The following is a 144,179-nucleotide window of genomic DNA, read 5'->3' as shown; positions in this document are numbered from 1 at the left end:
TTGTTTTAATTACCCTGATTAATGGCTCTGGTAAATGATTTTGTTACCTCATTTATTGGGCATCTCTGTCAAATGACAAATCCAAAGCGATATAATTCACATTCTGTTTCTTTCAACTTTTGTAAGATTTCATCCCATTCTAATACATTCATTCCTAAAATGTATGTCCAAACATCAACTTCACGAGTAAAATGTGTTTCAGGAAACCCCAGCCAACATAAAAGTCGTAATTAAGAAACGAGGTCATTTTTAATCGTAGTAATTAATCTTGCAATGATTAAAGTCCGAAAGTATAATCCCGAGTGAGTAAAAAAAAAAAAAAGTTTAATATCATGAGTCCTTTTCTAATGCACCTATTTCATTCAAAACACCCAAACTCATTTGATAACTGATGAACCGTATTAGCATACAAATTAATATTTGATGTTTCATCATCCACGGTCACACAATCCTGTCTCCACATGCTCTGGTTTCTGCGTTCAATTCTCTTGGGTCATTCCCTGCATGCAATTATTGTGTTTTGATTCTTGTCATCTTTTCATGGCAAGCAGTTTTTGTTTGTTTATCTGACAGTTTTTCCCCATTTCCATTTGCAACAAATAATGCCTGGCTCACGTCAAGATCCTTGAACCAGTTAATACTGATTTTATTATTGTCCTGTTAGCCATGTGGTTTCCTGCAAATAATGTTTTTTTTTTCTTCCCAGCTGAAGACTTCCTTGTCATAAAAGTTAAAAACTCAGGTAAGTCCATATATGATCTAACTTTGGTTTGGATTGGAAAGCCTGACATTTCAATGCTATTCAAGGGTGACATTTCTATATTGCGTGTCAAGGGATGTCACACCACTTTTTTAAATTCATAGGTTTAGTACCTGAGCATTTTTAAGGCTCCCATAAAACATGCCCATAGATGTTCGGTGGATTCTCAGTCTTCGTGATTTAAGAGTTTCTTTTCAGTGAGAGGCCGCCAAATAATAATGCAAACATTTTACAGCTTAGAGCATACGAGGATGGCAGACAGGTAAACTGCCTTTGCTTCCATTTATTCTACAGGGAGGACTAACGTTTACGAAAAATCATTTCAAAATGAAGAAGGTATTGTTTTGTTTTTTGTTTTTTCGCAAAAGAAAAGCATAAGTGCCATATTGAGCACTCAGCAATGACCATTTGGTGTTAAATATTATGGCTGTTCAGATTGAAATAATCGATAGCAAAGTTTGTATTGGTATCATTCCTGTGCCAAAAAGTTAGCATCGATCTTTTATATTGCCTGCCTCCCCAAATGCCTTTGTTTTGTTTTTATTCATTCTTATTGTCCAACTTTAATATTGGTATGGAATGGTTAAGAACTCAACAAGAACGTTTCATTTGATACATGATATGTTATCAGACAAAATTATTTAAAATACCCTAACATTCTATAGAGCTAAAAGTAAGTACTGAAACTAGATCAATACCAACATCTGAGGTAATGCACAGCTTTATTAAGTGTTTCAAAATGTGTTCCTGATATAATTTTTGGTCATACAGTATATTTTTCATAACCTTTAGTAGCTTAATTGGGAACCTCAGTAAACACATTACTAAAAGTGCAAATGTCCAAGACGTCTTGGAGAAAAAAAAGAACGCACATGAGCCCCTTGCAATGCTGGATTTGGTTGCTCATTCGGACTGGAATCGTCAAGTAAAAGGGCAAAGCAATAACATTAAAAGGAGCGCTTAAAAGGAGCATTAAAGGGAAGAATTAAGGCATAAGCTACCTCAAACAGATTTATTCTATATATCCTTGATTAAACTTTGTTGTATTACGTACATTAAATTTTATTATGTCCAGTGTGGAGTTGCGGATTCAACTCAAGAAAACGATATGCTAATTATTGTATGTAAATTGTGAGGTTTTATCAGCATTACGAGCATTTATCAAAAAATGTGATCTTACAGCCGGGTTTTTTCATGCTTCTATTAAATTGTCCAGTCTCATAATGATGACACGCTACATTCAAATGCATACGTAATTGCCCAATAATATTGAAATTGCCAGGTTGGTGTCACTATCTTCTTTATTGTAAACATAATTGTAAATTCCCTACATGTTTAAAAGAGATAAAGAAGGCATCCATTATGTATAATTTGGTTGGACCCGGGGAAAAAGGCCCGCATGGAGTCACTCTAACACTAATCCTTCTCCTTAAGAAAGATGTGGATTACGGGCCTTGTTTGTGACTATTGCTACAAGTGACGTTGTGTCTGCGCTAGGAGACAAATTATATATGTAGTGCATGGATATAAAAATGAAAATAAATGAACACATCCTTGGTGTAAAATTTTTATCCAAAACGACTGCGCTCGTTACTGTTAAGTCATTCAGCAAAATCATCTACACATTTGAGAATCAACACCGGGGTGTCCTTGTTCTTACCGGTAAACTGTGTTCCCACTGCAGGCATATCTGATTCCAGACATCCTCAGATGCGACTATTAGGGCTGACTATCCACACTGTTTAAGCGAGTGTCCAAATGGGATTTTGGCTTTGTTCGGCCTGAGTCACATTATTGACTTATTTGAGAAGCGAATCGAGCGACAATGTCCAAACAGAGGTGTTGTGCAGAATGTCTAGTGTTTGACATCATTGAATTGCAACCCCGGCAACAATGACTTGGTGTGTTAAAAAAAAAAAAAAAAAAAAAAAAACTCTCCGACACCTATGCATACCTGTGAGTGGTGTTCAGAGAGGCATACTGTGCTCTGTTCTCATTTATTTTCTACGTTACCAATCAGAAGCTCATGCTTGAACTGCTTCAATTTGTACTACTTGACGCACTGGCGCACCGTGTCCCCAATCGGAACGGCATGTGCGGCACATGCACTGAGTTTTTGATGCACTCCGATTCTGAACAATCAAATGGCACATTTGAGAGACACACGAGTTTCCAAACGGTTGGGGTAGACAAGTGCATGTTCTAAGTATATTTCCATACAGACCCAAATCAAAATACAATCTCAAAAGGCCTTAATCAAAGAATGGCATTGAATAAAGCTTGACTTATTTGATGTCATGACTGGTTAGTGTCACTTAATGTGTGGCAAAGAACCTCATAACAAAGTTTAACCCCGTATACAAGAATTTCCAAATATAGGCCTTTTGAAATTTTTTAATTCATGAATTACTTCCCAGGATAAAGAAAAAACATTGAATACTGAAAAAAACCACCTCGTTCATGAGTTGTAATTCCAAGTCGTACTTTTCATTAGCCAGAGCTCTTCCGCTGGAGAGATAAAAACTTGGTCATGGTGGCTTATGATGGTGTTGATAGCATCATTATGACTCCGGCTAGAAAACTGTTGGGCAAGACACGCCACACTGCTATATGATTGAGTGCCGTGTCACAGGAGGATATGATGGACTGTGTCGCGTTTTGGCAAGCGCTCAAGTGTGAATCACAATACACCACCATACCCAAGGACGCCGCCATCTTGGATAAGGTTTTTTACATTTACATCACCACTTTATTGGCTGTGGAGGAAAAAAAAAAGTCTTTCGCATTTCTTTAACCTGAACAGCACACATGCGGACCAAATTCAAATAATTAAACTGAACCATTCCAGTTTGATGTGTACAGGTACCAATTTACCTGTTGGTTCTTCCACTAAGATAAAACAAGATGATGAGCAATGGTTAAGTGAAGTAATCTAGTCACAAAAATAACATGTTGATTGGGAAAACACACTGGAAATCAATTACATATTTAAGGACACTGTCTTCAAACTATGTTTTCAGTGAATGAAAGTACTACAATCAGTTGTAATGATCTTGTTGAGGATAAACATTCATGCACCTCTAATTAGGCTAAATATATGCACATTCTCCTGGTGTGCAAGAAGGCGAGCCAAACCACGTTGATTGTTACATTCCCCTTCTCAATAAAATGTTGCCCATTAGCTTTGAAACCACATTTTAATGAACCATAGTGCTGCTCACTGGGATACGCGTAACTCATAGCTGAGATTTGAGCACAGCAAAATATCGTGAAGCCATTACAGAGCATATTTGTCTCAAGGGAGAGTCATTCTGCTGTGGCATTTTATTTGGTGATATTTACAGCGGTAATGATTCATTTTGACCTGATCTAATGAAACACTCAATTGTGTTGTATGACCAGCCATTAGATGAGTCTCTTGCATGGTCATTATGTGCTACATTCAAAAGTGAGGTCAGCTCTGGCCAATGGAACCGCGCCAATAATTTGTTAAAATTGTGGTGACAGCAAATAAAAAGTAAAGCAAGATTATTGATGTGGGCTGATTTAATCTAATGATCTTGAACAATTTATGACCAATTTACACCCTAAAGAACGATTTTGTATTTGGAGTGTAAATAACACATTAACCCAGGACATTTCAAAGTTCAGGCAAGACTAATTTAAGTGAGGACTGTAGTGCATTTGTGATCCAACGTGAAATTTAATCGGAAATATAGACATCATTATTTGTTTGCATGAACGCAATCAGGTAATAAAATACATTAAAAAATATAATCTAATAATGAGTAGAGGTGGAGTGTTCTTTGGTCCTTTGTTGTCTAATATACAGTATTACCTTTTTTTTCTGAGAAGGCACTTTGATTTACTGTTGTTTCAGGCAGACTGGCTCAGCAATTTTACTCGTCTTAGATCGGAGAGGCACGTGAGACCAGAGGCAGTATGTGCACTCCGGTTTGTGTTGCGAGGGAAACATTTAGGGATCATGTCTACTATTTCTGATTGTGCCCACTGGCAAACCGAATAGCATATTTTTTTGTTTTTATGAGTCAGTGACTATAGGGAGAAAAAGTGGGTGGGTGTCATGAGCAGTTACCTTGAGGCGGTTTGCTTTTTTTTTTTTTCTCTTAAAAAATAAAGACTGAAACAATGAGTATAAAATCGAAAAAAGTATGTATAATACGTGTAATTTCCTTACTCCTTGATTTTTCTCAAGTTTCATTTGTATTTACACAGTTTCCTTGCTGACTTTTGGTGGGCAGGGCCACAGAGTGCTGGTCTCTATTCCATGACAATTTGACGAGGTATTTAGCTGCAGCAGAAAAAGAAAGATGGTGCCAGATTATTGAATTGAGAGCACCCTTTGTTTTGTCATTTATTTGTCATACTAAGATGTGTTCATGTTTTCAAATGTGTTTTTTTCCCCTTCAATTTTTTAGCAGTTTAAGTAGTTTTAAGTACATTTAAAGTTTTTTTTGGGGTATATTTTTAGGTGTTATTGTTCCTTATGCAACAGCCATGTTTTTTTTTTTTTTTTTTATATATACATCAACTGTCTGTCCGTCGGTCGGTTGTTCCGTCCATTCGTCCGTCATGATGTGCCACCTTAACAAACAAACAAACAATGCGGGAAACATTTTATTGCTTGAGATTAAGTAAAGCTAAACAGTATAATGAACTCCAGCTTTACTTTTTAAAACATATTTTGGGATTTTAAAAATTTTACATCCTAAGGTATTTGACCTGTTTATCTGTGTACACGCATATAAAAATGACCGTATCATCATACCTGAAATGAATACAACTAAAAGTAAAAAGTGTGGTGCCTGAAAATAAATAGAGAAAATTTCACCGCTAGTTCGAACAAAAAATAACTTTATTTTTTTTAATCTGTCTGTAATAATTCCACAATATGTATATAAACCAGTGGAGTACTGGTTTTGTCCATTTATATTTGTTACCATCACTGTCCAATCAGCTATTTTATTTTCACATGGCCACAACTGGTTCGATTAATAAAAATGGTAGTAGTAACACGAATGGTACCAAACATAACCAAGCACCAGTTGAACATAATTTAGCACCAGCTACTTTGGTCTGCATGTGAGAGGTATCCCACTGTGGTAATAATAATAATAATAATAAAAAGCTATATCCCAAAATCTATTGGGTTCTACATGCATCTGCGAATTGTGATTGTTTCTCGTATTTGATGTTGACCAAGTTTGATTTCCTGGATGGCTGCACTGTAAAACACTTTATGCCTACTGCACCTGGATCTTGTGAGGTATTGCTTGACGGTTTGCTAGAAATTAGTTATGTTTGACTTGAAAGGCTCCGCTACGAATGCGTAATTGAGGATGCTTTTGTTAGTGGGCGTTAACATGTTTCACAGCAATGTTGAATTTGTTGAAAGCTTTCACTGCGCTGCTATCTTACTTATTTGCTCATCCAATTACAAAATAAGAGTCTGGAATGGGGTTGAATTGACTATGCAGTGAAAAAAGGCATGAAAGCACACAGGCTGGCTGTGGGGCAAGCTGGGGGGGATAAAAGATGAGTTGCTATCACAAGAACACCAAGGGGACTAGGTTATGATCAAATGGGCCATCTGAGGTGCTAATTGCATTTGAGTGTGTGCACGAGAGTGCAAAGTTTTGGCAGCTGCAAGCATCTGCCCTATTCCTCGAAGCATATTCTTTTTTTTCTCGCCGTGCAGGTTGGAAAACTGACGGTACAAGGCGCTTAGCCTTTAAAGCAATAATACATCGTTCAGATAAAAGGAGATTGCTGTATTTACTGCCTCCTGCCTCAAGTGTCTGGTAAAAACAAACAAACAAGAGACAAGGCCAGTTTAGTGCGCCCTAGAGTTAAATCCAATAACACCTTTACACATGCATCATATTGAAGAGAGGACCGAGCCCAGATTGAGTGGACTTTCGAAACATATTTGCTTGCAATACTGTAAAGGCTGTTGGCAGTTTTCAGATTTATGAGGGTAGTGTTTAGCTCATTCATAATTGTGCTATTTATGTCTAACATGGTAATAATACGCATAATATGCTAAAAGTCAGTTTTGCTTTGACAATTTCCACTACAGCTGCGATACATTTGGCCCTCATTTCAATGAGTGCTGCTCTCTCCTTAATGAAGATTTCCCTGTCTCTTTAAATCCTTCTTCCAGGAGTTCACTCTCCCTGCTGTATCATAATTAAGTCAGTATATGAGCCGTAAAGACCGAACTCTCCTGAAATAAACCGTAAATTCTTACCATCTGCTTCTTTTTCCTCCACTGTGACTTCCCACCATCACAACTCTATCCACACTTGCTAGACTTTCTCCCAGATGTCTGGATGAAGGAAATCATATGAATAAGAATATCTTTAATCTTAAACAGCATAATCTTAATCTTTTTGTGGCACTCTAAACTTCAGAAAAAATAACAGACTATACTGCACAGTATTGGATTTTATTTTACCATTTAATATCAAAAATGTCAAAACAGATCTACTTGAGTGAAATTGGTTGATGCTGATTCTAGTCTCATGGGTGACCTACATTTTTATCAATATCAGGGCTGCTCTCTAATTTTAATTTTAACATTTAACTGTCAATTCTATTTTTTTTAATTATTATTTATTGATGAATCAGCTTTTTAAAATAACTATTCCATTCAAATTTCCATTAGTTAATTGACCAAAAACAGGACATTTTTTCAAACTGTCAGTCCAGAAAATGTGGTCACATATTTTGGCGGCAGGCTAAGTACAATCTGAGGGCAGTTTTTATGAAATGAAAGACATTGCACGACATATACTGATCACATCCTTCATGATTTGTCGAATAATCGGAGTACCTTGAACCGATACCCTTCATTTTGCACATCAAGAATCCACTGAAATTAAAATATTTGCGAAAAAAAACAAAACAAAAAACAAACAAGCCCCGGTGATCCCCATATGGAAATTTTCAATTTCATTCAAAATCTGTAATATAGTACAGAGACCTGTGCAATAGGCCTGACTCAACTCATCAGTTTTTTTTCTTTTTTTTTTTGTGCTTAACTACTATATTGTGCCAGCTGATTCAACTCACTTGTTTTATATTGCGCCCACAGAATGAGCAGCACATTGAAGCTTGAAGTGGACAGACATTACAAAGCATTATTTCTGTCTGTATGTCTTATGTCTGTTTTTTTTTGTTACAATCTATAAGGGCACAATGGCATTCTATTGCTGAATGCTGCTCTCAGAAACATCTCACATGGTTGTGCCATGGTCAAATCGATCACTATCTTTGCTGTGATAAACGATAAACCCACTTTGATGTCACAAATTACAAATTTAATACAGTTATGGTAATATATACTAGACGGTATTGCAATGCTCAACCCTTACTTATTCATTCTTTTTGTTGGTACCAATAAGGTAATACATCTTTGAGGTTACAGCAGATATGCAATGGCATATTGTGTGCCTGAATGCAGCATCAGAGATTACCAACTTATCTGCTTCAGCTTCTACTTTCCTCACTTTGACTTTAGTAAATGCAATGACTGAGATGCTGTTTCAGAACAAGGTCTATGATTGCAATGATGTACCAAATGAAATTGATAAATAAATAAATAAATAAAAACGTTTTTTTTTTCTTGTGTGTTGGGGGGGTTGGCAAATTATAAGTGAGAAAGGACTGACTTAGTCCAAGGCAATTGAATACCCACATTTTAGTGACTTTGACATTGACTTTAAATTGTGAACATCAGCTTTGTTCCTCTCAAAGCGATTCATATTTTCCTGGACCTTTCAATTCAGTTATGAAATGATTTGCTGAGTAATAGAAGGTACTGACCATGATTAATGGGAAAGTTGAAGATCAATATAATTTCCGAGCACATTTTCAACACTGCCATTTATTGCTTAAAGTAAAGCTCTGCATTATTAATCTTAATTGTGAATTGATCTTTTGGAAACAAAAGGACAAGAGCTGGTGAATGACACACAGTCCTTGTTCATTTAACTCTTTGGTAATTTCAACATTCACCAAATTACTGCATGGTGACATGTCAAACTATGGATTTTGTCACGTGAAAAACATTCTTTTTTTCCCTTGATTTCTATTTATAGGTGAAAAACTTTAGAAAAGAAAAACGATGACAAAACATAAATATTCATCTTCACCAAGCCGTAAAAGAGCACAATGCCGACTATGTTTCATATTTGTAGAATTTGCAGTCATTGAATCACAGTTCAACAAGAGGTTGCATCTTTCACTTTGCATGCTGTCAGTGTTCTATAACATGACAGGATCTGATTTACGCTTACGCTGAATATACAGACGTTAAGGAGTGCTGTCAGCTGGGCATAAATATGGATAGCCTACTCAAACGGCTATCAAATGATTCATAAATCATAGTTTTGAATTTTGCCGCAGTATGTGCACTGAATATTTTCGCTACGCTTCTCATGCAAAACTTCAGTGGCGCACATTCTCCAGCCAGAGCCTGGCTGAACTGTGCCAACGCTATTTTTTTAATCATGCAGTCTGTTTGCAATTGCAAACAATATACAGCAAATAGGCCAGGCAACAAAGTCTACACAGACTTTTCATGAGCGGTTTTTGAGGTGCTTGAACTAGTTTAACCTTCCCAGGAGTCTAGGCGGAAGTTCAACACTTCATTTTGCCGCACAGAAGCACAACTCAGACACTCATGCAGTAGGACCAAAAAAATACGTGGGAAAGTGTCAAGTCTAGCGCATGAAAGCTAGAAAGTAAATGAAAACCACAGTACATACGATGTGTTTTCCCATTCATTAAAGACAAGACAACTAAATGCATTTGCGTTGTTCAGTGCATGAGAAGGAGTGACAATTGTGGATGGACAACTCATACTTACTTCATCTTGACCAACAGGGAGGAAAAATGTTACTGCCTCTTTGACTGTCTGTGATTCGACTCAGATTTTTGGGTCTACGATTCAATTCAGAATCAATATTCTATTAAACAGGATTTCTGATTCCAAATGATTTGACAATATTTTCTGCTTCTATTTATGAATATGCAAAGAATCATCATGACCTACTCCAGTCTGCTTAACCCTAACCCTAACCCATTTACATTCATCAATGGATGAATGGATGGAAGTTTTATATTGGAAGAAAAGTGTTTTTTTCCCCCACAAAATCAGCTACGTTATTCTTTATTTTGTTTTGTAGGCATACTAAGCAATAGAATGGAAGAATAAATCATGTAATTTGATGAGGTAGTGTAAACACAGGCAACAAGAAGGACAGCCGTACGTTGTAATAACAGTAAATACCAAAGTAATTTTACCCTCGCCCTTCTTAATATATAGCATTTATAAATTAATTGAAAGTCTGTATTCTTTGAATATTTGCAGTCATTCATGTCTGATGACTAGATTGACTTTTTTTTGTCTGAGTTGAAAGGTGTGACTACATTTGAATGCACATGGCGGTTTGCAGCTAGCGCTAGTGTTGGACAGACAGCGTATTTGACAAGCGGTTTATGAACATCCTTTATCAACAATTGATTATTCTTTTTTTTAATAGTGGTGTGTTGATGTTGGTAGACATGTGGTGTGGGCTATAAAAATATATCGCGGGGAGGAGTAAAGCTAGCTGGTAGCAAACAATGCTGTGAAGGCTAACTAAAACATACAGCCGTTGCATTGATGTCCATGCGTGATGTGGTGTGTTTATTTCGTTTACCTTCACAGCAAGGAAACAATGTGTGACATGATGTTTGTTGACTGTATTTTGGTATTGCCCATCTGGTGTAGTTAAACGGAAGCTAACAGAAGATGATTTGTTTTATTTAAGCAATTGAAATCATACTAAAGGAGTGTTGATTTTTATGTGAATCGATTTTTTGGCACACCTCTGATGACCTCCCACATGCTCACAGCACCCTAAGTATCAGACAGTTCCGCACCAAAAAGTGTTTGATTAAACCCCCCTTCACCTGAAATGTCTCTTCTCAATCCCAAAGGGCTCATCAGTCCAACCTGTTTTAGAGATAATATGCAGTTGGCCATGACGACAGAGCTGCTTAGAATCCCTATGGATTCCTTCCAGGAATGTACAGTATAACTGTGTGACAAAGAATGCTGGGAACTGTGCTAGGCTCCAGGGGATTACTTCAACAGGCAAATGTGTAGGTTGGATTTGAAGTATATCTTTTGAGGCAGAGGCCCGGAAGTTTTCCGACACAAAATGTATGCATTCAAAAATTCCTGTATGCATGCACCCATGCACACAACACTCTCACACATGCTGATGATAGAGGCAAATAAGCTGCCACCTGTCTTTTTCTTTTACCCCACGGCTCCAAGGTGGCAGCCAGCTTGGAGGCCCACACCAGATGGAAGTGCAGGCTTCCACAGGCGCTGCCCAACTGAGTCAATGAAGGCACGATGGATCAAAAGTCTGCGTGAATCAGCGAATTGTGCATGCGAAGTTTTCATAAGTTTATTTTATTTATTTATTTTTTGTCACATCATTAACTACAGCGGTGTAAGGCCTGACTATTATTATTATTAATATTCTCACTGGTCTTGCCTGGACACAATTTGCCACGAGTAAAATCTATTCTACCGTTTTTATTTGTTTGTGTATGTACACTCATCTCACTGACTACCAAGTTTACAAAGTAACACATTACAAGCAAATATGGAATGATAGTGAGAGGACCTGGCTTCTTATCCTGCATGAATGGCCTGCAGTTGCAAAAAGGCTTCCCAGATTGGTGGCAGATGTGACTCATAGCTGCACTGCAGTAGCCAGTGAATCAGAAGCTCAGAGCTACTTTGATTTGCAGGTTTCATCTTAAAGATCAACATGCATAGAAAATGTTTGCACTGGATATTAATTTACACAGACATTACATTGTAATAAGAGCTCTTAGTGTTATCGTTTGATCATTTTTGTGTTAATTTGAAATAGGGTTCATCTCCTGAGCTATCTTTTACATATGACTGATTCTAAATCAGCCTAAACTTAAAGGGACAGTGTGTAAGATTTAGGCCGTTTTTCATTAAAAAGGAATCAATTAAATGATTGAAAATTTCAAAAACTTGCAAATGACTGTGTTCTTTATGACCAATGGGATGTTTTAAATATAATCATAGGTCTAGTTATCATTACATGGTATTATATGGGGGTTGGCACATGTCCAGAGGCAGCCATTTTTGTTATAGCTTCGGACAAAGGTAAATGCAGCACCTGCAGCACCTCCTGCTGTCCAGAATGAAAAACGGTCTAAATCTTACACACTATCCCTTTAATCAAAACAATCTCATGTATGTAAATAAGGACTGCAGTTTTTAATCACTCTCTAATTTAGACACGTTATCAGGTTTAAAAAAAAACTATTCCCGAGACCCATCTCATTCCTTTGTGTCCATGGTTTATGACTTTTCTAGATTTTTTTTTTTTTTGATGAAAGTTTTCCATTTTCCTTGTTTCGTAAGATTCACCTCCTGTTCCTAAAAACAAATTTTAAATCATCTCCTCCTGAGACACAGCCAATTAATTCATGTCCACTGTTGTGTGCATTTTGTCTCAGCAAGACAGCAAAGTTAATTTCATCCCATCAATTGAACTTGTGGCAACATTGGAAAGGCCAGGATGTCCTCTACTGTGCAAACTAGTCAATATATGACGACCCAAACTAACATTGTAAATAATAAAACACATGCTAACATCTAGGAAACTTGAGATTATGCCATTTTATACTACTGTATTTTCCGCACCATAAGGCGCACCTAAAAGCCTTTTTTTAAAGCTGATTGTGCGCCTTATAATCAGGTGTGCCTTATATATGGATCAATATTGATATTGGGATTCGTAGATGAACTGATAAAGTAAGCTTTACCAGTTTATTTTGTGTGTTCACAGTTGAACAAGGTTGATCATATTGACATTGAGTTATTATGCTATTGAGAGTTCAGAGTTATTATTTGAGTTATTGTTGTTATTACTTTGAGTATTACTATATTGTGATTAAAAAAGTTTTAAAATGTGTCATTAATTGAGGGTGCGCCTTATAATCCGGTACAGCATCAGAAGCAGGGTCTCATCAATTAAATGTGGAATAACATCATGTATGTCTTCGTTTTTTTTCGTGATATCAAACAATGTAACATCCGGTCACATACTGCCAAATGTATCATCTTCCCACACAATTGTTTTCAGCTTCCACCCATTTACAATAATTTAACTTTCGGATGCATTTTCATTTGTTAGATTAGCCTGGACTTGAGCCTGATCTGACTCGTACAAATCGGTCAACACTTGAATTTTACATGTGCAGCACGCATCAAACAGCTACGGTGGCTCACTTTTACTCTCACAACTTCGTTACTCATTCAGCCCCACTTTCATTACGTCCGAATCTTGGCATCCGAACACTGTGAAAGTTGATGTTGTTATTCCTTTATGGTAAGAATATAGTGCCTGGCAGCTTCTCATTTAGTCATTCTTTAGAAGCGAGTGGGTGTGGATCAAGGATTTGTGCTTGGTGTTGCTTTCATTGATATGTTGCCACCCACATTTTTTTGTTCACCACCTTTTGTTGCAGACCTCGGCACTTCTGAGACATGATGCTTTTCATTTTTGAACACGAGCTTTACGCTTCTCACTGCAATAAACAATAAATCACCGCCGTGCCTGTTTCATAAAGTTGATTCGAGTCCTCAATCCATTGAGATTAAAACACCACACAAGTAGACACCATTTGGACATGAACCCAAACAATGGAGGAAATGATTTGTAATATTAATATGAATGATGGTCAATATTTGAAAATGCGTTTCTTTACAACGAAACGCGTGTTTGCTACGGGATCCCTTTGTCAGTAGCCATCCCTCATTTGGTATTAACTTCACGATAATTGGATAACACCCAGGTGAAATGCTAAACCTAAACTGGGAAGAGGTTTAGCCATGGAGAAGTTAAAGCTAAATCTAGCCTTGGCATAGAATCACAGGCTAATGTAAATTGGGCTGGTGGTATTAGTGACCAAAGTTAATGCAGATTAGCTGCATTGCCAGATCAGCTTTGGGAGGCCTGAAGGCTCTACCTTTTTAGTGACACTGGAGAGATTAGAAGCAGTGCAGGCATTTAAAAAGTTCATATATATATATATATATATATATATATATATATATATATATATATATATATATATATATATATATATATATATATATATAAAGATTTGATAACATGCAGCATCATCTTTGTGGCCATATTTTGGGTTTAAAGTTGAAAAATACTAAAATACGAACTGTAAGGACTGCAAAAATACACCACACCTAAGAAACTATATAAATTTTGTTCAACTATTCAGTAATAGGAAAGATACAGGTGAAAATGGAGCCCAACTTTCCTTTTATCATTAATGATACTCTTTATTTTCTTGCAGTCTGCCAAAGAATACATTTTAAAAACTGGCAACTTTTTTATTAGGTATCATTTTATATTAGAAATGTTGCTAAAATCTTGTATAAATGTCATCGACTGAATTTCATGATATCTCGTAACTCGTCCCCTCCCCATTTGATTAATGTGTATGATCACAGGAACAATTGACTTTAAAGGTTGCAGTATGGAATGAGAAACAAACGAGTGAAATTTTAAACATCGATGCACTGACAATGCAGATTGAATGCCGTTTTGTATTCCCATGCCAGGGATGGCAAAAATGTCTTTGTCAATATTAACATTGATCATTTAAAGACTGCTCATGCTACTTTTCTACCAAGCTCAGCATAGTTCCTGTGTAGTTTGACTTGATAGATAGATGACGCTGGTCAACAACAGCGATGAAAGCTCTTTGAAAATGCTCGATTTGACCGCAGTTTTTTTTATGCCTTGCATTATACCCCCCGCTGAGTCATCATATTGTATTTTACATATTTAAATTTCTTTCATCTTGAAGAGAAGAGTGTGTTATTCTCAAGGCCAAGTATACTTTGAAAAGCATGAATAGAAAATGAATATCCCCCAGTTTAAAGCAGGACATACATCCTCCATTACATTCAAGAGCATAAATCAACCTTTGCTGACAAGAGGTGAGCTTGGTTTTGTTTTTGCGAGGCTGAGTGGTTCTGTTGTAGACTGAGAGGGTGTCAGACAAGCGCAGACAGGTCATTTCCTATCCATGTAGGGGTCCAAAGAGGCTGACTCAGCAGTCTTGAATTCAGATGATGACAGCTATGGATGCACCCAGTCAGGTCCTACGCAAGGCCATTCCTCCTCATCAGCCTCTCAGAGGGAAAGTTCAGTCAAGTCAGCACAACACTGATAAAACTGTTGCTGTGTGGCCTCCTCTTTTTTTCATTCTTGTCTGTAGAGCGAATAAAAGGGAGAATTTGACTGTGAGAATGAACAGGAATCAAAAATAAGGAAAGAAGAGGATGATTATCCCTGCTGAGCTCACGCTGTGTCTCAGCTTCTTCTTTTTTCAGACCTCCTGTTGCTCTCCATCGCCATGGAGCACTCCTGGAAATTGGATGTTCTGACTGCAAATCGTCTTTCCAATTTTCCTCAACAGCTAATTCCAGTCACTGCGTTTGGCTGTAATGCAATTCAAACTACCGTTGATACCGATTTATACTGTACTTGGGAATTAAAATTGATCAAAATGAGCACTGCATCATTTTGCTAAGGAATAGAATTATCACTATGATTTTTGTGCCAGGATAAAATCTAACAGTCTAGCTTACGTAAAATTGATATGGTTTGAAGTCAAACCCTTTGGAAAAAGTCAATTTCTAGGTCAATCTGAACAAATGAACGAAAACTCTCAGGTATGATTTTTCAAACTTTGACCAGAACACAAGCGTCATTGGTCAGACGCAAAACTAAAAACTTCCTGTCGCCAGTCTCAAATGGAACTACATAATCACACAGGGATCACATGGTATGAGCCGCAACCTTTTGATAACAGGGGAGAACAGTTGGCTGTGCACAGGAGGAGGATCGTGTGTTTAATACAAAAGACAGCTTGGTGCTGCACAAGGGTAACAGATGAGCCAGGTTTGCTGCATGTTTCTGACTGAGCATTTAAAGCTTTCATATGACTTTGTTGTTGATTTTGGCTTGTATATTTGACTTTTAGACTAAAGTTGAAAAATGTGTATTTATCAAGCTTTGCCACATTATCTCTGAGGCATAAAGGTCAAGGTAACAATACCGTTACTAAGAAACGTTGTTTTATTTTAACTACAATTTTTATATTATTTTTAAAGGGATGCTGAATTTATTTAGCCATTTATAATTGTTAAAGTTAATATTTTGCCAGAAATTAATTTATTAATCCTTATTCACATAGTTGAATTCCTTTAAAGCAGAATTTTTCTACCCGCCATCGACTGCTATTGACATCCAAAGAATTCTGGGCTCAGCTAACAACCTCTCACAACTCAGACATCACATAACTACATCCAAAGAACAGGTGACCCATGATTGGCCATTATTTGAGCCCTGAGTCCCTGTCATTTTCAGTTGACAATGAAAAAATAGTATTTTTAAAAGAATTGTGTGAGTGGTTTCAGCATTCACATGTTTTTCTACCTTTATTTGTATCATCTCTGTCCCGTTTTATTTCGTCACATTTTGGCATTTAATTCCTTCGAAATTTCATCACCAATGGAAACCATTTGAGAGTCAATGTGTTTCTCATTCCTAACTCCCAAAATTCAACTTTTTTTTATATCCCCAAACACCAAGGCTCCAACACAAGACGTAAATTGAAACAAAAGAGAAGCTTGCCAAATTTCTTAAAGGTTAATCATCAAACAGTGTTGCAAAAGATGTCAGCTCACTCTAAAACCTGGACAAAGTACAAACAACATGGGAAGGCTATTAAATGCAAGCATACTAGTAGACCAAGGAAGGCATTAAAACGTCAAGACAGAAAACTCAAAGCAATATGTCTTGAAAATAAAAAATCTACAGCAAAACCAATGGGGAACAAATGGGAGGAAACTGGAGTCAACGTCTGTGACCGAACTGCCTAAAGGAAATAGAATTTACATACAGAAAAGCGCAACACAAACTACCGTTAACGCATAAACAGAAAAAAAAATAAACAGGGTTACAATAGGCTAAAATAAGCATTTGTGGATTGTGTCTAGATGAAAGTCAATTGAAAGTCTGTTCATTCAATGATGAATGGCAAATCTGCATTGGCCAAGATGATGATGCAGGAAGCTTTTGTAACTTCTGTTACAATGAGAATTATGAAGACACCTGCTTGAAGAAAATGTTCACATTTCCATAGTCATTGATATAGTGCTGCATGTCAGGTAAAAGCACTGGGGAGATAGCTGTCATTACAGCTTCAGTGAGGGATGATTACCGGTAATTCATTTTTCAGGATGACAAAGCATGTTGTCATAGATCAAAAATTGTGAAAATAGTCCTTGAAGAAAGACACATGAGGTCAATGTCATGGCCTGTAAATAATCCAGATTTCATTCCACTTGAAAAACTGTGGTGGAAGTCAAGGAACCTGCAAAGAACCTCCAAAACTGATCTGCCAAAAAAATGCAGGGAAAATTGAAGCGAGTTTGATGAAGCGTACTATTTGAGTACTCATTAGGTTCGTTCCTCTGAGACCATCAGTTGTTAGAAAAGCCACAGGATGTACAGCAAAATGCTAGTTTAAGTGTTCTTTTGTTGTTGTTGTTTTGATCCTATATTTTTCATCAGAAGTATGTGATTATATAATTTGTTGATTCTGCTTGGTTCTAAAAATGGAACTCTTACTTACTGACTCATCTTTTTTTGTGTCATTTGATCTGATGTTTTTATTTCATTTAAAAAATTAAACAACTGCATGTACATCCTTTAAGACTGGCGAGTCCATCATTTTTGCCAAGGGTTGTATTCCATGATTCCAAAGCATTCCACACACCCCACATGCTTCTATCATTTTTCATTCAGCATTCACATGGCATTTCAGTAGCGGTTGCTTCAACTAGTTTAGTTAGCACAACATTTCTTTCCACAAAATATTGACTTTTTACAGCTGAAATGGCTAAATAATGCTTGTATCATTTTAATTAGTGCTGTTTCCCTAATGGTTGCCTGAGAAATTTACTGATCATTTGTACATTAGAATTATGCCCTAGAAAAGCGATAAACATTTATTTCCATAGGTTTTGGAAAAGGAATGCCAAATTCTGTTTGAAGAAAATGTCCTCCTCTCATCAGAATCTCTTTGTCATTCATGTCACAGAGAAATGTTACATTCCGAACAGATGGCAGCAGCCAAAGTTCCACCATGCAGAAAATTCTACAAGGTATTCTCATAGTTGCTACAAACAGATGTTTTGCTCTCTTGTCACCAGCACTGACCTCCTCAGACACGTTATCATTGGATGCCAGCTCTTCTGACTGTAGCTGCCATCTTGAGTTAGTGACGGCCTGGCGTGCAGAGGCCTTCCTGTCCGCCTGTCAGCTCAATGGAGGAAGAGGAAGTGGATCTCGCCCACAGCTTGTGCCCACATTTCACATCGAGTCAGCTTCATGCCACACCATTCCTGTAGGCTGCTGCGGAGCACAATTCTGCCAATGAAGCCAAGCAGACTTAATACACATGAACAACTCTCCCATCCTTCTCCATTTAGGGAGTTTAATGTCTTTGGGTGGTCTAAGTACAACAGCGGCGGCAGTTTGGCTGGAAAGGCAATTAGAAATGAAGTTGGAGATTGCCTTTATTTGTTATTCAAATTTCAGTTGATTGCACCAAATTTTGGCTTTAATTCAGTAAGGTGCAGACTCACATAAGGCCGGATAAGGACTGAAAATACGTACTGTTGAAGAGTACAACAATCAACAGTATTTAATTAGAGGGTGTTATACCAATTATTATTAGAATGGAATTCTTTTCCCCCACCCATTTAAACTGAGGTCCCCATTCTAATCTGCTATCATATTATTTGCTGTGTTTTGCTTTTGTCGTGGCTTTCTGTTGTTTTGTTTTGGGTTTGTTGGTGGAGTTCTGTTGGTGTTTTGAAGTTCATGTGGCTGTTCAATTGTCAGCGTCTTGTTTGTTTGATTGTCCACCTGTCCTCGTCAACCTGCTTTCCTGGTGTTTGCCAATCAGCTCTCTTGTTCCAGTTTTGTCTTGCCCAGGTGTTCCTTGTGGTCTCATCAATTTTGAGTGTTTAGTTTCCTGTTTCTTTTCAGCTCTTGTCGGATCATTTTCACGTTTATTGTCTTGCCTGTGTTTGGAGCTCTTGCTTTTCTGTTTTTCTGGCATACTGGTTACCTTTTTACCTTGTTACCTTTTTGTTTGAATAAAATATGGCTTTCTGCACTTATTTCCTGCATCTGCCTGCAATTGAGTCCACAATCCCCACATCCACACCGTCCCCTGAAACTATCCAATATTTCAAACCAAGATAGCTGAATTTTTTTTTTTACTTTAATTAGTGTCATGTCCATATTTAAATGTTGATTATCTGCAGGGAAATACTCTACCAAACAGCTACCACTGGTTCTAAAGCCACCCTTCTATTAAAAAAGGTTTACTGACTTACTTTAGACATTTTACAAAAAAAAAAAAAAAAACACACAAACTTCATTCATATTTGCCTTGTTCCTCCAGTTACCTAAAAGCTTGTTAAAATCATATCCCCCTAAGACTCATACTTTTAACAATGGGCATGTTAAACTTTTATGTTTTGGGGTTGGTGTCTGTGTTTTTTGTTTCTTTCATGTCAATGGTTTGTGTATTTTTTTTCTTTCTGGAATTGAGTTTGTTCTTAGTGTTTTTCTTCTCCCTTGTGTCAGTGTCTCATTAGATTAATTGTGTCCACCTGTCCTTGTCAACCCGTTCCCTTATGTCAGCCAATAAGCTCCCTGCACCATTTGTGTCTTGTCCAGGTGTTCATCATTGTCTCATCAGTTTGGAGTGTATTTAATTTCCTGTTTCCATTTGGTTCTTGTCAGATCTTTGTTTGGGGATGCTGTCACTGTGTCATTGTTTCCATGAGTTACAGTTCTCATTGTTTGTTGAGTCTGGCATCCAATACTTTAATCTTATTTTTTTCCAAGTATTGTTGTTATTGTTACTTTGTATGCTGTTTTTGTTCTTGTCTGTGTTGCTTCTTCGGTGAACTATAATTTTGAGCACATCATCACCCCTGCTTCACTGTCTTCGAGTCCACAATCCCAACATCCTCTACACCAAGCTGAATCCTGACTTGGCTGATTCATTCGAGTCAGATCATTCAAAAATGTTGTAAAAAAGAATAGTTCACTGAATTGTCCCCTCTCCCTCCCCCAAGTTCAAAGAAAACAAATTCCAGATGGAGACATGTTTGACAGATATCAGCAGTAGGTTCATTTGTTCGTTCGCTGACATGCTGAATGGGAAATGATGTACGTTACATTCACTGATTTGTTTGAGATGACATACTGACTCATTCACAAACAGAAAATGATGTACCTTCCCTCACTAACGTCAATACCATGGCAATACATTCAGCACAGCCTGACTTCTGATAGGTCATAACTAAGTAAAGTACAAATTGCTTCAGAAAGTGAACCGTTTGCTTAAAAAATGAATTCTTTTGAACAAATCACTCACACTGATGCAATACAACAGCATATACATTATTGTCCACTCCTGTGTCAATTTTGTCTTAGCAAGATAGCAAACTTAATTGCTTCCCAACCAAACGCATATGACATCAATGGAAAGGCCAGGATGTCCTGGAGTGCGCTTGAATGAGTCAAAACATAGAGACCAAAAGTAAGTGTCTACTGCAGTAAACACAAATGAATAAGCTTGGTCTCATGAGGACATATATTGTGACCCATGTGTTATCCTTTACCTTAGTCTTGTCTAATTGGACAATTATCAAACAGAGCATGACCGAATATGAATACATTCCTATATTGATACAACGAATCACTTGAACAGTAATATCAATATGAGCTGAGCTATATGCCACCACAACATTTTTTTTTTTTTTTTTTTGCCTCACAGTCACTGCAGAGCAAAACAGATAATGATTAATCATTTTATGAGCTGTTGTGTGTCTGTGTCGCCTCAGCATATCTGTCTCAGCAGTAGCGGCAAGAAATACTTAGAAACTAACGAGGTGTGCATCGCTGCCACAGTAACACGCAGTCCACCCACGCAAATCACATGCAGAGTCATGGCTACATTGATGAGCAAAACTGTTCCACACAGGACAACATGTTTGTTGTCAGACGATATTAACGTCATTCCTGTTGGCACTTGGCTTATTCATATAGCCTTTTGGATTTGAGTGTTAACCCATTTCTGTATTTCAGACTTGATCATTAGTGCAAGTGTTCCAGGGACACAAACTCAGATATGCTACCTCGGTCGAAAGTTCACATCAGGCCATCTGTAACACAAGCACAGCACTGGTAAAAGGTCTGCACACATTTTTGAAGGATTTTATAATACACAGACATATATATATATATATATATATATATATATATATATATATATATATATATATATATATATATATATACTCTTTAATTTTTGCACTATAAGGCGCACCGGATTATAAGGCACATCTTCAATTATTGACATATCTTAAAACTTTTTTTATTCACAGTATAGTAATACACAAAGTAATAACAATGATAACTCAAATAATAACTCTAAACCCTCAATAGTGTAATAACTCAAATAATAACTATAAACCCTCAATAGCATAATAACTTGATGTCAATATGACCAAACTTGTTCAACTGTAAACACACAAAAGAAACAGGTAAAACTTTATCAGTTCAAAACGTATATACGAATCCCAATCTCAATATCGATCCATATATAAGGCGCACCTGATTATAAGATGCACCATTCCGCCCCCCCCAAAAAAAAAATTGAATATATATATATATATATATATATACATATATATATATATATATATATATATATATTCAAAGTCCTTGTGCAAAGACCTTGTTTCAAACAAATAGTTGAAATGCAATGCAGCCATTGCACATGTGTGGCTTTGAAAGTGGCATCAACAGTAAAGAGTAAAAGTTTGTTATTTTCATAACAATTGAAACACAATATGCTATCAGAAAATGTATGTGGAAACACAAACCTGCATGAGAAGGGGGATCACATTACATTGCTCAAACATGTTTTGAGATGTATATGTATGCAACTGCACTTGTTCTGCTTTGATGTTTATATACACGTTTTTATATACATTTGAATTGTGAAATTCCTTAGCCTATTTATCAGTGATTTTATCACCAGGTAACTGCTTGTTTTCTTCCATTTGTGCCATTTTTCGTATGTCTGTGAGCATGTGGGCAGCAGAACATGTGGCCCAGAAGGCATTTTGGTCATTATCCATAGGAATGGTTGGATACGATGGGAGAGAATTATGTTGGGAGTGGGAGGTGTATGATGCTGGCTTGTCACATCCATTCCCCCATATCTGCTGTTGACATTAGCCCTGAAGGCAACGTCTTGACACCGGATGTCTCTGAGTCATGGGGCATGGGGCGCAGTGAGAGGATATTCTCCTTTACGCTCACACAGGGACACCAGCTATCATATGAATCACCAGGATGCCGAGTATTCTGGGGCCGTTTACAACTGCTCGAGCTCCAAAAAGAAGGAAACAAGAAAACAACACAGCAAAAATCGTTTCGGTTGTGACTGGGCTTTTGGATGAACCCAATTTTGGAAAATGATAGGTCTTCGTGTAAAAAAATAAATAAGTTTGCACATGTGGGGGGTTCATGAAAACAAAGTTATTGAAGTAGATTTATGTGTTTAAAACGGTAATCTCCAACTAAGAGTGATATAGTTAAGTGCTCCACATAGTATAAAACAGGTTCTCACTGCACTGCAAAGCAAGAAGAAATGCTTCGTGAAAGCTAATTGCCATTGTTCTTCCCACATCACCGAATATCAGCTTTTAACAATGCACGTTAATTTTTCGAACATGCAATATGCAGTTAGTAAATGTTTACCTGTTCTGATTGGTGGTGGTGTTGCCCCGAAGCAAACTTTGTAATCTTTGTTTGTGAAGAGTAATATGAATAAAGATGTGAAGTGTAAATTGGAAGATCTGAGTTGCTACCTGTTTTTGCCCTGAAGGGGAAAATAAAGAAGTCCAATCTGTGATTGCCATTCATTAATTAATTGAGACACACACAGAGGTCACTCTTTTGGGGGGGGCATTGCACATTAAGTACCTCAATCTGAACATTCCAAATGATTTTTACTCACATTCCCTTGCAAAGGTAAAATCTCAAAGACATATATTACACTTTTGCATCTTTGACTTCATAGTGAAGGTTGCTATAATCAATAGATCTCAGCATTGGGACTTTTATCTATTTACCATACATTTCTAGTGTCTTTTGGTATATAGTATAGTATTTAATTGCTGATGCTAAAAGGAACACCTGAAATGAGGATTTTATAAATGTGAGATAGTGGCTATGTCGATTTCATTATACCATACCACTGCACACAAGGAGCTCAAATCTTTATAAAAGCTATACGCTCCCAAAAGTGCACATATGTTCACCAAGAGAGATTTATTTTTAATCACAGCGGGTGGCCCAGGGACCATTTGATGACCTTTATGGCAGTTATATCCAAACTCTTCTGCGCCGCTGCTTCAAATTGTCAGTGGCAAGTCACACAGGAACAGCTCAATGAGTGCAGCTTACAAGTGTATATTGTGCTGTCACTGCTCACAAAATGGACGCGTTTGGATTGCTTGGTCACAGAGTTCAGTACAATCCAATAAATTACTGCTTATTAGGAATTAGTTACATAAAAAAAAACAGGTCCGCACAACTTGTGAAAGAATCAAATAATACGGTCGTCATTAACATGTTTTGATTGCAATTGACGTGAAATAACATCAGCGCCAACCCAAACAAGCTCAGTCACTGATGTCAAATTACATTTTTTTTTTTTTTTTAGGGAATGGGCAGAGCGCTGATTTGATCATCAAGATGGGAAAACTCAAGTAAAATCCTCACTGTGGTCAGTCAGAATAATCAAAATTGGATGATACGTTCTCTAAAAAAATATGTCTGGCATTAAAACAGTTAACTGCCTAATAGTCCTAGTAGTCCGGTAATAAGAGGAGGTTCATCCAATTATTTTGGGGCAGAAAGAAAGGAGATATTTCAACTCACACAACAGGAGTTGGCCATAGTATCACCAAGAAGGCAGTTGAGCTCTCCATGGTACCAATTGGGAGACTAAAGTTTACCTGTGTAGAACTCTAGTTGGCAAGACGTAGTTGGCACATTTGATTGTTTTTTCCACTCTCAAGATCACATGCAACAAAGAGGAAAGTTTTATAATAGGAAAATGTTTATTTTTAACAAACAAATCCAACACAGCATATTGACTATTTAAGTTGATAAAAGAAGCCAAAAACAAACAAACAAACAAAAAGAAAACAGAATAATAGACTTTTTTTTAAGCTATGCTGCAGAATAGTCTTGTAATTTAGAGCCATGTATGAATTATCTTTATCTACGGTATGTTTTCATTTCAACTATTTAACATGAATGATGATAATTGCTCAGGATGAAGAAAATATATAGTAAACAAATACTGCAGAATGATAGTAATATTGAATTTAGGTTTCATTTAGGTTTCAACACCCCAAGACCTACTTTTAGTCCAAAATTGGTCATCTGTAATCCCAGAACCGTTTTGAGCTTCTGCACAAGAGATTGAACTCAAATGCAAGACTTGGGGCAAAAATCAGTCAATGCTCGATAACAATAGAAAGGTCAATGCAGGCCATGTGGTTCCCATCCACAGTATGAATGTGATTGTGAATAGTTGTCTGTCTCTATAAGTGCCTTATTGATTGATTGGTCACCACTCCAGAGTATAGTCTGTCTTTAGCTGCAAGTCAGTTGGGAGAGGCTTCAAATCTTCACACCCCGGAACAGGCTAAGCGCTACAGCGAATAGATGGAAGGTTCCTTACAATTTATCTGAATTTCACCAATTACTTCAAATAAAACAGCATCTAGGATGCTATTGTGCTAATCTGCAAATTATTCACAAATAATTTCAAATATCCCCCAATAGTCACCAAAACACGTTTATTTATTTATAATGCAATACGATCGCTGTGCTACTATTCTCGACTGCAAGGAAAATAAAGAATGTTATGTAGTAATTGAAAAATATGACATTAAGCATGTGCTTGTAATTCATGTGAAATAAACACAACTTATAGTCATAATGCAGTCATATTTGTATTAGAAGCTGAATACATGGTCCGTTGCAGCTGCATTTAGCAGATAAGGCACTTAAAGAACAAACCTGATGGCAGCACTGAGACCAAAGACCAGTAAAATAGATTGACTGTATAAATCCCACGTGGAGTTTTCCATATCTTAATAGTCCAGAGAGAGGGCAGTGATTTACAACACAACCATCTGTGTGTGTGTGTGCGCGTGTGTGTGAATATATGTTTGGTATGCTCAGAATTTTTCTGGCACACGACATCATTTTACTTGTCCTGCATTAGGAAACTGCTCTTGCACAGCACTTCTTTTAAGAGCCGTAGAAGGTGAGAAGCCAAAAGAACTTAGTGTACATTTTCACGACTTGCTTCATTGAACATCCCAAACTAATATTTTTCAAACGACTTTTGGCACAAAATAAGTATTCCTTGGTGGCTATTGGTGCTTTTCCTCCGATTCAATTCTTTTTTCATGATTTTTCAAATGGGAATGTAATTAAAATGACGATTGGGCGGGAGGAGCTACATTTAGCTTGGGTTGAGAGCGGAGAGTGAATTGTTGAAAGTCTTTGCTGCATGTGTTGAATTTTGCTCTACTGAGTGGCTATTGACAAGCTAATTTGAACACATTTTAACAAATAGCGTTTGACTCATAATTGCTTGAGTTTTTTTTATTTTTTCGATGAGTTAGGAATTTGGTCCCACTGTTTGTGTGTGTGTGTGTAATTAAATCATCACTCAGCTTTCAAGACTAATGTTGTCAGATAAGTTAGAAATCATATGAATTCAATTGCTCCCATTGATGTCTATAGACATGAAAGATACTCTTTTTTTTTTTTTCATTCAATGGCAATGAATGAGTATAAGTGTTTTGTTTTTTTTAACTCATCATTTATGGAACCCTCACGGGTTACAACATTAACTTAGCCTGGAAATAAAGTATTGATGTTATTTTATGTTTTTCAGTTAATTTGGATTAAATTATTTGGATATTTAAATGAATGATAATTCAACTAATGAACCCAACCAATGCAAAATGTTTAGGCAACAGTAATGTAAACATGATTTTTAAATCAATGTTAATGTAAATTTAACATTCATTGCTCATGCCTAAAAAGACATTCATAGTTTTTTGATCATTTGCTTGGATGACAAAATTATATAGTAGTAGTTAATAACTACATGTCTTGCCCACTTTTGCAAAGCCTTCATTTCACAATTTTTAACAAATTTAAAACTAGGTGATTTTTAAAATGATTAATCAAATAAATTTGGTTTATTTGCCTGACAGAGAATTATACATGTTTTTGAGGCTGGCCGTCTCTTGCCCTCTTTATTTATTTTAGCGTTGTATTGATATTTTACATCATGATAATTTGGTCCCTATGACAGTGGAAGGAAATTTCACATTTCATCTGTGCTGAAGTAGAATTTGCCTCTGGCGTTGTCCCTGATGTGTGATGCCTGCTGGGGTCATCTTATTTCACCAATAAACAGTCTCAGCGACATCGATGTCTTCTATCACTTCTCCCATTTGATTTCATTTAGTTCAGAAAAAAAAAAAAAACATATACTTCATCTGGCTTTGGATAAGTGTTTCTTACCTCTTCCTTTCCTCTATTTCTCCATCAAAAAGCTTTGAATCAATTTCATGCCCTACAAATGCTGTTTACCCTCTTGGGTGTGAAACAGCTGCTGCTTGCTCCTGACTGGCTTCTTGAGTGTTCCTTGCTCTCTCCACCACTTCCCTCTCTGTGGCAGTTTAAAAAAAAAAAAAAAAAAAAAAAACACACATTACAAAGAGCCTATTACACTTCAGTACCTGAAATGCAGGCTTGTTTATAGAAGACATTCAGTACAATGATGCGGTACATTAAGTTTCTCTTTATAAACTTGACCATAACTTTCAAAGACACTTTAAAGTCGTTGAAATGTTCATCACTAAGAAAAATATGGAGCTAGGCATGTTTAAAATTCATCACATTTAAAATATGAACCTTCAGTTATTATCACTGGGATGGCTTTGGCAAGGCCTTCTCGCCATAAATTTCCTCTCAGCCTTGTCAAATTTAGAGTGAACAGACCATAATAGCTGATACACTTTATTGTTTGAATGTAATACCACACATCCAACTGAAAAGCAAACACCCGGACAAATGTCTATTATCAGGCAGTGTATTATGTCTTCTATCAAGTACGATTTTAAAGTTCCAGTAGTCTCGCTCTGAAATAAACTTGTACTATTGTGTCAAAAATGTTTCAGTTTGAGTGACTCAATAGAAAATCATCTGAACTGTACCTGCCCTGTATGTTGCCGATTAGAACGCATTCAAATTCATTTATGAAAGAACATTCTATGTCTGTAATTTGAACGAATTAAGTCAAAAGAAAATGAAACCATAACCACTCAACCAAAGGCAGAAATCTGCTCAAGGCCAAACAAATAGTGGCAGATACTTGTTCGCACTTGATGATAAATGAGTAATTAATTAATGAAGAGGTAGAACGCAGTCAAGTTGGCAGAAGATGGCTGAATTATTTTTTTAGTGTGCTCTATGGTTAATTGAGATGCTATCTATCCATTTTCTATAGCGTAGAGGTTGGTGAGTCGGACTTATTGAAAAGTGCATACGTGTAGAGATGTGACAACTAACTGTTGTAAAAACGTCCCCCTGGAGAGTTGTAAAACATGTTACTCTATCCTTGCAGGGCAAAATGTGTAAAATTATGAATATAAAAGTCCCTTCTACACTATTTGCAAACTGGTGAGAATGCACACTTGAGATGTTTAAAATATTTACTGGGACTGTGTCTGTGGAATGGAAGCCAGTTTTCTCTGGTTTCAAGATATCCTTTATGAGACTTTTTTTTTTTTTTTAAGCTGTGTTGAACTTGCTTAGATTGACCATTTTATATTGTATCATGCTCAGAAAATCTACTAGAAGGTTTAAGGTTCTATAACCTTGCGTTTTATATATATATATATATATATATATATATGTATATATATATATATATATATATATATATATATATATATATATATAATTTATTCATCTGAATGGACATTTAATGGTCATGTTTTTTTAGAAGTCCAGACATGCAAGGTGTTCATTTGACTTACTTAGATCAGTCCTCCAGACTCGTATTTGTGTTAATTTTAACCCTTTTTTTAGAGTAATACAACGATTAAATTTAGGTTACATTAATTATCATGTAACTTTTTTAGTAATAGAATATATATATTTTATACGTTTTTAAAATCTAACTATAAGAAAGAACCTGTGATTAAACGTTTGACTCTTAAAGAAAATACACATATTTCATTGGGATTGAATGAATAATTTTGTAAAATCCAATAAATCATGCTAATGATTTATCAGGGAAACACCTGCCCCTGAAAAGACAGAGAGTGAGGCGGAGACACAGAAGGAAAGTCACACTCTTTGGTTCGCCAACGCACCGAACAAACATGTGAAAATAAAGGTCTGAGCTTCTGACACTTACAAAGATTTCGCAAAAAATATTTACATATGCAACTTTACTGCTTGGTGGTATTATCTTATGAGTCAAAAAACAACTATGAAATATTTATGGATAATGCAATCGCAGTTAGTGTACGGTTTAAGGTCAAGAAGGTTGCATACTGTAAAAGCGCCTGAGCAGTGGTGATCAGTAATCCAAATTGCGACTTCATTTCTGGACTATAGGTTTTGCATGAACACTATATTGCTCTAATATCATGATTATTTCCTTAGTACTGCCCAACCAATTGTTGGTAAGATATTTATTTCAACGAACCATTTGATTATCAAGCCGGGTGATTTCATTGTTATTTGGAACAAAAAAAAAATTGTAGTTAAATTCTTAATCGAATATGGTAGTAATAAAGCAGGCATAAAAAAGCTGGGGAAGTATTTTTCACCAGACAAGATGCTAATGAATGGCCCGTCAATCTACGTGTTTTGACTCAAGAAAATTGTGAAACTTAGTCAGATTCATCAGACACAGACCAAGAAAATTATGCATATTTAATGTGAAACACTGGAGGGACACAATTCAGGCAGCATTGCTTTTTAGATCAAGGCCAAATGCAAAATATATCCAGTGTCTATAATTAATGAATCTATCATGTAAAGCCAACAAATATGGCTGAAATGTGGGTATAAGTTTTTCCACAATGTTCAGTGTTATATTTTGTCATTTTTAAATATTCTTTTTTTACATTTGGGGGTAGATGAACTATTTTGCCGCTGGGTTTGATAGATCGATCAATGCAAAGTGGTTCATTACTGGATGCTTGTTGCAGTCAGTGTCACAGTGTTGTGCTGTTACATCTAAGGTGGGCTGTTTCCTTTAACCCTTACCTGCACCATAAACAGGTCACCACTCAGGGGAGGTGATTATTCTCCAGCCTGGTTAATGGGCCTTACCGACAGCACTTAATGAAAATTAATGACAAGCTTTAAGATGGGAAACATGGAAATAGGGCAGCAGGTGTACTTTCCTGCTTTAAGATTTTAAGTATAGACTGATTCAAGGTCTTGCAGCGGGGCAGTGTATTGGGTTCAGAAATAGACTTTGTTGGGCTCATTTCCACCATTTAATAATATTTAAATCCAAATGAAGTCTCTGATGAACTGCCCTCGTGGTAATCGTGCTTGATCATCAACACATTAGTCAGCCAAGCTGGTTGAAAAGAGTAAGCAACGCTAACTGGAAGAGCTCAGCTTCAGCCTTAAGCTGGTCAGAATCTCATTATTGCGTATTAATGGGGGACTTGCAAAGTTGTGATCCGCATAACATGGATTGGCTCTGCAGCCTCTTAACCCTACTTTCAGTCTCAGAGATTAGGTTTTATTGCATGCCCAGGTTTTACTTTCTGTGTGAAAACTCTTTGCGTGTACGCTTCACTTTGGACAGTTTGACCCAGGATATGGCTTAGACTTCTATTTAAATCACTTTTGATTTGTTTTTAAGTATAAATATGTAACTTCTAAAGAAAATGTTATCTCTTTCATTTTGATCAGATTACAGCCCCCCCACCCCCCAATATGATTCAAGAGTAGAGGTTCAAGAGAGATTTTCCCCTAATTGGGGTTTTTGAGTTTTTCCTTCCCCTTCTGGGAGCTTTGACAGTGGATGCTGTTGTGTACCTTACAACTAAAAAGACTTCTTTTTTCGAAAGAGGTCTTCACATGACCTCTTTTCATCTGTGAAGCCCTTTGAGACTTAGATGATTTAGGGCTATACAAATACAATTTGATTGATTGATTGAAGAGTAGAGAGTCACTTGCCCAGTTTACCTGAAGCAATGCATTCCCATTTAGAAGGAATCTGAATGAACAGTCGGAATGAAAATAATTCATATAAACACCTCAATCAGAATGAGAAGCCGAAATCCGAATATAATTTCAGAATTAGAGCAGTTGGTGTATTCCTTTTGCCAATCCAAATGAGCGTCATGATTACGGTGTAATCGTAAAAGTCAAGATGCGTCTCGTCAGCACATGTTGATTTTACTTAACACCTGTGTCTGTATCTTTCATTAACATCCATTATATATATATATATATATATATATATATATATATATATATATATATGTGTATATATATATATATATATATGTGTATATATATATATATATATATATATATATGTGTATATATATATATATATATATATATATATATATATATATATATATATATATGTATATATATATATATATATGTGTATATATATATACTGTATATGTGTGTGTGTAAATATGGTATAGTTGTATGTTTGAAGATGTACTGTTGTATGGGATGTATGTTCACACGTATGTCTTTCTGGGGGATTACAATGTCTTTCAGAGTCAACAGATTATGTTTGTGCTATTTTATGGAAACAAGCCAATATATTAGCAGCCAATGCTTGCACCAGGCATCTGAAACCATTGTAATTTATAGGCCTTGTTTCTGCTGATACAGCCCGGCTGTCAAAATCATCAGCATGTGCACACAAACACTGGCCTTTCAGAGAGGCACAGAATTGCATATAGAGCAGGCCACTGTACACCCCGAGACTGAGAGGAAGAGAAGAATTGAATCTCTCTCTATTCCCTTCTCACTCTCTCATTTTCACTGACTGTTTATCCTTCGCTTTTTCTGGCCCATCCCTCCATACTTCATGCGGCACGGAGATTATCTTGTTTTTCCCTTGTTTCACAGAGGCAAACCCATCAAACTGGGATTTATGTGGAAAGCCGTTGTTCAAGACCCCTCATCCACTTTAAAAGAATCCGTGTAATAAAGGGAAGAGTTATGTTACATACTGAATGTTAGTCATAACTCGTGAGTGTTATGGCAACCACACTTGACATTTTTTAAGTTGGCCTTGCTTTTGTGTTGGGTAGTAGAGTACACACCAAATGAATGCTTGGGTAAATTGGAATCATTTACATCGTAATAACTTAGAATCAGACATTTGTCATCGTCGCATTTGTGTCCAGTGTTCAAAACTATAACTCAGTCCGTTTCAGTTTGAACAGATTTTTCTCGACCTTTTGTTTTTGTCTCATAGACTCACTTGGATACATGATTGGGTATTGATCTGTAGCTAGAGGGAGTGGGAGGGGGTGGCTTAGGGGCATTCTACACATTTCTTCATCCCAATAAAAGTTGTTTACATGGTGAAATGCATCTGAATCCTGGTCAGCAAAACACACTCTTGAAGTATTTCGTCTATTTTGTGTTGATCGGCTTCCAAAGAAAAATAATAATTTTGCTGTGGTTTCACAATACCAAGTTTGTCCTACCATTTGTTCTATTTCTGTTATGAAACAATTAAAACACCACAAATTTGCATTTTAACATACGTACTCAACATATATATGTATCATTCAAATACCGATGATGTTGGGTGAGTATTTGTCAACATCTGCGTATGTTCCCTAGCCTTCCAATTTGCACAGCTGAAGCCACAAAATTGTGCCCTTGGCTGAAGCTTGTGGACCTGGAGGTCTTCAGAAGGTGACTCCCACAGTGTGTAATTAAACAGCAAACTGCTTCACAAAACGTGGATGCTGCCCTACTGAGCAACTCCTTGCTCTGGCATCTGCCAAACCCCAGGCTAGCTTCCTTCGCCCATTTTTTATGGCACTCCTTTCTGAATCGCCAAACCAACCAGAAGAACATGACCCACTCCTCTATCAGTCAAATGTTCCGAATTTCAGGATGGTACACTTAAGTTGGTAACACCCAAAGAAACATTTGTCAAATAAGTCATTTTACGATATCTGCTGGACGGATCGGATGCCTATTGTTTGATTGATGGGAACATGCCATTTTGAAGGCAAATTATTTCCTGGAATAAATGTTGAAAAAAAAGAAAAGCAAATGACAGAGGATGTATTACGCACCCAGCACATTTTGTTCTTTTAGCCAAATTTAATATGCTGTCAAGAGATCTGGAAATGAAGTAGGATAAAATATAATAAACCTTTATTAAACACACAGTGTGAATACATCTAAAGTGCAAATGCTGTTTTTTTGTTATCATTTGCCTGTTTATTCTATTTTTATTTGGATATTGTGTAAGATTAAGACCGATTTCATAACGGACAGCAGGAGGTGCTGCAGGTTCTGCATTTACCATTGTCTAGCTATAACAAACATGGCCGCCTCCAGAGAGCGCTACTCCCCTTATAATATAAATAAATGATAACTAGACCGGTGAGTATATTTAAAACAGACTATTGGTCATTAAGAACACATCCATTGGCACATCCTTTTTTTAATGAAAACCAGTCTAAATCTTACATACTGTCCCTTTAAGCCAGGGGTGGGCAACTCCAGCCCTCGAGGGCCGGTGTCCTGCATGTTTTCTAGTTTTCTCTCCCTAACACACCTGATTTTAACCATTAGCTAATCAACAAGCTCTGCTGGAGCTTGAGAATAATCCTAATCATTTGAATCAGGTGTGTTTGAGAGAGAAAACAGGAAAACATGCAGGACACCGGCCCCCGAGGCCTGGAATTGCCCACCCCTGCTTTAAGCAGAGGGCTCACAAGCATTCATCCATTCATGTTCTTTTCAGTCATCTTACATTCATCCATCAATTTAACTTTGTGTAATCAACTGACTAAAAAACCAAAAAAACTAACATAAAATCACACACACACACACACACACACACACACACACACACACACACACACACACACAATCATGTTCAGGACTTTTGTAATAGCTTCATTTAATTATTTCATGTTTTCCATCCATTTTCTGTAGCCGCTTATTATTAGGTTCGAAGGCCTGCTGGCGCCTGTCAAAGCTATGGGCAGTACACAGGGGACACCCAGAACGGGTTGCCAGCCAATCGCAGGGCACAGAGAGACAAATAACTATTCACACCTGAGGACAATTTAGTATGTCCAATACACCTGCTGTGCATGTTTTTGGAGTGTGGGTGAAAGCCAGATTCCCCGAAGAGAACCCAAATTTAATGGAACTGAGATAAAGGAGATACATTTTGTTAACAACTGATGCATTTTTAAGCTGATTGAGCACTAATATATATATATATATATATATATATATATATATATATATATATATATATATATATATATATATATATATATATATAAACATAAAGTGCATGTGAATTCTTTTTGGAAAAATATCCAGAAAGTCAGTAAAGTCAGTGGTGTTGCATTTGTCTAAAGGTGCAAGCACACTGTGCACATTTGAATACAACAGCAATGAAATGCTGACTGAGGTACGAGTAATGAAATCCTATATTTGTGTGGCTTTCAAATGATTCTCTGCATTGGTGTTTAGCCACGTTCACCCGTATGAAATAGCCTGAGACCATCTGCGATTTATGATTCGCTCCCAGCCCCTGGCAAGCCAGGCTGAATAATTTACATTGTGCTGAGACCAACGTGCCCAGAATGTTAGCTGCCAAAAATAGAGGAACGATAAAGTGAGGATGAAGGAACATAGTCAAACGAGTAACCTGTACTGTTGAAAATGGGAGCAAGTAACAAGTTGAGTAATTGGGTAAACATGCAAAGTCACCTTTGAGGTTCTTTCCAGAGCCTTGATATTCTCTTTGTTGCCAATGGAGCACCTTAACGGTATAAAGATTATGTGCAGGATCCTCACGAGGATGGCAATATTTTGTAATATTATGGGTTAGGTTTAGGTCTTTTTAAAAAATTTTTATGAATGTCTTGCTATATAATCAATTCCATACCTGCTGTACCGTATAATAAAAGAAGTATTACCTATCATATTATCACATTAGATTTGGACAACTAATATACAATATAATAATATAATATATATATATATATATATATATTTTTTATATATATATTTTTTTATATATATATTTTTTTTATATATATTTTTATATGTCGTGGTCTACTTATATGAGCACCAGGAAATAGGTTTGGTACTTAAAGTGTCTTTCCTTAAAAACACCATTCCTCTATATCCTTCATAGTGTCGCTCCTATAATAGTAGCACAAATAGAAAGACATGAGACCCGTGTGCTTAGATTTATGAAATGGCATGGAGAAAACTATTAAATATAGGTTGCCCTCTTCCTGTAGTTTGCCTTGCAATTGAGCAAGAGGGAGATTAGCTATTGTTTCTTGACCAACTTGTTTGCCAGTGATAAATTTGTCTACATTGAGGGATGACTTAAAAACACCCTGCATGAAACACACCGGTTTTGTCTGCTGTTTGAGGACATGAGTGGTAAATATTGCGACACATTTAAGTGTGCTTCAAGCAGCGGCACATCTTGGAGCCACTTTTCAGGAAAAAAAAACATCAGCTCAGGCTCTGTTGTTGTCATTGCTGAAGGTTGGATATTATACGCAAATGCGCAAAGTGAAGCACACAGTATTAAGCACCAATTATTTCTGTCATGTTTGCGTACCTGCACATCTCGCATCAGTTCTCCATCATATGTGAATCCCTGTGTGTGTGTGTGTGTGTGTGTGTGTGTGTGTGTATATATGCGTAATATATATATATATATATATATATATATATATATATATATATATATATATATATATATATATATATATTACTGTATATACATACTGTATATACATACTACTCTGTATTTCTGTATTTGTGTGTGTGCTTGTGTTGGGATCTAACCTTATACCTCCTGGCTACAACCTTGGATGTCTCTGTCCTTTCACAGGTGGATGCTCTTTAAAAAAAAGTTACAAGCCTGCAGCTACCAGTCCCAAAGGCCTCCAAAAATGGACGATGGGGAGAAACTAGACACCTACTTGTATATACACTGTGAACATTTTACAAAGGTCACAAGTAAATGAACAATTAACATTTGGAATGTCTTTGGTACCTGGAAGGTCAAAGCTGCAAAAGTAATCCAGTGTATAGTTCTGTCAGAAGTTTGGTTTTGAATGCACCAAAGTAAAAAAAATAAAAATAAAAAAAATAAAAAATGGGTGTTCCAACCGTCATTATAAAAGATGCTGTCATCTAATACAAATGTATAAGTCCATTAGACTATAGCACGCATTATTCTAAATTTTGAATGAATGTATGTTTGCTCTCAATTGGAGATCATCAAAGTTCCACCAAAATCACAGAACAGGCTGTGGTCAAACTTTGAGATATGACTGTATGGGAAGGATATTATACAGGGGGCACAAATAATAACATTTAGAATAAAGTGCTGCAAAATGCTCGATTTATAACGTCCTTGAGGATGTATTTTCTGTCTAGTGAAGGCACTGCATGCAGGCAACCATGATTGCATTCGGTGATAATCTTCAATCCGCACCAATCAGTCAGTCTAATCTTATTTTTGATTTAATATAATGGGAGAAGGCAGCACAAAGGTAATGTGAAGCAGGTAGGAATGTCATGTGGCTTGTAATTTGACCTTATTGATGGGTTGTTTGATGGACCCTTATCATATCATATTATACGAATGTCTCTCAAATACCTGGAGCCTGGGAGGTTTTGCTTGTCTTCACATTTGCCACATTTTTTCCTGTTTAGAAGAAAAAAACAGGAATGCCAACTCCCATATGTCCCATCTTATTCTTTTGCCAAGTGCTTCAAATCTTGGTGACCAAGAACTTGAAGCAAGAAACAACTCAATATCTGTAGAACCCTTTATGCTCTATTTTTTTTTTGCATTGGTTTTGCTTAATGTTTTTAAAGACAGGTATTTTTTTTTTTCGAATTTCTGACCTAAAACAGCTATAATGTGTGTTTAATTTCTGACCTAAACAGGGGACTGTGCATCCCCCATGCAAGCTTATGTCTACAGAGACCCCATGGGCAGTTAACAGATGGCAAGGCACTGCCATACACAGATGCCCACCTCTTATCTTTCACATCTTAGCCAGAACAAAACACATGAAGCAGGCATGGTATTAAGAAATTGGATAATCTACATTTGGTGGAAAAGAAGGAAAGACAAGCATGCATTTCCCTCAAGAACTGTTTGGCAAGGATTTCTGATGAAAAAGGCCAAGTGAAAATATAAATGGGAATTTTTGCCCCTCAAACCGGCTGGAGCTTCATGCGTCATTATAATCTTGAAAAACATGGTTGACAGTTGGGAAAACACTGTATGTCCAATTTATGTCAGGTATAAATCATGTTCTTCCTGTAAAGGTGAGTCAAATTCCAAATTTTATTGGTTTAATCTATAGACATTGGTACCTCAAAATTTAGGGAGGGATTATCCACTGGCATGCTGTCACCTATCCCAGCTGTATTTGGGCAGTGGGTAGTATATACTGTAATCAGAACTGGTTGCCAGTCAATCACAGAGCACACGGACAAAAATGCATGCATACTAATAAACACAACTACGGATGATTTGGAATGTCCAATATACCTACCATGCATGTTTTTGGAATGTGGGAGCAAACTGGAGTAGCCAGTGACCGACCTCCAGACTTGTTTGTTTTGTTTTACTCGTTTTGGCAATCGTACCTAGGAATCAGTAAGATAGGTATTACTTTTTTTCTACTTACTTTCTGGACCACATTTTTGCACTGACTGTCCTGTTTGGGCTTCAAAATATCAAAATATCATGTCTGTTCAATCAGGGTTTTGTGGGGTCCTGGCCAGCACTGCTGAACTGTGCTGAGATGTTTTTGCCTGCTTGTGTGTAAAAGTAACCACAGGGATACGTTGGCAGGTGCTTCTGTCCCTGGCAGATATAAACCAAGGCAGACAGGTCAGGACCTGAAATGAAATCCACTGAGTGATGAGTTTTATGTGTCATGAACTTAACAATTGCAATTTGTACTCGTATTGGACATTGTTAAAGTAATTTCTTACTTTGGTGTAGGTGGCATGATGAGGTTTGCCATTGCTCTGTTACCAGTCGATGCATACGCTGGGTAGCCATTTTCATGTTCACCACAATTGAATCTTTGCTTGGTTTTGCATCTCAACTGTTTTGTTTGTCTTCCCCTCAGTTTTTCCAAATTATGTCCATTTCTCTTTTAATGAAATCTAGAATGACTGCAAAACACTCCACCCCCATCTGTGAAACCACTGAGTGTCATAATTGCATGAGGGAGCATTGCCTGCCAATGTTAGACAACATACAGAACTGGGATCTTAAGAGGCACTAATCCCGGGGCAGTTCATCTGTTGCCACTTCTCAGGCCTAAAACCTCTCCTCACTGCAGTAATAAGACATCATCCCATCTAATTTGTCGTGCTCGGCCACTGTCACACACAATGCCACTTCTTCTTTTCAGTTACACTCGAGTTAATTTCTTGATAAGATTTAGTGTTATATAACCTTACACAAATCATGCCCAATGAGTTTGCTTGCTTTACGTATCCACTATTCATGCATCTTATTGACCTCCACAAATGCAGTTCCGTGAAATGTTTTGAGTATATGTACAGTATGTGTTTATTTCTTTGCTTGGGAACATTCTGCAGGGCCAAGGGAGCATCAGCAGGTTTGTCCTCAGATTCCACCCACAGACGAATGGCTAGACTGAGCACGCTCGCCAAAACCTGGAGGCAATCTGTTATCAGTATCCATCTTCCTGCTCTCTCCATATTCACTGGGTGAAATACGCACACGACACCCTTATCGGCTCGGCCACAAGGATGTCTACAATCAAAACTGCTTATGGGTACCAGCCTTGTTTTTTTTTAGTAAAAGAAGTAAAGAATCCAACATCTCCGTCTCCTTGGTCCATTTGCACTGCCAGCAAATCCACCTGACTTATATTTTCTCACACAGCAGACTACGCTCTAAAGTTGGAAGTATCATCACGGATGAACAAACATTCAACTCTGTCCTAGAATCCCGCCCGGGAGATGTGGCTATCTATGAAAAATCTTTTGTCTGGCGTTTCATGAATGATTTGTCTGTGATTATAAGACTTGAATTTAAATAGTGATTTGCTACGACAGGTATTCCAGGCATTTTACACTGACAACTCATTGAACTACTGATGATGCATGCAGCATCAAGAGCAACTGGGGTTTCAGTATCTTGCTCACTTTTACATAGATCTTGGTTGGGAGATGGACAATCTACCACTGAGCCATGCTGCCCTATCTCAGTTATTGTTCCTTTCAAAATACACTTGTTAACCCGGTGTAATGAGGTTGATGCCAATTTTAGACTCTTGAAGATAACAGAAGGTAGCAAGTGGGTTTAAAATCTGGTCAATTGAGATGACTGAGGTCCAAAAGAGTGTCATTAGATTCCTCGCTCCTGAATCCGTCTATCGTCCCTCCGTACATGGCAGTAACGCTTACAAAACATGTGATCCACCAGAGGCCGCCTTTTGAAGGGGTGGGATGGTCATTTTCTGTGATTTGGCCTACTGGTAATGATTCTCTCTGCCCGCAGTCTAACGTGATTAATTGTTAAGCAGAGTCCCCTTGCCACACCTGTCAGCAATCAGCCAGCTGCGCTCGTCTGCAATCAAACTGGGCTGGTATTTAGGTCCGACCAGTTGAAGAATTGTGCAGGAATAAAGGCTTGTATGCTGTCATGCAAGTTGCTGCAAAGCTTCCTAAAACGCTTTGTTTTCCAAGTATTCTTATTGAATTTATGAGTCGTGTAATTACTGGGGAAAATAATCCAAAGTACCTTTGGGGGTTTGTGTTTCAGTGTTTTCCTTGTCAGATCTTGCAGAAGTGTCAAAAGTTTCTTATTTGTAGTTTTTTTTTTTTTCTGGCTTGTGTAGCTAGATTCTCTTTCTGCTCATTTTGCACGTTCATCTGTTGTGGCTATGTCCACTTTGCGTGTGTTCAAATACAAATCTCTTTCTCAGTGTTTTTTGTCCAATTAAAAATATGTTCTTTGCTTCCCATGTGTTTTGTTTGGCTTTGACCTTTTGTTATCCTTTCCTAATTCATGCTTCTCGTTGTTGTGCTTCACACTCATGTGGTTCCCTCTGTTTGAATAAGGTATGACACCACCCACCACTACCAATCTGCTTTTTAATCCACTGATTAGCTGACAGCCTCGGTGGCGCAGTGGTTAGCATGTCCGCCTCCCAGTTCAGGGTGCAGAGTTAAAATACACCTTACTCTGGCCTTCCTGTGTAGAGTTATCATGTTCTCCTTGAGCCTGTGTGGGTTCTCTCCGGGCACACCGCCTTCCTCCAACACTCCAGAATCATACATGGTGTATTGGACATAATAAATTGTCCTTATTTGTGATTGGGTGCGTGAATAGTTGTTTGTCTCCGTATGCCCAGCAATTGCCTGGCAACCAGATCAAAATGTCCCCCGCCTACCGGCTGGAATTAGCTGGGATAGAATCCAGCAAGCCTACAATCCTTGTGAGGATAAGTGGCTCTAAAAAATGGATGGAAGTTTAGCTGACCACAACAGAATGGTAGAAGAAGAAGATATGCATGAGTGAAATGAATGAGCTGTATAGAATATGAAATGTCAAAATGCTGCTCGATATAATTGCATTGAGCTTTCATCCTGCTGTGAACAGGTGTGAATGCCATAAGATGCACTTCTACTTGGCACTAGAGCTGCACTGTGACACTGGATTGCCATTATCACACATCCTGCCCTCAATTCATCGTTATTTTCCCCCGTGTCATGCAGGAAATCACTAAGATGTCAAAGTAGGGCCTCAGAAAGATAGCCCCAATGCACTTTTGGAACATATCTAGAGGAAGAAACCGCTGTGCTTTTGCACTATAAAAAAATGGTAGCTATGATTACATAAGAATGTAGCACTACAAGAGGGCAAGGGAGGAAAAAAAGAAAAGAAAATAAAGAAAAGAAAAGACAAAGATTTTACAGCACTCTTTAACTTGGCATTTCATTGACCCCAAAGTTTTGAATATCTGCTTTGTAACTGCTGTGGTCAAAATCTGTTTTGGTTTCTCAAATGTGAAGAATAACTCTCAGGCAGTGATTCCCCTGTGCTTTCTGCGGTTTTGTTTTTCCAACTTCACAAAAAACACAATAATATCCGAAACTAAATGAACAAAGCCTCCCCAGACAAATTGGGTTGGTCTTAATTGAACCACATGTAAACACACATCAAGTTGATTTTCTTTTTGTCATTTTTTTGCAGGGTTTAACATATGTAAAATGCAATACTGCATTTTTTTGTGTCCCTTAATGTGCAATCATGTGCCATATTAAACAGTCCATCTTTTGACCACCCATATATGAACATTTCTTTTAGACAAATAGACCTGTTCATTGGTACTGCATCTTGTAATCCCGTGTGCTTTAAAGTCTCATAAAATATGGTTTATTTTGAGATTTACTGTAACTGACCTCAAAACACATTGCCAGAATCCTTTAAAAAGTTACCTTTACTAACTTCAACCTGAGTTTGCAAACTAGCTAATTTCCGGTTAGATGTTAACGGAAAAGAAAAAAAAAAAGATTAGAAACTACACACACAGCAAGGCATCATTGGTTTATCAACAAGCTTTTCAAAACGTCTATTTTATAGTGGAAAAAAAAAAAACAATGTGGTGAGCATTGCCTTATTATCGTTGACAATTCACATCCATAGGTGAACTCGAAAAGCTCAGTGTCAGGGAACTGCCTGAAAATGAAAATAGCCTCAAGGCAGGTTAAGATTATACTGCCAGGTTTAAAGATGAGAAGAAATGAAAAAGGAAGCAAACACTATATTGAACAAGCCCCGGTGTAAAGTAAACACAGGAAGGACAAAAATGGGCTGTCACTCGTGCTAAAGAGTCTGAAAATGTCTTTCCAAAAAATCATCTTCATTGGCTGTGCAGTGAGAGGTTATAATGCCATCCACGGGCATATGATCCATATTTATGTTGTTTATGCTTTTTTTTCATCTTGCTTTAACATTGATAACCTCTAAAAATATCACACAATACTTTCTAACAGCTGGAAAGAAGCACTGAAAAGTTGTGACTAAATAAAATGCCAAGGTTATAACTGGGAAGACTTTCAAAATCAAGGCCATAAGCATACTTCCGAAAACGCACAAAGATTGAAAAATTAGTAAAAATCAAAAAGCAGAAGAAAAGTATTGCACATGAAATAACTTTACTCAAAAAATAGTAGAATAAAAAGTTAACCCAATCCGGATTAAAAAAAACAAATAAACAAAACCGTCCTAATTTATCCCAGCATATTTGATTTAAAGTAAAAAAACAAAACAAAAATAGCACACATTTCATTTGATTATGGCGACGTCATATGGATAAGATCGGTAGTATTTTGCCTGACAGAAGACTACATTTCCCATCATTACTATGGCATAGCATCGTAAAAGCCTGCTCCCCTGGTATCCTGCTTTTGGACTGAATTACATTTCTGTTTCTTGTGGCTTTGTGAAGGAGTAATAGTGATGAGGGAATGCTCATTTAAAAAGTTGAATCTAAAAATACATATTTTTGAGTTTCTTGTATCACTGCTTGTGTCAGTGTGGAACTGCAACCTATCATGTTGTGGCTGTTGATTGCTGTCACTCAAATTTCTGAAAGCTAACATTAGCACTAATATTATTATCACCATCATCAGCTATCGTTACCATTTTGATATGAGGATCGAAAGCTACTTACTAGTCCACCAATAACTAAACCAGAGTACAGTCAGTTAGGAATCCCAACTTTTATTGAGCTCATGCCAACCAGTGAAAGTTTGGCCTTTTTTTCTTCCTTTTGTCTGTATCCTGAGACAAAATATTGTTTTGTTTCTGGAGCACTTGCCATGACAGCACGTTGATATTTGAATTGACTGCTGTCATATGTAACATATAGAGAAAGGGGTAAGTGACATCAGTCAGCATATTTGTAGTTTTTTATGTGTTCCTGCCATTCGTCTTGAAGTTGCTTATTGCAAGAAAAATCCATAATACATACCTAATGACAACATTCCGACTAGTTGTGAATCTATGTTCTATTAGGAAAGTCATGATAATATTCCATTAAGGTTGAGAAGATCCATCGTGTTGCTGTAAAACCTAAAAATAAAAAATCTACCCACATCGTTGGAATGTTTTGTAGAATGAAGGGTGAGGGGACAGCCCAGCCTCATATCATCCAAGTCTCTCATTATGTTCCATGTTGCCATATGACAGTCATAAGAAGGATGAGACCAGAGGCTGTTCACTGAGTGAGTAAGGAAATGAGTGTAAAAGAAACACTTATCATATTTTAAAGGAAAATGCAAGCTGTTGCCTGTGGTCTGGCACTGGCTGCCTCACCATAACTTCACAGGATATTAATTGTTTCAGCGCTGTCAGCAGATTGGCCTCTGCTTGTTGAACCGCATCCAGAAGTACAGTCATCAGCCAAATTGCATGAACAGATTCTAAGGCTGAGGGACAGCGCAAGACATTTAGTTTTACAAGAGCTTTGAGGAAGATGCTGTCTGCCTTCACTTTATTGGGTACTCTGAGCAACGGTAGTAGCCGAGATTAATAGGTGCTACATGAAAATAACCAACCACAAAACGTTTATTTATCTGAATGGGATGACAAGAGAGGTGATTGAGTCATCGAAGGTGGAGCAGATATTTAATATGTGTGCAATGAGATGTGCTTAAGCCTGATGTAAAATAATGTGTCACTGTTTTCATGCTCTGGTGCAAAAATCTTGATTAATTTGATGTGTTTTTGTTATGCTTGGAATCTTTTCTGAACCATAATGGTTCTGTTACCAATGGAAACCTCCTCTTGATGGAGAAATGACTCTTAGAGACTTTTATGTTGACATGACAACAGAGGACGACTAGATTCTCTTGTTGGATTCGGTCTGTATGAACTTGACGAGAAAGCCGGGTTATTTATTAACTTTTTTGGCATGCAAGAGACCTTGTGACATTGAAAAGCTCTCTCAGTTTGAACTTTGGGGTTATCTGAGATATACCGTAAATACTGTGCACATGTCTTCAATTACTTACTATTGAATTTTGTAGCAGTCATTTCTACTGGATGAAAAGCTAACAAGGACAGGGTATGTTTGAAAACTTGGCTTTGAAATCATTAAGTTGCGGTTTGCATCCGGCTGTAAAATGCAATTAACTTTTGAAACGATGCAAAGTGTGTATGCTGATGACTGTCAACTCACCGATACACAAAGCGCCAAACCCCCTCAACCTCAGCTTTTGTGCACCCCATCCATCTGACATCCCTCCTTATTTGTGTTTCTGCTTTTTGTACTTTTTGTACTGCTTTTTTAACTAAAATACCAGACGGTGGCTCGGTGGCACGGTGGTTAGCACACCTGTATCACAGTTCAATGGACCCGAGTTCAAATTCATTTCACTCGGGCCTCCCTGTCTGGAGTTTCATGTTCTCCTCAAGGCCTCGGAGGTTCTCTCCGGGCACTCCGGCTTCCTCCCTCACTTCATGAAAATGCATGGCAGGTGTATATGACCTACTAAATTGTCCTTAGATGTGATTGGGTGCGTGAATGGTTGGTTGTTGGTCTCTGTGTGCCCTGCAATTGGCTGCCAACCAGTTCAGGGTGTCCCCAGACTACTGCCCAAAGGCAGCTGGGATAGGCACAAGTAAGCCTGAGACCCAGCTGTGTATCAGCTGCTCTAGAAAATGGATGGATGGATCGTAAAATACCAGGCACTGTATACATTTAATTTCCACTTAAGTGACTGAAATGAGTATCATAAAAAAATAAAAAGCACTGTGTATTAGCCAAGGAAGAAACCCATGCCAGCTCAACATCCTCCCTGAACCATGAAAGCAGTCTATTTAAAAGACAGGCAGACATATTATGAAGGTAGCTACAACATTGTTCCCAGTTGTAAAAATCATGTCAGAATGAATAAAACAACAAATCTAATGACACAGTTTTGTGCAGCATTGTAGCTCAAAATGTAAAATTAATCTGGAGAAGGCTTTTCAAAAATGCACAACCATTACTATCAATTGTGAGTCCCACACAATCTGAATCCCATAATGTATGCCCCTTCAAAGGTTTGGTAGTGTCGCACTTATGTTTACAATACTGTTCTTAATTTCAGAGTCAGGATTTCAGTAATTTACATGCGCGAAGAGCTCAAATTTCTCTGAATCTGATCATCTAAGATTAATTCCAAGTATACAACCAAAAAAAAACACACACAAACGACAAATTACCTTAAAAAATAAGAAATATATTTGAAATTTCTATAGTATTCAAACTGTTTTCCCATCTGTTTACATTTTGGTATTAAATGACTCTGGCTTGAAAATAAGAAATCCTTTTGATCCTCGTGGTGAATATTGGCCCGATTATCGTTTGATTCGGACTTACTTAGGACGGAGATGCGCGTGGGTTGCTGAGCCGCCAGAAGAGGGCATTCGGATTCTGCCTGGTTAAAGTTGCTCGGGGATGCAGACAGACGCACGCGTTAACAACAGCGTCACGCCGATTGAACTGAGTGTGCGAGGAAGGCACGTGGACGAAGAAAAAAATAAGTGGATATTTGGATATTGGATTATTTTGTGAGGTTTTGCTTTGACTTGTTGGATAAAGCGGCGTTACTTTGCACTGTGCGCCATGGGCGGTCCAGACTGAGCATCCCTCCAGTCAGACGACACCGAGCTTTTTGCTCTGCACGGGAAAGAAATCTAAAGGTTGCTTTTGGGGGTAAATCGAATGATATTAGGTTAATTAAGAGGCTCTGCGACACGGTTCGTGATGAATCTTCAGGTGCGTGAAGAGAGTGCAACGGTCCACTTGGACGGGACTGCGCCTGCTGCAGTGGGCATTTCTTTTTGGCTCCAACTTGGACACGGCGGCTGTTTTTGCAGCAAAAGCATTGACGGGGGATTTTGAACTTGTTTTGTTTTGTTTTGTTTTTTTTTAAATCAAAATCCATCGAATCATCCTGAAGTGGGAATTATTGTGCGGAGGTGTTGGGGGTTGTAAAAATACATTTGAGCCGGACTGCACATCCAGCTCCAGGAGACTATAAACGGGGGCAGGTGCGCTCAGACCCGGCTTGTGAATTAGGACGGTACCTGTTAGTGGACATGCGGATCAGAATCCATTAACTGGACTTGACAGATACGCGGATATGGGTAAGTGGCTCACGTTGATAAATAAATAAATACAATAACGCAGTCAGTGTTGTAGAACGGTATGTAAGCGACAATGCGTTCAAACGAGAAACTGCCCCAAATCAATTAGCAGCAACAAAAGGGTATTGGGAAAATACTGTCAAAACGTTAAAACGTTTTCGAGGAGCTTTAACAATGAGTGCTGAATCCTGTGCATTAATTTTCAGTAGCAGCGCTGCAGTGCCTAACCCCCCTCCCACCCTCCACCCCCATTTGGCTGTAAGGTTTATTACAGACTAAAGGGACTTCATTTGTAATTTGCAAGCCTGTGCACGCAATGACGGTACTCCAAGCGGTGTGCATTATAAATTAAAGTGAAATGTTTTTTTTTTTTTTTTTTTTTTTGCTTGTTTTTTCTTGACCATTTTGAATGGCTGGCCGACTGACATCGACAGGAGTCACAGGAATGCTAATCACATCAATGTTGGAAGCCAGTCAATGTTAAAAGCGTGGATGCCTGCTAATTCTAACGAGTGTCCTTAATCTGCTAGTAACAACATTATACTGCCTAGTTTTAGCACTTCAATGATGCAAACTTTAATATTTTTTTGACACAAATGCAGATATTATCTTTAACTTACTATGCATTATGAACATCTCCTATAAAAGGTAATACAAAGTTGAAAAAGTCTGTGTAGTGTGTATATATATATATAATATATATATATATATATATATATATGTGTGTGTGTGTGTGTGTGTGTGTGTGTTAGGATAGATAATTAATCAAATTAAATGTGTGCAGAAAACTACACACTCACCCCCACCACATTGATTCTCTTTATAATATATTCTGCTTGCGCACACATGCCCACATGCACACACTAACTTTTACACTATGAATAATTAGACTTTATCCATCATTTGCCTACCCAATAGTATTATCAGTGGTAGCCTAATTTCCCCAGCTATTGAAAACTAGTAGACTGTACAGATGATCAAGTTCACTGGTACTGCCATGGCATTAATTGTGAGGCAGCGTGATATATTGACCCACGGTGGGTTTCTGCACTGCATCAATATAAGCAACAGCAGTAAGCATGCAAAACTGCACTGTACGGCTCTAGGAGCTCAAGTGCAATTTATGAGCAAAGAAAGTAAGACTACGGGGTAAATCAAGGTGGCCTGGTGTTTTGTTTGTTAAATAGTGTGTCAGAATGTTCATGGTTGGGAGGTGAGGTTCTTGGAATCTTATGCAGGCAGCGTATCCTCACATCTAACACAAGCAAAAAGGTGTCACAATCATTGTGGTTTTCATCTGGTTTTCCTCTGTTATTTGATGGTTAGATAGTGTAATTATTCACCAGTGTGTGTGATGTTCTTCATTAACAGCATGCCATACACTTAGGTTTCATGGACCTTGTCATTAGAGCTCTCGCCATAAGGACTGTTAGCAAAGGGCTTGTTGCAAAATTCCAGAGAAATTCACATCCTTTACATTTAGAGTTTCGCTTGATTTCATCTTCACCTGCCTATAAAAATGCCTAAATCAAAGGCAATCAAGGTCAAACTATCAACAATAAACAGCCTGACCTTCTGGCTTCTCTGCAACATAAAGGTGGCTTTCTTGAAATGTCAGTTAAAGCAGCTAGTTCAGGAGTCACTAAGGCAAAGTCTTCACATAGCCGGGGTTCTTGCAAGCGAGTGATAAATATCTCCAGTTTCACCAATCTGTGATACATGCCTGGGTATTTCGGGTGATTTAAACCAAAGGTTTCAAAACCTCTGTCCAAAATTGGAATGTGCCAATATTTGGATCTGCATTTGCATATGGGGGGGGGGGGGGGGGGGGGGGTACTGGTTTGAATTGCCCTGGTTACGTGTTGACAAGGCCTCAGCCACTTGAGAGCAATATACAGCCAATCAAGATAATATATTCCCAAAAACTGCAATAATTTCAGTTCATAGGACAAGTAATAAACAGATTTGAAAAGAGAAAATCTATTCCATATACAGCCAGGTCATTCAGAGTTACAATATGGCCAGCCATTCCACTTCTACACCAACGATACCCAGTTGTACCTGCCATTAAAGCCCAGTGATCCCAGCAGCCCCACTTAGCCAATAACTTGCCTTTCAGATCATAACATCTCTATGTTACAACTTGTTCTTATTTTTTTATGACAGTAATGACTAAAGTCACTTTGTTTGGGTCCCAACAGGCAACTAACTCATTTGGTGCTTTCCCTCTGACCATTAGATTGCAGGGTACCTTGGGATACTCTTTCACCAGCCATATGTTGCATATTATGGGTTTCTATCAGGCGGAAGGAAAAAAAAAAACATATGTAAATATCTCTTGTACGTCCTTATTATTGAATTCACACAAAACAGTAAATGAATGATTTACTTGAATAAAAATGAAGTGGGTGAAAACTTGGGTAGGATGTACCAAAGAGCTGCAACAGAGACGCTCTTGATATGGATAAAACATATGCTGTGTTTAATAATGCACACACAAGACACAAAGATGATGAATTGTTTGTACGACTAAACAATTATGTACAGTGACACATATGATGTAAGTTTACTGAGACGGTAAGGCAATCATCGGAAACTTCTTTGTGTGCAACAAAACATTTATGTACAATACACATTCATGAATTGGCTTAACTGTTTCCCTGTAAACTCTAGAATTAATCATCATTTTTGGTAAGCAATGAATCATTTTGATTTCCTCTTGTAATATAAGCATGCCCAAATGCTCGGAATTTGAGTTCTGGGGTCAGGGTTACTCTACTGATTACGAAAAAAATGTTTCCTCTGAGTTTTCAATTTGGAACATTTATATATATATATATATAAAACTTGATGAAAAACAATGATAACACAGATGAATAAATAACAGATTTCCTCTTAATTATGGATGAGCAATTTTTATTCATATGTACATGAACAGAGTTAGTTAAAAAGTGATCAGTCGTAACAATTCAGTGTGCACAAAGAGTTCAGAGTCATTTCCACTTCTCACGGCTGTGAACGCTACGTATCTTCCAGCTAATTCATGCTACAAATACGGACAACATAACTTGAGTCACAGGTAAACATTGGCAACCGGTGCTGTATGCCAATGTCAGGTAATTAAGTCTTTGTTAGCGCCCTGAATTGGTGATCATCATGGAAAAAAAAAACAAAACAAAAAAACTCTGTTGTTTATATGGGGAGCAACTGTTGCAGCAGAGAGACTAGCCAAGCTGTTAATGATGCAACATGATGCTAAAAAAACTTTTAAATAATTGTGTGCCAAGGCTTGTAGGTGTGTACACTAATAAGCGGATATTTAGGGCAAGAAAAAAAATCCTGTAGCAATCTACTCAAACGATCTTCTCAAATTACTCAAGGACTTGATCCAGCAATGAGAGGCATTTTAAACTTTTTTTTTGTAACAATGGTCATTCATCAACAACATAATCAACAGACTCACAGATTAGCAAACTAATCGTTAGATGCAACATTAAACTCCTATTACTTGCTTGTAGAAACAAGATGGATATTTTTTTGAGTAGGTTATTTTAAAATGCACTTTTTTCTACCCTGAACACCGCATTATCACTAGCCCGCTCAACATGACATGACATGACGCGACATGACAGTTTAACATGACAGTGAAGAGGACTTTAGACTAGGCCATATCCCCGTAGTTGCGTTAAATAGACTAGGTTTGACATCAAAAGCAGCATGCTACAATCTGAAATCTGAACTTTAAAGCATTTAAATGTCATTGACATTTGGTTACCAACCAGCTGTTTTGACATAAATGTCAAACATGATATCCCTCAGATAGGTAATGACCAGGGAGAGTTTTGGTTTTGTAGTCCTTTTTTACACATATTTAGATCATTAAAGGCTTCATACGGTCTGCGATTGATTCCATTGTGTTGCCAAGACTCGTTTGACTGTGCTTGTATTACGCATATACACATCCGAAGTACACGTGTGCTCACAACGCAATGGGATCTGATTTCAGGGTGACAGCACGGTATCGATTCTTTCTCCTGGCACTGCTGTGCAAATACAGAGACGACTTAGACAATAGCGAATGACCACAGAAGCAACAGCAAGATTTTTTTTTTTGGGTGTGAAGTCCCATTTACCCATACTTCATAAGCATCATAAAATCGATGTAATAAAATTTGATGACAGTCAATTACATGCAGATTTTCGCTGTTCTGTATCTCACAAATAGCGGGAGGTCCACTGAAATGCTCCACTTCTATAGACTATTGCTGTACTCCAACAAATTCACCAAGGTACAGATAATTGGCCGACTGGCGTGACTCACACATTCAACCCACATTTGAGCATTACTGATGTGGTTTGGCTTCTTTCTATATTTTTTTTTGCAGTATTTAAGAGAACATGTTGTAAATTATGGTGTAATTGGCAATTTGTTAGTCATGTAAATTACTGACTGATTCACATTTTCTCCTCTATATTCCTCTAATATGCATTTTCATAGTTTGGGCATTTTGTAGACAATGAACCCCCCCTAACTGCTTCGGTAGGATTAACATCAGTGAATTGGCATTGACATGATTGTAATGCTGCTGAACTCATTCCGATCATGAAGTTTGTGCAAACAGAGTTTTCGACTGGGACAGAGAGTGAACCGTGTGGGCTGGTTATTTTTGTTATTCTCAGTCTTATTATCACTTCACCTGCATGGAGCTGGTACTATCAAGGGAAATCAGGAATCAGACAAGATTGAAAAGCAAAACACACTCACCCTCTCGTCTGTGTGTGAATTGTATGCACAAAATAATTTTGCTGCGTTTTTTCAAGCCTCAGTGAAGTGTTACAATTCAAGGGCATAGCAGGTAATTGTTTTATATATCAACAGTAGAGCTATATATATATATATATATATATATATATATATATATATATATATATAGATACATAGATGGTACAATCGATACTAATGTCAATTATCAGTGTTCTATCAATATCAGTTCCTTTTTAGTGCTTGTGCATAGCACATGCTTGCTGGCTCACCATGCTGTAGTTACAATCATTTGTATTTTCAATATTGTTTAACACTGTTGGGGAGTTCACTTTGTTGTTGTTATTATTATTATTATTATTACTATTATTATTCATTTATTTAATTCCAGGTTCAGGTTTATCTTTGTGTAGTCTTACTTCGATTCTAAGAAAACAAGAAAGGTTAATAAAAGCATGTTATTGATAGGACAAATTATTTAAAATATCATAATTATTTGTGAAGCCCTACTGCATAAAGACAGCTGGGATAAGCTCCAGCGAGCCAGCCATTCTTTTGAGGATAAGCGGTTAAAGAAAATGAATGGATGGGAATCCTTGACCTATTGGTATCAGCAATTATTGGTACAAGTATTTACTTGGCATCGATCAGTACCAGACTCTCAAGTATCACGCAGCTCTAATCAACAGTTGAAATGGTTCTCACTCAGCAGGCCTTGCCATTCTTCCAAAGATAAGTGCAGACTAACTCACTCACTACCATCGATGGCAAAAGACATCAAAGATCCATTTTTTATCGGTCTGGCCTCTGAATGAGCTAATAGTAGAAGGATTTGCAAGGGATCTCTCTATATGTGGCGTTGATACTAAGCTACAGTTCTTTAGTTCACTTGTGCCCCCACAGTGCACCCGTTAGTGAGCCCATTCGCTAAGTTGATTAGCCAAAATTGCTTCTATTAAGTGTCCGCGGAAAAGAGTGCACATTGCCTCCATGCGTTAAAGCTGCGAGGCTGAAATAGCTCTTATGCAGACGACAGCAAAGGTGTAGCTTTGTACCGGTATGACTTGAAACACAATTTCACGTATCCATCCTTATTAGTTTTAGACAGATAACTAAAAAGAACGACAAAGATAAATGAGAGGCACCGATATACAGCATAAATTAGCATACTGAATGTTGCATTTTCAGAAAGACAAATGCTTATTTAAAATGAAGCTGAGACCAAACAGAAAATGTGAAAATGGAGAATGGAGAGCAACTAGAACTGATTGGACTACATTTGTTAAAGAAAGAATTTGCAACGGGGGTTAAGGACATGTTTGAAGATTTTACTTGGATTCAAAAGCCAACAAATAAGTTCAGGAGAAGAACAAAGCTGCGGAGAATAGTACATTAGGTAAAGGGTAATAGAGACACCTCGGAGGGTGACTTTTGCACCTTGGTGAATGCCATTAGAGGAGGCATTAGCGCACAGAGTACTCATTAACCACATAAGGTTTCAGTAAGGGTGGTGGGAGGTATCTGATGAGGCAGTCTTTGAATGAATAAGAAGGCAGTCGCATCTAATAAAACAGACCTGTTACGCACATGGGAAATACAAGCAACATAGGGTTATCTGCAGCCTCATGGGATTAAATTCTAAATTGCAGAAGAAAAAAAAGTTAAACGGCCCACACACGTTCCCACAGTCAAATGTATGTATTCCAATTACTTTCTGAGAATACACATGGGATCTCAGTGTAATTCTGTCGTATTTTACAAAGCATCACAAGTAACATGATTGATGATGTATATACAACTGCTCCCTCCATCTGCGAGGGATGATGAAAGATTCTTTTGAAAATAATGTTTCGCTCTGTATTGTTCTTTGACAGACACAAAAACACATCCAATACACATATGGGATACACAGATGCTTGGCTAGAAACAAAATGGCTACGTTGGAAAGCATATGTTCCATCATGCCTCTCAGCTCTTCACTGACAAATCCTGACGATTATGGCGAAACTGAAGCCATGAACATTGGCCGCTACAAGTATCAATTCAAGTATCTGTGAATCCCATTCCTTTACGTGAGGCAACATATTCAGCGCGGTGCCTGTCAAACTATCATATCATTTGCCAACCTGGTAAATGTATGCCCGATTCATTTCCTCGCTTTTATATCAGCCTTTGATAATAGCTTGAAAGCCTCTTCTAGCACACACCACAAGCCCACGCCACTTTCTCAAGGGGAAATCAATATATTTTAATGACAGATCATTAGTGACTCTGTAAAGTGGAACAATTTTAATGCAAATGACTGTCTCCCCTTTAAACAAGAAGCTCTATGACAGTATGTTATCGATCACTTCAGCAGACTTTTATTTAGCAATTTTCAAGCAAGGTTTTAAAGAGTTTGTGTGGATTTACCCTATTTTTTGGACCATAAGGCACACCTCATTACAAGGCGCAGTCTCAATGAATAGGTCAATTTTAGGACATTTCCATATATCCTCCTGAGACTGAGCCTATTTATTTGTGTCCACTGTTGTATCCGTTTTGTCTCAGCAGGACAGCAAAGTTAATTACATACCACCCAAACACCTAGACATCATTGGAAAGGCCACGGTGTCCTCTACTGGGCACACTAGAACGTAGTAAGGTGGCTCAAATTATTCAATATATACTGCCCAGAAACAAATGTCCACTACAATAAATACAAATAAATAAGTTGTGTCTCAGGAGCATATAAGGCACACTGGGTATTACGGTGCTATTATTTGAGAAGGGACAATGCAATTTAATCAACATTATACAATGTGTACGTTAGGCCAGTTTTCATTTGCAGTCCCTTGGGCAAATGTAAAATGGCAGGCACTAAAATTACACATCATTTTACAAATATACAATAATATTAAAGAGGTGTGGGTTTTTTTTCTCTGCAAATTGGGGTTGTCCTTACGATGCTCTGCCTTCGTGAGGCAAGGCATATGTGGTGGAAAAGAAAACTGTGACTCACCCATGTTGGTTAGAAACATATTTTATTTTGATCACATGACATCAGAGAATCTCACAAAAAATGGTGCGCACACACTCTCTTGGGCCTGTCTTATTATATAGTGACCTGCATAGTCATTAACTATGTACGTGTATACGCAATTTACCTCTCCCTTTGTTCTTTGAGAGACGGCAGGGTACCAAGTTCCAAACACCCACAGCCTCGAGATGTGGGTTCCACAGGGCAAATAAAAAGACAGGCAGTCTTTTAATTCTTGTCTTGATCTTCTGTTATTCACCAAGGGGATACACACACATTTTAAATTACTCCTCGGAATTACCACTATATACCTTTTGTCTCTCTCACCTTTGAAACCATAAAGAGAGATTATTATATTTGTCTCCAATTTAAGTTCAGCGGGGAGCGCATTCCACAGTTTATCTCCATGTTAGCAGAAGGTAAACTGTCCAAGAGTTGTTCTAAACATTAGTAGCTCCGATGCCTCACCATGAAGCCAGATATGTGGTGACACACTGATTTTCAAGTAATAAACAGACAATTTCAAAATGTATAAATTCAATAAAATTATGTACAAAGTTGAATGTTTTAAAGTAAAGTAAAGCATTAATTCACAGTAATCATATTTTAAGTCCTGAGTTACGGGTTTAAAATGCAGTTATTTCATAATTTGATAGCACAGCAAAAAGCCATTTTCCTTTACAGTATTTCTGTGCAGTATTTCAGGTGCTAAAAAATCAGAAGTGTAGTATGTTTCTTTTTCTTGAACCTGCAAATAAACATAGAGAAAACAGCAAATGATTTCTTAAAATCAATGGCTTACACAAATGGCTTGATGACAAGTTATGAAAAATACAAGGTCTTCCTGAAATTAATAACACTGAACAGAAAACACTGCTTTAGAAAATGTTAAAATAATAATTAATAGAACATCAAATAAAAAAAGACTACAGGACAATCCCAACTACTGTTACTAATGGATTCTGTAATCCTTGTTTTTACAGCAGAAGGTGAAATGTTCCCTCTATTTCCTTTGCACAATACCTATTTGATATTGGCTTGAATCTGCTCACTGGCAGTTTTCTATTTGCAAACGTAGCAGGTGTCAAGCATGCTGAGACAATACTATATGGTGTGGTTGCTCAACAGTAAAGCAAATGTAAGGGTTTTGCATGGATTCAAATAGCAGTTTACACACTTTCTTGTAACAAGTAAAATTTGTCTTTATTCTGGGCAATAGCCACACACCACCATATAAACGCAGAATAGTGACTGACTACTACTAATATTCACTACTGACTGAGACTAAGGCGTTGTTGAGACAAGAGCGTATCAAGACCAAGATTGCAACTATAATACAGAAGACCCTCATTGATGTGTGTTAGCATGCTTTCTTTGCATATACATTCAAATATGGCTTACTTCTCTCAGTTTCCTACAAAACAGCAACATTGGCAAAGGGCTGCGAACATTTCAATGTGTCTTATATACGAGAAATAAAAGAATGTCACACCCTGTGATGCCCCATTGGAGTCTATAGGCTTGGGGAAATTGCAGGATTAGGTTTGAGAGAGTGGCGCTGCAGAAAATGTGATAAAGTAATCAACATTGAGTGGATTAACTGAGGAAAAGATTTCACATGCACTGAATGCCTGCCATACAAATATATGTGCAGGTAGCTGACACAGGCCAAAAAGTGGGAAAGGCAAAGCCATGTATTGCTTCAAATAATTTTAATCATAGCAATGATGTTGAATTGATCATAGTTGAAGCACCGGGGTTATGGCTTTGAGAATCTGGTTTTGTCCATTGATAGCGTTTTTCCACTCAATCTACTTTGTAAGCATATTGATCTTATGAAAAGCTTTTATCTGTGAAATAGATGCACTACCATGATTTTTACCTTTAAAATGCATCGGGCACGGCAAAGAAGTCATGCCTTTAGAAGAACGATGTTCCAGGGTAATTATATTATTTTATAATTAATGCAAATCAATGATCCATGAAAGATCGTGTGTGAACTTGCTGTTGTTTCACAGTGTCGTATCCAGTAGCTCATCTGCTTAACGCATTCTTTCTGACTTTCCTTCCACGCAGGCTCTGCTCTGCAACGTCGTTGGATAATACTCCAACTGCTGATGCAGGTGTGGCTAGCAGCAAGCCCAGCTCAAACAGAGCGGCCGTGCCCAAAGAGCTGTCGCTGCGATGGAAAAATTGTATACTGTGAGTCAAGTGCATTTCGTGATGTCCCCAAGAACCTGTCGGGAGGTTGCGAAGGCCTGTCGTTGAGGTACAACAGCCTCATGAACCTTCGAGCCGGCCAGTTTGTGGGCCTGAACCACCTCATCTGGCTTTATTTAGACCACAACTACATCACAGCTGTAGATGGGATGGCATTCCAGGGAGTTCGAAGGCTGAAAGAACTGATCTTGAGCTCCAACAAGATCACGTTACTTCACAACACCACATTCCATCCTGTGCCCAATTTGCGTAACCTTGATTTGTCATACAACAAACTGGAAGTGTTGCAGCCGGGGCAGTTTCAAGGACTACGGAAGCTTCTCAGCCTTCACATACGCTCAAATTCTCTTAAGATCCTTCCGTTGCGTCTCTTCCAAGACTGCAGAAATCTGGAGTTTCTTGATCTGGGTTATAACCGCTTACGCAGCATCACTCGGAATGCACTTTCTGGCCTAGTCAAGCTCACAGAGTTACACCTGGAACATAACCAATTCTCAAAGATCAATTTTTCACACTTCCCTCGTCTTTACAATTTGCGGGCACTTTATCTCCAGTGGAATCGCATTCGCTCAATGAGCCAGGGCCTAACCTGGATTTGGGCTTCCATCCAAAAGTTTGATTTGTCTGGAAATGATCTCTCAGAATTAGATGCTGCTATTTACCAGTATTTGCCCAACCTGCAAACACTCAATTTGGACTCCAACAAGTTGACCAATGTGTCCCAAGAAGTGGTTGATGCTTGGGTCTCTGTCACTACAATTAGCTTGGCTGGAAATGTTTGGGACTGTAGTCCAGCCATTTGTCCTCTTGTCACTTGGCTGAGAAAATTTAGAGGTGCTAAGGAAACCACAATGATATGCGCCTCTCCAAAGAAGGCCCAAGGTGAGAAAGTGATGGATGCCGTCGAAGCCTTTGGCGTGTGTCAATCAAACCAGGTGACCAAGCTTACGGCAGGCATTCCTCCAACTCCGTCCAATGTCTCAGAGCAGCCTGAACATCACCCAGCAATTCTGGCTTCACCCACTCGTTCTGGAAAGAAAGCTGAAGGATCCATCAGGGGCCCGACTTCACCAGCTGTTACCCAGCCTGTGGCACTTCCCCCAGATCAAGATCTGGAGCCTGTGTCCTTTCATAAGATCGTTGCAGGAAGTGTTGCCCTTTTTCTATCCGTTGCCATGATCCTCCTGGTGATCTACGTGTCATGGAAACGCTATCCTAGCAGTGTCAAGCAACTGCAGGAGAACTCATCGACAGCCCGCAAGCGCCGCAAGAAGTCAAAGGAAACAGAACGCACCTTGAGTTCTCCCCTGCAGGAGTACTATGTGGACTATAAACCCAACAATTCAGAGGCCATGGATGTGCTTGTCAATGGGACCGGAACCTGTACTTACACCATCTCTGGCTCCCGAGAATGTGAGGTATGACCCACACCACCGCCACTCCTAAACAAAACTCTGTCCACAGGGAAACGACCAGAGGTAATTATTTATTCTGCATCGAATTTTTTTCTTCAAAAATGGAGCCACAGAAAAGAAAATACTGTAGTCCATATAACGGTTTTGGAATGAAAGCTTTCGTAGCATTACATGTGTGAAACAGGATAAACTATTTTATACCGTTTGTTGCAAAGCTTTTAACAGTGGTGCTCATAATGGTTTTATAAAGGAAAACATTTTCAAATTAGGCTGATTTCATACTACAGGCTGTCCTACATTTTTTAGCAGTAGTATTGTGCATCGGAAATATAAGCGCATGTGAAATATACCACCTTGACGTTGTGTTTAAATGCCTTCTATGCCATCTCTCGCATGATTCAAGTTTTACTGGAGGTGATAACTTCATAATGACAGCTGTAACTCAGTATCGTTGTAAAAATGGCAGTTTGATTTCCTCCTTTTTTAACTTGTTTGTCTTGCAGAGGTTTTTCTGATATTAGCACACGCAAAATCAAACACAGTTTTTGCTATTTGAGAACTTATCACACATACCGGTAGGTTACATTTTTGGTACTTGTACAGAAAAAAGAAAGAACGTGGTGTGAGTGTTTTTGGAGTGCCATTAGTATTTTTCAGGTTGCTTATTTTGAACCTGCATTTTTTCACATATATCCATTTTCTATAGCCGCTTTTTCTCACTGGGGTCACTGACCTGTTGGGGCCTATTCCAGCATGCTTCTGGCAGTAGGCAGAGGACATCCCAGACTGGTTGCCAGCCAATCGCAGGGCACTCAGAGATGAACAATATTCACGCACTGAATCACAACTAAAGACAATTTAGAGTATCCAATGCCATGCATTTTTTTGGTATTTCCGAGGAAGTCGAAGTGCCTGGAGAGAACCCGCTTGGGCTCGGGGGAGAACATGCAAACTCCACACAGGAAGGGCAGAATTGAACTTGAGACTAAACTGTGAGGTGAACGTGCTAACCACTCTTCGACCGAGCAGCCATCATTTTCACACTGTTGCAATCATGAAACATCTGGAGGGCTCATTTCCTAAAATGTACTTAGCCAAGGCATATATCTTACATCAGAAAAATGTGTCACAAATTTTGACCTTCTTGGCCAGATATCATCTGATAGTGGCTCCATTACCAACCATCTTTTTGCATTTCTTCTTAAGACCCAGCCAATTCATTGTTCAGCCTGAGACATATTTGGGTGGACCAGGATGTCTTCTACTGAGCACAGAAGAACTTAATAGGGTAGCTCAAATGAATTGAAAGATATGCATAAAAATAGATATGCATATGTCCACTAATGTGGACAAATGAATGACTGTGTCTCAGAACGATATAAAATGGTTACTGTATATTGGAATGAAAATTAAAGTTCTCTTCTACAAATGTTTCTTGATCAAAATACACCATGGAAGCAAATCAATATTGGGAGGAAAGCCTAGAAATGACCTCGGAAACAAACAATTTGAACACCCCTTTGTGCAGTTCAGAAAAACTTAGCATGACTGCCAAAGGCTCAGTTGTGCTTTTCTTATGCTGCGTAAACATAATTGGCTCTATATTACTTAAAGTATCTTTTTTTAAGCCTTCAGTACGGCTCCAAAAAAGTGCAAACTGCAAACGGTAGTGTTATTCGAAGGCTTCAGCCACTTTGAAGCACCTCATTCTCGGGTGTGATTCTGCTCACACCATCGAGGAAAAGATAGAAAAGAGGGAGAAAGGGGGGGAAAAAGGCAGCTGACCACGCTTTCCTCACTCACACGGCTTTGTAAATCACTCCATTCTTGGGTGTGATGTTGTTGACGCTACTGGAAAAAATAAAGGAAGAATTTTGACTATGAGAGAGGCACAAATCTCAGCTTGTGAGTGTGAACTGCACCGAGAAAGTATAATCTCTGGAGGGGTTCCAACTTTGGCTCTTGTACTAGAGCCTACTTATTGGTGATTATGTTAGCAGGGCTTCATAATCAAATCTTTAAAGGCAGAGTGAGATGATTGTTTGTATTCAAGTGTGTTATCACTTATTTCTCAATAGTCCGTCTTATTTATGAGAGTCCTCATGGAGAATTGATGTTGCATACAAACTCCAGTTTTTAACTTCTGGTAGTTAATTTGGTTCACTTACAATGGGTTTAGTTTCACAGAGCGCAGTTAACTTACCAGACCTTGTTAGCAATATTCACATAAAGCCTCATGGGTGTAGGAATAAGGGGGGTATCAGACAGTACTTTCACTATAATTTTGGTCTGGGATTGGAAAAATTTTAATTCATATTATTTTTTTTACTGAGAAACATTACCTTGCTTCAAAAATATGGAGTTATAGAATGGTTTCAATTCATGAACTGAGGTTCCACTATATTTTATTTCTGGATGTCTAGCTTTATCAGTCCTACTGAATCATCTTTTACCATTGTGGAGTGGAGACAGCAAGTATCATTCAGCAGTCCGCAAAGTTCAGACTTCACCTCAGAATGTGCTCCGATCTTGTTTCTACATTTAGTTGCCCCCTGTCCAGACATAAATCATTCTGCGGCACGTGCTCACCCACATCACAGCCCCGATGTCTCTGCATGGGCTTGTGTCTGGAATCGTTTAAATCAGTTCATCTCACCTGAGTGAGAATCGCTTATTTTTGCAGGCTTTCGTCTACACTTTCTTTTTGATTTGGCGCCTGACATACCTCCCCTTTCTTTACATGGTTATCTTCTGTGAGTCTTCAAATCCTATTGGAATGAATTTGGGTATGTCAGACAATAAGAGGATCTATTTTATCTTTCCACAGATTATTCTATTATTCAGTCTCCATAGACCTTGACCAGACTACAGATTACACTATGAATTTGTTAACATACTTTAAATAACATACTTTAGGAAGTCACAGTGTCATATATATATATATATATATATATATATATATATATATATATATATATATATATATATATATATAAAAATCATAAAACAAGATAGACAATAATTAGGTCAAAAAGAAATAATGCCCTTGACCAGGCACTACAGTCTTCAAATTCATCAAACTGTCTTGTCTGTCAAGTTATTCTCCTCCTTGTCCATTTTGTCCTGCTCTACTTTCATTGGAGATTAGATATGCAAGGGTGGTTAAACATTGGAATATTTGATATCTCTTTTTTTTTTTTCTAAGTATTTGAGCCCATCAGATCTTTCATTCCCTTAATCTACTCTCCGCTTGATCAATAGTGTGTATTCACTTCACTTTTCATTTTGCTTCTGGTTGGTTTGGTTTATTTATTTATTTATTCTCTCTTTTGACTGCGCTCCTGCCTGGCTTCCTTTCTGGTAATTGGGTTCACCTGCCTTCATCTCCACTCCACTATACCAACAAAACTTCTAGTCTTGAATATCATATCCCAAAGGGAGTGGCAAATGGTTTTGAGGATTCTTGCTTTCTTATCAAGGATTTTTACAGTTCAGCTTGGCTCAGTCTCGTATTGAAAAAAGTTGAACTTGAACATGTCAGATTACTATTGTGTTGCATATAGTCATGTCACACCACCATTATACTGTAATATCAAGATAATGGCAGTATTGCCAGTGACTACACATACTAGCAATAGCCTATGCCAGCCTCCACTAATGATGACTTTAGTACAATAAAAAAGACATGATAGCCACCATTATCTATCTTTCTATTTTAGATCATCCATCCATCCATCCATCCATCCATCCATCCGTCTGTCCGTCCGTCCGTCCATCCATCCATCCAAGCTAAAAGGGAAGAAAAGCACAAATACTGGGAAGCTAGCCAAAGGCGAGAAACTGTAATTTCTTGGAAATGGTGCACTCCTTAAAGTTGGATTCACCAGTCCACAATTAGCCATGTGGGAGACATCAAACATGCTCTGTGCTTGAGAGAACATCTCTCTCTTGCTGTCGGTTTCACACTCTGGTTCCATACGACTGCTTCCTGAACCTCACACTTTGATCCATGCTTAATGAGGATGTTAGCTCTGCAATACAGCAATTAAACTACCTAGGAAAAGAATGCTGCGTTTTTATTTTTTTTAATTCCACAATGCAAAATTCATGTTTTTTTTTTTTTTAAACTATTGTTGCAACCTGATTAATTCAATTCACCCGGATGCTTGTTACTAGTTAGCGTTCCCTCGCTACACATGTGTCTCTTGCCATTTTCACAGACTGCAAATCACTTCACTTGCTACTGCGCTTCACATCTTGTTAGACAGACGCTGGACAGATTCTCTTAAAAAAGATTCGGTTGGATTTACAATGATAAAAATGCTTGAAAGTTGCCCAACTAGGATCCGTAGACCCCTTTACATTACTTCTTGAAAGCTAAAAACAGCCGTGAACATTGGCTAATTCATGGATTAAAAAAACTGCCTGTCTTTTCTACTTAGAATGTGAGTCACGGTAACTTCACTGTGGGGTGTTTTCAGAATAAATGTTGAAAAATGCCAAAAGTGCTTCCTTAAATTGGATCTACTGTGGTGGGTTTTTTTTTTTTTCCGTCGTTATTGAAGATAGTTTAGGATGCCATGGGCATAACCTAAGAACAGCAGAACACACAGCCTGCTTCTAGTAATCAGAATTTACTGCTCCTTCGATACACTGACATTATATATAATAATGGTTTGAATTTTATCATATTAAAACTTAGGGGCATATTTTTTCATCAAACTTTTGGTCCTAGTTGCAAATCATTTAGAGAAATTATACTTCAAGGTACTAAATACCTTAATATGGTTCATTATAATGTAAACATTTACATATTGTTTTAAAAGCATGCAAAATAACAAAGATAAGTTAAGTGCAGCTGACAAAATTGTGTATAGGTCAGTGACTTTAACAAGCACAGTGGGCATCAGGGTACACAAGGTTAAAGTGTGAGGAGTAAGAAAGTGATTGTGGCCCATGTGGGATTGAGAAGCCATTTCAGTGGGATGGAGCAGTCGACAGGCAGACAAGAGAGGCCGACAGAAGGCTGCAGAAATGAAGTAGCCGGTCAGATTTGACAGCCATACTGGCAGGCATCCGTTTGCGGGCTACTGCCCATTGACGGCTGCCCATCCTCGGATTAGAGAAAGCTTTAATGAATTGTGATGGGTGAAAAACACACATTTCCTGTGCATCCATTTATAGTTAATTTTATATTATATCACATTACAGGCACTGCAAAGTGAACATACATATTTAAATTCAATCTCAACTTTTGTTTTCACTCAAACTGGATTTGGATGGTAGTCATAGCATGTGATACATGTGTCTATGTAAAGTATTAGCAGCTTCACTAATTATGCCAAAGAGGAAGTCAAGTAAAAATGTTCTTATTCATTATTCAGTTTTATCATGTGCCATTCACAAGTTTAACCGTGATTTGTCTTTGAATTAGGAACTGTGGTGACATTTTCGATTGGCAGCAAATGCCAAAATGGCCACAAAATGTGTATATATATTTGTAAATAATGTTCTATGAACACAATAGTAATTTGATTAGGTATGTGAGATTAAATTCAATTGGGATTGATTTTTTTGTTGTCAAAGTGTCATTTTCTTTAATTACCTTAATCTAATGTTTAATCTCAAATATTATAATTTCTGTATGGTGATTAGGTCATACAGATTAAAATCAACAACCACACAGCACTTTTGGTAGTAATATGCATTTAAAAAAAAAAAAAAAAAAAAAAAAAAAGCATGTTTAGCCTACCTCATAAATGCAAAGCACCCAGACAGGATAGACAATATTTTGCTTACATCTTTTGTTTCTAAGTATTTGGAAGTGACAAAAAAAAAAAAAAAAAAAAAACAGAAAACACCAGTCCTCCTAAGGGTTGGAACTAAAGGATGCAGCCAGCACTTCAGACTAATCTAGTCTGAAATGCAGCAGGAGGTAAATGGTTACATCAGATAAAGGAAATACATGACTGAAGCCACTTTTGTATTTGTTTGTTTTTTTTCAGTCTTTTAAATGCCACAATAACACGATGCATCTAAATGAAAAAATGGTCGAGGGATTTTGATCAGTTAATTACAGATCCTAATTAATCTCTCTTTTTTCATTTGTAATGACAGCATTGATTTGAATATGCTGTTTTGACTAGTCAAAAAATCAAGCTCTAATTGAACTGCTTTTAATGCGATAAACAGTCTGAAAAAGGACTTGCTATCTTAAACCAAACTTCAAGGCCTACTTTAACTTACGGAGTAAGGTGAACTTTGAGCAAAATTTGTTTTACAAGTTTTACAATACATTAATGGGGAATCACACTGTAGTTGCATATTGCATAGTGGTGTGTGTATGCACGCGTGTGTGTGTGTGTGGGGGGGTGGGGGGCTGTTTAGATGATAATGGAATGTCAAGCATTTCGCTGTCAAAATCAGTCATGGGTTTTGCATATCTCTATTTGGCATTCTGTTCACAAACAAAATGCATCAGCAGCAGAACTCAGACATCAAACCACCAGAGGTGTTGAACTCTGCTGCCAAGCTTTTATAATGCACACATGAAGAATCAGATGAAAGGTTTTTGGTGAGTGTGAAATGTAGACGTGAGTCTAATGACATTTTCAGCCCCTTTTTAGTTTGATTTTTCTCCAGCGTGTTAATGATGGTTCAGGCTGGCTACATGTGCCACATCATCAATCCCCTTCACACACTACTAGCCTATTCTCTGCGGTTGCATTTAACCTTCCAGTTCTTTCAAGTCCTTTGCAGTGTCATGCATATATTATTTATTAGTTAATTACTTGTTTATGACAACATTCACTTTTGCATTCTGATGAGTGCATCACAATGGTCAGCAGGAGGGTGTGATGGATAGATTATGTTCTCCACCTATTTGAGTTTAGTATTCCAGCATCATACACCCAAGCTGTTGAGAACATACGCAATTAAAAGTGAATGAATGGATGAATGAATAAATCACGACTTGTGATCACCCGTTTTCATGAATATATTTTCGCAGTTAATACACTGATGTTTATCAGGTGTAAGTCCAGCGGTTGCCAGTCTCAAAACATCATATGCTATTTTTAGAGCCTCTCTTTGTCACGGGGGTGCACGGCGGGTGTGAACGCCGGCGTGGTTGCGGAGGACCCAAAAGCAGGGGAGCGTCGGGACAGGGGGTTGATGAAATCCATGTTTATTAATACAACGAACGGGAACAAAAAGCGGGAAAAACAGGACGGCAAAAACTAAGGGCGCAGGCAAGCTGGAAAAACGGAAAACAAACACTACTGGCAGGCTGGCAGGAATACACGAAACTGATGGGCGAGACGAGACGGGACTACAAGACGACAATGACCTGACACGACAGAGACAATGATCCGACACGGGCTGTAACAGACACTAGGCTTAAATACATTCACAAACTAATCAAACTAACACATGGCAGCTGGGCAGGGACAACAGGCAAAGGGAGCAGATTGGAGGACACGAGGCGCAGGTAACAGACAGGTGGACTAAATCAAAACTAACGCAGGCAGACGCGACAGGGGCAGAAACCGGAACTATAAACGTAAACAGAAACAGAACCCCTCAAAATAAACCCACAACCCAACAAACCATGACACTCTTTTACTTTACACTGTACAGTAATTGCCCCTCACATTGATTGGATTAGGAAGGCAATGATTTTTCCCCGTATTTTATATTGACAAAGCAGACAATGGATATGTTGGGGATTGATTATCGCAATGAACCCTGTGAAGTGACTTAAATAGCCTTTCTGTATTCATTGACTGTTTCTCGCAACCTGAAAAAGATCACAGAGAATCAGCACTTATAAAGGTTGGAATGGAAAGCAAAAGCCACTTGAGCCTGTTTGAAACACTGTGCAGTAGATAGCATATCTAGCTGCTGCGTAGCCTTTCAATTTCTCTGATGTAAATTGGAAACACGATCTTATGAATGTCGAATGAATCCAAAAATCCATTTTCCCCATATTAAATTTGCAATAATGGAATCACTACAGAAAATTTGCTGGGACCCACGGGATTTCACATTCTGGAATGCTGCAGCACAATTGTAAAAATGTTGCAATTACGGTAGAGGACCAAGTCAATTTAGCCAACGTTCTCTACGCATCAATCAACATTAGGGTAACAATCTCCGGGTTAGCATATTGATGTTTGGAACCTACGACCATTACAGTTGATGAAGGCAGAATAATCTCCTTGGTACATGTATGCTTGAGTGCTATTAAATTGGTGGCTGTTAATCTGGTTCTCTTTTCAACTGTGAATTAATTCACCTTGAGGGGCTTTATATTATAAATTGAATGAGATAAGTTGTAGTAGATAAAGGGAAGGGAGCGAGAAAAGAAATTGGTAAGTGGACCGGGAATGGTGTCACAGTTAGGGCTGAAGAGGAATTGATAGTTTGCTAGTAGTTCTCAGCTTTTTCTGACCCTAAGGACTCTGAGTCGGTTCGATTTATCAGCTATCTTTATTTTGATCATTTCTTTGTAGGATAATAATTTGGGGTGATTATCATACACTTGTGCTTAGTGAGGAGGTGGGGATTCTTGTGCTTCCCTCTCAGAATCCACGACTTGTCTCTGGCTTGAACGTCAGTCAGGCCACAAACGGTGGAAGCAGCCTTTTCCTCTTATGGCAGTTCTGTTCAGTTCATCAAAGTCAAGACCAAGAATAAATATTCAGTGCATCATTTTCTAGTTTTCACCCAGACAGGGCCAAGGATTTAGGTGAAGGACACTAAGAGAGAAGTTGCAAATATATTCTTGATAGGAGGGGCCGTGGCTGACATGAACATTATATTATTGCTTGATGGATGCAACAGGCCAAGTACATCAGGATTTATGCATGCTGGAGAAACCTACACGTACTCAGAGTTGCATTTTTGGTTCAACTGTAAAGCTGGGTCTCGCTCGCTTTGCAGTGTCAACTCCATTTTGAGTTTTAACATGTTCCCTTGATGTTCCCACATCTTACACTGAACACCAAGTGAGAGCATAGAGTCACATAGATTATTAATGCTCTCTTTAAGGTGTTGTTGAGAGTTGTTATATTATTTACCGACATGTGTTGTTCCATTATTTATGTTCAAATATCAATAGCTTATAGCTGCGGTTCTCTAATGGGGATCCGTGAGATTTCAACTGGGTTGCCAGACGTATCATGGAATCTATTTTAATGCATTTTTATGTCAGAATTAGTGCGTGTTTTTCTTTTCAAATTAAGAGCAAACTAACTAGAAACTGAAGCAACCCAATTTATGAATTGTTTACAGTGACTCCTTAGTAAAACATTGCAGCTCCTTATAGACAAGCCAGAAATAAAACTGTTGCTCACTTTTATCTTCTTACGGCTGAATACAATACGCTGAGAGATACTACTACAAATGTGATGTCAAAACAATTTCAAGCAGATATGGATGTCACATCGCTCTCTTCAAACGGTTATTTTGTTTTCATCCTAAAATGTTGTGCTGGTTAGAGAATACTTGTCATAGAAAATATTTTCATTGAAGAAATGTTGAGAATTTCCAGCTTCAAGTTGAGTACATGACCACAAAGATCCTGTTCATTAGTACACACAATAAAGTGTCAAGCTGGGTAAATATGGTTGTTTTAACCTTCCTCTTATGGCTGTTTGCAAGGAATAGCCCTGGGCCACTTTGACCTGGAGTTTTCTCTTTCAAATGTGCCAAAAATGCGTAAAATCTATTAATTAATACTTTATTTTCTAAAGTGTTTTATGGTAAGTTCAGCAATAGCGTCTTTGCGTTAATACGACCCAGAAGTATTTTAAAATATTCTAAAATGTCAGAAACAATTTTTTTCGTGTGCAGTCCTACTAACTAACACAACCCATGATTCCTTTTTTCCCTCGCTAGCAGCGGGGATATTTCGACCCATGTTTAGTTTAAGCATAAAGAAAAATGTTGGAAATTTTAAAACCAACAAAAATGCCTTTTGATCAAATGTGTTGGTTATATATAGTTAGTACCAATACATACATAAATAAATAAAAAAAAAAAAAAAACATCAACCCTACATGTAACATTTACTGTAGCACCCAGATGGGCCAGTTTGACCCCCAACATAACAGGATGGTTAAACACAAGGATATTTGCTTGCTTGCTATGTTTGACAACATGCAGTTTCTACTGAGATGCTGCATTTGACAATTGCGCCGATCTTCAAAGCTTGTCTCAATACAGGCATAATTCTATGATTCAAAACTTTTTTTTATTTGTATGCACAATGCAACTTATAATTGAGGTAGTTAATGTGGGCGTCAGTGAATTGCACTCAGGCATCATAATGTGCCTGAGCTTTAAATGAGCAATTACAGTACAGCCCCACGGTGGCTTGGACTGATAGTAAAACACACATTCCAGTGAATGAATGTGCAATATGCGGAACAATAAACGGGCACAAAGTTGGTTTTGGTTTGAATCTGGCATGGAGCTCAGTGGGAGTGTGACAGGCAGAACCACTGAAATCCTATTTACAAACAACCTTTCTTAATTAGTTACTCTCCCATTCATGACACATATCCTCTCTTCTTAAATCCTCCCTCATACGTGCTCTGTTATTTTTCCTCTTTTCTAGCCTTCTCCTTATGTTTTGCCATCTTTTTAGGTTTGACCAAATGGTGACAATATGCTCAGTGCTGATAAGCAAAGGCATGCTGCTGCAGCTGAGCTTGTCTTTGCCTTTGCCCGTGTTGTCACTAGAGGGGCAGACAAAAGTCCAGCTGCAGGCAACAGAGACTGCCTGAACTGCAATGTCTGTAGAGATGTACTTGCTGTGTCTCACAATGCAGGTGATTGCTTGACAGTTTGCAGGCTATGGTGATCTGGACACACTTTTTTGTTTCTTTTTGTTTTGTTTTTAAACCATGAAACTGACAATACAGTACCTAAAGCACTAATATTTTGCACTACATACTCATTTCACTACATTATTAAGACCGTTGTTTCTCTTTTTGTTTTATTGCTATTCTTATTGGTATTTTTTTTTATAACTCGAACATGGAATGTAGTCTGCTACTCGGGGAAAAGAAGGGAATAAGAATTTCATTGTGTGGTATAATAATACTATACATATGACAATAAAACTCTTGAATTGAATATAAATTGAATATAAACTATATACTAATTAATCATTTTATTCTCATTATACATTTATTGAAACAACTGAATACATCCCGTGAAAAAACTCGCTTCACCCATTTATTTACTTTAACAGATTTAGTTCAAGATTCAACAGTTTTATTGTCATACGCTCTTTTCACTTCCCCGAGCAGACTGCATTCCATAATTGAGCAAATAATAATGTAGGCAATAAAACAAAAAAGCAAACAAACAAACAAACAAACAAGAAACATGGCCTTGACTGTGTGCTTTGCATTTATTTGGTAGGCTAAACTTGAGCTTTTTCTGTGTTAAGAGGCTCCTTTGAACAAAGAATGCATGCCACTCTTTATCAAATCTATATCAAAGGTGCCATATGGGCTTTTAAAGTTCAATTTACCATTCAGCGGATGAAAAACTCACATGCAAAAACTCAACCATGAGGAGCTCATTGCAAACAGATCTATTCACCCTTATAAATACTAAAATTTGGTGATTAAAGTTAGATAAATGAAAAAAAAACAATGTTTTACCCATAACTAATTAATTGATCACAATTAATCAATTAATATAACCATTTCTCACTAGCTCATCCATTACGCTGAGTGTAGTGTAACAAAGGCTATTTTTTGCCTTTCATTCATTGCCATTTGTCACATATTAGTGTGTGGCAATGATTTTTTTATTTTATTTTGCAAAGCTTGGAGGTTTTCTGCTCTGTCATGGAGCTGCTGTATTCAATTACTTACGTGTTATGTGACCTTTTATTTCTTGAACAAAGATAATAGCAAGTTGTTTCAATCATGATGGAGTTCAAGATTTTTTGCATCGGCCACTCAATAACTGGTCTTTGAAAATAAAAAGCCAAGTAACCTCTCCCTATTTTGGATCCTAAGGTTTAATCCATCCATTTTTCTAAAGCTTGTCCTCATTACATTTGTGGGAAAACTACAGCCTATCTATGGTAACATCGGGATGTAACATCGGGTACATGGGTAGATGGGTGAAAAGATGTTTAGACCAGCAGTTCGAGTGCAAACAAGGAATTTCTCAGTGCACCTCTGTTGACACAATCGAGTCTGTAAAGGAGTCCCTATTGCCCCGCGTGGAAATACACAACAGGATGAAGCAACATTACTACTTGCAAGGCTAAGAGGTGAACAAACAAATATATACAAACATACAAAAAATATGGAAAGTCAGGGTGCAGCCTGGACTGTTTACCAGGTAATTTATTGAAAAAAGGAAAAGTACTAAAATCTTACAGCTGAACGATTTTCAGATTTCAGATTTTTCTGACATTCTGATTTTGATTCCACTTGTGATTTTCTCCCACAAGACAGAAAATAATATTATACCACTGAAAACAAGAAAACAAGACCCGTTGGATCACTTGCCAGCAACAATTATGTGTTGTAGATTGAATGAAAAGGTAAAAAAAAAAATCTATAAATAAAATATTGGATGTTTCACTTTTTGTACTTTTGCACATATTTCTTCTACATAAAACACTTTCATGCTAGTATGGTAGTTATATGTCAGTTATATGTCACCAGCATGGGAGCACTGGTCCTGAAATGATAAAATATTCAGCCTTACCTAATATATGCCATCCAATAAATTGTGAACATTATGCTTTATATATATATATATATATATATATATATATATATATATATATATATATATATATATATATATATATATATATATTAAAATGAATGTCCTGCTGTACCTGTACATTACATGTAATTGAACATACATAGAAACCATGGAAACCATCAGGACAAACATAGGTCTGAATACCTCCCAAAAGCAAAATGAATTACCCAGCATGTCTACTCCAAATATGCAAATGCATGCTGATGGCATTAAGGCCAAAGTAGTTTATTGGTCCATTTGAAGCACAAGGCTCAGCACATCCACGTGATTGTCTAATCAGTTCTGTTTTCATTACATGCATATATACCTGCTAATTACCCAGTGTGCATAATATATGTAGCAGTATTTTCCTTCCATTTCCCGGATTTAATCTGTGAAGTTGATTAGGTTTTGTAGTACATCAAGGTCATCTTACATTCATTATTATCTGTGCATTGAATTCTCTCGTCTGTCTCCCCCTCACCACCCATCATCTCTCTCCCTTTCCTATGTGCTCCCTTGCCAATTTATTAGGTGTGCCAAGATAAAAACTAATGCTCTACAATACAACCACTGCGCAATAAATCCTCCCTTCAGTGTTCAGTTATCTGTTGAATATGTTTAATAGAGACACTGATTCAATTAGGTACTTATTGAAAAGCTAATGTTTGTGGTTCTGGAATGGGCTAGTTGATTCCTAATATTTTGCTAAATTTCTTTTTCAAGGAGGCGAGATTGACAAAATAGTCAATGACAAAAGGACCAGGGATCAGATGCACAGATTTCCTGAAACCTATACACCCCCCAAAACAAAACAAAACAAAAACAACAACAGCAGCGATCGCGAAACAGACTGGTGGCATTCCATAGTAATGTTGGTTTGAGATTAGAGAAAAGTTATACTTTTTTTTCCAGTACCATGTCTTATTTATTATAATTATCTTCATTATATTTTTTTTAAAACCATTCTCTGAATTTTCACCAGTCTAACTTTCACTTCATTTTGTCGAAGCTTTCACGCAGCTCAGGTTGAAGAAATATGAGATAACTTCAAGATACGAGTGTGGGCTTTTCTTTAACTCCTTACTTCTTACTTTAATGCAAGGAAATCCCAGAAATATGCAGGTGTGATATCTGGAAGATTTGAAAGGTATACACTATTACTGGCTTCTTTTGTGACTCACCACCCCCAGTGCAGTTTTCAGATCAATCTGGACCTGTAAATCTGTTTAGTCTATCCCACTTTACTCACCCACATCTTGTGTCTCAAACACTCTGATTCATTGGCTTTGTATCTTTTCTCCACAACTATCATAAGCTATCTTTTGATGCCACAAAAATCTTGGCATATGCACTTTGTGTCGAAATATGTCCCTCCCTCATTCTTAGTTTCCCTGTTTTTTTCCTATCCCGTAGGCTTGGTTTCTCGGATTTGCATGACCTAGTTTTTGTCTATAGTTTGGTTAGTACCCACAGGAAGACTCTTGAACAAATAGCTCTTCATACATTGCAGTATTACTTCTGTCATTTTAGCCCTAAGATATATTTGATGATCAGATTTATGCTGGTTGAATTTAACTAAAAATGACTGAGTTACTGCACACATTCTTGTCTTTTCTCAAGGCTAATGTCTTTTCAAATGTAAAGGCGAGATATTGACATGTAATTCTTCACTTAATTCCTTTTAAAATGATATATAATAGAGACAGCTCAAAAATTGACAGTTACAGCAATTTGATTGTTCCCAAGTTGAAACATCTGAATATGAGTAATTCCCAAGTTTTGCCACATTTATCTTTCAATGTGCACATTGTCCACTAATCCTTTATTTTCATGCCCTTCAATTTAAATTTGAACCTTTCCACTGCAGGGAAATAAAAATCAAGACCTTAAGGAGGTTGTTGTAGAAATTCCATCATCTCTGTTGAATAATTTTGTCAGTAACTCAAACATGCAACATATGCCTGGTTTTGTGAAAACATATATATATATATATATATATATATATATAATGTGTGTGTGTGTGTGTGTGTGTGTGTCATCTATCTTTTATTTTGCATGTGTCTCTCCCCCACAGGGAATATGGCAACAAAAACAAGATTATATCAAAGTTTTAAATCCGTAACTTTGGAATCAGCCATTCAGCATCATTCACACATTTGCATGTTCCCCCCTACTAAGTATTCAGGGAAAAACATGTCAAATCACTAATCTCCCACTGTGTTTGGCTTTCTGGGACACCAAGAACCCCTTGAGAAAGCTGCCTGAGCACTATAAACAACTCAACTCACTGTTTGTGTTTGGTTTTTGTGAGAAAACCTGATCGACATGAAGGTTTGTCTTCCGATTTTGGCACGTAGAAGATGGAAAATGGATGAGCTTCTGGGATGGAAAGCTGGGTTCATATATAATGGGTGACTGGTAGAAAATAGTCAGTTTTTCATGTCACCTGTCACTGCAAAAAGAAAGCTTACCAAAGAGAAGCTAATGCCATCAGGACATACTGTTTCCATGGTAACTAAGAATGGATATATTTGTTGATTTGTGTCTGATTTGCTTATAAGTATAATTATGAATAGGGTTTACTTTTTCCTCCTCTTTTAAAGCTCAGTGCTCTTTGTCCCCACATCATACATACAGTAAATGGGGTCTATTGAGCACAGTGAGTATCGTGAACATTTGTCTTAGGCATTTCCATTAGGAGAACATAGACACCATTTTTGATTGCATTGATTCAGCTCACATTTCCCATAAAACAGGTGTTGTGGTTTGGACTGTTGAGGTAATGTTGGCTTTGACACAATCAGACATAACTCAGGAAGGCGAGAGGAGTTTTCGAAGAATCAGAGAGCGTTTTTCCTTTCACACACTGCCGGAAAATGATGAGGCCAATCAGTTGCTTGCGGTGAGAGAAAGTTCACCCGAACACTTTCTGATTTTCTGGAAGAACAATTATGTTTTGTTCCACCATCTTTCATTGGAAACTTCAGGTGGGCTGGAGTCGGGGGCACCGCTTCCTAACACCCTGGTATTGCCACAGGCACTGTTCTTTGATGTTTTTACTTTGGGCACAAGTTAAAATCATATTCATTTTACCTACACTAAACCAGGTGATTATTTACTTCATCATCCTGATTTGCTCCAGTTTCAGAATAAATTACATGCGCACACAGTCAAACACATTGCACGCATGAATCACTGGATTTCTAAATATTGGTAAAAGTCAGCCATGGAAATGAAATAAATTAAGTAATCAATTTATGTTTGTACCCATGCAGTTGCAGACATTTATTTTTGTATTCCAAATATGGCTTTCGTTCACACATTTTAACTCATTCGATTTCACCCAGGCATAATATTTTCAAAAATGTTCAAGCATTGGTGTTAAAGTAGGGTCTGAAAATGACAAGTCCTAAATTATGGATCCTCAGGTAGCTGTTTTAAAAATTTTGAGCTAATTACAACATACTCTTGGTTCTGAATAAGGATTTGGTTGCTCTTTGGTATATGGGGCATATACTGTATAAGACTTGTGGGATACAGGGGCATTGGCTGCCTTCGAATATTGACAATTATTTTACTTATTATTTGCCTAAGTACTTTCAACAGAAAACTGTAATGTAACTTTGAAAAATTAACTGGAAATTGCAAACATTAGTGTATTTAACAAGTTAAAGTCAAAGATATTTGAAGTGGCCATTGCATTGCTTTTCTGTATGCGGCCCTCATTTATTTTATTTTATTTTATTTTATTTTATATTATTTTATTTTATTTTATTTTATTTATTCATGGGAATGTGTGAAGAACAAGTTTGGGAGAATTAAAAAAAAACAGCCATAGTCAATCAGAATGCTTGGAATTGTTTTCTTTAAAAACATGGCTGACATTAATTAACTGGCAGAAGTTAACCTAAAAAAACATGTTGGCCTTCCTCATGATTGTATTTATGTAAAAGAAATCAACTTCATTATCATCAAGCTTATGACGCTATCTTGATAATGTGTTGAGGCAACTTGCTAATTGGTGTGTGTATATGTGTGCGTGTGTGTTTTCAATGGTATATCACTAAAACATTGCATTGAGGTCAGGCTCTCTCTGTGAACGCAGTTCTGCAGCTGGTACATGACTCTCAGCAGAAATGTCAGTGGGCTAGCTGTGCGCTGTTCAAAAATTTTGGTTGCAGGGACCAGAAGTCAAGTGGGGAAATTCACAAAAATAAACAAAGCCATTCTTAATGAATCCCAGTACATTCGACGCAAGGGTGTTGCCTCGCTGTTCAGCATGATATAAACATACTGCGTGCATTGATTTTTCTATCATGTCAGGCGTATTGTGCAGTGCCAACATCTTTTCCCAGCCTCTCCCAATTAGCCTTCAGCTGGGGGAACTCAGTCAATCCTCATCTGCCCATCTGCCTGTCACAGACTTCATTCCTCGAGAGGAGAAGGGGAAGTCAGGGTAAGATGGAGCAAGAGGGCGAACAACCAAGCAAATAGATGATTCTGTGCTTGGCCGCTATGGGTGAAAAGGCAGAAGCCAGTTTGGAAGATGAGAGACAAATTGTTGTTTGGATGATGAAACGTACCGCCAATGGCGAGCCAGCCACAAACGCACACTTGGGGTCCAATTCTTTCTTCCAAAAAAGTCATGGAAATGCTTAATTTCTGTTTTTCTCAGTTTCTTTCTCCCTTTGGATGAGGCTGTCATTATAGTCTTTCACTGTTCAAAAGCCCATAACGATTGAGTTTGTCAAAGTCATATTGACAAAGATTGATGATTGCCCTCTTGTTGTACCCACGAAAACAGAATATTTTTTTCCCTCTAAACTTAAATGAGAATTATTGATCCTTTGCAGCTCCGAGATGTGTCTGGAGTGAAAAGTAGACAACTAAGAAATTATCATGTCAGAGAGACAGTGTTGGGAAAGTTTATTACATTAATTCGCCTCACTTTTTTCCCCAAAGAATTTAGGCCAAAAGTATGCGTGCATCCTATATACGGTCACTTAAAAATTCAATTCGGGATGACCTCAAGGGACAAAGTTGGATGGCTTGTGTTAGCTGAGGTTATTGAGACATTGTTTTCATGAAAAGAAGCAAGCAGACTGAAGCACTGTCCGAGTCCATCCTTGTTCATGGACAGGAATATTACTAAAACAGAAAATTAAAACTAAAACAAAAATTGAGTGGCAAAGTATGCAGCCGAGTACTCTGGTTAGAGAACATGGAAACCTATTCAATTTGACTGGTTTATTAATTACTCTTTGGACATATATACACACAATCATCAACCTGATTGTGTGTGCATGTGTGTGTGCCATTATTTTGTATAGTTTTCTTCCCAGACACGTATTAAACTGCCATGATCTTTTGGTATTTAAAGATATATATCTGAATCGCTTGAATGAATTTCCAATGAGATTTCTATGAAAAGTGTACTAAATCACTTCAATTCTGATCTCTTATGATAACATTAGGTTGAGTTAGCAATTAGTATAGCAGCTCCACTGATGTTTTTCCCCTTCCTGAATTCTCTCTGATGTTCACATTAAACTCTTTAATGTTGTTATAGACTGACAACTTATCGTTTATTAAAACGGGGAGTGTTCCGCTGCTGTGCATCACCGTGTTTGTTTTGTTTCATCAGCCAACCTCCAATCATGCATTACGATATATTGACATGTGCACTGAGTGAATGTTGGTCGCCATGGTTGCTAAATAATAGTTATTTTTGTCTAATAAAGGCTTGCTCACAGTATGTTTTTTCCTTGTAATTTAACAAGAGAAACCTGGCGCTCTTGAAGAGAAATTAACTGCTCTTTGGCCTCAGAATGTGCTAAGTCACAGAAAGGTCCACATGGCAAAAATACAATACAATTCACTTTTGCGAAAAACATTAACAAGTTCATGAACGTTCATTCATTGAACTAATTGAGGAATGATTTTGCCTGACCATCCACCTTCATTTAAATGATGTTGCGCTAAACTTTGTCTGCAAAGACATTAATCTTTTGGAAATTGGCACGGTGGAAGAGTGGTTAGCATGTCAGCCTCACAGATAAGAGTCTCGAGTTCAATTCCAGCTCACTCCGCCCTCCCTGTGTTTAGTTTGCATGTTCTCTCCATGCCTGTGTAGGTTCCTTCCTGCATGTGGCTAAAAAAAATGGATGGATGGATGATAGATGAAATTGGCACCTATCTTTGTCCTCACGTGTATAAATGATCGTGTCATAATGGCGTCTTTGTTGTCCACACTCTCGACTAATTAGCATTCCTCCTCATTCTTTTTTGTGATGGGTGGTGTAATAACCAAAACCACAGGGAGGTGGCAAGGCTTTATAGTTTGAGAGAGCCTGCTGGGACCTGCGGGGGTTGTGGACGGGGGTAGTGAAACACACACCATCCTTCTTGTATACTCATTAGTGCCCAGTGATTAACGTGAGATAAGACCCCCAAATTACGGGCAGGGACTATCTCACTGATATTTAAAAATAAAACATGATGCGCACCCACATAAGGTACCAGAGACATATTTCAGACGTGTCCAACATTGAGTCGTCCACCCCTGCATAAGAAAAGATAAAGTCACCATTCGCTCACTGCCAGTGGATATATTAGGTTGTGCTTTTTCTTTAGCGTGGGTTTTATCAGACAGACAGCAGTAGCTGGAACCACATAACTTGAAGCAGGGACAGCCAGGAATGCACCTTCAGCACATTGGTCTTCACATGAGGAATGAGTTTTTTGATTAAGCGGCCCACCTTTCTCCGGACTGATGGAACACAACTATGGGTTTACCCATAGGGATGTAATCCGCAGCTGGGCCCAGAGATGGGCTGTTATACTTGTGAGAGTGCAGAGAGACAGATATAGATTGAATAGAAGTGATTTGAAGTAAGAGGGAAAGGATTGAACCAGAATGAAAAGGATATACTCTGCAGGAAGAAACAACATGAGAGGATCCTCCATTAGATTCCACATTTGCTGTCCGTGTGTACGTGAGTGTGTGCGTGTTTCAGCCATCTAGTTGGAATATAAACAACACCTTGCATGACTGCAGGCATACTGGTGGGTCAGTATCTTATGTTTGTGCAGGGAGACAGAGAATAAACATCAATAACAAGTGCCACAGTAAGCAACAGCAGTAGCGGTTTTGGCAGCCGTGGTGTTGTAGATAAACCCACATCGCTGGCCCCGAAGGAGCCGAGGTTGCATTCGCGAGAGTGGCTATGACTCATTGGTGGGTTGTAATGACCACACATGGCCATTAACGAGGTGTGAGGTGAACGGCGTAGACGTAAGCCCTCCCAAACGCCGCAGAGGTGAATGCTGCCTGTTTATGATTCAAACCTGATGTGTGTCTAATGAGCCCCTTGGTATACTTAGTTTGAGAACATCGCCCAACTTCATCTGCCCTGAAATATTGTAATGTCTGGAGGCCGAAAGCAGATTGCTTTTGAAATTCTCTCGGACGCATTTAATCAGATGTGTTAACGCAATTACTAAAAATGAACAAATCCCATCATGGCCACAACTCTACAAATTGTAATTGATCACTCGCAGAAGCCCCGCCTCTTCTTAGTTGTCCAGCACACGCTATCTAAAACATCAAGTTACGCGGCTAACATTTAAAAAAGACGATCAATCGAAAATAAGAGGGTAATGTTCTGGTAATGATATCCTTATAACAGGGATGTCAAACTCATTTTAGCTCAGGGCCCACAGTGATTAAATCCTTTTTTTTTACAAACCCTCAAGATTCCCACAAATGGCGGCAGTCAACTTTGAATATATAGTTTAAAAATGTATTCACTATGAAAAAACAAGATAAATATTATTGAATAACTTCTTTTTTGCACCTTATACATTCCCCAACAATTTTTTTCTTTAATTGCATTATATGAGTGTTTTTTTCCATAAAATATACTTAATACTGTACAATATACACATTAAGATGAAATATTAATCACTATGTACATTTAAAATACAAATAAAAATATAAAACTCAAATATACAATGGAAGGAAAAAGCCTCAATCAAAATATATTGTTTCTTTTCAAAGAGTTAAAAACTCATGAAGCCATGACGTCAATTCAAATATTGATTCGCTCTGCTGAGCAGTAAAGAAAATACATTTCTACGGAAATACGTAACTTTGTTTGTCATACAACAAGGAGATGGTGGCCCCCACCCATTTTGGATCTCGTCGGGCCATCAGGATTTTCAGTCTTGACGATCTTGACAGACCCCGTCTGTTTGGAGGTGTGGTTTTGTTAATGATCAATTACCTCAAATAATGTGTTTGAAGGTCAAGAAATTAAACATGAAGATAGAAAATCAGATATTTCGACGTGTTGGTCGTAATGTGTGTGGTTTCCTGTGATTATCAAGACACAGATTAAGATTGTTCCGCACCATTGATCTTGAAACGGAGTCCTTCCAGGCAGAAATCTTGAGTGATCACGCATGATCTCACTAAAACACACTTTTGAATATGTGTCGATCTTACCCAAGCGTTTTCAAAGAGGACCTGGAGTGTTATAATATGGCAATGTCGGCATAAAAGAGTTGCTTCAAAATATTTTCCTTCATCTTTTCAATATTTTCTAGTCATCTAAGAAAAAGGTAATTGAATACAAAAAATATTCCACTCTTCCCAATGCTTCTTTGTACATCAGTCGAGGTGCGTCCCTGTTACTTTACAGTTCAGGGAGTCAACTGATTCAAGAATTTTCAGTGTTCCCAAAAGTTAACCTTGTCATCATAAACATTGAATCTTGTCAGTATTTAAAATTGACTCTGCTGCCCTGGCTTTGACCTTTAAAAAAAGAAAAAAAAAAAAACTACCACAGACAAAAGGACATTCTTAGAAGCATCTTGAGGGAGTCGAAGGGAATCTGCATTGTCGTTTGTGGTCAGGAAAAGGGCAAAATTGGGACAAAAAGAAGAAAAAAATGTTTGTATGTTTTTGTATTTGTGACTGAATCAACAACTCCAAAAACATGCATAACAGGTGTATTGGACACTCTAAATAACAGGTGTCAAACTCCAGTCCTCGAGGGCCTGCATCTTTTCAAAACCTCTCTCTCGAACACATGATTAGGATCATTTTCAAGCTCCTGCAGAGCTTGCTAATAAGCTAATCATTTGTATCAGGGGTGTGGGGGTGAGAAAACCGTACTACAGAATGTGCTCTAAATTTTCTTTAGATGTGCTTGGGTCATTCATCCCTATGTGCTTTGAACTTGGCTGTCAACCAGCTCATGGTGTCCCCCAACTACTGCCCGAAGACAGCTGGGATAGGCACCAGTAAGCCAGTGAGGATAAGTGGCTATAGAAAATAGATGGATGGGTGAATCAACAACACTGATTGTTGTAAATACATTTTCATACTCCATTTTGACTCCATTCTGTATACTCTACCAAATCCTGATTAACTAACGATCAAGCCATTCCAAATAGTTGGCTCGGATGTAAAAAAAAAAAATCAGATTTTTCCCTTTTCAATTGGACAAAATTTTAATTGGACAAGAGATGTTCCAAGACATCAATAATAATGTTTGCTTACATGGATTAGATATAATTCTGAACAGAATAACTTAATCTACTAAGCTTCTTAGTCACTACTAACTACTAAACATTAAATTTGGACATGTTGAACATGTTGGCCAGTTCTTTTAAGCCTGAAAGAGTGTCAGCAGAGCGTCATTGGAGATCTGATTCCCAAGGTGGGAGCGCTTCTCTCTTGCCATATTTCACTCTAAACCTCTGAGCTTGTTAGGATTCCCTGTCACGTTCCATCTTGGCTAAGCTCCCCAAATAGGGCAGGGGAAATACAGGCTTTAGTTCTTTCAAAAGTAGTTGTTGAGGAAACGATTTATAGCAGGATCCAAGTGAGTGTGAACATCAAATCACATTGAGACATTGCAGCATAAAAGTCAATTTAAAAGCTGTAAAACCAAGATGACCAAATCAGCATGTTTAGACTGTCAAAATCTTCATGGTGGGTGATGAAGCTACAGGGATGATAGCTGAAAACACTTGCTTGTTGGAGCATTTTCCATCAAGGTGGATTGAAACAACCAGAACACATGCGTTTTGAACTTGCCTAATGGTTTAATCAGTGGGCAGGTATATATATTATATATATATATATATATATATATATATATATATATATATATATATATATATATATATATATATATATATATATAGATTCAATTCAACATTCAGATTCATGAGATTTATTGTCATGTATCTATAGTTGTACCATACAACGAAATTCTTATTCTGGTCACTTCTCCAAGCAGCAGAATACATTCCATAATTGAGCAATGAATAAATCACAATAAGTAACAATAAACAACAAACAGAGACAATGGAGACAATGGTGCTAATAATGTAGTGCAAACTGCGTATATATATATATATATATATATATATATATATATATATATATATATATATATATATATATATGGTAAAGATCTTAAATATGTGGCATGTATTTCAGGAAATATCTACATACTTATAATTTACACACTAAATCATGCATTCATCTTTTGAGAAACGTACATTTTGAATCCAAAATTTTTGTGTCTTTTGAACAAACACTCCCAAAATAGGCAGATATGTAATGCTTGAGGGGATGTCTGTTCAACCGCGCATCATCGTTTTTCCTAAAGCTAAAATTCTTCAAAGAAACGCAAATCCCAGCATATGCGAAGTATCTCTTAGCCCAGTTTTACTTGTTCTCCAAAAAACAAGAGAGCCTTTGAAACTGGCATAGTTTTTGGGGGGGCCCACCATATATGGGTGTCCTTTATGAACACAAGGCTCGTTATGATGCAGCTTTGCTCGACTCAGCGGGTATCTCCCTCCAAATCCTGCTCTGTTAGAGAGCCGGACACAAGGCAGACAGAAGCACAGAGGCCTGTGGCAGGGCTGGATAAGATGGATCACATGGAAACAACACAATCGGACTGTAAATGAGGATCGCAGCAGACATTGGGGAGTGGAGCTGGGACAGGGTGCTGTTTGGTTAAGGCAGAAAGCCAAAGGGCCTCAGCCCAGATGCTCTTATTTAACATCTCCAAGCATTCATGCTGCCTTGGGCCACCATGAGGCCATGATGGGGTTCTTCATCATCGACTTTCTATATAACTGGCAGCTATCTTTATTGATTGACACTTAGGAGACTGGCAGGCTTCTCGGAGAGAGGACAGGAAAGATTAATTGTCTGTACCCTAGTTGGTTAGTGGCAATAACCCACCGTAATTCTGGGCAGACGATCCAGAAACGAGGAATCCAGCGGGTTTCCGCTTCTGGGAGATATCCATGAGCTTGACAGAATTCTCATTTACATCGAGGCAACCAGAAATTGTCTTCAACTTGCGCCACACTTTTCAAGGCAGAAAACAGAAAATTGGAATGTAATTTTAGATCTCCTACAGCAGCTCAGCATGAAGCCGCTAGCCCAGTGAGGCGTGAACGTCGGTGAAAGGTAGCAGCTTTTTTTGACCTGATCAAGGTTCATCCAAGGTCGCCAATGTTCACCATCGGCAGTCGGCAGACAGTCGACCCCTGTGGTGCTCTTGTTGCAAGGAAATTTTAAACAAATTTGCAAATTTACATGTGGAAATCCAGACAAAATCAGAAGAGCATTTAACGTTGCCTAACATCGTTCACCCCTCGGTTTGGACAGGATCTCATCGTACTTGTAAACATCTATGTATTTGCAACTCAAATTGTCCGAAAAAAATTGCCAAATATTAATTTAAAACAATGTTCCTGTGTGTATCACCATGTGTTTGTGGTTACAATCCCAAGAATCCCCTCACCAGAAGGCACTCAGTAGCAAAAGTTTATTGATTGATTTATTTATTTTATTTTTATTTATTAATTTTTTTAGAAATTAAGATGTTTAAGGTTTTATTCTTGAATTTAAAAAAAAATAAATTTACTGCCTGATAAAGAGGAAAGCAACAGTTTATTTTAAACTATAGATAAGTAAATATGTGTATATGAGTAAATATGAAATTCCCTTTTTTCTGACAATCCCACCCACCCTCCTAAGAAGCAAAGAAAAGGAAATGCTGTTTTTAATCAAGAATGGTGCATGCTATTCACTTCCAAAAGTGCATCCAATATTTGTGATTAGTATTCTTTAAGCAGAAATCCAAAACAAACTTTCAGAGTCACTCTGGTATGGAAATAGCACGCCCGTTTCAATCCATTTAAAATACCCTCTTGAGCAATGCTGATAAACAACATCCAAAGCTAATATCCATTTTAATTTGCGGCAGATACTTAATATCTGCACTGAGGTCATTTTATTGATTTAATGTAAGCTGCCGCAGTGTGAGAAATGGCATTTATTGACATAACCACAGCAATGCGATTTAAACAGATTTCACAGGAGGACACTTCTTATTTTTTTCCGTATGTACAGCGAGGTAATCTTGAATGCAAATTTGTGCACTTGTAATTCAACTTGGGCTGTGTCATATTAACTGAAAGGTGAAGGCAACATGACCCGTAAAAGTGTCCTACTCTCGAATTCCAGAGTTGGAGGAGCAGGAAAGCAATTGAAAGGAAAGCTGCTTTGCAAAGAACCGAATGTACTCAGCGAGGAATCCGGATTGCGCATCCAATTTTCTGCTTCAGTAGATGTGTGGAGATGTAAGCAAATGTATGGAGCCCCATGATTTATATATCTGCAGCCCTCAATTTGGACTTGACAATGGACAGACTGATGTGCTGACCAACCGACTGACCGATGGACGGACGGATGAATGGATGATAAGTGTGTGTGTTTTGCTGCACGGCTCCGACTCAGTCATCGACAAGCTGTCCAAAGCTCAAAGTAATTTAGAGACCTTACACCGGAGAGTGTGGCTGAGTTATGACATTTCACTCTACCCTGCTTCCAACATAATTTCACTCGCCATAATTCTTTTTTTATTTTCAGTTGGATTTCATTTAGTCATCCTTACATTATTTGATAAGCATTTCCTTTAACTTCACTCATTGCATCAAATGTAACCTTTTATTTGACTGGGATAATATATCACTCAGCTGGAGGTGATCTTTTAACCCAACCAGCATTGTAAATTGGGCTGTTTAATGTTTGTTTGTATCAAGGCTCTTCTATACATTTGTTGACTAAACAAGCCATACCGCCTGTCACTTTTTGTAATCATTAGGGAATGGCATACTATCAGAAAGAATATTTATTGTTTATTACTGTCATTTCAAAGCAATTTGTTAGATTACGTCATTACATTGCATTTGAAATGTAATGCATTACGCTACCATTGCATAATGTTTATATTACTCTCACCACCTTAACTGGAAAATATTGATCTGCCATTCTAAATGTAGCTCATTACGCTCATTACAAATCCAGTGAAAGATTGACTTCAGCCTAAAACCAGTACAAATCATTTAATCTATATTGTATTGTAAACCTTTAAAGACAAGATCATATATATATATATATATATATATATATATATATATATATATATATATATATATATATATATATATATATATAATGCATAGTGATGCATTGTTTATGCTGTAAGCAAAAACAGAGCATTTCACGCGTGTATAGACGTATGAGCGTACTCTGCCTGCCATGTTGGATGTGTCGTGCACACTCACTGCCATGTTGGATCTGTCATAAGGCGGAAGAAATGGTGTAAAGTGCGGACAAAAAAATATTGCGGTCCACGTCGTAAGGTGAAAAAATCATAAGGCAGGGATGTCTTAAATCGGGGGTCCACTGCCCCATCAGATCACTATGTATATTAGGGCATGTAGACTTACGAGCACTACTTTAAGGTTTAATTTTGTCTGCAGTAACTCGGGCACATGAAAATGCATTTCCGATCGTAATATCTGATGTAACATTCACTACTTTAATACTCAATTTTAAATATTTGGTTCTCTCAGAACCGTGTATTAGAACTGTAAACTTTATATTTTACCTTCTCTCTCACTCACTCACTCACTCACTCACTCACTCACTCACTCACTCACTCACTCACAATATTGGGAGTTCCTTCCAATCTGAGCCTCACGGTAGTCACCCCCCCCACCCCACCACCACCACCACCCCCACCTCCCATTGGAGAGAAGCAACAACCTTTATTAGATTTCTTTTTAATCAGTTGATCCGCGTTTTAATACAGAGGTAAACATAAAAACACAACTCAGTAAATGAACAGTTGGAGCTTTTTTATAATAGCATGTAAATCTTTCAGGGCTGGTAATGAGAAATCTAAACTTCACACACACACACACACATAGACGGGAGCTGTGTGCAAGCACCTCATCTTTCGAAGTGCTTGCCACCGAGAGACTTGGAGGGGACATGTTAATCCACGTGAGCAAATGACAAACCATTTGGATGAAACAAGAAAGCGGCGCGCAAACAAAGCCTCATCTCGGCGAATTGGATGCTCATTTGTCTCGTTTCCAGAGCAAATGTTGCTTTTAATGTTTTTATGGCGGGGGCTTGGGCTGGATCATGCTCGGAAAAAAATCACACGCTCACAAATTGTAAAGTTAGTGCTGTGGCTTGTGTAAATGTTTCAATTGAAATATGACTCTAGCTACCCAACAGAGGGATGAATTGAGCAGTTTTTTTTCCCTGTATCTAGGCAACAAGGAACTCACAGAACTCTTTTCGATTTTTCTCTTTTGCTCCAGACCCCCTCCTGCCCCGGTGTTACTTTGGTAAATAAAAATGCACATTTTTAATCATTTCAGCCCAAAGTTTGTCATCATTCTTATCGTAAACATGCATGGGAGTTCTGGTGGATTCTTCAAGCAGAGAGCAACGGCTGTGTTTTATGGCTCTCCTTGAGCAGTGATGAAATGTTTACCAGTGGAATGACGGCTGGCTGTGTGGGAGGACTCGCCTATGGAAGTGATGGGGAGGAAGGAGGAGTAGGAGGATGAGATATAGGTGGAGCTTCATGACATGCAGGCTCAGCCCCCACTGCGATAAATCAAAGACGGGTGCAAAGTTTTCCGGAATGGTGTGTTTTGCCTTGAGCGTGTGTCTGCATTTATACAATGTCATGGCGTGCACCTGCAGTTGTTTTGCTTCTTTGTCATTAGGAATGTGATTCCTCCTGTTTTAATTGTCGCTTCTCTTTTCCGCCCACCACTCTTCAATTTGCAGTCATTGGCGGACATCAGGCTTATATAACCCGCACTTATTTCATGATGCTTGGCGTTCAGTGTTGATGCGTTGCAAATGAGTTGCCACAGAAACAACGCAAGATTTTGCTGATGGTAAAACATGAACTTAGACAGGTAAAAAGGTTTTCCTCTCCGTGTAGGGATTACTCATGTTTACGTGTACAAACAAACTGGGTTACTGACACATGTTCCTGTTTACCTGCACTGACTTGAATTCTGTCTTTGGTAAAACTGCCCCTAATACGCCATGGGGAAATTTCCACATCCATCTAATTAAGCTTTTTCAACTTTGAATCAAAATGTTACAGTCAATAGCAAAGCTGGAGCATTAGCAAAAAGCCAGCTGAAATGTTTGATCGACGAGTTACATATTCATGCCAGAATAATTTGGTTTCCAAATGGACAATCTGTGGCTGTTAAAACAATTTTTAGATTTGAACGTGATCTGATTAAAGACATTACAAGCACTTTGGTTATCCGTGTATCAAAATGGGATTTTGTTAGAGCATGCAAACTGTGTTCATGTGGACGTGTCCTTGAGAAAAAAAAAGACAAAGCGTCTAATAACTTCAGATGAGCAGGTTGGAACTGTGCAGGATAGCAGAGACCATCTGTTTGTCAATGTGTGGGTCCATATTTTTTTTTTTTGTGCAGAAAATTGTAATGCTATGAAAGGCACCACATACACGCTTTATTATTATTATTATTATTATCATTATTATTATTATTATTATTATTATTAATTAGTAGTAGTTATTCATACACTCGACACAAGCAGGAATTAGCTATTTTTTTTAATCAGTTTTTACAATTAAGATGAAACACCCTAAAGTTGGGAGCAGGGAAAAGACTTTAATAGAAAAGAACACTGTAATACCTGCATAAATAAATATAATTTATTATAAAAATATAGTATAATTATTATTATTATTATATTAATAATAATAATAATAATAATAGTAATAATTAGTAGTAGTAGTAATTAATACACTCGACACAAGCAGGAATTAGTTTTTTTTTTAAATCAGTTTTTACAATTAAGATGGAACACCTTAAAGTTGGGAGCAGGGAAAAAACTTTAATAGAAAAGAACACTGTAATACCTGCATAAATAAATATAATTTCTTATAAAAATAAAGTATAATCATTATTATTATTATCAATAACAATAATCATCATGTAAGTTCAAGGGCAGAAGGAAAAATGTAAATGTAATGTAACTCTAGTGATATGCGTTATTTGTAAATAGTGTTGCCTACCACATAAATGCAAAGCACCCAAAAGTTTTTTAAGTCTTAAGTCTTTTTTAAGTCCACATTGCTTGTTTTCCCATTTTAAAACACAGTAAATTGTTTTAAATATTCATCCTGCTCTGCTTTCCTTTGATGGGTCCTCCACTTTTTCCTCCATGGACAGATACCTGAAAATTTTTAATACTGTTAAAGACACATTTGTGCTTTGCTACTTCCTATCAGAGCGGAACAGATTTTGGTCAAACATCAAAGTGCCACTGTATTATGTCTTGTTGACCAAACTTTGCTCTTTCCTTTTCTGCTGTAAGATGTGATTATCCTCACTCCATTGACACTCCTCACAGGATTTTGTGACAGAGTAGGTGTCAATGTTCATGTATTACACCTCAGGCGCAAATGTGTTGGCAGTATTGGGATGAATAGCTGTAAGGTCCTTGGTTGTTTTCCCAGTGTGGATAACCCCAGGGATGGGTATCTTCAATGCCGGGGTCTACAGATAGCTTTAGGTGGAGAATGAGACATCCCATCTAGTTTGGATTCAACACAGTTAATTGCACAAACTAGCCGCCATGACAATGACCTCTTTTGTTTTTTTTTATGTAGAAACTCACACAGAATCATGTTCAGCAGAATGAGTAAGATTCAATTCAGAGCATTATATTACTTTGTTTAATGGGATTTTACTGCATTAGAAAGGTTGTGTGCATACATCGCTTCTATGTTCCTACAAAACAATAATAAAAGTGCAATATGCTATACATCTTACCCATAATATCCAAAGTGGACTATGCTTCTGTGGCTCATATTTCACCTGGTGAATTATGTGCAATGCAGTGAGATATATGTCATCCCATGTTTTTTTATTGAATATTTTACAGTGAAAAACGCATTATATGAACGTTTACAAGATCCGTCATTTAATTTAAATTGAGTGAAATTGTTGTTTTAGCTCCATCAAAGTCACCCACAATAAGCAATCTACTTAAAGCTAATACCACAAAAACAGTTGTATGTTTTTCGGTCAAGTGTTATAACGGGTTGGTGTTGATTTTGATTAGGATAATATCTCTGTTTAATCATGTTTTCCTTTTGCCTCAATCTGTTTCAAGACATTATTGTGGTCACCTGTGCTCGTCACCCCTGTCCTTTATACTGACCAATCAGCTCCTTCCAATCATATGGCTTGTCCTGGTGTTTCACATTGTCTCAACGTTTGCTTGTATTTAAGTTCCCTAGATTTCCTCTTTGTTGTAGTCACGATTTGTTGAGTTGTTTTGGATTCTTAACTTTTAATGTATTTTAAACACTTATTTTGTATATTTGTGAATTTTATGACCATGAATTGAACACATCCTGATTGCCCTTTTATCTTTTTAAACGAACTGTTTTAAATGAAAACATCTCTCTTTTGTTTCACACCCTTTTCAATTGAAATAGCTTGGAACATATACAGTATAGGTGGATTTCTTTTGCAGTATCCAACAGTATAAACTACAGTGCCCTGTGCTTCAAAGAGTTCCACGTAGCGGTGCATAAACAGGGTGGTTTCTAAAAATGTCCTATTGCGGCCCAGTTTTATAAGCACCTATGTTAGAGAAATAGTAAGCTTGCTTGGAAGAGAGAGGGAGTTGGAAGAATTAGTAGGCCAGTGGTTAATTATATTCATGCTACGGTGCACAAAAACACTGACAGATAAGGTGAAGCTGTAGTATAAATACAGTGCATTTAAATATTTTGATCAGGTTTATTTATTGGTATCATTCTTGTTGATTGGATATAATACTTATGAAGCTTCTCTAAAAACACATTAAAGTGGAAGTCAATCCAAAAATCTTGTTTACATTAATATGTTCTATAAAGCCCTACACGTTTTAAGACGACATTTTCGTAAATACTGTTTTTATGTCATATGAATTAAGGAGCAGAATCTATCATTCTTTTTTTATACATCATGAAAAAGGTTCAAAGATGTTGACTCAAAATGCCAATCACAGATTAACTCCACTCGTCTAAACATGGTCTTTCGATTTATATGGTGTTTGTGGAATATGAATCAAGCCCAACTGCGGGCCAAACGGCGAAGGTACGGCTGTTTTGATCTTGTCATTTTTTGGTCTGTGTCACAATTTTGAACATGTTCAAAATGTCCTTGTTACACCAAAACAAATGAATACAGTTTCAGAATCTCAAAAACTCCTTGAGAACAATTGCGTCCTTGAATAAATCCTGACGAATCCCTGACGTTAACGCCTATTCGCCACCTTTGCCAACACTCGAAAATATTCACAGCTCAATGGGATATGGGCTTCAAGCTGCAAAATCTTCTTGTTTTTTGATCCATGTGGAGAGGCGGCCCTTTTTCTCTTGCTATTGACTGAAAATGACATCCCCATTGCGCAGAGCTCAGGTAACGACAACCAATTATGGCTCACCTTGCGATTGTCACATGACCTAACTCAGTCATGATTAGTTGTTACCCAAACTTCTGAGCAATTGTGATGCAATTTTCAAATGATTGCCACTGACAAAATGGCTTAATTCATATTCCATATTCACATTTAGACTAGTGGATGCGCATAAAACATATATTTATGAAGAAAAGTTTGATGTTTGACTTCTCTTCAAGAGATTCCCACACATGCAAATATTTATTTGTTTTGTATCCGAAAACAGTTTTTCAGCCAATAAAACCCCCAGTGAAAAAAGACAAAATGCCAGTATTTTGTTCATTCTGTTGTTTAGTGTGTACATCTGTCTCTGGCCAAATGGTGTTTATTAGAGGAGCATGAGAGAAACTGAAAAGATAAGCCAAGACACCCCTTTAAGCACCTCTACATCCATTAAGGTGGAGATTATAGCTTCAAAGCTAATTATTTTTCTCATTCTTTTCATGGAGATTGTGCTGAAAATCAAGAAGTGTGGCCCCTTTCGTTTCAATTTCCTCCCTAATAAATTCACAAGCTTTTATCCCTTGTCCCAATATAATGGCAAATTAAAATTCATTGAGTTTCAGCCTGTTCATTAGGCTCTGAAGGTGAGCTCTGTGAGAGGATGTGGTGCTTTAGTAGCACTTGTCTTCCTCTGTGTAAGTGAATGACAAATTGAGTGTCAGTCGGGAATGCAGATCAAGTGTCAACTTGTTTTGTACTGATGCTTCGGATGTCACTTTTGAGCGATGTTTATGAAAGCAGACATCCAAAGTAACATTACAAGTTCAGATACAGTTTATGACTTGATTTGACTTTTCAAAAAATTATAAATTCTTCTAAACGAGGCTTTGGCTACCCTGTGCTGAGGGAAAGACTGACAAGAGCATAAAACAGAGAAAACAACGGAGTTCACCAGGTCTTAGCCCACCGCGTGGGACTTGCTCGACACTCGCGTGTGTGATTTAATGCTGGGTGAATGAGAACGTGTTTGTGAGTAGGGGTTGGAAGGTGATGAGAAAAATCAAGGACAGCCGCCCGTGTGCTTTTGCTAACTCTGTTAGGTCAGACTGGCATTTTAATAAGGGCTGCTGAATACCACTGTTTCATCCCCCTGGGGAAGCCAAACACACACGCGCGCGCACACACAGATCTTTGAGCATGTATGCAACCAGTGTACTCTAGCCAGTGCTTGAAATTTGAACCCGTTATGCGTGCACATTAAATACAATGCTCAACATAAATAAGTTCACACACTGTGCAAGGTAAAATTTTGTCCATATCTCCACGAAGGTGAAAACATTTAGGTGTTTTAACACCTCTATTAAATTGATGTTCTTTAAATCTATTGATCTATTTTTGCTAGACTTTAATTGGTCCAAAAGATTGTTGCAACTTAAAATGGAGCTTTTGAAAACATTCTTGTATGTTAAGCTTGACTCATCTCCAGCGATGGAAGCAAGAAGATATACAGTATTTTCTTTCTTCTCCCGCCTCAGGGAGTGACGTCGCAGAGGCGCATAGGCACGTTTTAAGCCAGAGGCACAGTCGAGCGAGGAGAGAGGAATCATCTCGTTTGCCACTTCCTCACTCCTCGCTTCTCTATTTGCGTTAGCACCCTCATCAGAAATCCCATTAAGAATATGTAGATATTGACATTATGTGGCTAAATTATTGCTAATACAACATATACGTTTCTCATTTCTATTTGTATATGGGATTTCAAGTCAAATTTGATCTTTACAATTTTATAGAGGCAAAGACAACTGTTGATGGTCTTAACCAGCACATCATCAAGCTACATGTATTTTGTCAAGATAAGTGTGGCAACATTGCTTATCCCAAGGGGAAACTTAAAAATGCAGCAACATCTTTTTTGACCATTCCACTGGTGAACCGGTTAATTGGGAACTAGTTGGTATCTTGAGTGGGCACAAAATGAATATCCTACAATAGCTTAATTGTTCACAAGTAAGAATAACACAAGGTTAACCAGTTTGTGAACAACTTCTATAAATTTGGGGTTATAAGCCGCTACTCTTTTCTCACGCTTTGAACCCTGCGGCATCATGGGCCGCCAGGGGCTAACCCTAATTGTCTAAATAGAGGGAGACAGAAAAAGACACTATAGCAGCATTGATTTTGAGTTTTACTCACCAACAAGGGTACTCTACACTAGTAAATGCAATAAGGTGTGTTGCTGTTGTGTTGGTGCAGTATTTTAACATTTTAGTGGTTTATAGTCCGGCCTATACATGACAAAAATATGTTTTTTTTTTCTGTTGAATATTTGCTGTTGTGGCTTATAATCCGGTGCACCTCAAAAGTTTGAAAAATACAGTATGTGAACAAATGGTAGTGATGGACATAAAACCTCACGAAGCCTAGAAGCTTTCCATCCAACGGGTTCAAGAAAAGATTAATTTCTTGATGATTCACAAACAACGACACTCTCCAACGTTCAACTCTCAAGCGGCCTATGGGGAATATTTATATTCAACAAACACATAATTAACATTAATGTTAGGACATTATTTTGGTTGTCCTCCACTTCAAGACAGGACACGCCCCTGTGCAATATGATTAGGCTGCAACGTACCCGAGAGGATATGAAGTGTACATTGTGTTCTGTAAAACAATACATGCTGCCATCTTGACTTTGCACTCATGAGGAAAAAAAGAAAAAATATTTGTGCGAATGGGCTGAATGTAACACAAATGAACGGAGCTTTTTTCAATGTTTTTTTTTTAAATCATTACGCATAGGAACACTCACACACACACACAAATACTGCTCGCTGCTGCTATCAATATGATGTTTTCAAAGCATTGAAGATGATCTTATGCTGCAATGCACTCATTTGATTGCCCCTGTCACACTCCCAGCAACCTTATGCTGTATTCTTCAGATTGTCAAAAATGAAGAATCCAGTTCAGCTAGAGCACCTTTTCTTTTCCTCTTCCTCTAAAACGAAAGGGCGGAAACAGCTACATATTTAAAATCTATACAAGTACAGCATGTGCATATAAATATGCAGTCCATATATGTTTTCTTTAATGGACGAGCCTGCAAATGCCGCTGGGAACAAACTAATACATTGACCTTTTAAGCTGACAAGTGTGTAATATGATTGTGCCAAGCTCCCCATTTTATTTTCTTGAGATGTGTTTTTTGCACAGCGGCTTGTGAAAGGGATCAGATTGGTTGTGATACCACTTGGCTTTTTAAGCAAGATGAAACAGTGGCAACGTCCTGATGGAAGATAAATCCACTCTGATTTGCTTTGCTTTATTCCTTATGTTGCTGTTGACCCCCCTCACCGAGATTCCATTACAGCTGCAATTAGAATCTGTCACGACCTACGGATAGACTTGCATTATTTGCGCTACAGAGTCAATAACCATGTCTTCATAATCACCAAAGTTGTGTTATGGTCAGTGTTGGGCAAGCAAAACTGTAATGCATTATTTATTACTTATTACTGTCATTTCAAAGTGATTAGTTACATGACAATATATACTGCATTTGAAATGTAATACATTAGACTACAGTACTATTGCATTACTTTTATATTTCTCCCATCAACATAACTGGAAATATGGATATGCCCATCTAAATGTATTACGTTCATTAAACATCCAGTGGAAGGTTGGAAGCCTAAAAACAGTATGAATCATTTGATCTGTATTGAATTGTAAAACTTGAAAGACATGACAAGATACAGATTTTTTAAATGTATTTTAATCCCTTTATTACTTAGCTTCACAGCATAGTTATGCATTCTTTATGCTTTAGAAAAAAAACAATTTTATTCCATATTATTCAACATCTAACCAGTTCAATTTCATATTAAGTATTTTAATGATCCATCCCATTGGCATTCAACATGGCTGTAACCTATTATTTCTGCTTTCATAACATAGTGCTGCATTATTCAAGTTTTTAATCCCTTCTAATCCCGAAATACATTTTAATGGCACAGCATTAAACTGAAAATTTGCTACCAGTAAAATTTATTCCACTATATTTAGCAGGCCAGCACTCAATTTGAAGATTTTAGTCTGTCGATCATAAGGGCAGGGTAAGAAACACATCCCAGATGTCTTTCTTTTTCGCTCACATTATTCAATGAAAACACTGCGAATGAGCAATTTTTTTTTTTTTTTGAGTGGCAAGGATGTGCACCTATACTGCTGGGGTAGGTGGCACTATTGTGTAAAGTTTCCCCCCTTTTTTAAATTTGATTCCAAGGAATTCCACATCATTCCACATAGTCACATTCAACTTCTGCCATTCAGCCTTCACTTGTATTTTCTCCAGAAAGTCTAGTTCCTATTCATTCTGTAATTCAAAGCCTTGGAATTCTTCCCATGTATTTCATTTTTGCTTTCATAAGGTCCTTATACCAGAGATACGCGTACGGTATGCAAAACTTGTATAGGCCCTGGCTCATCTCCTTGCATTATTGGAATTGCCCAATGGGTATTGACAGCGGGATTTAATGAATTAAAGTGGACATAGCTGACTCAATTCAATCAATAGTAGCCCCCTGCGGAGCCCTTTTGCTCTGAGTGCCAGAAACTGCAGAGTAGGGGAGATAGCAAGCTTGCGATAGTGTCAAAGAGAACAACATGGGGAAATTAAAAGTAGAGCAGATGAAAGCAGTCAGGGGAGAACAAATGAAGGGACTAACTTGAGAGAGGGTAAGAAGCAGAGATGTAAATCTAAGGTAGATACAGTAATGATGAAATATAGCAGTCTGGCATTGCTCGCTTACACAACTTTCATATGCGCATACTAGCCCTCTAGACAGTGGTTCTTAACATTTTTGTTTCAGTGATGTACCCCTGCGATTGAGGTTTTCCCCTTTTCATCGTCCACTCAGATGTATGAGAGTTCAACCAGCCATTAAATTGATTCAGACTTTAACTATTCAACTGGTGCGTGTCTGTGTGTGAGTATCCGTGACGTCGACACTCTTTGAGGAAATTGCAATTGTCACTTACCCACCATTGCAATAGGCGATGCTCTTCAATGGTTTTTGGTTACATGACATGGAGAATTTTTGATGAAGCAGGTTTTCCAAAGAAGAAATGGTGAAGAAACTCACCATACCTGGAAATATTGCATCAGCATGTTTTTTTTTGGAGTAATAATTAATAATAACAATAGTAATAAATAGTTAATAACGCTTGGTTAATTGAGTAGAAAAAATATGTTGGATCCTGTCTAGCGCAACCTTCCAACTTGGACTAAAATTGTTTCAAAGTAATACTTGAAATGTCCATTTTCAATCCTTCACAACAGACTAGGTATTCAGAGCCAAATCGATGTCTTCTGTTGGAGAAACGTTCACCTTTTCCAATGCCAAACAAGGATTTCTTTTCTCACACATGTCAGTCAGCACCAATGATATTTTTTTAGAGCAGTTTTAGCTTCTCTTGTCAGAAATGCATCCCCCCCCTCCCCCCTGTCCAGTTTTCTGTTTTGTATCTTTCTCCCTTGACTTGAATGGTTTTGCCTGTCGTGTCATACTTGTGACTGACTGCATGATGGATTGTATTCTGGTTAGAGCTGTGCTTGGTTTGAGGTGCAGAGCTAGGAAGCACCCTACTGCCTCACAATCTACCTGTCAAACAGTGCACCCTGCTCGAGTCACCTTGTATTACTTGTACTTCTTTTTTTTTCTACTGGCTGTCCTTTTTAGACAACTTGGAAACAATATCCAATGTATTTTTCAACTTGGTCTTGCACCAGGTACCATCAACTGCATGAACTTTTTCGCTATTTAATTTTGGGGCTGTCTTTAATGTGTGTTTTCACTTATTCCTCTATGGACCCTCCCTTCAATTGAATATTTATTATTCCTCAACAACCATGTGAACTTTCATATGATATATAATTGTACTGCTGGCTGCGCTTTCACCTTTCCACTAATTCCTTTTCTAACGTATTCCATTTCTGAAGCCTGTCTCACTAATCTACATGTCTGCAGTCGGGCCGTGTGTTGAAATTCAGATATGCTAAAATGTTTTTTTCAGGCTCTGGTAATAGGTCACTGGCTGATTGACAGGCCTATTCTCTTCTCCTCATGAGTGACAAGTCTGCAGTCGCCGCTCCGACGCAGGAAATTAGAGTGGAATTACAATAGCAACCATGTCACCTCCGCAGGGAAAAGAGAACGGAAAACACAATATCAGTCCCCTTTCCCACACATACGCAACGCACACATTTAGCTGAATTGAGGTTTTGGTTTTTGCCCTTACAGAGCATACCTTGTTAAACTAGTCTTGCTGAACTCAATCCTTCTTTTGTTTTCACATAATGAGCCTCATGTGAGTCGGTTAATGATCGCGATTTTACTTCGGCAATGCGGGCGCAAGTGGAAGCAAAGTTGTCCCATTAATGTACTGTCCTATGGGGAGTTTTGTTTGTGTGTGTGAAGGGTTTGCTAGAAAGGACTAGGGCGACTTTAATATTTTAGTGTTTTGTGGCCCTTTTTAAAATGTATGAAGACAGTGGGTGGCTCTTTGTGTATGTGTGTGTGTGTTTTTTTTTTACATAAAAAATACAAATATGGTAGAACTCAGGCATGGTGACATGACTTCCTGCACTCATGTTGGACCCTTTCTATTATCCTGGGATTTGGTAACAATTCTCACAGTCCTCCTGGCTTTAAGCATATACAATAAGCCTGGGTCTTGAGTTATAAATAAAATGTCTACAACTTCCATCTGATTTTTTTCATTATTTTGGATGATTTATTTCTTATCGCTCATCGTTAACAATATTTACAGTATCTCCTTCAACTGTGATGCGATCCGAGTATCGTGTTTTGCCTCAATTATGACCACAATCTGCAGCCAGCGTCAGGTGGGGGAGGAATTTTACAGAATGTACAAATAGAATGTAGTGCCATACTATTGGCATTCATAAAGTTCATTAAGTTAGTACATCATTTCCCATTAAGGACGAGTCAGTGAGTGAGCGAACTGCTTTATCACTGGTTCATTTTCAAACCTTAGTCATTTCCGGTGCACAACGAGTGAAAATACTGCTACTCTTTGATACGTTTGCGTCTCCTGAACAAATCAATGAGTAAACCTCCTGCCATTGCCAGTTCAATCGTGAAGGTAAATGATTTGTGGTTCATCAAAGAAGGAACCACAATGTTACCACTGAGTGAATAACAAAGATACAGTTTCTGTTTCATCTGTTGATCTAAATAACAGTCCATGCAACCCGCGTTAAAAGAAGCACATTTTCGCCTGAATAAATGCATTTTTTGCATCTATGGATGCACACATTTGTATTGTCCACCACATTAGAGCTGAGTGATCATTGAGAATTTAGTATCTGCCCACATCAACAATACTGATACTTTAAGGTTTATGGTCTATTACAGTATTTTAAATCATCTGTCCTATGAAATAAAATTTTTTTGTCTTGTTTTCTTTCAACTAAAACTTATCTATGCTTCAAAATAGAATTAAAACATACTGAAAATATATATTATTGTAGCTGTTGCGTAATATGCAGACACGTGCATGCATCTAAACGGAATAGTGTGAGGGACCCATGAAATAAATAAATGTAAAGGATCAAAAATGTTTCTTTGATATCAATACAATACCCACTTTAGTATTCACCTCTCCACATCAAAAGCACCAACTGTAATTGCAATAAGAAGATGCTGAGCACCAGTATGGGTGACTTTTGTGTCAGCGACGTAGAGGTCGTGCCTTAGTTTTCGGCTCTGGGCTTCCCGTGTGGGGTCTGCATGTTTTCCCCGTGCCTGACTGGGTTTTCACCAGGTATTCCGGTATTCCCCAAAACCGGCATGGTAGGTGTATCGGACACTCTCCAATTGTCCTTAGGTGTGTTTGTGATTACAAATGGTCGATTGTCTTTATGTGCTCTGATCATGGATGATTCTAATGATTCAGTACCCTTAAAAGACCTGTCTTGCCTTTCATTAAAACCACACCCTCAATAAGCTGTGTGACACTGCAAGTTTTAATAACTTAAATTATAGAAACCTTCGAGCTGGCGTAGAAGCGATTTAACTGCCACTAGGTGTGTGTCTGTTTAAGCTGTATTTACTGTCACCCCCCTGCCATGCTACTTTTATTGCCTCTGGTGAGGCAGGCTGGTCCGTTTATGGGTTTTGGAAAGGCTCATGACACCTCATCACGCCTTTTATAGCACATGACATGAAAACTCCCTTTTCACCCACACCCTTCTGTCTTCCTCGCCATCATCAGTCCAAATCATCACAGCAGACTAATTCAACCATGATAAACCCCAGAAAGAAGACCACTCAAGGGCTGTTATGTTACATGCCACAGTAATTTTTATCAGGGGACGCATTTCCGTTACCATTACAGGGGAAACCGTTTCACATCTCCCAGCATTCAATTTACAGACAGTAAACTCAAGATCTTCAGATTGGGAGAGATGGCTATTGCTGGGATGCTATTTGAAGCCTCAGGGAAAGAAACTGAGACAAGAGGCAGGGCTGTTAGTGTCCAGACAGTACCGGGGTCTTTTTGTGGCAAAACAAGGTGAAGGGTTGAGGGCCATGAGACAGATCCATCTCTTGGGTGTTAAGCAGCAGCTGGATGAGTGCACAGCGGCCATAATGAACCCTATTGAAGGTGAGCAGGAGCCAGGTGGCGAGCCTTTCACGAGTGGACAAAAGGCAATCAGCCTTGTGCCCCCATTGTTTGTGTGTGTGTCTTTTTGTATGTGTGTGAGATGCACGCTCACATACAAGTAAAAAAAGAGTGGTTACGTCAAAGATTGAAATGGTGTATGCCTGTATGGTATTGAAAATTGGTTTCAAGAGAGCTGGTGTACTCTTGACAGATGAGTGTCACAGCCTCAGCTATTTTTTTTTTTTTCAGGTCAATATAAAAATGATCAACATCAAATTGAGAGTTTGCCTTGAGGCTAATGATGATTTCGATTTTGGGTCCTCCCAATCTTAAAAGCAATTTCATCAAACAAAAATAATGAATGTGAGTGTGAGTGTGTGTAACTTCCCAGTCTGATAGTACCCTGAATACTCCATATTACTTGCAATTGTGACCCTGTCCTCAATGAGCATGTAATGTTTCGACTGTTTAGTTCACTTTAAAACTAAACACACAAAATATACCTACATTGTCAATTTAAATGAGGTATGCTTTGTTTTTAAACATTGCCTTTGCTAATGCTTAAGTCAATGTAAATTCTCTTTGACATACTAGCAGGAAATTGGTATCAAACTCTGGAAGTGATATTGCGCCAAATAATGAACATTCACCCATTGAAACAATATGACCACATTCAAAGGCACATTTTCTTCCCATTGTTTGAAAATGAGTTGTATTATTTAATGGAGGCCAATTGCAACTTCCTTCGTCTATTCATCTTGTTTATTCATGCGCAGAAGCAATGTCCAGTATTAATTTGTATTTATTATGTTTACACTGCAATACAGATTTTAGTGTATCATTCTTTGAGTTGCTTTATTTATATCTGGATATTCTCTCAAGTTACAATTGTAGTTGTGATTTTAAGGATTCAAGGGTTTATTATTGCTGTACCATCATACATAGCCGCATGATATGGCTTGAAATATGATACCCGAGCTTTCGGTTTAGTCAGGTAAGTCCGAAGGCATGTGCAGATAACATAAAAATGAATAAATAAATATGATAAAGAGATTTAGGGAGAATTTATTCAAGGTTTGAGTATGTGCAAAGGTGCAATGCAGCAAAAAGTTATGGATCCAGCTAAAAGGTGATTGTGGAAAAATAAAAAAATGCGAGAGGCAATCATTTCCCATATTTACAAGTTAATTTTGTACTTAACAAATAAATATGAGGATGAAATGGTAGTTATGAATAGATAAATAAAAACTAAGTTGAAAGTTGAAATCAACAACTAAGAATTTTTTACTTCAATATCAGTCAATATAATCAATATTGTTGATTATTTTATAACTGCTGTGCCCTAGATCTGCTCCTCTTCATTTCAACCAAAATCTCTTCATCAAAAATTCAAAAATTGTCATCTTTTTCTTTCCAATGCTGCAGTTAATGAGACTTACATTTTACTCTTTCAGCACAAGCTCTTGAGTTTGCCTGTTCAAATGAAGAACGACATGTGCTATATTGCCCTAAAGATGTGTCATATTGCCAGGAAAAAAAATGGTGATGCTTTTCTCCCTAGAATTGGACTCCGCAGCCTTACCACAGCATTTCGTTGATAAACTACAGCGTGTTTGAGTGCATGTGTATTGGGCCGTGAATCTTCTTAACTGCACTATGGGATGACACAAGTATATACTACAAGTCTGCAGTCAAATCACTGTTTGTGACAGCTACCCACAATTTTTTCTCACCTAACAACCGCCTCTGATGGCATTCCTTTACCTGTCTCCACCCTCTAATTTTACTCCTTTTCGTCAAACTCTGGTGCTGTTCCTATGCAACAGGTTTCTTTCTTACAGTCCCCGTCTTCCATTGCTAAATGGTAAACGGACTTTCACTTATATAGCGCTTTTCTACCTTAGGTACTCAAAGCGCTTCACCTAGTCATTTCCCTTGTGATGACGCAGCATCAGGAGCAACTGGGGGTTTAGTGTCCTGCTCAAGGACACTTAGACATGGTCTTGATGGTCGGGGGATCAAACCCACGGCCTTTTATCTGGGAGATGACCACTCTACCATTGTGCCATGCCGCCTCCAATGTAGTCAAGCTTTACATGAACCAGGAAATAGGTTTTAGTCAAATCTTGACATGGCGCCGTTGCGCAGGCTCGAATGATTATTTTTTCCTCTAACGTAAACTTTGCATCTCAAAAATTAAGGTCATTATTGTCTTATGAATATGCATGTTTAGTTGCTGCTGAGTCTGATTCTGACAGATGCTTCTGGATAAATCAGCTGCTCTGGAAAAAAAATAATATATACACTATATTGGTAGAAAAAAAATTACAAATATATATATATATATATATATATATATACACACAACCATGATGCAATTCAGTAGTATGCAGTACATTAGTGAATACCAGGCTTCAGTGACAATTGACGTCAAAATTAACTTAAGCTATATAAATGGCCACACTTTCTCCTACCTTAGAAGTTTTACAATATATCTTTGTGCCCCTTCATATTATTTGTGTTGACCTTCCATGTAAGCGATATATCTTTTTCCCCCTGGTCAACAGGTTGGAGGTGAGGGGGCTTACATCTTGTGTTGTACAGAAGAAGCTTTCATCCTCGTTACAACACTTCCAGCGTATAAGGAGCAGAGTGAATTTTATCGGCACTGCAATGCTCCCTCTGAAGGCCTACTCTCAGGAAATGGAGGAGGAAGTGAGGGGTTGTGCACCATCGGTTATCAGATACACAGTAGTTGCTTTGGGATATTACTTGCTGAAAAATTCCAAGTAAGACATCTGGCAAAGAAAAACAGCGCTACCTGGAGAGTCACTCCAGACAAGAGACGGCACTATTTGATTGATTCCATGATTGGAATTTGAAGAAGTTGCTATTTAGGGGGTTGTCATCAGTACATGGTTAACATCACAAAATTGCAGGCAGCTGTTCTCACCAGCACAGCAACAAATAACCAATTACGAAGTCATTTGGTTAAAGAGGATCTGTAACCCGCAAAGGACGCTGTATCTGTAACACTTGCTGTGACAAATAATTACAGGCACTAACACAAGACATAAGGCCTGTAAAGAGCAAACATACTGTTCTGGGGAGCTAAGAAGCGTCCCTTTCTGAAGAGACATCACAAGCAAACTGCTATCATGGGCCAGAATCCCACCGCACTTCTTGGATGACAGACCATAATTATTTTCAAGGGGTATTGAATGATGGGTATTTCAGGCAATGAGGTCTTTTCCTCATGAGCATTATCTGAATGAATGCTTCATATTTCCAAGCCCAGCATATTTTCGCTGAGTTATGATTCTCCGGCTTGTGTTTAATAACCATTATCATTAGTACAGAAGGTAATTGTATGGCAACGATACGATTGTAATTAGCTTTATCATGTGTCCGATGGCTTCATTTGGAATACCGTAGCCTGTGGACAAAATGTTTAGGAAATTATTTTTAGGTATCAGACCGCTGACTTAGCACTCTCTCTCCACTGGTACCGTTTCTTTTTTTTTGTGTATTAATGAAAACACTTCGGAGACATCTTCCCTATCTTCCTTTCAACTTCCCTATCTTCCTTTCAAAGTATTATAGATATATCCTGCTGAGACCCAGACTATTCATTTGTGTCCATTATGGTGGACATTTGTTTTTGCTCAATAGCGCTTGTCTTACTCAAGTTACTCTACTATGTCCTAGTGTGCTCAATAAAGGACATCCTGGCCTTTCTGGGTGGCATGTAATTATCTTAGCGGTCTTGCTGAGAAAAGGATACAACTGTGGAAACTAATTATTAGCCTTTCTCTCGGGAGGATGTACCGTATTTATTTTTCCCTCTAGCAAGATATTATTTGAATAAATTTTGTGACGTTTCAGAGCATACTTCCTGAGTAGGTTTAAAGCACCACACACTTTCTTAGATCTAATGGTGCCTGATCATCAAGGGCTTTATAGGTGATGAGAATTATTCTGAATTCAAATTTAAAAGGACTCCAAAATCCAAAACAATCCATCTTTTCAGTGATTACCGTTGGGAATGGTTCGTAATTGCTTGTGACAGCCAACATGGAAAAACGAGACAGATGTCATGAGTTATTGTCGTTGCCAGTCAAGATGCATTATGCAACTTTAATGATGACTTTTGCCAAGCTTGACTTGACTCCAGTCAAGGATGTAGAAGCGTTCTTGCATGTAGTGTCTACATTTGCTACTTAAAATTGAGTGACTGAGAGCTGCATTTGAAGGAGCGTCAACTCCAAAATACCAATTGAGACAAAGCCCTTGACTGCTTTTTAGAAAATGGGATTGTAAAGTCGCATGGAAAAAAGAACAATGGATGAAAGAGAAGTCTATATTTTAAGATGCACTATGTGTTTTTTCTCAACATTTTGGATCAACTTGATGAACATCCGACTCAAGGTTCTCCACTGTTTCAACATTTTCAATAGTGAAAAGCCCTTTATGAGTAAAGTGGTATAATGGTTCGATACTGAATGAATATAGTCTATAGTCTAGTTTTCTAAAAGAATGTTACTTGAACTTGTTTTTGGTTCAACCAAACCTGTTCTGCAGCTTTGGCATCCGTATGGTTCATCCTGCCGAAACAGACCTGTTGCACTACAGGGATTTCACATATGTTCTGTGTTTCAGTTTGTATTGAGGTGAAGAATTTGGGGAAATTTTGTTGGGCACTGTGACAGGGGGCAGAAACAGTAAAAAGACAGAACTTTTTTCTCACTGCATGCAGAGCTTTTTGTTGCAGCACACAGGAATTAATCAAAATCTTTGTTCTTGTTTCTGGAGTTTGTACACCTAATACCCAAGAACAGTGATGAAGAAAAGTGTCTAGTTGAACTATAATATAATGCTTCATTTTTGTTGTATGATTTCCTAGCAAATTCTCATGAGAACAAGTTACAGTAAATATTTCAATCTGTCCTTCATCCGCTTCGTGGACATGCACAACCCACGGCGCTCACTCTCGCTTATACTGTAGCTCATCCTCTCCCTCTGGTTTGGTTCTCAGAACAATTTACAGTGACAGCAGCAGAAGTCAACAGATTGCAACGCCTACTCGTATCCCTCAGCTCATTAACATTCTGACAGTGCAGTTCTTGTTCCAGCACCCACCACCATCGCCACCTCATCCCTGACTTTTTGTTTTAACCTATTTTAAATTGAATTACTCTCATGAATAACACACGATTGTCACATGAGCGTGAAAAAATCTATGCATCCACTGTCTATCTTCCTATTTTTAAATCATCCATCCATCCATCACCACTATATGTTACCATTGTGAACTAAGGCTGTCTGTAGGTTTGTTTGGTTTTTTTTCCCATCCAAAACAGATCCAGCACCCACAAATCAAAAGTCCATATATTGAGGTTATCATTTTTTTTCTGAACCCTCAATGAGAATCTGTTTGCCCTGGATGACCTTATCAGTAACCTAAAGCTACAAAAAACCCTCCAGCATGACGGAAGATCAAGGAGTTCCCTGGACTGCTCAGCAGGGCGCATATGAACAATTTAATCTTCACCTAAGCTATTACACAAGGTTCAAAACGTCAGCCTCTGAGTGGGAGTCAGACATGCTCATGTCCTGTTCCAACAAGCACTCTGAAAAGATTTAACTTTTTTTTTTTTTTTACTTTGAGAAGATGTGATCTCCTATCCAACTCATCAGACCGCTAATAATGTTCATCAAAAAGAAAGGATAAAAATAAGGTTGCTTGCCTGGCCCATGGTGAGAGAGCGAAAGCAAATTGTTTCATAACGATCTGTCTTCTGAATATGGTGAAAAAAAATGTCACTTATCAAACAAGACCAAACTATGATATGAAATCCTAATGATTGGAAACTTTTTAAAATGAAGGATGAAACAGACAAACATAGCCTTGTCTGAATAATTCCATTAGAAAACAGTCAATGTTCATTTGGACCGCAATTAGGACCACTCTCTCAGAGACATGCTGCTCTGATTGATAGTCAAATTGGAGGAGATTGTGTTTACTTGATTCATCCAATCGAGTTAGGAATTTAGCTCTTATCTTGTTCCGCTTCTCATCTCTTCCTTGAAATTCTCCCTCCCATCCACCTCATAAATAAAGCAGCAGCATGGCCAAAAGGTTGATTTTTGCAACACAATTACTGTAAACTTAAGGGACACCTCTCAACAGGGACAGGACGGGGAGGACGTGTAGGTGCATTATGTTGTCATTTATTATATGGGTGATTGTCACATTGACTCAAATCACATTCATAAATATATTCATGTTAGAGCAAGGATGATTCTCAGGCAAAGGTGTGTCATTTATTTTGAGAAACTGGAGTGGTTGCCAAGCTTATAATTTAACTTTATTTGTGTTAAATATGTAAAAAAAAATGTTTCAAGGATAACACAATATTGTTTGTATACGCTTGTACTTGTTTGTACATGTTAAAAATAGAAAATGTAATTGTAAACAAGATTATCATCAATAATAAAAAATACACATTTAATAAACATCATATATATATTTTTTTGGTTTAATTATTTAACACTTACAGCTATTTCATTTGTTGCCATTCCTCGTCGGAACGCCCCCATGATTACGATAAGGGTCCACCATGCACAAAATGAGAACCACTTTTGGCATTGCTGTCTTTTTAATGCGGGCTAGAGTCCAGAGAGCATGAATGGGCTGTATGTGACCCACAGGCCCTTATTTTCCAAATAATTTTCAGAGGAAGATTTCCAGGTTTAATCTATCTCTTTCAATTGTGTTTTCCTGACAAGTGTTTGCTTTAGCTTGACTGCTTGGATGCTTTATCTGCAAGAGAAGAGGCAGGGCATCAGGGCCTTATCATGATGCTTGAAATATTTTTTTTTTGCCTCAAGGCCTCACACGGCAGTGTTGTTTTGCACAAAGGGGGTGAGGTAAGGGAGCCCTCCAGTGCAGTGTCTTGTGTGGTTAACACAAAATATTTCTTGACAGCCACTTTGCTTCCATTCATTTGCTAGTTATTGCTTGTTGTAGTGTAAGTCATGGCACGCGCTTAGTTTTGTTTTAGACATATTTATTCAACTCTTATTTATATAATTATGAATTTATTTAATTTGCATTTCAGTTCCTACTGAATCATACGTAATTTACTTTCCTCTTTTACTAATCCAAGTCAGCATGATAGCATGGTGATCCTCTAAGACCTTGTAGCAAAATAGTCAAAATGCATTGGCAAGCATGAGTGACTTAGCATTAGTCTTCTTTCCAGAGCATAGCCGCGTAGGTGTGCACATTCTCCTATGCCCTATGGCACAGCAGGGACTACATCTCGTTCTCCAGTTGATAATCCAGTATTAGGCCATAAATAGTCTATTTAAATTTATATGGATTTATCCATGTTTTGCTCATTGTCCTTCCAGTGTAAAGCGCTTCCTATATTACATTTTAAATACTGTGATGTGTCTAACAAAATAACATTATGTGATGCATGGGATCATGGATGCATGGGAGGCTATTACCCTCTTCAAATTGCTTTTTTGCTTTCGCCCTTCTGTTATTTTCTCCACATCTCTCACACATCCTCCCACACGTCCACATGAGCCACCATAACTACTCTATCTCGCACGAACAGTAGGGGAGAGCAAAAAGCAGTGGCGATGCGATGTGATGGTTGTGTGCTTAGCTTTGGATCTAATGCTGGCTCGATTGAGGCAGAGTCAGCCGCCATCGTGGCCGCACATATCCAGCGCTGTCAACAGGTCAAGGCGCCTCACCTCATTTAAACTGTGTATATGACATTTTAAATCCATAAGCATCTAGTATTTGTATTTGTACTGTGTTGAAGGAGTTGTTTGTTGGTCTTGACTGACAATTTAAAGCAAACACGTCACAGCAGTCAGACTTGATGTTTGGCACCAAAGTATTTGCTGTGCTTTTGTCTTGAAGCATGCTTTGGGCGCAGCTACTAAAATAACCATTATTTTGGAGACGGCTTCACAAACAAAATTGTGAATATTCACAGGAAGAACGTGTTCAAAGGAAGTCATTCTTGTCTATCTGCCTTATATAATTTTAGCTTGTTTTTGGTGGTACTGTAAGGACAAATTGATTGGCTGTAGAGGTGCTGCCAGCTCATATCTGATAACTTGTAGGGTTTATGAAGACTGTTAAAAGGCTGCTACATCTAGAAGATCGCAACACCAAATGTAGTGTATATACACCCTTCTTCCTGCCTTTCACTGGCTGCCTGTGTTGTGCATGTTCTATAAATTCTATATCCCATTGATTGTCATAGACTACTGCTATTGATTATGATGACTCATGAAGTCATATAGTATATAATATGTTATTTTTAATTTGCATTGAAGTTGATTCACACTCAAGTTTGTTGATCCCAATATGAGTGGGTAAAAGGGATGTTACACATAATCCCTTTTGCCACTGTGGGACGGGCATTCGTGAAGGTAGTGGCTCTGTCCATCTTGTCAGGCTTTCTTCAAGCTCAATATTGTTCTTAAGATGTTCTGAACATCTTAAAGACATTCTGAACCTGAAATAGTCTTAACTGTTCTTGTTTTTTTCATGTCGCAACATATTTGACATCATCTGTCACATTTTTAACAGGTTAAATATTTTCTTGCCATGCATGCACACACATTCTAAGATCCTGATGAAAACCTGACATGAATGCAAACCCGCTATCTTTGTCAGCAATCACAAATATTTGCATAATAGTAGAATATGTGTGTTAAGCAGCAAAATCTGTGTTTTTTACAGCATGGGTGTCAAAGTCCCGCACTTGAGGACTGTTATCTTGCACATTTTCAATGCTTGCCTCCAAACACACCTGGTTCAAATGATAAGTATAATTTTCAAGCTCCTTCAGAGTTTGCTGATGAGCTAATGATTTGAATCAGGTATTCTGGGGAGAGAAACCTGGAAAACGTAAAAGACTCTAGCACTTGAGCACCGGAACTTTACACCTATGTTTTAAAGATCTTACATGTACATTAATAAATATTTAACTAAAAAATTCATTATAGATCAAATATTAACTCTTCATTTGTGATAGTGGCTTGATGAGTGCAATATCCCTTTAAAGATGGGTGCCGCAAGAGTGTTACAATACAGGTTGTCATTTTTCATCATGCGCATTTTGACTTGACAGAAAAGATTTGGGTTTGATGTCTCACAGGATTCGGAATACAATAAAGTGGAAGGATATTGAAATTAATAAGGTGAAATGGACAGCTGTGAGCCTTGGCCTTTAAAGTGGATACCATTACTTTTTGACAGGATGTATAAGCAGAAAGAAAGAATGAGAGGGGAAGAGAAGTGGAAAAAGAACAGAGCGGGCCATGAGAATAGCTTTCCGTGACTGCCGCCCCCTAACAATAGTCCTGTCATCTCCTCCCAAGGAGCAGATGCCTTGGTTCCTTGTGGCACCTCAAGAGAGAATGTCAAGGGAGAAATAAATCACCAGGCCAATTTACTTGAGGAAGGTGAAACTTCCACGGTAAAGAACGTGAGAATCACTGACATCTCTGAGTGGAGATTTTCCTAATTCTTTCTTGGTTGGTCTGACATTTTTATTCATTAGACCTGTGCATTCCTTTGCACCATAAGAAGTCAAAAAATAAATACGAAATAAAGAAATAAGCAACACAAAATAGATGTGAAAGCTTCCCATGTAAAAATTGATTGGAAGGAAGCATTATGTACATTGTGACAAGCTCTTCTCATGCTTCGGTGTGCCCAAATGTGTTTATGGTAGGCTACTGTTTATAAAGAAAACAATCACATAATTATTTAAAAATAAGTATAATCATTCATAAGCACGGGTAATAAAACTAAGCACGGCTGTGCGAATGAAACTCAAAACATAAGGTGCTCAATGAAAAGGTCTATTTTTGGAAGTATCCACATACTGGACAAACCAATGCGGTACATTACCGAACAAGGAAAACAAACTAGTACATTATATCAAACTATATTAAAACTCAAATAGAGATCTAGCCCTATTAAAATATTTGTACTGCATATGTTTTCTAATATGTAATCATTTGAAGACAACCGTAATTTTTGGACCGTAATCTAAAGGTAAATGGGAAGGAATTTGAAAGAAAGATGATGCCCTGAAAAGTGGACTTCCATCCATAAGGTACAAATGATAATATAGCTCAATGTCATTTTTAAGAAAATTAAAGGATTTTATCGCGCCTAATTTTTTGAAAAACACAGTAATATTCTACAATAATCAATACATAAATAATATGTACCTGCATTTGATTGTTAGTAATGTTTGATTGAATTTTGTCTTGTGTGTGATGGCGTGCATTGAGAACTAGAGTTTGGGCGGCAGTGAAGTCTGCATGTTTGTATGTAAGGCTTCTTTCCTTTAAAACCTAAGAAATGTGAATGAGTTTGAACAACAGTTTACTTGAGCCATCCAGAAAATGTGCAAAATGCAGCATAATTCTGTTTTGAAATACTTTGTAGTTTCTCCAGAAATAAATTACGGCAGTTGATTCCTCAATTCTTCTGAGACTGGCAGCTTATGTGACTCCCTCAACGTTGCGAATGTCACCGTCAGTCATTTATTCCAAGTTGAGTAGGTGTGTAGCAACCAAGAAGTGGGCGCAAACCTAAGTAATGAGTCTACGTCACAATGATGCAACATTCACAGTCACTCATTTTCATATCCTTTTGCCTTTTGACTATTGCATCAAAATAATCACATAGGTGTCAACTTTTACTCATGTTCAAGACTCATTGACATATTAGCCATAAAATAATATGACAGAAGGCCTCCTTGTAAACAATTTAGTTCAATTCGACTTGGCCGCTCGTCCAACAGTAACTATGACGCACTCCGTGGGAATCCAGTTTTTTATCGTACCAAAATTTGTGTAGTCGTAAATACATTTTGGCAAGTCATTACATGACAGTAGATAGAGAAAGAAATTTAATGAGAAACCTGGGTGATTTACTTAGCAGTCAGTGAACAATGAATATTTCAGTGAAACTTGAAGGGTACACTCAAGAGTTGATATCACTGCAAAGGAATTACAAAAAGAAGCCCCAATATTTCATGTCAATATTTTTTGGGCCCACACTGTATCTGCTCCAAAACAATTGTGAAGATTACACTTTTTTAAAAGCACAATGCTGCTCTGAGCAACCAAACTAAAACAATAGATTTCATACCCTCAAGGGAGGTGCGTATGCAAATCTGCACTACTTAGATAGAATACTTTAAATCTGATTCAATTTGTTGAGGTTTGGCCCCTCTCCAACATAGTTAGGTGTCAGCAAGAGCGACAAGAACGTGGCATAATGTAACAGGAGCTACCAAGACGCCAGAACGGTCACCTCTCTTGGATTTTAATGAGACATCCACTGCACATTCTTGGCAAGTTCTCATTAATATGTGCATAAAATATTAGAGCGCAATGAAACAAAAAAAAAAGAAGTCCGTCAATCGGACTTAGTTCACCACCCAATGCACTCTATATGTCTTGTTGAAATAAAAAGGATGCAACTTTTTATATCACTTTTATCTCATACTCATATATAATTAGTTTTGAGCCACTATGTGATATATATAAGACCTATATGATTTGTAAAAAGACTCACAGATTCCCCTCGGATGATCATATTTCCTGCAATAACAAAGGTTACTCTCACTCAACCTGTCCTTTTTTTAACCTTTTTTAATTTTTTTTTAACCTTATGTCAGTCATGTCCGCCTTCACAAATCTTTTTATTTGTAGCTTTTTTAACCAATAGTTTGATATTTTGATCTGTTCAATGTTGCGTAACAGTAATCGCTTGTAGTTACGTATCGTAACAAACACAATAAAGATAGAATACCTGAGGTGTCCATAGACCGTGCTGTGGTATAATGTTAACATAAATTTAAACACATAGATAATACAAAATCGAGATAAAAGTACTCATATCATATCTCATCTCATCAAGTGGCCTCAAATTAGAAGAGTAAAATGTGTATCGAGAATACAAAATAGAAAAGAACAAGTAATAAAATAGTACTGAAAAAAACGATACTGATTAAACGAAAGATTAAATTATGCAGTTTAAATGGCTTTAAGGCACATGTTTGAATGTTTATACACAGAAGCATATGTTAATGTTATTGTGAGTTCAGAGAAGGGCTGTAAGGTAAAAGCTATATTTATGTCCCTCCGTTCTGGTCATGATGAACCAGTCGCATCTGCCAGAGTACAATAGTTCAACGAGGGCAGAGAAAGCCAACAAGTGAAGAGCAGCCGATAATCTCATGCAGAATCTTGGTGGCTCGATGGAGCTTCTTCCTCAGTGCAAAATGGAGAACAACATTTTGATGCAGTATGTCAGAACGGTCCGGATGTTTGAGCTATAGAAGGTCACGAGCAGCTTCTGGCAGATGTTGTTTTTCCTGAGTACCCTCAGGAATAGCAGATGTTGCTGTGCCTTTTTGATGCCAACGGAGGCGTCTCCATGACCAATGAGATCACGGTGTCCAGGAGGATAAAATGTTGGACCATCCTCGTTGATGAAGTGAAGTGGATCGGCCCAGAATGTTTATCTTTGTCTTTTATATAATATTAAACGCAAGGTTGTTTGCTGGGTCCCACTCAGACAAGATCTCATCCATCCATTGTCATTTGTAAACTTCACAATGAGATTGCTGCAGATCTCTGACTTCAGACTGTAACAGTATTTCTCTTGGGATAAAATCCAGCTTTAGTCCAATAATTAAAAATGAACTCATACATGGACAGCAATGAGGTATATTATGCAACAATCAGCCCAGGGATTTCTTCCACCACTTCAGGGTTGAATTTACATGCAGACAAGAATTCTGGCTTGAACGGCTGCATTCTAATGTAATAGCAAACATGCAAGGTCTTGCCAAACATCATTTAATAGTGCCCATTCCCTTGGCTGGTGCATAAGTCAGCTATTTTCAATATACTGTTCAAGTATGACATCAGGAAGGGAATAAGTGTGTTCAATATCCTCTTGAGACCCAGCCAATTGATTTGCTTCCCCCGTTGTGTCAATTTTCTCTCAAACGTCTCTCAAGACAGCAAATTTAGTTGTATCCCACCCAAAAACATGCAACATCATTGGAAAGGACAGGATGACCTCTTCTGAGCACACTGGGACTTAGACTCTATGACTAGCGTAGACGCAAATGCATAGATTGGGTCTCGCTGTGTGTGTGTGTGTGTGTGTGTGTGTGTGTGTGTGTGTGTGTGGGGGGGGGGGGGGCGGAGTGTTAGGAATCGTTTATTATATCCATTGACACTAGTATTGATTATGAAATGATCCATAAATGTAGGGTTTGCAGCAGGAAACAGGAAAAGAGTGTTCATAAAAAAGGTCTAGAATAATCCCCATCACATATTTTCACAACATTTTTTAAAATATTTTAATTATTTTGTTTTTGTGAATTAGTAACTTGCTCATGTAGGCAAAAATCACTGGGTGAATAAAAATAGAGAGGGACAAAAGAATCTCAAGGCTAGGTCTGGTGTTTAGAGAAATTAAAATCATGGTAGGAGCCCGTTCAAAACAAGGAACCCCCCACTGCTGGAATCCATCTACTGACTTTTTAATACTGTATTTTGTTGCATTTCCCATGTTGGTACTTATTTTCATCATATATCATATTTGCCTGTTGAAAATATTACTTGCTTCTCGGAACCGTCAAGAGTATTCGTCAATGTAGAATCTTGCTGATTGGGAACGTGAATTTATCCAGTATGTGGCTCTGTGATGCTAGGTGATTAAGATTTGTTCGTATGTTTACAATGTTGGTGTTCTCCACCCTTATTTTGCAAGCATCTCCACTGCGGTTGTGTGACTGTTGCCATCCCAGAAGACCTGCATGTGCTCTAGTAAATAAATTGTGTGATATCCTAACAGCGGGACTGGCTCATTAATTCAACTATGAGGAAAACTGAAGAGACTTCCAATCTAATCTTCTATCCCTAAACCCTCTCCCAAAAAAGGTGAAAGGTTTGGTGATAAGCACAACATGCACAAAATAATACTGAATTGATCTCAAGTAACAAACAAAGCAAACACTTATTAAAGTAGCACAATTATATAGCAGAAAACACATCAGATGGTCTTATAGTCGGATGAAGAGATGTGGTATTATTGGTTAAATCTTAATCAAAATAATGCATTATAGTGCTTCAAGAATACCGCCTGGTTTCATCACAGGTCATGATTATCCATCAACTAATTCATCACTAGTTTCATTCAAGCCTATGGACAAAAACCCTCATGTAAAATGACTTTATCTTAGAAACATCTGGCAGTTGAGTAAATAATGGCCCCATGCCACTATGATGCACCATTATGAAATATATATATATATATATATATATATATATATATATATATATATATATATATATATATATATATATATATATATATATATATATATATATATATATAGCAACGAACACACGAAGCATAAACACATGCTGCAGCGTTCAGGCTTGTGTTGTGTCTGACACCGACTTCAGCCGAGTATTTTCGCCAACTGTGTGGCCGGTGTGCTGTTGCCGTTGCAGTCATCCCTATGGCATAAGTTGCTTTGTATCTTTTTTAATAGAAGTCTGTAATTATGATGTGTTGAATAATGGCTGTGTGCATTGGAAATTACAGTGTTCCTGTGCTATAACATTGTTCTTCTTTTGTGGTCTCTATCTCACAGATATTGTGTGTGTGTGTGTGTGGGGGGGGGGGGGTGCGTGCGTGCACATTTGTTTTTCTCCTACAAAAGTTTGAACTTTGAGCCTGTTTAAAAAATAAGAACATGTTAATGTCTATTTGATAACGTGAAGGGCTTCATACAGTAGCTTTACAAACATGTATACTTAAAAAATGTAAGAAATGTAATAAACAATAGCAAACAAACCAAAGAAGACACTTTAATTACGAAGACACAAAACAAAAAACACGTGCAATAAATTAGAATATTTCTACATGATAAAAGAGAAACTAACAAATAAAAGTAAAAACTCTTACTCCAAGAACAACAATAGAATAAATGGATGGTCCACTCGGGAATTTTACCGAACCTCCCAATCGACACCCAGCTCTTATAATAAACTGAAATAGTCTCTTAAAATCTTTCTTATCTTAAAAGAGAAACATGTTTTTTTTTTCCATTTCATCAATTGAGATGATCTGAGCAGTATAGTTAAGATTATTGTAGAAGGCTTCCTCATAAACAATTCACTCTAGGATCATTTTACTTATCGCTTACATCACAAACATCGGAATTTACACTGCAATCCATAGTCACATCGAACGTTTCTCGGACACGAGTAATGTGATTTACGTAACGTCTTGGACACGAGTGACGTGATTTATGTAACGTCTAAATCATAGCAGTTGTTATTTACTCTAAGTGATAGATATTCACTCAGATGGCTTGTTATGTTGCTATAACACTCTGTTATGCATGCCTCTTCACTTTTACTTTCTTTCCGCTACAGTTATATTTATTTCAAGTCTGCATATTTTCTTATGTGGATCTTGCCCAGACAGGTTAAAACCAATACAGATGGAACATGTATTTCTTTATTTTGCAGGAGATATGTTTAATTAATCAGTGAGTGTGGTGACCTAACCCTGCTCTCCCTGGAGCACAGAAACCAAAGAAAAACTGACAAAAGCGGGAAAAAAAATACAGCTCTTATTTATTTTATTTTTTTAATTTTGAAGCAAAATCTTTTATCATCCACAAAGGGTGTGATGCAAAAGTGCAAAGCAAAAGCAAGACAGGCATAAACAGCTCGAAAAATAGTGAGGATTTAACTGCAGGTTAATTTATACTTATTGAATTCTTGCAACCAATTATACAATGTTTCTGATTGATAATACTTACAAAGCAAAGATTCTGGACCCTACCAATCCTTAAGATTGGGTCATAGTGGTTGCTGATGTCTTGGACTAGAAACGTAAGAAATGTATCTGCATAATGAGACCAAAGAGCCTAGATTATTAAAACAAATAATAACAATATCGAACAATGTTTAAGTAGCCACCACAGGTGAATTGGATAACGCTGTACACTTACTACTAGCTAATTAGCCAAAAATACTAACATTGAATTTCTTTTTGTGACAGCGGAGCTGATAAGGTTGTGTGAAGCTGCCTAGTCCACGTCAATAGTTTGTGCAAATGGAAGTAAAGAAGTCACACAGCAAACACATATCCTGTTACTAATTTCAACACAAACCAGGAGAATTGAGCACCACCGACAAAAACAGCTACTTAAAAACATTTTTTCGCATTCTTTATTTCCCACAGATAAGTGTTTCTTTTCGTGTCCACTTTTGTGATATTAGAGCGGTTGCATACTTTTACCTATAATTTAGGTACTTACATTAGGCGACAGTTATACATTTGGAGAACTTTCCATAGAAAGAGTTGCCTCGATGACCTGGACATGACTTTGTAATCAGACCATTTAGCAAGCGCGACAAGAGAAGGCTTCGAGAACCCCCCACCTCTTCATAATCCAGTTACGACAAGGCTGTCATTTAGCTTGCAGAGACTGACAGGGCTTTGAAAGTAAAGTAGAAAGAGCAATTACCTTGGGAGAGATTCAGTCAAAAGGATAGAGCCCACAGCTGCTTTCCTATCTACAATAACACACAGGAAGTGAAGGATTGGCATATTACTAGTCAGAGAAGAGAAAGACAACGTCCTCAATCTTTTCATTTCTCTCTCACGTTTTTCGCTCTCTCAATTTCCATCTCCCTCTTCATTTACATGAGACAAAAATTACAGTATGTGACATCACAACACTGCATGCCACATATGTCGGAGCGCTACATTCTCAGTGCAGCCATTACCTGGGATTTGATAAAGGGCTGATTACTACACAGAGATACAGTACGTATTTTTGTTGTCATTTAATCTGGCATAATCAATCACATTTATGACACACCTTTGGAGATGAATTTTCCCCGGAGAGTTCACATCATGAAATAAATCGCTTTAGGACTTCTTATGATGCATGTGCCACCTAAAGGTTTCTGTCATTATCTTTATAATTGTTTAGCTCAGCAGACAAAGACAGTACTTAGTATCTTCTTTCGGGTGATCAGAAAAATGAAAACTTGGACTCAACAAGCACTGAAAATGAAATATGTTAATTATTCTCACCAGCCAACAAGTTATAAGAAATTATTGGGTAGTCAACCTAATGATCATTATTGTGTTACCACTTTAGCTAATATTAAATACTATCATAGATGACAATTCAACAGTGCTAAACTGCGTTCATGTATTCACCATGATCCAAGCTTTTTTGCTTGGTCCTGGTGTCGTGTCACTGTAGTCATCTCTGTGTTCTCTCTTAGAGTTGACATGCAGCTGTTCTGATCATAGTTTGTCAAATAATAAACTGTTTCCACGTACCACCTGGAATATGCTCACAGACTATTAATTGTTATTTGACGCATTCAATTATTTCTTCTCTTGACGTTTGAGGTGTCTTACTGTGAGAGAATTCAATGAACTCATCTTCAGTCAACTTTGTGAGTGAGTACAGTAATCCTTTTCTTTTACTGTTCACGTAGATATGGATCATTTAAATTATTTTCAAATTGGTTTATCATATGAATCACTATGACAACTGCGGTAGACATACACATGCACATAAGCAAGCATCCTGCTTCTTTGTAAATAACGTCCCTTTCATTATTTTAACTTTAAACATTTGATACGGGGCATAGTGTCTGTTCCATTGAAACTGCCACCTTAGATCAACAATTTTAGTGGTTTGTATTAGCTGTGTTTATTGGGAGGATGGAACTGACTGATAGCTTCTCCATTCATTGTTGTAGGAAAATTTGGTTAGGGTTATGAGCAGTAATGGACTTTCAAATTTGCACATCAATGCCTGCCTGTATTTTGCATTGTTCATTTTTAAATGGTTTTAGTTTTTGCTAACTTCTAATGTTAATTATACATTGTAAAGTCTAATTTGACTTCTTTGTCACATTGGTAGAATAGTTAAAAGGGGTTGCAACAGCGAGGGAGTCAAGGTAACAACGAGCCCCAGCATGTGTTTCTCCTCAACCTGTTACGTGAATGTATTGGTGTTGTCAAAGAGAGTCATTTACGCTGAAGAAACAGAATTTAGCTCAAAGCCCTGCTGTGCTCAAGTGTCTCAGAGCTGTTATTCACACTTTCTGAATGAATACATTAATTTCGCAGCATCAAACGATTGTTTGCCAGAAAAGAATTGTATAGATACAAGCATAGACTCACCCAGGAAAAGTCGTTTTAACATACACTTGAATGGGACATGGTAGAAACCAGTCTCGTTTCCCCTGTAGGACTTGAAACTATTTAATTAATCAAACCAATGGAGGTAAAAAAAAAAAAAAGAAAGAAAGAAAATCTTGGCAGAGCTGTTCAAGTTTTTCCACCTTAGGCGCTGCATTTAACTTTCGATACCTGAATGACAAATTGAGTTTTAATTACGAATGTTCCTATTAGACGGTCACACGGGAGAGGATTTTCCCTCTCATCCCATCGCACTCCAAAAGAAAAAATCCTGTCCCATCTAATCTTGCTGAAAGGGATTTTTCCTGGCCTATTCCCATTCAAAATGACTCCCACTCGGTCAGTAATATATATATATATATATATATATATATATATATAATATATATATATATGAGGTGTTTCCATGTTCTCCTTCTCCTTGTGTGATATGTACCGCTGTCTTTTAATGAGTGTGAGAAGGGAGGTCGCAATGTGGCTGTGTCATAAAGAGTAGTGGTGCTGATTGTCTTCAGAGAAACTACCAATCTAAATATTGTTGCTCAATTACAATAGCAATCACCGAGAGCCACCTGATGAAATATTTATCAGGGATTTGAAGATTCAGGCAGTTTTTAATTAACATTTAGTAAACAGGCATCAAACAAGGTTTCTTTTCTCTTGCTGTCCTGCAAATTTGGGTTTGCTCTACGTGCTCACAGCAACTCTGCATTCAGTGCACATTTTCACAAGAGCACACAAAGCAACCAGTAATTATTTGATATATGATGCTAAATTTGACCAAGCAGTTTGTTTGTCTTTGTAAAGTCAATTGTTATTTGAACTGATGTTGGACATGCAAATCAAGCTCAATTCAGAGTTGTATGGCTCTTGAGCTCGGGTTGATTTCAAGCCAATCAAGTGTCATTAGTTATGCAGAGTACATAATGTAATGAATTGATGACGCTTCTCTGATTTTAACACATTTGTTCTCACTTGTCCTGTTTCCATTGTCCAAACCAAGTCATGGGACATTATGAGTTATAATTATGGATACACCAAATTTTTGGCCACCAAAGTTTTTTAGCCGAAAATGGCAGAAGCTGAAAGACTTCAAACCAAAACAATGTGTCCGGTTGACCTGATGATGTAAAATCCAGGAAGCGTCTGTCTTAATTTGACACAAGAACACAGGGAAAGGTGAGGGGTCTCATTTGGTCAGCAACTACTTTGAAGCATTTCAGTAGGTCCATAAAAAAGCACTGGTGATCTTCCACCTCTTTCCTGGGAGTACGAGCGAGTCAAAAAAATAAAGATGAATAACATTGCATCACATATCACAGCACGTTGCAAAGGCCAACTTCAGAGTAAACACACCAAATAATACATGGACTACAATGCAATAGCCATGGAAGGTTTGTATTTTGAAGTTGACTTTCCTAGCTGTAGTAACTTGCAACCACATTTTTTTTTTTTTTTTTTTGCCATCACCAATTTCAACACACCTCCAATAAAAAAAATCAGTGTCTGTTTCCTAAGTAGATTAGCTGCCACAAAGTGATATGCAAAAATGTGTATTTTGGTGCATCCCGATGTTTCATATGTATAGTAGTAGGCGGCCAGTTTGGGGTTCCAATCAGTTGAGCAGAATTTCCTTTGCATTGTACTCGATTAAATTTGAATGGACATCGAGAAACAACATAAGAAATACAGATTTTGCATTGCCTGCACTAGCCATGGATGCTACATTTTACAGCCTCCACAAGCTGTTTGTTGCCGTCGCCAGCCTCCTCTCAGATATTTGACGTTTTTTTTCTGTGGTAAACATACTGTACAGTATGTTTTAATTTTATTAAACTCACTTAATCAACCATTTAAATACAGAGAAAATAGATCATTAGCCGGGTTGCAATAATTGAGAATCTTAAAATGTAATAAAACTGTCTATTGGTTTGCTCCAATAAACCAGTGGGAATCTGATGAAGCTGTGGTGGTGAATAATTTATTCGAAGTAAAATACCATTCTGATTTCATCTTGACTTGAAAATCTTATCTAATTGGAGTCATTACAGAAAAAGGAGATATAACTGAACAACCTATCCTGCTTTTGGATCCATGTGGTTGTTTGTATGAGTGACTCTCGATATCATAACGCAAGGACATCTGCGTCACAATAATCATAGGTCAATTCATAGAAAACACCCTAAAGGAAGCCAAGGCAAGAGGTTCCGCGTATCAGTTTTGGCTGAAGCCCAACTGCTTTTAACATACTGTATCTGATTAGTTACAGCCTTTAAAAGCCTCTGCTTGCCTTTCCAGGCACACTCCACCCCCAATATTCATGATTAGTGTGGATCTGATGTTCTCAGATTTGAACCACAGTTGATGTAGGGTCATGCTCATTACTCACACACCCTGTTGCCATTTCTGGAAGCAGCACATTAAGTGAGGCTATGCCACAGAGGAGATTTTGGAATCAGGAGGCTCTTAGATAAATCATCTGCTTCATGAATATATAAAATATATGCCATTTTAGTACTACCACAACAATAAACAACTTTGAAGTTTGATCAAAATTGAGCAATTACTCTACTGTTGGGAGTCTAATGCATTTTTTTTTTCATAAATATCGACAGGGTGCCTTATCAGAGATGCTCGGCTTTTCGCTTAGTTGTCGTTTTCTTAAACTTTCATTTTATCGTCCAAAATATACAGTACGGTATATCTGTCTACAAACTGCAATACAGATGACTACACTACTACATATTAATGAGATCAAATCATTTCCCTTAATTGGCAGTTATGTGACTCATAACTTTCCAAAAGATGACATTGACAATTCACCTTAGAAAACTTTTTTTTGCATTTATATTGCAACAGATGTTTAGTTGAGTGAAATGTGAGATTTAACTTAAAATAATCATTTAAAACGTACTGCACTGCAAAAACTGTTGTACTACCGTATTTTCCGCACTATAAGGCGCTCCGGATTTTAAGGCGCTCCCTCAATTAATGACATATTTTAAAACTTTTTCCAGTTATAAGGCCCACCGGATTATAAGGCGCACCTTCAGTTAATGACATATTTGAAATCTTTTTCAGTCACAATATAGTAATACTCAAGGTAATAACAATAATATCTCAAATAATAACTCTAAACTCTCAATAGCATAATAACTCAATTTCAATATAAGCAACCTTGTTCAACTGTAAACACACTTAAGAAACAGGTAAAGCTTACTTTATCATTTCATTTCCAATCTACGAATCCCAATCTCAATAATGATCCATATGTAAGGCGCACCTGATTATAAGGCGCATCATCAGCTTTTTAAAAAAATTAAGGCTTTTAGGTGTGCCTTATAGTGCGGAAAATACGGTACTTTTTTTTTTTTTAATTCCTTTAATTATTTTCTTTGTGAAATACAACTGTTGAACAAAACTACCAAATCCGACTCATTTTTTTCTGGGTCTTCTCATAGAAAAACTTCTCAAAACTTGGGTGTATGCGGATTTGGGTGTGTGCATGTACAGTATGTGTGTGTGTGTGTGTGTGTGTGTGTGTGTGTGTGTGTGTGTGTGTGATTTACAGCACAGCACATAGACAGCACATCACCACAAAGCAAGCAGCAATAACTCATGAGAGAAAAAGCAGGTTCGGGCATCAAGCTTTCACTAACATTTCATGGCCCATTTCTTGCGTTGATCATGCGTAGTGTATGTATCGAAGCGGCAGACTGTTGTGAAGCGCTCACTTTGGGCCCTCATCGGTGCATAGAATGTGGACAAGAGTCTCCATTCTACTCTTTCCTTTCACCTTTTTGCCCCCCCTCGTTGCTGTGTGGGTGGAATTCTATGTTTTGTTTTAGTACTTGTTTCCTCAGATATTGTTAACCTTGTTGGCAAGACTTTAATCCAGAGTCAGCAGGCACAAAGGCCACTGTGTCATTATGGAATTAGTGGGAGGCTCTCTGCTCGTTTTCGAGAATCTGCATGAATATGTACGTTGACAGCTTACATTTCTACCCGGCAAAGTCAGGGAGCATTGCATCGTATTTTTACTTGACACTTTTGTCCATGACAAAAAAAAAAAAAAAAAAAAAAAAAAACATTCCTTGGAGGCCTCCTTTATCTTATCTAAATCTACAGCTTGTAGTTATTTCTTTTTGCAAACTGCAACATTTGAAAAAGAGCCTCAGGTCCTTTCAGCACTCTAACTGCATTTTCAATTAAAATAGATAGTATGTATTAAGGAGGTATGCTATAATGTTAAAAAATAGGCTGATATTGATGATACCAATCAGTTTCTGCAAATGTTAAAGTATTAAGCATAGAAAATGTTGGTTTAAGTTTAACTCTTTTAATCTCAAAAATATAACCATACTTATATTTTCATTCTTGACTTGTATTTATTATTTATTTATTTCATATTTTATCAAGCATTAGGCTAATGGAGGGGCAGAAAAATGATTGGAACTGAAGGAGTTGATAGCTATCTCTTTTCATTTAGTCCTAATTGTCAATCATCCCAGGACACCCGTTCTTTTAGTTTTTGGGCTAATTAAAAGTACAAGCATGTGTCCTGTCCAGAAAAATGTACAGAATAATGTACGACAATGTACAGAATATGGCTTTGTCAGAATTGTTTTTTTTCCAAATAAAATTATATAAGACCTACAGTGCCAGCTCTTTGGTATCTGGCATTGTTCCTACTAAAATAACAACCATTTATTATTGTCATTCTCAAAATGTTGTCATGCTGCCGTTTGCGTTATCTTGAAGGATTGCCCAGCATGTAGTTGGCGTTCATTGTTGTCGAGTCTCTTCTTGCTGATATTTACCAGCAGAGAATGAAACATTCAATGACAGAAAATCTAGATTAAAAACGTTTTTGCTTTTATTCCACGACATGGAAAGAATTCTGAGAAAGCTGTTATTTCACATTTACAAGGCGGAACATACACACATATCAATGGCATGCAAACAGGGAAACACTGTCCGTGCAGGCGGTGTAATTTCCTCTCAGGTCACACTCAGTGACAGTGATAATGTGACCGGTTTCTTGTGTCTATATCAGTGCTCTGTTTCTGACTTGCGACCAGATCAGAGTGTCATCCCCCTTTCACCCAAAGTCCTCCAGGATTGGTTCCAGTATCTCTCATTCCTAAACTAGAAAAGCAGGCACAGAAAATGGATGACTGAATCTATCTTTGGGAGTGTCTTTACTAACGACAGTCTACTTTATGCCTTATGTCGAGAGAGAGTGAATGCTAAAGCATAAAAACTTTTGACTGTAATTTTCTATCGCAGTCAAATTTGAACTGTTGAGACAATACAAGTAACCAATAATAAAGCAATGCATGAATCTGATCAATGGCTTTCTAGAATTTTGGCATTTAAGCAAAAACAATGTGGCTGTTGGATGCATTTTAGACTGATTGTTTCAGAGCTCTGGGACTGAAGGTCACCAAAGTGACTAGAGTGCATTCAGGCATACAGAGACAGGATCCAGGAGTAGGCTGCGTGCCAGTCATTGTGAGCTGAAGCGCAGGTATTGGTGGCAGACGTCCAAAGGCTCAAAATATGCATCCAGCAGTGCAGCATGTGTGGCTCCGTTATTTATTTATTTATTTATTTTTGCTCCTTTATGTAAATGTCTTTCAACTGCAATGTAAAGTAAGAAATCGAATAACTCGACCAAACAACAATCTCATACATAATGCAACCACGCAATGGAAACAACATTTTTCTCTGCATCTTTGTGTTTATGGCAACGTTGCTTCTGCTTTTACCTTTTTAAGCATACATTCAGTGTAATGTCTGAGTCATACACTGCTTCATGCACATGAACTCAAAAGGTAATACACACAAAATCTTACCTCTAATAATAGATAGATAGATAGATAGATAGATAGATAGATAGATAGATAGATAGATAGATAGATAGTACCTAAAAAAACATGAAAATATGTATTTTGAATGAGTTAAACACAATTTTCTTATTTTTTTTAAATTAGTGGAATATGAATTAAGATGTGAAATGTATCCCTTCATCTCAGGGGTCGGTCATTTTGTTACTTGCTATCGATTCAAAATCACAATGCTCAGGAATCTGGTAATGTCCAATCCAGCTCAGCTTGTGAATGTCACATGACTAAATGTCACTATATGAGGCTGAGCCACTCTAATGTAATTTTCATTCAATCGCAAAGGACAAAATGGTTACCTTAAGTCATAGGTGTCGAACTCCTGTCCTCGAGGACTGGCATCCTGCATGTTTTCCGGTTTTCTTTCCCCAACACACCTGATTCAAATGATTAGCTCATTAGCAAGCTCTGCAGGAGCTTCAAAATGATCCCAATCATTTGAATCAGGTGTTTTTGAGGGAAAAGGTTCGAAAACATGTAGGATATCGGCCCTCGAGGCCCGGAGTTCGACACCTGTGCCTTAAGTGATGGATAATGGTATGAGCAGTAAAACATAAGTGCACATTCTTGTAAGTTTCCTGAGAATTGTGGGAGAAATAAATTAGCCTCTTTTTCATTTTGTTTGATTAAAAAAAAAGTACTAAATGAAATGATTGCTCTCTGATCTGAAAGATATGACCTGTGAGAGATAGTATTTGCAGGTATTTAATGATTATGACTTAGTAAAAAAATATTTGGCCTTAATACTCCTTGATCGCTAGCTGCATGACATTGCATTCTTTGCATCATGAAGATTGGTATTGTTCTATGAATTATTTGTATGTTGTTTATAGATTGTGAAATGGGCAATTTTCTCCACTGTTTGAATAACCCCCCGCTTATTTCTTTCTAAATCATCCCATGTATAGTCTAGATCTTTATCATTTCCGCATCTGACTCTCTCCACTTTCAGTTTGAAAAATAGATCATTTCTTCATGCTTGAAAGACAGCCTGAAATTGTTCACAACGGGGAATCTGAATAAATGCCGGTAAATATAAAATAGAGTACATTTTTGTGTCTAAAAGTGAGGCCTTGAGCACTGCATTGAAAACTATATTTACAGTATGTGCCTTTAGCCATCCTTTGTACGGATCCCGTAGGGGTGGTAGTCACACAAATTCTGCACAAGGGCAAATTAATGCCCTGGCACTTTGATAGGATCCACCGAGACGCTTTGGAGTTAATATCAGTTAATTAATTCAATGCACTGGGCAGGGAGCCGTGAGCAGAGCTGAGGTGGACCACGGTGTGTATGTGTGTGTAATTGTGTGTGTGTGTGTACCGGCAGCTTGAGGTGGTGGTGTTGTGGCCGAGGCCAGGTTGGTGAAGGGTTTAAACTGAGAGGGAAATGATGGGAGTAATCCACTGAGTGCCTATAATGTAATGAGTCAGCCTCACTTAATGTAGACCATTTGAGGAAGGAGGAGGTTCACGAAGTAAGAGAGGTGGTGGTTATGGAGATTCTTGCTTGACAGAAAGGCTTGGTAGGGGGGCAGAAAGGGGATAGGTCTGCTATCCATCTAAAAGCTGGACCAGACATCAGCTCACAGTAGCTGTTTTATAAGAATATATGACTGCAGTGTTGCGCAATGCTGAATTATAGTGCGGCACGACTCAATATAATCATGTTAAGCTCTAGCTGCAGGCTAGAAGTAACCATTTTTATTCAAAACAGGCCTTGTGTTGCAGATGTTTTCTGGGAAGGCGTCAGCAAAGATGTATGGTTTGGGGTAATTCCTGAACTGTTTATTATTGGTCTGGACCATTTCAAGTAAGATCTACCATGGATCAAGCATGAGCTGAATGGTGTTTTCATTCAAACATTGGATGCTTGCATATGTATTATGCTGCTTTAAATCATCAAAATAATAATAATAGTGGTGATATAATAATAATAATAATAATCACTTATACAGTATATGGCATTTTTCCAGAGACTCAAAGGCGCGTTACAATGGAAACATTACTCATACAGTCACATAGTCATTCACCATTGGTGGAAAACATGTGACAATAATTTTCTACAATCTCTACAATGGTAGCGGATGAGTGAAACACAGCCCACTGTGAAAACACCTGGGTCAAAAATGACTCAATTTTAGGTCAAAACATGACAGAAACATTTTGGGTCAATTTGACCCAACCTTCTGTGGTAAAGCATAATAGAAATGGTCAAAACCAGCAAGAAACTGAGTGTATTGTTCTTTTTTTTTAACATAATTGGGTTAATTTTGAGCCCTTCTGTTTTTAGAGTGTAGGTAGTAAAAAAGACAGTGAATAAGTTAAATTCCCACAAATGTAAATGATTAAATATGTATTTACCTGGAGCAAAATGAAATTATGGGATTACAAATTATGAGTTGTCTTTGCACAAATTTCAGGAGACTCCTTGGATGTCATAACCTCACCCCTGCTCTGATGTTGCCGTGGTGTTCAAATTAGTTAAAATGCAACACTCCAATGATTCAAAATCCAGACTCAAGTAGAATGTGGCAAAAAAAATCCCAGTGTGACTAGTTTACAGTGCAGACAGAAGTCGTAGAAGCTGAGGCGTTTCACGGCTCAGTGCAAAGCTGCCAGGATGTGAATCAGCACCTTCACATCAGAGATCCTGGTCTTTAGCCAGTGTTGGAAAAAAATGTTCTGCATCAGAAGCACAATTTCAGTTTCTCTGTCAAAACTAGTAGAAAGATGAATCATCTTTTTGCAGCAGACGTCTATCTCAACACGGTAATTTTAAATATGCACTATGAGAGTTCCAATTCATTGTGTTACTATTGACGTTGTTGCTGTTGAATTAAGTGGTACATAGAAAACTTTCTTCCCAAACTTTGTTCCAATCCAGCCTGAGGTTATACAGACATGTACTGTACATCTAGGAAGCATGGAGAGGATCTGCCCCTGCTGTTGTGATGAGATTTTTGTCGCCTGTGTGCACATATCTGATGATGTTGCTCTGCCAGGCATGGCTTTATTTAATCCAGGTCAGCTGCCACATTTGTCTGGTATCTTCATGTTTTTATCGCTGTCTCTTTTTTTTTTTTTTTTCCAAGACAAACCACAAATCTTGTAATCAGTTGAGCTTTATTGGATGTATTGTGCAGAGGAGAGTTAAGAGGGATGTGTGGTCACAAAAGTCACATGTGCTTGTTTGGCATGGTGTTGAGGTTGGGGAGAGAAAGGGGTTACACACTAAATACATGACCAGATGTGACACGTGCTCCTGGCTGTAACACAAGTGGCATGGCAGGGGAGAAAGTACAGGCTTGGCTACTGAAGCCACATCCAAATCTGCATTTTTCACATCCAGAAATCTTATCGCTAGCCTGATTTTTAACATAAACCAAAAACAATTGCCACAAACGTTTTGGAAGGTTTTAGCGCTGGTCACCATGTGAGGATGATGACAGGCAGAGGGCAATTAACTATCAATTGGGCTAAAGGATTCAAACACAAATGCGCATCAGCTATGATTAAAACGATTTTAAGCGTTATTAAAATCTGTCATTATAAATCTATTTCACGGTTAAACATCTCACCATTTATTTGTTGTAATATTTGGTTTCCCCTAATATGTTATAATGTGCTGTATAACCTAGTGCAATTTATCACTCAGTTTGTCCTGTGTATGGAAATGTCCAAAGTTAACCTGGACATTGAGACTGTCCAAAAGATATGATAATAAGAAAACACAATATTCATCTGCATCAGATGAAAAAAATGGGTTTGAAAAAAATGCATCCTTCTCATTCTCAACATCAAATTAACCCAAATTGCAGACTATATCGCATAACTATTTCCCACATTTTGAACCCTTCAGCTTATAATGCGATATGTTTAATTATTCATTTTTACTGTAGCACATCAAGCAGTCAATACATTTATCCAGTCTTGTTACATCTGGAATTACAGAACACAGTGGACCAATGAAACTGTCCAAGCCTGTCCTTCTGCTGAATATTCATCAGCTATTTGCGGTGCGTACGTGAGGCAGAAGCTAGCTGCCTTTGACAGACAGACTATCACACAGAAGTGTGTGGCTGTGTGTTTAGAAAATGAGAGCAAAAATAAGCATTGCTAGTTGATTTGAATGAGCATGCGACCATGTACAAGAAACATTCATCTCTGCAGCGCGAACCCCGTCTAAGATTGTCAGCAAATGTGCTTCATCTCTCGTTCATTTACCTTGGCGTATAAATGTATATACCTATTTTTAAATAAATATGTAATTGTTTTCTTTATGGACAATAACCTATCTCACGGCACACCTAAGCGTGAGATGAGCTTTTTCCGTATTTTCATTCCAGAAACAGCTCTCACAATGTGCAATCCACAATGGGTGTTATAATCCGGTGTGCCTTATGACCCATTGTGCCCCATACAGAATACGAGCATTTTCTGAAATACACCTTCTACTTCAGACTGCACCTTAGAATCCAGTACATTTTATAGTCTAATAAATACAGTATTTTTTTACTACCCTAAAATCTAGACATGCCATTTCAAAGTGATGACAATAATCAATTAGGTCATTGGTCCTTCATCATTATCGTCCCAAAGGAACATCAATATGATTTAGTTTGGACTATTATTTTTTTACGAAAACAGTACAGAATTTTTTTTGATTATAAAGGGCACTTAACTATAAAGCATAATCTCAAATAACAAGTTTATTTTTGGAAATGTCCACAGACATACCGGATAGTGGACTCCTGTCAACAAAGGGCTGCTGTAAAAACCGGTTTTACCTAGTTCTGGTATAGATTGTTTTCAACTGGTTCTATGTTGCTATTAAAACTAGATTAGCAATATGCACCCAATGAATATGACTGCTCTATGATTTCACTGGCATCATAGCATGGAATTGAAAATAAATAATTCAAAAGATAACATAAACTAGGAGAATAATAACCATTGCCACCATAGCTTACCATTCTTCAAATATCCGTAGTTCAAATCTCCACTTGGGCACAATATTTTGTCCAGTCACTAGGGCCCAATATTTTTGGTGTCTTGAGCATCTGGCGGGCAAATGTGTGGTCCATCATACATCAAGCTGACAACCTCCTCTCCCTCCGACCCTTCAAACATTAAGATCCTTTCAGATACAGTTAAAAAAAACAAAATCACTTTCTCTGTCCAATCCTGACTGCTTTGTAGACATTTCAATAAGTTCCACCATTGTTTTTTCTGTATATGATGTCAAACTTCCAGGGTAGTCATCAACAAGGCTCTCACTTCAGAAAAATGATTTTGTCTAATACACATAATGGAAAAGGTAGTTTTCATGATTTTTTTCCCTTTTATATGATGTTTAATTACTTTACCTGTGACACATTTCACATTTTCTGAAATCACACATAAGCACTTCAAGTGAAACACACAATTACATCAAATAAGTCAGACTTTATTCAACTTCAATTTGACATCCTTATTATTCCACGATATAATCAGGGACACTGTTGAATTTTGAGAAAATTAAAGCATTTTAAGTGTGCCCTGCAGTCTTATACCATAAATGTCAACTCTAAAACATATAGAATAATTTTCAGCTCATATCTGGTATCGTCTATGTTCATGTATATTTGATATAAGCAATGTGTTTTCCAATCAGTTTGCCTAATTAACTGATAATTGTGTTTCTCTCTTTTCCCTTACTTGTCCCATCTGTACTCTCTGCATACCTCAATCCCTCCTTTTTCCTCTCCTCTTCTTACCCTGAAAACAGGTTCCTCATCAAATGGGCGCGTTGACTTTCTACCGATACGAGCAGCCGATTGTAGACTACTGCCAAGCCCATCAACCCCTGCGGCTAAACATGGGCTACGAGGGCCCCCCTCAGGGTCTCGAGGGACTTGAAGACCTAGGACCTTGTGAGAGGGGCACTATACAGACAGTGGCGCTCCCGGCGGTGCCCACCGCCGCCGCCGCCATGGGGCCCTCAGTGCCAGGGCCACGCTCTCCCCCACCAGCAATCAGACCAACGACTGAGGCGCCCAGCTGCAGTCTTCCCACTGAGCGCACCGGCACGCTGAAATTTGGACGCTAGCGAGCTGGACATGAGCCTCTGATGAATTGTGACTTGAAAATGATGGGGCAGCTGAGCTGGTTATTGACCTTGCGTTTGGAACACGAGTATGAACATTAGTAAAAAGAGATGTTTTGGTATCAGTGCACACAATCTGAGCAAATGCAGTCACCACGATAACACATCGTTTGCTGAATTATATTCCGGAACAGCTAATTTAAGATGGTTTGGGATATGTAAAACAGAAGCTTATTTTTACACCCCCCCACCTCCACCCCTCTCCATTTTAATGGTTTATGCTTTTGAAAAAATATAAAAGTGCATGTACTGGAAGAAAGAAAGGTGTTCTCATACAAAAGGAAAATACATTCAATAACAAAAAAAGGGTGTTTAACAGTGATTGCTATGATAATTTACATTCAGCAAATTTCTATAATTATTTGATTAAGCTCAGTGCTCTCTAAATTTAGATAATTCATCTTTGCCTTCTCTGACTTTTTATTTTTACTTTGGATGTGAGATATAATTATTTTGTCAATATACATATCAAACCAAAGAGGTTTTTTTTTTTTTTTTGTTTCCACAGCGAGGGCACTCTTAAAATGAACAAGCATCTTTGACAACATACATTCTCTGATACAAAATTTAACGTCTGATGTTTTGTTTGTAACTAATTGGCACAAAATGAGATAATTATGAGTTGCCGTTCATCATGTAGTCATATCCCGTCTGGTCCTTAAATTGTTCAACAGCAACACCCACATACACAATTGTATACACGCTTTTTGGGCATGCTCCATACTTAAACATGCAAGGTCCTGCTAAGTATTGTACATACTGTATCCTTGAAGAGGTCCACTGACCACTCTCACTGCCCCATTTGAAATCACGTCAGACTTGAGAAAATGAGGAGAGCATCTCTGACTATGTTGCTCCCCACGTCTCCCGCCACCGCAGTGCAAAGCGATGCCTCGAAGGGGGGCATGTTGAATCATCACATTGACATGGGGTCAGCCTATGGATGAATTGGAAATAATGCCTGACATCTCCCTATTGTCCAGAGTGTGACATCATGGCTCTCTGTAGACTTTTGGCAAACATGCCAAGCATTGACATTCGCTGACTTACGGAGCACGAAAGACTCCAAAACAAGCAATGCACAGGGATCCTTTTTTTTTTGTTTGTTTGTTTTTGTTTTTTTGATGATAGACCTGGAGATATTGGAGCTCTTCTCAGTTCTACCAGATTAACAGAACAAACTGTGAGACCAACAGTTTCCACATGGACTGGCCATCAAGAAAAAAAACTGGGTAACTATTTATCTTTTCGTTTTGTTTGTTGTCATGAACAAAAGAGACACTTTTTGAGGTGTGCAATGATGATGTCAAGACATTCTATAGACGTATCCAAGGTCAAAATCAAATAGAACTTATTTATCATGTAAATACAAAGACTTTTAAGATGGCAAGAAAATGTGACTTTCTGCTGAAACATCTATGAACAGAAGAGGAGCCTTATTCATTTTTTTTCAGTGTGGGATCTACTGTATGTGCTCTTAAGTTGAAACCGTACTGCTCCTGTTTCAATGATGGATATTTTTCTATTTGCTCCTGTATCAATGAAACCCAAAGCGGTTTCTGTCATCCAGTCATCTCTTAAAGCTGCGTGACAAAAGAAAGTTGAGAGCCCTGTTGTGACGTACCCATGCTTGTATCATCTCGGTGGCCATAGGCAGCACCATGAGTTTCATGTGAGTGGTTGGCATTATACCAATATTTCTTTATATGCCATTACTTTGTGTTTGATCAAATGCTAGCCCCAAAACAGTAAATATTCACAATTTCTCACTCAAAAAAAGAAGGGTTCAGCTTTCCTAATGTACAGTCCATTGCATACAAATTACCATTGATTTGGTAAGTACAATTGCTTCATAGTGCTGGTGGAATTTCATTTGTACAAGCAACTGTACTTATATATATATAATAGGGACGCTCTCAATTCTGTTCATATGGTATACAGTTTGCCTTGCTCTATACAAATTCCTACCGACACCCAACATTTTGGCTGCCTTTTGTTGTACTGGGGGTACCTGTTTAATGAATTATCCATGCATGCTAAAATCTTGGGCTGGAATCGGACATTACAATTCTGAGAAGTACCGTATGTGCAAGGGGCTTGACTATGTTTAAGTGACCCAGTCCAACCCCTGGAATGTGCTTCTCATTGTTCGGCTCATTAAGCTAAGCTAGCCTCATGCTGGACTTTGGCACTTTTGTTGGTATTACACTCTGTGTTGCAGCATAAAAACTCTGCAGTCATATTGGCCAACAATGAATATAAAAAAAAAAAAATGGGTGAAAAAGTACACTTATGTACACACAAACAGGTTCTTTGACCATGTTTTGGCCAATGACATACACGCAAATACTGTTTTATGTCAGGAAAATATTTCTCAAAACCTCGGTCAAGGTGGAGACATTACAAAACAATATTTTTTTATTGATGTTGAACAATTCAATTTCTATTTTTTTTTAACTTGCATTAAGCAAAATAACATGTCCAATTCACGCATGACAGAAACATTTGTTTTTCCATGCTAATGACAGGAAGTGATATTCAACAATGAGTAAATGTGTCTTCAATCATTATAACTGATGTGAGTGTGGATTTTTTTTTAATTTAAGATTGGCAGATCAACATTTGTAAAATACTCATTTCCATGTTGGGAGAATTGGCTTTCATTAACCAACAAAATGGCTTTTATATGATACTCACTCTAGGAAAATAAACATTACACTATCTCTCCTGCAAACCAGCCCAGTCAAAACATGAACATTCTCAAGGAACTAAAGAGTAAAAATAATGATAATAACAATAAAGAAAAGGACATACTGTCGATTTTTTTTTCCTGGTTCTTTGAAATAATGCACAAATGAACTTGAAACACAGCGCTTCATTCAAAAACAATATAATGACAACTATAAATACTGAACAAAAATACAAAATATTTATATGCTTTCTTTACCTTTCTGTTGTCCACAACAACATTTTGCAAAGTATAATCATGTATGTCCATCTTTCTTTCTTTATTTCTCTTTCTTTCTTTCTTTCTTTCTTTCTTTCTTTCTTTCTTTCTTTCTTTCTTTCTTTCTTTCATTCTTTAATCCTGTTGGGCCACTAAAATTATGAATTGTCTGTTTTTAACTCCTTCAACCCCAAAACATTTTTTTAGAGGTCAGACATTCAATCCCAGGTACCTAGTTAGCTAGTTTTCAGTTTCTTTTTAGATGTTTGGCTAAAGGGATGTCTAAAAATGGTTGGTGCTCAATGAATTAGGGACAAAAGCAATCATTTACTTTGGGTAATTACTGTAAGTACTGAAGTAATTAATCAATTACTTTATACATTAATGTAAACAATTGATTAGTCTAATACTCTTTGCCTAAGATAGTTGATGACCTTAATACTTATTTTGTTGTTTAGTATGTATACATCTAAAAAAAATTTTTTTTAGATGTATGATTTTATGTTCGGACTTGTAAAAAAATGTCTTTGGTATTAAATGAGTTAATAACACCTATTAAGTCTTGTTTTATGTATTACCATACCATTTCCTTTCTATCTGTTTGATTTTTTAACAGCATACCAACAATTATGGCCATATCTGCCCCTAAATTTATTTGGTAATCCTTGTGCCACTTTATATCTTTAACATTGTAATCCACACATTTTTGCTGGGAGTGTTATTGTCTATTTCTTTCACTCTTAAGGAGTGTGATGCAAAGGCTCTGCATGCTTAATGATGCATGTGCAAGCTGAGGTTCAAGTCTATCTGTGCTAGCCCCACAATATTTTATTTTCTTCCGTTCTTGTTTGTTCAGGATTTAGTACACAGCACCCCCACATTCCTGCTGGGAGGTTTTCTTTTAAATCTTTTTTTTCTGTTTTTCTTCTCTTTTCTCCGTTTTTACTTTCCTTTTGGAGTGGTGATAAAACAAAAGGTAGAGAGAATTGCAGTGAAAAATGTTCAAGTTGTGCTTATGCTCCAAATAAGAACTAAAAGGCAGTGGCAGTGGGTAAACCTGAAAGACTGTAAACCTGGGAGGACAAATGGATAAGTGCAAGTGCATTTCTTATATCACAATGAAAGCTTTTGTTACATTCCTGAACGATCTAGGCAGGTGTACTAAAAAATAAACAGCTTCGGCTAAGCACACGTACTGTAAGTATGGCAAGCAAAGGGCATTCCTGAATTATCTGCATTCTGTAAGCTTCATGCATGCTCACATACAAACAATTACAGAAAGGTACACCTCACGCGGATGTCCACAACACACATCAAGAATCTTTGGTTTCTCTGACAGCAGAATGCCTCAAGTTTAAAACTAAACAAGTGGCAAGGTAATTGGTAACAGTACATCATCATGTTAATTAATTCATAAATGGATCTAAATATATATGTAATAGTTAATAATAATAAAGAAATTCATTAATAAAAAATCATCAAATATAATAATAGGGCAAATAAGCAATTTAACAGAAGCGGGATGGATCCTGAACTGAAACCGACCATATCTCTGGTTCTGTCAGTATTTTGTCGGTGAAATCAAATTTCATATTTTGATTAAACAGAAATCAGCCAGATTTCACAAAAGGACTAAGGATGTCCAAATAATCACTATTGAAGGCTGACATTTGAAGATTTTGATCATTTGAAGCTCATTTGGCGTTGAATGATTACCCAATTGATAAAGTAGCTCTTGACGAATTTGATAATTGAATTGTCACCAATTAATTGATTCATTTTGACAGCTGTATTCTGAATGCCTTAGCATGCACCTCATATCTCGTGCACATCACGAGACGTGAGCATCACCGTTATCGGCTATCCACAAAAATGGAGACTTCTACAATTACTTGTACTTGAGACTTGTACAATTAATCTACAATGCCGGTGCAATTAACTTGCTTTTCTTTTCAATAGTTATTTTTCTTGGTTTTAATTTGGAGATTTTTACTGAATTATGATTATGTGCGAGAGTGAGGGTTAACCATTAAGACAGGGTATTTTGAGTACAGGTGAACTCCTAGTATGTCAGAAAAAGTCCTGGAATACCAAGGGCTAAAATTGAGAAGTACCACTGAGCCAGTTAGAACACTGATGGAAGGCAACAAATGCATTACATTAAAGAAGTTATTCACTGGTCAAATATAGATTTGAAGCATCTTCTGCTCTGATGCACACTAATATCTCATCCTCAAGGAACTGCATCATTAATGGAATCGCTGCCCCCACCCAAAAAAAAAAAAATCAATAGGTTTGAAACAGCATTCTGTAATTATTTTTTTTATAGCATTTGATGAATAAAATGCCCAAGCCCTAAGATTAGAACCTCACATAGTTTTCACATTCACACTACAAACTTTCATGTCTGCCAGTGTTGTAAAAAGAAGTGATTTGCTTCAAAGGCTTACACGAATGTGTAAGTACAAGACATTTGTACTGTGCATGTAATAAATAATGGGCCAGAGAATGCGTGTGCCTCCAGCGTCATGTACTCCCTTTAGCCAATGTCACTACAAGTGATGCTCACACCTGACCATCCGCCATTGATTGTTGTTGTCCACTGCTGTTTTACATTAGCACAAGGTCTTTAACCTGTGACTCATAATGTTCCGACACTTTTTCCTGCCATTGTTCATGTCAGAGGGCAGGCGGAAAAGCAAGATGTGATCATTAACCTTCGACAGGGAAACACACTCGTTCATTTGCCTGACAAAACCCGTTTACGCCCCTAATTGTATTTAATGTGAACACTGAAGAAGTAAAGATTTGAATTTAAACAAGTGACGTTTTATCCCGGCACTCAGTGTGCCATGGCAGTGAGAGGGAAAGCAGAGGGGAGCTAACAGAAAGCAATATCAGAATAAGTCTTTTTTTTCCATGCACTTTCCCTTTATTTCCCAGCCTCCTACTGTAAATGTGCAAAACAACTGAATCCCTGCTGTCTCCCTCCCATCCAATTTCTGCAGAGCATTGTTTTCTGTAGGGTGTAAAATTGTGCTGCATTGTTTTCTTTAGTAGTTGCTTTGTTGTTTTTATGTTTTGTTTCTCTTTTTGCATTTGTTTTTTTCTCTCTCATTCAAACTTTTGCTTTTATTGTACTCAGACCTAAAGCATTTTTGTGGAGAACTGGTCCAAGTGCAAACATATGGCTCTTTGAGTAAATTATTGTCAGAAAATGTTTTGTAAAAATTTTGATGATGATTAAAAAAAAAAAATAAACATATGACATGGAAACTGCGGTGTCCATTCATGTAAAATAATTTATTTCAGGGTGCAGTTGGAGGATGTTCTGTATTTGTGTTGAGCGCTTGTACCAACAGCATGAAAGAGGTTAGTTTGGAATGTCAGAACTGCTAGAAAGAATTTGAATGCAGCATCACCACGGTTGTGTCAGAATCTGTTCATTTCTTTTCATCATTCTATTTGCAAATCTTATACCCAGTCCAAGGTTATCATATTCATAAAAATCAACAGAATAACCAAAACAAACATTGTAAAAAGATATATTTTCTATTTGAGTGGCCTTACTGCTAAAGAGTACAGAGCCACAGACTTGTGATAGGGGAATGCTACTCTAAAGTGTTATTATTTAGAAAGATCACCGAAAATGTAGCCACAGTTTTAACATCTCACCAGAGTACTCCATTAATCCCCAATATTGACAACATAAAAAAGCAATTGTCAATATTCATTGTCACGTTAGTTTTCTTTTAAGAGATTAACTCAGGCTGGGTACACAGATAAATAAAAATGTGCTGTTTTTTTATCCCAATTTTGGCCCTTTCCAACTCTGATGACAAACTCCCAAATATAGGTGTGTTTCAGTTAACGTCAAAGTTGCAGTAAAAATAAATTGAAATGGAGAGAATTTAAAAACCGAAATAAAAACTACAATGAAAATTGTCAAACTATTATAACCAGGCATGGGCTGATAACCGCAATGGCAATATATCGTGATTTTGAAAGTCGCGGGTATTTAACACCATCCAAATGTGTCAAAACCGGTAATTTTATTTTTTCGTCTGCCTTAAGCAGCAGTTTGCAGCTTGCAGCAGGAACTCCCTTCCGATGTGACTCATACTCTTTGGCGGCTGCATCCAATCACATCCGCTACATGGTTTGTCATCTTCAGTACCACTGTCAGTTAGCTACCGTGGCTAACTACCGCGGCTAACGTGTCGTTTGTAGTATTATTGTCAATTGAAATGTTTGTTATTGTAACAAATGCTGCATTATATATTTTGTTTGAAAATAAAACTATATAATGTTCAAAAATGGTTACAAAAAAAAAGATTTTAACACTATATTTTTAGAGCTGTAATTTCAATACTGTGATACCGCAGTGCCGGGATATTTTTGCTCAAGGTTACCGTCAGATTCCTGTCTCGTCCCATGCCTATGGCAAATGTGGATATTATTTCTCGTAACGCAGCCTTATGTCTTTATTAACCTTTGCTATGCCTTAAAATATTTTCAATCTCTGGTTCCATAGTTAGCATCACACTTTTCTTCTTTCCATCGCTGGTGCCCTTCTTTGGTAGCATGACAAAAACAACAACAGTAAAAAGGCAACAGTTTATTTGATGCTTTCCATTTTTAGAGGCAAATCTTGTTTTTGTCACTATCTGCTCCATCCCATGGTTTAATTGTAGTTATTTCCATGACAAATTGAGCTATGCTTGTCTTCTGCAACATGCTGAGCCATTGCTCCAGGCTCATCAGCAACACTGCACATCCAAACATTATCAAAGCTGATGTGTGTCTTAGCTGCTTAGTAAGGAGGAGAAAAAGATCACTTGCATTTTGTTTTACTTTATGTTTGTAAAGGTTAACAAGATCAAAGATTCAAAGCACTACCACGGGCCAGCATTTAAAACTACAGCTAATTGCTTTTTTTTATTGGAAAGCTAGTGGTGTTCTCTCAGCCAAGATGCAGCCTATATGAAAGGTTGCACAACATCTGACACGGCTGAAGGGTCAGTCTATTTCACCTTTTTGGACACAAAAGCCTTATATGAGGAAAGAAGATGAAAAAGCCCTCAGCTGGTGGTTGATTGGATAGGTCAGGTGATTTGGTAAGTACACAGTGTCTGATTCTGGTTGACCTTTAAGACTGTGTGATGGTGTCATCTGGAAGGCAGTTGCGAAATACATATCTTGTAGACACCCAAATGCACATTTCTTTTTACACCATGTACTGTACGTACACATTTCAGTGGTGTCAAACAAAAAAAAAAAAAGAGTTCCACTCGGATGTAAGATGTCTTGTCCTCAGAGAACCCAAACCGCCTGTTCAATCTCTTCCTTTTTCAGTCAGGATAAAGCATAAAAAGAACATTTCTTCCACATTTGTTGCTTTCAATGGATGGCCAAAGAGCGGCTTTCCCTTTGGCACATTGTACCATGCCTCCACTTTGACCTGAAATGAGCAGCCAACATTTGAAAATAGATTGTTTTTGGTCTGTAAACCAGCCTTTTTGTGTAAAGCTTTTAGGAAGCTTGCTTTGTGTTCTATGTGCATATTCTCATGAGCAGCAAAGGGTAAAGGAGGTTGTATGAAAAAGTAGGGTAACCTTAGGCAGTCTGAGATCCAATAGTAAAGCCCCCATAAAATGCAATCTTAACATAGTGACCAGTTTTTCATGCTTTCTTAAAGGTATTAATTGTGTGAAGGCCAAACATGCTATCTCTGTTCGTTAATGTTAGTCTTCTTTATGTATCCCTTCTAATGTTTTCATTCTATTGACTTTACCATTTTTTTCTTCTTCACACATTTTCAAATTTGTAACAATTTTCAATTGCATTAATACCCATTCATTTCCACTACAGATTCATCAAAACAGATTTGCATCCTCCTTAGAAATGTAAAGCTTTCAGCTAATTTGATATACCATGAGAACTGATTTTAATATTTAAAATTTCACATATACCAAAAACATGAGTGACGCGTTTGCTACAAGATGTGTTTCCAAAAGATGCCTGCCATAATCATAATCAGATCATGTGTGTATAATCTATTGAGTACATTTATTTAAATGTTAAGACTTATTGTCTACAGAGTTTTTAGATTGGTTTCTCTTATTTCGTTTTGAAAGGTTAGCTTACATTCATCAGTCAATGTTCATCTTCACCCATAAAGAGTTCCAACAAAAAGGGAGTCGAAACTTTGCAGTTCTACCACCAAATAATGATTGTAAAGAAGAAAGGAGATGAGGACATGTTTCATCTATAACCTGCTTTAAGATATATGTGCAGCATGACCTTGATTTCTAATTAAGTTTTCTGAATTCCACTGAGAGGTGAATATTTTAAAGCTAATGTGTCAGAGGTCAGCTTGAAAATGAGGGTTGGCTCATTTTTTAATTCGTTTTTATGCTTGACATTCACACAGTACAGATATATAAATCATTAATTCGTATTCACATATCGTATTGGCTAATATGGTAATAAGACAAGGGATTTGTGTTGAATTATATATATATATATATATATATATATATATATATATATATATATATATATATATATATATATATATATATATATATATATATATATATATATGAAATAGTCAGGACACAAAACTTATTAGGTATATAAGATATGTTTAATTGTCTTTTTAATTGGTCTTAACTAGATGCATGTATGTTATGTCATTAATATATTTATTTTTTCCCTTTGACCAACGATTGAAAGTATGCCACTAGGCTTTTCTAGGCTGTTGAGTTGTACTTTATATTCCCTCATGGATATTAATGCCCATGATAAAGATTGATGTGTAGATTGCTCTGAGTCCCTCTGTGGAATGTTAAGAAATAAACTCGTAATATATAGTTCACATTGTGACTAATGACGAAAATATTGCCATGCATCAAGTCTTATTGTGGTTATTTTAAAAGATTTCCAATCCCCATCTCCTCTGTATGTCCATGTTTCATTTGCCTCTTATCTTACCATCAGGAAAAAAGGGGGTTTCTAGAAATTCATGAGCCCCATGCAAGAAATAGATCTTAACACCCATTGAAAAACTTTAGGCTTTGAAAGTTTGCCGAATGCTATTTTTGGTAAAGTTCTTGTTTGCATGAAGGCTCCTGCTAACTTCCAAACTGAGTCACGCCTCTTGAGAGCAACGAGAGCAGGATCTAGCTTTCATCACCTCATCATTTGAAAAGCTGCAAACCTCAAACTGAACATCGTTAACAAACAAAGCAAGGTTTCTTTTGTATTTACATTGATTTAATAAGAGCTCTGAAGCTGGAATGGAGTTGATTTGCATGCAAGATAAGCATGATTTTCTTTTTTTTTTTTTAAGTTAAGGCATTTAATTAAGCACTTCTCCCCTGACTAACAACCTTATTTAGCTTAAGTCATGCTTGTTGGCTATTGACTACCTTAAATTGAGGATAGGCTACATACGTATATATATATATATATATATATATATATATATATATATATATATATATATATATATATATATATATATATATATATATATATATATATATATATATGCAGTGCAAAAATGCCAAATTCTTTCAGTATCAGGACATGACATCATCACAACACCACGTTTTATTCCCCATGCGGGTTCTATGGCTACAGCACTCTTGACAGATCAATGCATTGATGTCGACATGAGAGCAAGGTAAAAAATGTGAATGACATCATGGAATTTGTAATACGTGCGTAGCTCATCCAAAACACAATATTATAATTGCATATTATATATACAGTATATTATTACATCCAAAACACAACGATTGGTCATAATTTCACGCATGTGAAGCGACCGTAGTCGTCTCAATTCGGTGGACAGTCTCGACCATGCAGTTTGAGTGTAAAATTCAGACCTGCTCTGCAAGAGGAGCTACTGAAAAAGTATAAATAAATCTCAACCTTATTTTGGGTACTACGGTGAAATGAAAGAGAACACGATAAAGAGGGAAAACGAAGAGGATTAGGGAAAGGCGATAGACAAGCAGCTGAACAGATTGATCAGGGATGGAAGGATGGCTAAAAGCTTGTAACGAAAGTCGTGACTCAACCAAAATACACCAAGCTACCTTGACATGGGGGAGGAAGTCTTGTTTTGAAGGTTGGTAACCTGTGCCAAGAGTCTTTTTCCAACACTATCACAATTTCTCAGTCACAGGAAAGTACAAGTGGGGGGGAGGAAATTGACTGCAGGGAAGGAAATTAAGCATTCCATGCACAACATACCTGCCGCTACTTAATTACAGGATCAGTGTCTTAATTACTGCCTGTCATCAACCACCAGAACTGACTGTCCTTTTCCTTTATCTGAAACATCATCTACAACAATAGACCAAAACAAATCTTTAAAGACAAGATGAGCAAATGTTGTGTCAATTTCCATTACATGGGTAAATATCAACTCTTTGTTTTAAACAAAAAGAGACAAGGACTACAGTATGTTTGCTAGTTTTCAAAGTGTAGCCTAATATGAGCAAGACAGATGGAAAATCACATGACAACTTTGTTTTCGTACCTTTGACTCATTCAGTTGCAAAAATTGTTCAATTTGTAAAGAGGGAGAGAGAAACAGAGAGGTTGAGAGAGAGATTGATTGTCTGGATTCCTTAAATTACTGGTGGCCGAATGCACGACAATTGGCAACATTCAAAAAACAAGTGGTAAGGCAAAAATAAATAAATAAATAATAAATAAATAATAATAATGCAATAGTTGCAAAAGTTGCTAACAAAAAATTCAAACACAACAGAAAAACTGTAAACAATGATTTCACACAAATAACATGGATCTAACCTCAAACTAGAAAACACATGCAAAAACAAAGAAAATGTTTAAATGGCATCAATCAGAGAAAAGAAACAAGTCTTTGGTAACAACATATAATATTTATCCAGCAAGAAATTCATTTACCTGCCTTTACAGTCGCGACACTACCAAATATGTGGCGGTAACATAAAAAGTACCAAATTAGATATGAACTCAAAATACAATATGGTACAAAATAACATGGAGCGGGTTCAAACGAAAAACAGGGCAAAGGACAGTGTGTATGATATGGTATGACGGGAAATGATTGCAGGTTATCGGGATGTCAGTTCCCCATCTCTGGTTCCCCTACCTAATGTGGTGTTACAGAGAGAAATGGCAGTGGGAAAAATTTTTAGCCTGTCCAAATCTGTGGAACATGTTTGAGACAGCAGCCTGCCACTGAAGGTATCTTTATCATGGCTGTGTGTCGAGGATAAATTCTATTGTCAAAATTAAACTGTCATTTTGCCATTATCATCTGAGCCTCCACAAAAGGTATGCCTTTCTGATGGTCCCTCGCAACCTTGCTGAATCATAAAACCATTGATCAAGCAAATGTAATATATGCTAAAAATTTGTATTTAAATGCGTTCCAACTTTTATCATTATTTGCTTCATGTATGTGTAAATGCTACCAATACTAGTCATTATCATCACATCAGATTTTAAGCCATGTACAGAAAAGCAATTATTGAGCAATGATGTCTTGACATTTCCAACTGTCCAATTAGATGGCTCTGATGTCAATTTTCATCCTTTTCCCATGGAGCCATAGTTATTGTAAAAGCTCAGCCACCCATCCCATTTCCTCCACTTATTCCATTCAGCAGTGGGCTGCTTTCTATCAGAAGTACACCCTGTACTTTTGCCAGTCACTCATGAGGAGTATATAGTGAAACCTGAGATATCTATCTATCTATCTATCTATCTATCTATCTATCTATCTATCTATCTATCTATCTATCTATCTATCTATCTATCTATCTATCTATCTATCTATCTATCTATCTATCTATCTATCTATCTATCTATCTATCTATCTATCTATTTGTCTCTCTGTCTGTCTGTCTGTCTGTCTGTCTGTCTGTCTATCTATCTATCTATCTATCTATCTATCTATCTATCTATCTATCTATCTATCTATCTATCTATCTATCTATCTATCTATCTATCTATCTATTTGTCTCTCTGTCTGTCTGTCTGTCTGTCTGTCTGTCTATCTATCTATCTATCTATCTATCTATCTATCTATCTATCTATCTATCTATCTATCTATCTATCTATCTATCTATCTATCTATCTATCTATCTATCCTTTATTAGAGGTAAGATTTTGTGTGTATTACCTTTTCTTTGAGTTCATGTGCGTGATGCAGTGTGTGACTCAGACATTACACTGAATGTATGCTTAAAAAGGTAAAAGCAGAAGCAACGTTGCCATATACACAAAGATGCAGAGAAAAATGTTGATGTTGCCATTGCGTGGTTGCATTATGTATGAGATTGTTGTTTGGTCGAGTTATTCGATATCTTACTTTACATTGCAGTTGCAATCTATCTACAAAAAATGTAAATCTTTGGCCTACCATCTTGAAATAAAAATACTTATAATACTTATAATAAGTGATTTTCACAGATCCTTTCAAACACTGCTGTGTGTGGTGCTGATGGGAAGAACTATATTTACAAGAGGATTTGAGAATAATTTCAATGAGAAGACGATGAGAAAAAAATGTCTAACAATTTAGTCATTGTGTTTATTACTTATAGTGTACAGTGAAAATCACTTTTAATCAAATGAACCTATCACAACTGTCTTTAAATCATTGAGTATTATATATGTGTTTGATGATTTTACACACACACACATGGCTCGGGTCTTCCTGTGTGGGGTTGGCATGCTCTCCCTGTGCCCATGTGTGTTTTCTCTGAGTACTCAGGTTTTTCCCACATTCCCAAAAACATGCATGGTGGGAGCATGTTCACCTAGATGTGTAACCATTTCATATAATTTAAATGCAGGTGTGTTTGTCAGTGTGAATGGTTGTTTTTGTGTGCTCTGCAATTGGCTGGCAATCATTTTATGTATTTGCATGCAGGGCGGCAGAGTGGACAACTGGTTAGCATGTCTGCCACACAGTTCAGAGGTTCCGGGTTCAATCAATGTGGGGAGTTGACATGTTCTCCCTGTGCTCGTGTGGGTCTCCTCCTACATTCCAAAAACATTCATGGTGGGTGCATTGGACACGCTAAAATGCCCGTCGGTGTGATTATGAGTGTGAAAGGTTGTTTGTCTCCGTGTGCCTTGCGATTGGCTGGCAACCAGTCCAGGATGTCCCCTGCCCAAAGACGGCTGGGTTAGCACCAGCAAGCAAGCAACACTAGTGATGAGCGGCTAGAAAAAAACGGATAGCTGGATGAATTTACATGCTCCATGTGGAAGCCCAACCCTTTCCGGATTGAACCACTACACTACCAGCAACAATATTAACATTCAGACATGACAGCATTTCTCAAAGAAACTGTTTTTCTAAAAGAATTTCTAGTAGCTCTCAAGAAATAATGAATGGCTTGAGAAGATTAGAAGTAAAACATCAACATTGGAGCACAGGAGTACTACATAATGCTGTTTAATCCTCTCCAAAAAACTTGAATGTCAGCATGCTGTTCTGAGACAGAGTAGAACACCTGTTCATGTATTTAGTCAGAAAGACAGAAGAGACTCGCGGGACGTCAGCGAGGTCCAACACCCAGTTGTAAATTGTATGCAGCTTTTTTTTTTTTTTTGCACACTTTCTGAAGCGTCAATGGATTTAGCTAATTAGTACAAAACAGGTGTTAATTAGCTGAGGTGAGAAGCTATCGGTTTTGTTCCGATCCATAGTAACTTGTCTCATGGAGCGCCAACTCTTTGATCTCCCCTGCAGGGCTGAATGCGCCACTAGACTTGTCATTTCCAATTGGGATGTTAAAAAGATTTCTGCAAAGGTGTCCCTCTCGTTAACCGTCCCTCTCCTCAATGCACTCGGATGAATGGAACAAGGAAGATGACAAATCAGCGGTGTGTATTTCTTTTGTCTTCTCTGTCAAGCGCTTCCCTTTCAGCTACCTGGTAGGAAGTTTTGTAGCTGCGAACATGAAGCAACGCCTGCTGAGTAGCACACGAGGGATATAAACAAAGTGCCATTGTTTTTTATCAGTTTGGAACAAAACCAAATTAAATAATTTCCTGTTGTTGCAGTTATCATTCGATAAAACAGGCTACCCGGCAAATTAAAAGTCGAGTGATTGCGCTCAACCAAAATTTTTGTGAGGTCTACACAAATGTCTACATCATCAAATCCAAAAAGTGACAGCAGATTAGCTTCATAGTTAATGAGTTCAGTCAGGCATCATTTGTATACAAGACTATTTATTAGCACGTCACAATTTTAATGAAATGCAGTATGCCTCAAAAGTAGGTAACTAGATATTTCTATTTAATCAGAGGAAAGAATGATCATCTAAAATGTCATGGTTTGAACTGAAAGGAATGAGAGACAATTTAAGGAAATTAAAATGCTGTCGCATTTTGGTCATTTGCGTTTTTCAGGTAATCTGATCCATCTAAATTGTTTAGTTATAGCTGTTTTGAGAAGACAATAGAAATAAAGAAGTATATATGTATATGTAAATGGTTATTTTTTATTATATGTCAAAATATTGGAGATTCCTCAAGGATTCCTGCCAAATGCCAGCAATATTTTAATTAATTTAGCGTTAAACTAATGCATTCCTACCAACTTTAATGATTATCAGTTAACATCAAAAGAATGCTGCAAATTTTAATTACTGAATTTCCAAAAAAATAAATCACTTTTTATGCTTGTTTCTTCATCACTCTTTTGGGGTTTCTGTTTAATGCTCTGCTACACAGTAGTTGCCGATGCATTCAAGAGAAATCAATACTTTGAAGGCCTGAATTGTGACGTGGACCACATGTGATAGATGCCCACCACAGTGGCGTCGGCCCGACCGTCGGCATGTTGTGCTGAAAAAAAATGATTGAAATAAACCACAATGACATACTCATCAAGTTTTATAAATGTGTGAGAAGTAATACCTTTCCATACCATTGGCAGTGGTACTCACTATTCCTCATTGTTAGAAAAAGCCAAATACAAAGCGCTTTACGGGGTAAGAAAATCAAAATATTAACAATGCATACAGCTATCTTTTTCTCTCACGATGAATTCATACAACAAGCAAACCGTCATGCTCTTGACACAATATTGTACAATGCTGACAGGTGTATCTAGGTGTGTGCCCATGCTCTCCTATACAGTGGATTTCTTTCTTTTCTTTGTGAACATACCCTTACGGTAAAATTCTGGTATCTCCTGCAACATCGTGACCAAGTTCCATTCAGATATTATTTGTCAAAATGTGGAGGGGGACAATGTGCAAACAGTGAAATTGTCAAAGCTTTCCTTCGCCTAACTTCTCGTTTTTGCGCCATGTGTTTATTCACTATGTAACAGCCAATCAGAATATTCAAACATCATGATGGTCCAGCCAACATGCTTAATCAGCCAAATGTGTAGTGTCTTTTATTTATTTATTTTCTAATCAGGCAGCACATACTGACATCTGGATTCTTTCCTAATTACGTGTTCAGATTGGTACATTGA

At 37.6% G+C, this 144,179-nt stretch overlaps 1 protein-coding gene across 2 annotated transcripts; it reads left to right on the top strand.

Annotated features, from left to right (window-relative positions):
• Window positions 1-44,944: 44,944 nt before the first annotated feature.
• On the top strand, window positions 44,945-133,939 carry LOC148411671 (leucine-rich repeat transmembrane neuronal protein 4). Of its 2 annotated transcripts, none has more exons than XR_015867989.1 (3): window positions 44,945-45,577; window positions 55,435-57,056; window positions 127,339-127,437. XR_015867989.1 is itself a non-coding variant. In XM_088435349.1 (3 exons), the coding sequence occupies exons 1-3, from the start codon at window positions 45,574-45,576 to the stop codon at window positions 127,657-127,659; spliced, it is 1,887 nt and encodes a 628-aa protein (XP_088291475.1). In that variant the 5' UTR covers window positions 44,945-45,573; the 3' UTR covers window positions 127,660-133,939. The 2 variants fall into 2 exon arrangements, 1 of the variants encoding a protein (XP_088291475.1); XM_088435349.1 differs by having other exon boundaries at window positions 55,435-56,996; window positions 127,339-133,939.
• The last annotated feature ends 10,240 nt before the right edge of the window (window positions 133,940-144,179 follow it).

Source organism: Hippichthys cyanospilos, chromosome 15, assembly GCF_059441005.1.
Source record: "Hippichthys cyanospilos isolate Australia breed blue-spotted pipefish chromosome 15, RoL_Hcya_1.0, whole genome shotgun sequence".
NCBI classification, from domain to species: Eukaryota; Metazoa; Chordata; class Actinopteri; order Syngnathiformes; family Syngnathidae; genus Hippichthys; species Hippichthys cyanospilos.
The sequence above is the reverse complement of the archived record's forward strand: the minus strand, read 5'-3'. Positions and strand labels throughout refer to the sequence as shown.

Excerpts from the sequence above, each read along its gene's own strand:
- LOC148411671 (XM_088435349.1), top strand. Across the intron at positions 56,997-127,338 it reads CTGGCTCCCGAGAATGTGAG|GTTCCTCATCAAATGGGCGC; the intron begins GTATGACCCACA and ends CCCTGAAAACAG.